This window comes from Schistocerca gregaria, chromosome 11, assembly GCF_023897955.1.
Source record: "Schistocerca gregaria isolate iqSchGreg1 chromosome 11, iqSchGreg1.2, whole genome shotgun sequence".
NCBI classification, from domain to species: domain Eukaryota; kingdom Metazoa; phylum Arthropoda; class Insecta; order Orthoptera; family Acrididae; genus Schistocerca; species Schistocerca gregaria.
In genome coordinates this window covers 61,208,206-61,340,378 of record NC_064930.1, presented here as the reverse complement: position 1 = coordinate 61,340,378, position 132,173 = coordinate 61,208,206, and the positions used below count along the sequence as shown (strand labels likewise).

At 41.4% G+C, this 132,173-nt stretch overlaps 1 protein-coding gene across 6 annotated transcripts; it reads left to right on the top strand.

The window, feature by feature from the left end:
- The first annotated feature begins 18,327 nt into the window (after positions 1-18,327).
- Positions 18,328-87,990, top strand: LOC126295081 (zinc finger protein 664-like). 6 transcript variants are annotated; one of them, XR_007552377.1, is made up of 8 exons: positions 18,328-19,051; positions 19,223-19,350; positions 28,153-28,233; positions 44,421-44,495; positions 44,577-44,651; positions 59,515-59,552; positions 69,233-69,358; positions 85,581-85,665. XR_007552377.1 is itself a non-coding variant. In XM_049987331.1 (7 exons), exons 2-7 carry the CDS (start codon positions 19,309-19,311, stop codon positions 86,680-86,682), a joined length of 1,413 nt encoding a protein of 470 aa, XP_049843288.1. In that variant the 5' UTR covers positions 18,328-18,669; positions 19,226-19,308; the 3' UTR covers positions 86,683-87,990. The 6 variants fall into 6 exon arrangements, 5 of the variants coding, with proteins under 5 accessions (XP_049843288.1, XP_049843287.1, XP_049843286.1 ...); XM_049987331.1 differs by lacking the exon at positions 69,233-69,358 and having other exon boundaries at positions 18,328-18,669; positions 19,226-19,350; positions 85,581-87,990; XM_049987330.1 differs by lacking the exon at positions 69,233-69,358 and having other exon boundaries at positions 19,226-19,350; positions 85,581-87,990.
- The last annotated feature ends 44,183 nt before the right edge of the window (positions 87,991-132,173 follow it).

The window sequence follows — 132,173 nt, the reverse complement described above, 5'->3', positions numbered from 1 at the left end:
CAACGCATCTTTTTTCCGCTGTGCCACTAAATAGAAATTGTAATTGCGAGCAAAAATTGAAATTTTTGTAGCCATGACTGGGCTGTATGTGTCCGTAAATATTAGACAAGAGGGTATTTTTAGCTCACATAACAGCAGGAAAAACTTTACCAAACATTTCCAGTAGCACGAATATTACCAGTTTTTTGGTAGTTAAGTGAGGAAACGGTAACAGTAATAAGAGTACTAAAAAAAGTCCAAGCAAATTATTAAATGCATCGAACCTAAAAAGTCAAAACAAATTATTAAATTCATGGAGCGCGCGCTGCGGCAAGGAGAAAGCGTCTAACAGCGCTCCTGGCGGTCAGCTTGCAAACCCTGTTGACATACGCCAGCCGATCAGCTGATGACATCTGTTTCGGCTAACGGCAGACGTCGCTACACCAGCCCCCTTCGGGAAAGCGGAGCACAATCCTTGGACGATGCTGGAAGTGACGTTTCTGAAGCGTGCTGGGATATGCACCCGTAGTCTGGAACGGGTTTGCCGTTCAATTGGAGCCGGTGGAGGTTTTGCCTAATTGCGTTGCAGATATGAATGTGAAGAGTCTTGTAGGACGAACTCTATTAGTGGAGACGGTATTCATCTTGCCATTGTCGATGATATAAAATGTTTTGTCACCTCTAATGACGACATGATGCGGACCATTATATGGCGGTGTGAGTGGCGGGATGATGCCCTCTACTTGCAACATTACGTGTGCATAGGATCGTAACTCATGGGATGCGAATGTTTGCGATGTACCATGGTGCTTTGCTTGTCGCGGTCGTATATATGTCAGCCTTGCCCTGAGGCGGGTGACAAATACTGGTGAATTAACATCGTCCAGTGAAATTGCGTGTGGGTCCACAAACTCACCGGCAAGCCGCAGGACTTCCCCATATTCCAGTTCTGCCGTTGAGACTTCTACACGGTGGCGCACGAAATGTGTTACCATTTTGTTTTTTAATATAAAATTTATTGTCAGTACAATCTGAAAGGAACATATACTACAATGAAGAGCCGTCCATGGAGATTTGTTCTAACTCAACACATGCTCAATATGTCCACCATTTCATTTCCAAACTTCCTTCAGACTAACACTGAAGTTAGTGATTACCCTATGTCTTCCACAATTTCATTGCAAGCTTCAAGAATAAGTCTTATGAGCTCCATTAAATCACGTGGATGTTTCGGATTATTTTTTTTCCTTTAGGTACCCCCAAAGAAAAAAAGTCAAATGGATTGAGGTCTGGACTATTGGGGGGCCAATTTTGTCCGTCATTGAACGACCTGGAAACCTGAGTGACACGATTCACATGTCGAAATGCTCATGTTAAAACACCAACACAGTGTTTGCAGTATGTGGCCTTACTCCATCTTGCATGAACCACTGTGTGTCGAAGGGCAAGGCAGTAGCAAGAAGCTGTGGAATGAAGCTATTGCGAAGCATGCTCAAATAGCGCTCGCTGTTAACAGTTTCTTCAAATAAAAAGGGTCCAATAAGTCCGTGACTGGAAATTGCTGCCCACTCTGTAATCCTAGGAGCATAGTGTTGTCGTTCGTGAAGCACTTGTGGGTTTTCAGTGGCCCAAAAGCGTACATTTTGTTTGTTAACCACACCGTCTAAATGAAAATGCGCCTCGTCTGAAAACCAAACTTTGTTGAGAGCTTCTTCCCTATCCTCCACCCACTGAGGAAACAGTAGTCTCTGCTGCTTGTGTTCTTCAGTGAGCTTCTGTGCACAGGGCATCTTGTATGGATACATATGGAGGTCACTGTTAAGAATGCGTTGAACAGAGCATCTGGATATTCCCAGCTGCACTGCTGCCTTTCTACACCATTTCCCGGGACTTCTCTGTATAGCAGCTCATACTGCTTCAATATTCTCCGGCAAAAAAATAGGCTTAGGCTGAGGTCGCTTCGCTTCCAATTCTCTTCCTTCCTGTACCTGTGGATAGTCTTCTTGCAAGGGACCCATCGTGTGTTAAACTGTTGCCGAAAACGCCTCTGAGTCACAACAAGGCTTTTCGTTTCATGAAAAAGTAACACAATTGCCGATCGTTGCTGTGTCGTCCGTCTTCCATTGTCAGCCATTCCTGCTTACTAGTTTCCTAGCAGCAGTATCGTGAATTACACGTCATTTCGTAATTCATTTGTTTTTCCAAGTTGTGCTGGTAATGCTGTAGAGATCCCAGCGGGATATCTAATGTGCGTCGTAAATTGTGAAAGAAACAATTGGTAACACATTTCCTACGCCATGCTGTAGATCTGGTTTACATATTTTACGTAGGCGACCAAAACCAGTGGTAATGTGGAGGTCCATTGTGATTCATGGCACATTAGGGCAGCTTTAAGCAATCGATGCCAACGTTCAATCATGGCATTACTGGCAGGATGGTAACTTGTTGTTGTCTGATGCACAGCACGACAAAATTTACTTAGTTGGGCAAATAGGTCAGATTCGAACTGCCATCCTCTTTCAGTGGTTATATGAAGCAGACAACCAAAACGGGCGATCGAGTGTGACACAAATGCAGTGGCTACATCTCAGTAGAAATGTTATCTACCGGAATGGTTTCTGGCCAGCCCGTGAATCGATCTATTGCTGTCAGTAAGTAATGTTGTCCTTTTGAAGGAGACAGCGAACGTACTACATCAATATGAATAGAGGCAAACCATGCTCTTGTGTCTGAAAATTTGCCCACTGGCGCAGAGACACGGCGAGAAATCTCGCTGCACTGGCACTGCACACACGCGCGAGCCCATGTGCAACTGCCCTTTTTTATTCCAGGCCACACAAAACGGCTAGGTACAAGTCCAATTGTTGCCTTAATGCCAGGGTGACATAAATTATGTAGTCTTTCGAAGGTTTGCTAGCGTAGCGCCGTAGGAACGAACGGGCGAGTTTTCCCAGTTGAAACATCATAATATAGCTTTGTGTTTATAGCACGAACGGCAGTTGGCTGAAGTTGAAGGCCAGACTTGGCATCTTGTAAACAGTCTCGTAGTTCCAGGTCAGACTCCTGTGCTCGGGTTAGCTGTGCGAAATCTACAGTCTTCATGATACTGCTCTCCTGGCATAGACAGTCTGCAACAACATTGCCAATTTTCGGTATATGCCAGGGGTCTCCAAACTACGCCCGCGTCAGCTGGCCGGACATCCCCGGTATCCGGCCCGCCAAATATTTGAGGTGGTACCTATACTGCCAACAATTGAGCTTCGAGGCCTGTCGCGACCAATACACCGCAACATTGTCGGAGCTCTGTCTTTACAAAGCGGAAGGTCATGGTTAAAATCGTGGCTATCCACAATAAACAGGCAGACCATTCTCCGTGCGATAGAAAAAAGAAAGCGGTTAACACACTAGTTTGACGAAAACATTTTAAGTAAAAAAATTCTATGCATTTTATTCTACTCACGAGTCTGGTGCAAGTCTTTCAAATGGACTCCACTTCGGCGACTAGCCTTAGTCATCAATCGTTATGGAAGATGCTTCTTAAGCGAGGTTTCACTTTCTTTTGATTACGTTGTAAAATACATACAGAATGTGCAGTGACATACTTTTTTGTCGGTGAAATTCGCCAGAATAAAATACGCCAGAATTACAGTCAGGTACGTCCACCAATCAAAATTATGTAATTAAATAAAAATCGTAGTTCGTTTCAGTGCTAGCATATACTGTATTCAAACATTATGAATCACCTCGAAGGGAACGATCTATTGACACGTAATCAGCATGGCTTCAGAAAACATCGCTCTTGTGCAACGGAGCTAGCTCTTTATTCGCATGAAGTAATGGCCGCTATCGACAGGGGATCTCAAGTTGATTCCGTATTTCTAGATTTCCGGAAAGCTTTTGACACAGTTCCTCACAAGCGACTTCTAATCAAGCTGCGGAGCTATGGGGTATCGTCTCAGTTGTGCGACTGGATTCGTGATTTCCTGTCAGGAAGGTCGCAGTTCGTAGTAATAGACGGCAAATAATCGAGTAAAACTGATGTGATATCAGGTGTTCCCCAGGGAAGCGTCCTGGGATCTCTGCTGTTCCTGATCTATATAAATGACCTGGGTGACAATCTGAGCAGTTCTCTTAGATTGTTCGCAGATGATGCTGTAATTTACCGTCTAGTAAGGTCATCCGAAGACCAGTATCAGTTGCAAAGCGATTTAGAAAAGATTGCTGTATGGTGTGTCAGGTGGCAGTTGACGCTAAATAACGAAAAGTGTGAGATGATCCACACGACTTCCAAAAGAAATCCGTTGGAATTCGATTACTCGATAAATAGTACAATTCTCAAGGCTGTCAATTCAACTAAGTACCTGGGTGTTAAAATTACGAACAACTTCAGTTGGAAGGACCACACAGATAATATTGTGGGAAAGGCGAGCCAAAGGTTGCGTTTCATTGGCAGGACACTTAGAAGATGTAACAAGTCCACTAAAGAGACAGCTTACACTACACTCGTTCGTCCTCTGTTAGAATATTGCTGCACGGTGTGGGATCCTTACCAGGTGGGATTGACGGAGGACATCGAAAGAGTGCAAAAAAGGGCAGCTCGTTTTGTATTATCGCGTTATAGGGGAGAGAGTGTGGCAGATATGATACACGAGTTGGGATGGAAGTCATTACAGCACAGACGTTTTTCGTCGCGGCAAGACCTTTTTACGAAATTTCAGTCACCAACTTTCTCTTCCAAATGCGAAAATATTTTGTTGAGCCCAACCTACATAGGTAGGAATGATCATCAAAATAAAATAAAAGAAATCAGAGCTCGAACAGAAAGGTTTACGTGTTCGTTTTTCCCGCGCGCTGTTCGGGAGTGGAATAGTAGAGAGATAGTATGATTGTGGTTCGATGAACCCTCTGCCAAGCACTTAAATGTGAATTGCAGAGTAGTCATGTAGATGTAGATGTATTCCCACAACATTAGATTTTTGCGATTTCATTTTTCCTTTAGCCTTACATTACGGTGATCATGGAGTGCTATGGTGCATTAATCCCACTACGTAGATCTTGGCCCTTAAGACTTCGTGGAGGAGACAATGTGGCCCGCGGACTGAAAAGTTTGGAGACCCCTGGTGTATGCCGTACATCTGTAGTGAATTGTGCGATGAACTCCAGTTGATTATTTTGTCGCGGAGAACATTTGCATATTTTACCGAAAGGCCCAGGTGAGGTGTTTATGGTGTGTAAAAATGACAAAAACTCTAGCTTCCAGCTGTGAACGGAAATATTGTATGGACTCATAAACCGCTAACAATTCGCGGTCGTATGTGCTCCATTGTTGCTGCACAGGAGATAGCTTTCGTGAAAAGAATGCGAGAGGCTGCCAGGCTCTGTCTACATATTGTTGCAGGGCAGCACCGATTGCCGTCTGGTTAGCGTCTACACTGTACTATCAGTGCGAGAGGTGCTTCCAGAGCGGGATGTGCAAGAAGGGCAGTGTCTGCTATACTTTTCTTGGCCGCTTCGTACGCATTTTTCATCGACTCTTGTCCACAATACCAGCATTTGGCCTTTAACCTTAGGACCAGCTAAAGCTGCAGCAAGAGGCTCTTGGAATTCTGCCGACTGAGGGAGATGACGTCGATAGAAATTTAGGACTCCCAAGACTCTCAGTTTCGATTCCGTGGAAATGTTGGAACACGTGAGGCAATACTGACCTTACGCTTTATCTTAGAAGAAAGATTAAGGAAAGGCAATCCTACGTTTCTAGCATTTGTAGACTTAGAGAAAGCTTTTGACAATGTTGACTGGAATACTCTTTCAAATTCTCAAGGTGGCAGGGAAAAATACAGGGAGCGAAAGGCTATTTACAATTTGTACAGAAACCAGATGGCAGTTATAAGAGTCGAGGGGCATGAAAGGGAAGCAGTGGTGGGGAAGGGAGTGAGACAGGGTTGTAGCCTCTCCCCGATCTTATTCAATCTGTATACTGATCAAGCAGTGAAGGAAACAAAAGAAAAATTCGGAGTAGGTATTAAAATCCATGGAGAAGAAATAAAAAGTTTGAGGTTCGCTGATGCAACTGTAATTCTGTCAGAGGCAGCAAAGGACTTGGAAGAGCAGTTGAACGGAATGGGCAGTGTCTTGAAAGAAGGATACAAGATGAACATTAACAAAAGCAAAACGAGGATAATGGAATGTAGTCGAATTGTCAGGTGATGCTGAGGGAATTAGATTAGGAAATGAGACACTTAAATTAGTAAAGGAGTTTTGCTATTTGGGGAGCAAACTAACTGATGATTGTTGAAGTAGAGACGATATAAAATGTAGACTGAAGAAGAGAAATTTATTAACATCGAGTATAGATTTAAGTGTCAGGAAGTCGTTTCTGAAAGTATTTGTATGGAGTGTAGCCATGTATGGAACTGAAACATGGACGATAAATAGTTAGGACAGGAAGAGAATAGAAGCTTTCGAAATGTGGTGCTACAGAAGAATGCTGAAGATTAGATGGGTAGATCACATAACTAATGAGGAAGTATTGAATAGGGTTGGGGAGAAGAGAAGTTTGTGGTACAACTTGACCAGAAGAAGGGATCAGTTGGTAGGACATGTTCCGAGGAATCAAGGGATCACCAATTTAGTATTGGAGGGCAGCGTGGAGAGTAAAAATCGTAGAGGGAGACCAAGAGATGAATACACTAAGCAGATTCAGAAGGATGTAGGTTGCAGTAAGTACTGGGAGATGTAGAAGCTTGCACAGGATAGAGTAGCATGGAGAGCTGCATCAAACCAGTCTCAGGACTGAAGACCATAACAACAACAACAAGAATCGTTGCACGTCTTTAGCAGTTTCTGGCTGTGGAATATTCAATATAGCGTCTACTTTCTCTGGCAACGGCAATGACCCTTTTGACGAAATCCGGTGGCCTAAAAAGTTAACCTCTGTGGCCAGAAACACACTGAGGTGTTGAACACTACTCCATATTCGTCAAGGCGTTTAAATACCTCAAGCTGGTGTTGTTTGTGATCTTCTGGGGTCTCTGAAAATATGAGTATATCATCAAGATATGCAAAACAACACTACCAACCTTTGAAACGGAATCTATAAATTTTTGGGGACTACTGAAGAACAGGATACAACGCGTCAGCTTTGACAAATGACGTCATACTTTGCCAGACATGATTTATCACACAGATTTAACAGCAAAGACGAGTGTTCGCACACAAAGCAATGCAGGAGAGAGAAAAAAGATGGGAGACATATGCAACATGCATTAATATTTCGAACATAATGTCAAGTATATCTCTTGTTTCAGTGCTAATACTTCTGTTCAAAAAATGGTTCAAATGGCTCTGAGCACTATGGGACTTACCTTCTGAGGTCATCAGTCCCCTAGAACTTAGAACTACTTAAACCTACCAACCTAAGGACATCACACACATCCATGCCCGAGGCACGACTCGAACCTGTGACCGTAGCGGTCGCGCGGTTCCAGAGTGTAGCGCCTAGAACCGCTCGGCCACATCGGCCGGCCTAATACTTCTGTAAAGAATAAAGAAAAAAGGGATAGAAGTAACGTTAGCATGTAACAGTTCATATGATATTTAAATAGTAAACATTTAAATATTAAATGAGTTGTATCTCGAACTGCAGTCTATATGTATAGGTTAGCTGCAGTAAAGGATACAAATTTTACGCACGTAGATATCTTCGTTTTCGTTAGCATTGGTATCCCACTCTTCAGTCGATCTATATAGGTGCACTGAAGTACGGGATACAACTTTTATAGGTGTTGCTTTTTTGGCCTCCGTTACTACCACCATTCTGTTCTAACGTAGATATTATTACTAGCGAAAGCGAAAAGACTTATACATACATATATGTGTATCCCGTACTTCAGTTGACCTATATAGTCAACTGAAGAACAGGAAACTAGTGCTAACGAAAACGAAGAAATCAACGTACGTTGAGCTACACATTGGCATCCCGTGCCTCAGTTGAGCTACACAAAGGTGAAAAAAAATTACACACGTAGAATTTGTATCCCATACTTCAGTTGAGCTATATAGGTAAAGTGAAGTATGAGATACAAATTTTTTGCCTTCGATACTAATACTATCGACTGAAAATTATGATACTCATACTATCGACAACAAAAAAACCGACAACAGTAAATTTTGTATCCCATTCTTCAGTTGAAATATAAGGGTCAACAGAAGAATAGGATACTAGTGCTAACGTAGGCGAAAAATAGCGATATACAAAACATTTGTATCCTGTTCAGCTGATCTATGTAGGTAAATGATAACAATGTTACATATGTCGCTTTTTTCCGCCTAGCTAGCTAGCACCACTATCCCGTACTTAAGTTGACCTGTATATGTCGACCGAAGTTCGGGATAGAAATTTTACGTACCAGTAGTGTTAGTATAGACTCGAAAAAATCGTAGTGATACTAGTACTAGGAAAGGTAAAAAGGAACAACAACTGAAAAATTTGTATTCTGTACCTAGAACAATATGCAACGACAAAGAAATATATCAAAATAGACCAATACTGTACAACATAAAAATAAGACAAAACTTACCATACACAAACCCCTCCGCAAAAAATCAAAGCTCGCGTTTAAAGGCGCCAAGAAAAATCACATACCCACATACACAAGAAACACATCACAAAAAACCACATATACACACATACATACAAATATATAAACCCAGAAGTTTACATCAATGAAATGAAGTAAAATTAATCAGAAAACATTTATAGAAGAAAAATACTTAATATAAAAAAATGACGAATATGGATCAACCCCAAAAAATCCAAATCAATATTTTAACAATTCTGACTAAGCCCACCCTTTTCCTTAATTATCAACCCCCCCCCCCCCCCCCAAACCACTACCCCAACCTGAACTTAAATAACAAAGTTTGGAGAATACATTTGTGCAACACGTTTAAGGAACCATTGAAATGGGAATATGTATCGGATACTCTAGGCCTCCATGAATATTAATCTAAGTGGCTCTGTAATGTCGAAACATGTCGTTTCCCCCTCACTACAACAGATTTTATGGCTGACCAACAATCTTTTGTACCATTAGTACAAGCCCCAGTTGATGAAGATCTGAATTCAATATTATGATTGACGACAAGATGCTGGAAACCCCTATACCTCAAATCCCTATATAAAGACAAACCATCGTAAATAACTAAAGTACCCTCTGCAACATGACCTTCAATTGATTTCACCAGCTACGGTCGCAGGCTCGAATCCTGCCTCGGGCATGGATGTGTATGATGTCCTTAGGTTAGTAAGGTTTAGGTAGTTCTAAGTTCTAGTGGACTGATGACCTTAGAAGTTAAGTCCCCTAGTTCCCAGAGCCATTTTTGATTTCACCAACACTTTCTTCATTCTGAAACGTCCCCTTAGAAAAATTTATACAAGATTGGTCTATATGAAACGTCCCCTTAGAACAACTATACACGACTGTGCTTAAACTGAAACACAATATTTTTGGCGCAACGCAATCTGACTTCCAAAAATCCCTACGAAAGAATGACCCTGACTAACATTAACCTATACCTTTCACAAATCACTTACCTCACAAAAATCTTCGTTACTCAAGCTACTGCAATACAGCGAGCGCCACTACTGCCAGCTAAATAAAAGATTCAAACTACTGAAGGCACTAAATACTGATAGGCACAGTTAGCAAATGAAAGATTTTAATAGAGAACAAACAATGTACTTACCTTAATAGTCATAATATATATATCAGTTCATGACACCAATTCTTACAAATTTCAAAATTCCGCCATCTCTCTCCAAACGTCCACCACTGCTGGCGGCTCACCTCCAACTGCCAACGCTACGCGCTGTTAGCATCCAGCTGCCGCTGCCCGACACTACAATGGCAGACAACAATGCAAACTAGCCACAGACTGCACACGGCACAGCCAGTGATTTTCATACAGAGCGCTACGTGGCGCAGGCGTTACCAATAAAAAACTTAAACAGCCTACTTACAATTCGATTAGGATCTACATTAAAAACTGCAACATTACGTTCTGGATCTGAAATTACAGACCCACGAACCCATATCACACCACAGATTACCCCCTGTTGTACTTGGTTTCTCCAAAATGACTCATCGATTTCGACTATAACATCTGGCCCCCCAAAGGCCTCCTGCACTTTATATATTCCCCACAAACCTCCCTACAAAACAAATACCAGTCTAAAACGGTACGTTCACTCACACGACATTCATGCACACAAAACCACACAGGATACCTCAAACGCCCAAATTATATGATTTTTATTATAGCCCTGAAGGCCAGCTTCGATTCCTCAAACCATGTTCCTCGTCTAATTCAGAGCCATAGTCGATCGTTGCTACACCTCCATATGGATAAATCTTGAGTACGACGATTACACTTATCAGGTGCATATGTTCGCCGCATTTACGACATCGAACGTAATCAGCAAGAACACCAGACATATGCAAAAATCGAATGGTTGCCATCATGTTTACCCCCAAAGCCTGCTTTAAGTCTTCCATACTCAGGGGAATTGATAAATCCATACCTACAAACGAAAATGAAAAACTAAAAATTCTTCTGAACAAAAAACTATTCTTCCAAATTATCTCAAACTCACTAAGAATGAAAATAAGTACGGAATGAATTGGAAAGAACCAGTTATTTAAATCAATTAAAACAAAAAAATTCTTACGCACTGCCTTTTAAAAACAGACTCGTTTATTTCGGTTTACAATGATGGCGCTTATCCACAGCAGACAACCGACTTATTATCTATGGCTCGAAAGTAAATACATTAATATCTATGAGTAACCTATGACGTAATTGGTCAAAGCCGACGGTTTGTATCCCGCTCTTCAGTTGACCTGTAGCGACACCGCCGCGCGTTAATTCAAGCTCGCCGATGTGTGTGTGTGTTTGTGTGTGTGTCAGTGAGGTCGTAATTACTGTACACGACGTCTGTGTAATTCCGCGCCCAACCTTGGTAGACAGCGTCACTGGTTTAGCAGTCACGGGTTTCCTTCGCAACACCGCAAGTCGGTCCATGCTACGGAGGGTGAGTACACTGAATAACTATCCGAACTTGACCAGGCCGCCCGGCGCTCCCTGGCTCGTACCACATGGCACAGTGCATCACATTCAAACGACTGACGGTCCCCCAGTAGCATGCCGACCTAGACATCTCGCTCCGAACCGATCGATTGTCGATAGCGAAAGCAGAATTTGACGCCATGATTCGCGAGGGCATAATGCAGCCATCTAAGAGCCCGTGGTTCTCCGCATTACATCTTGTTCCGAAGAAGGGTGGAGCTTGGCGCCCATGCGGTGACTACCGTGCGCTTAACGCGCGAACAGTGCCGGACAGATATCCCGTTCTGTTACTGAGGAATTACACTCCTGGAAATTGAAATAAGAACACCGTGAATTCATTGTCCCAGGAAGGGGAAACTTTATTGACACATTCCTGGGGTCAGATACATCACATTATCACACTGACAGAACCACAGGCACATAGACACAGGCAACAGAGCATGCACAATGTCGGCACTAGTACAGTGTATAACCACCTTTCGCAGCAATGCAGGCTGCTATTCTCCCATGGAGACGATCGTAGAGATGCTGGATGTAGTCCCGTGGAACGGCTTGCCATGCCATTTCCACCTGGCGCCTCAGTTGGACCAGCGTTCGTGCTGGAAGTGCAGACCGCGTGAGACGACGCTTCATCCAGTCCCAAACATGCTCAATGGGGGACAGATCCGGCGATCTTGCTGGCCAGGGTAGTTGACTTACACCTACTAGAGCATGTTGGGTGGCACGGTATACATGCGGACGTGCATTGTCCTGTTGGAACAGCAAGTTCCCTTGCCGGTCTAGGAATGGTAGAACGGTGGGTTCGATGACGATTTGGATGTTGCGTGCACTATTCAGTGTCCCCTCGACGATCACCAGAGGTGTACGGCCAGTGTAGGAGATCGCTCCCCACATCATGATGCCGGGTGTTGGCCCTGTGTGCCTCGGTCGTATGCAGTCCTGATTGTGGCGCTCACCTGCACGGCTCCAAACACGCATACGACCATCATTGGCACCGAGGCAGAAGCGACTCTCATCGCTGAAGACGACACGTCTACATTCGTCCCTCCATTCACGCCTTTCGCGACAGCACTGGAGGCGGGCTGCACGATGTTGGGGCGTGAGCGGAAGACGGCCTAACGGTGTGCGGGACCGTAGCCCAGCTTCATGGAGACGGTTGCGAATGGTCCTCGCCGATACGCCAGGAGCAACAGTGTCCCTAATTTGCTGGGAAGTGGCGGTGCGGTCCCCTACGGCACTGCGTAGGATCCTACGGTGTTGGCGTGCATCCGTGCGCCGCTGCGGTCCGGTCCCAGGTCGACGGGCACGTGCACCTTCCGCCGACCACTGGCGACAACATCGATGTACTGTGGAGACCTCACGCCCCACGTGTTGAGCAATTCGGCGGTACGTCCACCCGGTCTCCCGCATGCCCACTATACGCCCTCGCTCAAAATCCGTCAACTACACATACGGTTCACGTCCACGCTGTCGTGGCATGCTACCAGTGTTAAAGACTGCGATGGAGCTCCGTATGCCACGGCAAACTGGCTGACACTGACGGCGGCGGTGCACAAATGCTGCGCAGCTAGCGCCATTCGACGGCCAACACCGCGGTTCCTGGTGTGTCTGCTGTGCCGTGCGTGTGATCATTGCTTGTACAGCCCTCTCGCAGTGTCCGGAGCAAGTATGGTGGGTCTGACACACCGGTGTCAATGTGTTCTTTTTTCCATTTCCAGGAGTGTATAATCACGCTTTACATGGTGCCACGGTGTTCACAGTTCTGGACTGCCCTAAGGTGTATACACAGATTCCGATGGCCAATGACGACATTCCAAAGACTGCAATAATAACGCCTTTCGGTTGATTTGAAAGCAAATTTATGACTTTCGGGTTTCGCAATGCCGCTCAGACCTGGCAAAGGTTTATAGACTAGGTTCTCCAGGGGCTTCCGGTTTGTTTCGCCTACCTGGACGATGTGTTAGTGTTCTCTTCTGACCATGAACAACATCGACAACATCTGCGAGAGATTTTCGAGCGATTGGAGCGTTACGGTGTCGTCTTGAACGTGGACAAGTGTGTTTTTCGGCAGTCAGAGGTGACATTTCTTGGCCATAAGATTTCTGCTGAAGGCTCTCTTCCTCTGTCCGAGAAGGTGGACGCTATCTTGCAGCTACCCCGACCAACTACGATCAAAGAATTTACGTCGTTTTTTGGGGATGCTCAATTTTTATCGACGACACCTTCCCCACGCTGCGAAGCTGCAGGAACCTTTGACGGCGGCATTATCGGGCCCTAAAGTAAATAGCAAGTCTCTGATACAGTGGACATAGGACACGTGTTCTGCGTTCGAGGCAACAAAGAAGAGCATGACCGACGCGGCGCTTCTCGCACACCCACGGCTCGACGCACCATTAGCAATTGTCGGCGACGCGAGCCACACGGCGATTGGAGACGCGTTACAACAACGGTCGGACAATGCATGGCAGCCACTGGTGTATTATTCCCACAAGCTTTCGCCTGCGCAGATAAAATGGAGCACATACGACCATGAGCTGCTGGCGGTATACCAAGCAGTGAAATATTTCGGCCCCCCAAGTGGAAGCGCGAACTTTCACGATATGTACAGACCACAAGCCACTCACGTTCGCCTTCTGTCGGAATAGCGTCAACTGCTCCCCCCGTCAATTTCATCACCTTGAGTTCGTGGCCCAGCTTACTACCGACATTAGACATATTTCTGGGATCGACAACATTGTTGTGGATTGCCTGTCACGGATCGGCAGTGTTTCCAGTACCATAGACTTTCCTGCACTGGCACAGGCACAGAGAGACGACGAAGAAGTCCTTGCCTATGTTAAAGATACGGCTTCCGCATTGCAACTGAAACTCGTTGATGTTCCGGGGGAAGATACACAGCTATACTGCGACGTTTGTCGCGACCGACCTCGTCCCTTTCTGACGCCGGCTTTTAGAAGACAAGCCTTCGATACAGTACATGGATTGTGCCATCCAGGGGTACGCCCGACATTCCGCCTAGTGTCGCAACGTTTCGTGTGGCAGGGCATACAAAAAGACTGCCGCGAGTGGGTCTGATCTTGCCTTCAGTGCCAACGCTGCAAGATTAACCGCCATGTACACGCACCGCTCCCTTTGCCCACGTTCATTTGGGTGTAGTCGGACCACTTCCACCTTCGAACGGACAAAGATACCTGTTTACAATGATCGACCGTTTTACACGTCGGCCGGAGGCAGTGCCGGTGGATAATATCACAGCAGACACATTAGCTTCCGCTTTCGCAATAACTTGGTTTTGCAAGATTTGGATGCCCACTACATATTACCACTGACCGCGCACGGCAATTTGAATCAGACCTGTTCTCACAGCTGGCCAAGTTCTGTGGCTACACCCACCATAAGACCACAAGTTATCACCCAGCAAGCAATGTTCGAACGCTGGCAACGTTGTTTGAAGGCCGCGCTGATGTGTCACAAAGAAACCTGGACAACCGCACTACCAGTGTTCTTGTTAGGCTTACGGACGACTTTCAAACCAGATCTGGGGTCGTCAGCGGCAGAACTGGTTTATGGAGAAACACTGCGCCTTCCTGGTGACTTTGTAGACGCTGATGCCACAGAGACAGTTGCTACTGGCCAGCCGGATTTCTTGCGACGCTTGAGGGACCACGTATCAAAGATTCGCCCTCCGAGAGCCACACGTCATGCCAAGGCGCCCACTTTCGGGCACCAGGACCTGGAACAATGTCGTCAAGTCATGCTCCGCACTGAGCGCGTTAAACCGCCCCTACAAGCTCCTTATTCTGGTCCATATTAAGTGCTACGGCGCAGTGCTCACACGATGGATATCCTAGTGAACGCCAAAACCACGACTGTTGCGTTGAATCGGGTTAAACCTGCGTATGTTTTTCCTGACACCCCACTAGCGGCACCTCGTCGTAGGCATCCACCTACCGCTGTTCCAGACACTGACGCCACATCACCGCCGTCGGCTCTTCAACATTCGCCGCCCAAAGCAGCACAACATCCGTCTCCTCACGCTGTTACTCCTCCTCCGAGATCCCGTTCTGGACGCCGGGTGCACATTCCGACGCGGTATCTCGACGCCGACGCTCCGCTTCCGCCAGGGGGGCTGATGTAGCGACGCTGCCGCGCGCTAATTCAAGCTCGCCGGTGTGTGTGTGGTGTGTGCGCGTGTGTCAGTGCAGTGTTGTGAGGTCGAAACTACTGTACGTTCACAACGTCTGCGTAGTTCCGCGCCCAGCCTCTAGAGGCACTGTGTTTTCTAGCTTTTATATACAGGGTGTTTCAAAAATGACCGGTGTATTTGAAACGGCAATACAAACTAAACGAGCAGCGAAAGAAATACACCGTTTGTTGCAATATGCTTGGGACAACAGTACATTTTCAGGCAGACCAACTTTCGAAATTACAATAGTTACAATTGTCAACAACAGATGGCGCTGCGGTCTGGCAAACTCTATAGTATGATATTTTCCACATATCCACCATGCGTAGCAATAATATGGCGTAGTCTCTGAATGAAATTACCCGAAACCTTTGACAACGTGTCTGGCGGAATGGCTTCACGTGCAGATGAGATGTACTGCTTCAGCTGTTCAATTGTTTCTGGATTCTGGCGGTACACCTGGTCTTTCAAGTGTCCCCACAGAAAGAAGTCACAAGGGTTCATGTCTGGCGAATAGGGAGGCCAATCCACGCCGCCTCCTTTATGTTTCGGATAGCCCAAAGCAATCACACGATCATCGACATATTCATTCAGGAAATTAAAGACGTCGGCCGTGCGATGTGGCCGGGCACCATCTTGCATAACCACGAGGTGTTCGCAGTGTCGTCTAAGGCAGTTTCTACCGCCACAAATTGACGAACAATGTCCAGATAGCGTGATGCATTAATCGTTTCGGATCTGAAAAATGGGCCAATGATTCCTTTGGAAGAAATGGCGGCCAAGACCAGTACTTTTTGAGGATGCAGGGACGATGGGACTGCAACATGGGGCTTTTTGGTTCCCCATATGCGCCATTCTGTTTATTGACGAAGCTGTCCAGATAAAAATAAGCTTCGTCAGTAAACCAAATGCTCTCCACATGCATATCGCCGTCATCAATCCTGTGCACTATATTGTTAGCGAATGTCTCTCGTGCAGCATTGGTAGCGGCACTGAGGGGTTGCCGCGTTTGAATTTTGTATGGATAGAGGTGTAAACTCTGGCATATGAGATGATACGTGGACGTTGGCGTCATTTGGACCGCAGCTGCAACACGGTGAACGGAAACCCGATGCCGCTGTCGGATCACCTGCTGCACTAGCTGCGCGTTGTCCTCTGTGGTTGCCGTACGCGGTTGCCCTACCTTTCCAGCATGTTCATCCGTCACGTTCCCAGTCCTTTGAAATTTTTCAAACAGATCCTTTATTGTATCGCTTTTCGGTGCTTTGGTTACATTAAACCTCCGTTGAAAACTTGGTCTTGTTGCAACAACACTGTGTTCTAGGCGGTGGAATTCCAACACCAGAAAAATCCTCTATTCTAAGGAATAAACCATGTTGTCCACAGCACACTTGCACGTTGTGAACAGCACACGCTTACAGCAGAAAGACGACGTACAGAATGGCGCACCCACAGACTGCGTTGTCTTCTATATCTTTCACATCACTTGCACCGCCATCTGCTGTTGAAAATTGTAACTACTGTAATTTCGAAAGTTTGTCCGCCTGAAAATGTCCTGGTGTCCCAAGCATATTACAACAAACGGTGTATTTCTATCGCTGCTCGTTTAGTTTTTATTGCCGTTTCAAATATACCGGTCATTTTTGAAACACCCTGTACGTTCTTTTTATTATTATTATTATTATTATTATTATTATTATTCCTTGTTTTTTGAGTTAATTAGTAGTTCCGTGCCTCCTGGCTTGTGTGGACGAGTACTGTTTTTTCTCCAATAACTACTGAACTTTCCCAGGATTAAGGATCCTTCTGTAGAGACCGGAAGCAAATTATGTAACTCCGATCAGTCCATGTCTTTATTCTTCTGAATCACGTTAAGCAAAGGTCGGACAGCCATCAGTTTAGCTGAACCCGACAAGACGATACACTGAGACTGCAACGTTAAATCCATTATACCAGGGCCGGCCAGAAATCCTGCACGCGTGCGGTGCTCCTGCACATGTGCAACTTAACGGGTCACAGCGTGCACACCACAGCCGCCAGCGTTCATGTACTGCATGTTTCTACGCACAGAAGTCGCTTTATCCACTTGCTGGGGTACTCTGTACCGGTGAATCCTAGTGCTCTTTCCACAGCTTGCAAGCCAACCATGGGAAGGCATTTCGCGTATTAAACATTACTGTCAGTCTGCTCATTGAGACGTCTACTTTTATGTCAACAGTTTAACCCAGTAAGACAAGTAATACAGTTAACAACGGTGGGTTTTTACTAAGGCAGCTTGACTGACGGCACGTAAATACGCGTAATGCTTTTGATCTAGTATTTAAGAAAGAGAGCGCTTGGCGACTTCCAACGAACCTTATTCATGATTTTAAATAACATTAAACTAATGCAAGGTTTCCTACAACTAATTCTCGGTGCCCTGAGTTACACTCACATAATTTCTGTCCCAATGATCTGTGAACAGAATGATAACCGCACACCTCTCGATGATCACCTGTTATTTCAATACCATTATTGCTATATCTTTCATTAGTTCCGCCTGAAATCTGCATAATAACCGACAAGTAGATGAATGTTATTGTTATCGACTTCAGCTGAGCGTAGCCCGTCACACATTATTAAAAACCCCTAAATGTAAGTATACATTGGAACAATGGTTTAATGACCAATTTTCCTGATAATAATGTAACATGGAGCAGAATGAGGCAATAATGCACAATTAGTAAACAATAATTTGTAATTATGAAAGAATAAATCCGAACACGTTTATCACGTCATGAGAAATGATATAGTTAAAATAGAACGCAAAAGCTCGGCTCATTGACAGACGCAAGCAGTTGCGAAGATTTTCATCACTTATGCTCGATCGAAACCTTGATTTATTCAGTTTCATCACCGAGAAAAATGTTTCACAAACAAGCTCTTGCTTGTACCACATAAACAGGGAAGTGGAGCCGCCGCCGTTCATTTAGGACACAAGTCTAATAACAGATGTCGCTGTCGCTGGCTGTCGCACATGTGCAGCACTTCCGCACGTCTGCACACTGTGCAGCGTTTGGCTGGCCCTGCATTATACTATCAAATATTTACGGAGCCATATAGCCCAGTCGTGGCTACAAAATTTCAATTTTTGCTTGCCATTACTATGTCTGTTTAGTGGCACAGCGGAAAAAAAAAACAAGATGCGTTGCGAATCTCTGAAAAGCCGAATGATTAAGCGTGAAGCCTTGTGTCGTGAGTCATAGGAAACCATTAAACAATATATTTCAGATGGCAGTTATTATACCAATTAACGACGCAAACGGACATCCATGCCACATAGTAAAAACGAGCTAAACAGAGCTGACGTCTCTATTCATATTACTGACCACAAGGAGGTATATAAACTGTTTATATAGGTCGTTGACTGACCATGTTTATTCGTTTCAGACGTTGGCTATGCTTGCTTGTTTTGATTCCCAATGCGTGGGCGTAACCAAGGAGAAAAGCAGAGAACAGTTGAACGTAGCATAGCGGTAATGAGTTTTGTGAATTAATCGAAACAAATGGAGTTTTGTTTATGTCTCGTGCTGGTGGGCCGATGTCGCTAGTTGTTTGTGCGTGGGCTAGGTGTGGTTTAAAGTATATATTGCAATAACATATTTAATGGTGCGAAACTCCTACAAGTGCTTCACAACAGACGGAGACGTGAAGAAAATGCTAAGCCTATCGTTTGTTTGAGAATATTTTATGGCTTAGATGCGTGTATGGCTGTGCTCGGTAAAATTCAAAATTAAATAGTGATTTTTACACGTCTACTGGCAATTTGTAGTTACAGCAGTTACGTGAACTGATGTGAATCCGAGAGTGATTAATCATATCAGCCTAATTAATGTGTGTGTGTTCGTATTGCTGTATGTGCGGTTTTTTCGGCCCTCTGTTGTTTTCCAGCAGTGCCTGGGAACACGAACCGACTCCAAGAACATGATGCCCGAGAATTCCGATCGTCGGCCGATGTGCCACTTTCTAGTATTGCTATGAAGGAAGAACCTCTGAACTTTTTCTCGCCGGTTGACGAGGTGAGAATGGACCCCAATTATTTTCTTTCTTTCATTCATCCATCGCTCTAGCTCAATACTGCTAAATGCTATTCACGCATATGCCATCTCAGTTTAGCTGAGTAAATTAAAAAGTGGACCTTCCTTTGAGAAAGATGCTGCACATTCCTGAAAGATATTAAGTAGTTCTTGCATATCTTCTATTGGTAGCCTAGTATTTACTTTACTACAATGGTACATTTCAAAGTATATAGTTTTACGTACAGAGTCCTATATACAGTACATTATCACCACTACTTCAGCCATTCTCGTAGATGAAGTACGTTAAATCAGTAAATCAGTAACTGGACTTACATAGTCTATCAGGACATGGGATGCCTCCTCCCTCACAACTTCAGGACTTTTTATTAGTCAAGACATCAGTTTGACGTGTATAATTAACTATCATTTGTTTCTCACTTGTGTGACATTCAAATATACCTTTTGCTGTGCAGTAACTTCTGCTGGTAATTATATATATTTTAACAGAGAAAATGTGATAGTTCACATGAAAATCTGTTAGCTTTCTAGACTTACGGAAATAGGCCTACTGAAATACCGTGCTGTGTCATGTTCGCCAGAATGCAATTTTGACATGTCTCAGTATTTCAGCATTGTCAGTCACTTGAAAGTCAGGATCTCTTTGTGCCTGTCAAATATGCATCCGTACTCTACAAACCATGAGTGCATGGCAGAGGTTACTGCCCATTGACCGGTTACTAGAATTTATCCCAATCCATTCACATGTGGAATGTGGTAAGAATGCCTGTTTAAATGCCACTGTGGTGCATGCTTTTATTAGCTTGATATTTTCTTTGAAGTCCCAATGGCACTGGTACATAGGGAGCTGTCATAAATTCCTAACTTGAAATGAGAAATGATCCACTGTCTTTTCGTCGTAAGAAGGCAAAGAGTAGGAACTTAAGACAGTACAGTCAATAGCTGCACATAATGAGCTTAATCCAATGTTATTGATAATGTTCTTCATAACGAACCTGAAGAAGCAAGCCAAATGAATACGGTAACCATTAAACATAGGTAGACCAAAAGGGAAATTGCGCATTTAGCAGTAGTAGTATTATTCATCGGCATTACAGATGCGTCTGATTCCACTTGTCTGCTTTTATCCATGACATCATCAGTATGCCGGAAACTGCTAGTTCCAGTGTATACAGTATGACGACAATGGCATGACTACATACACACACAAAATAACATGAAAAAAAAAAATTACACAATAATGTTTCACTCTAAACATAAAATTAAACTAACAGGTGTAGTTTGACAAGGGTTTGAGAGGTAGTTGGCCGCCTTCCTTCCATTTACGTGTAAGTAATTTCGGGAAATGATAGAATACCTGAACCTGGAAGAGCGGATGGGGATCGAGCATTCACCCTCTCAAATGCAAGGCAATTCTCTTTAAAAGAGCATGACCTAGTGTAGTTCGTCCTTAAGAGTACAGTGCTGCTTTGCAAAAAAGTTAAGTAACAAGACTAGTGCCATGATGCACATACATTACTCAGTACCAGTCATGAACACACTATTCATGCATGGTTTTGTAGTGTAACACTACACATACCATCAGCTGCTGTTAGGATCACAATGAGAATGTTGTATTTCGATTTAGTTTGCCGCAACTTCCCATTTTCGTGGCGTGAAAAAATTGAGCCATCATGCATCTTTAGGTGTCAACAGAAGGGTCCGATCCCACCTGTCGGCTTTGACCTGTGACGTAAGGATGTTGTCATGTGTGACGTAACGACGGTGCGGAATTTAGTTTGTCAGAGTGGCGTGTTTGTAGGTGTCGTATTGATGCGATCGGTGGTGCTCTCTGGTGCTGTGTTCGGTGATGTTTTTGGTTTAGTTTGCAAGTGTGGCGTCATGTGTGAATTTTGGTAAATTGCTTTTTTTATGTCTTTGGTAGGTATGGCTATGACTGACAGGGTCAACAGTTTTCGGTTGTCGGCTGTGATGGGGGATAGTGCGTGGTCTCTAACAAAATTTCTTCAACTATTCAGATTTTTTGGATGAAGTCGTGAAGTGTTCAGCATGTCGTGAAGAAATGAGGCTTACTTAAAGTTCCGGCGTATCAGACCATGGACGGCTGTATGTGGAGATGTCATAAAAGGTCAAGGGAAGTGTTCGATCCCAATTTGTGGCTGTGACTGCTGGTATTGGTATCGGGAAATGTTTTTGAGCTATATAGGCCTAGGTCAAGGGATGTGTTAGGTCCTAATTTATGGGATCGTGAGCTGCTGTTGAGCTATATAGGTCAAGGGAAGTGTCCAATTCCAGATGATAATGTGTTTAGTGGTATTTGGGGAGTTTTGTGATGTATGTTTTTTTCGTCATTTTGTATGGGGTGGGTGTCTAAATTTCTATATATTTAGTTTGGCCCCACCCAAAAACCACCTATTTCCTGCGCTTGTCACATTAGTGTCATTAGGCTTCTTGTGGAATGTGTGTGTGTTTGTTTTTCGATGTATTTTCGTCCTCATAATTTGTACATAATGACTTTATGTGCACCATATTGGAATCGTGGTTTATGGTCGTTTCCACCATATTTGTGACGTCATGGGTCAAAGCAGACGGGCGGCATCGGATGCTTCCGTATTTCCATCTATAGTGAGCGAGATTTTAAGTTCAAAAGGGGATAAGGTGTTAGTATTAAATATTGCATAGCTTTGGAAGTAAGTTCTTTCAGAAAAGCAAAATGAAACCCAAAACATAGTGTAAAGGCATTATTTGTAATGATTGATGTTTATTTATTGTCAACTGAAAGTTGGGATTCCACAAATCTGCTTCAACTGTGTTATGTCGTGTTCATTGCAGTGGTTGAAGATATGTTGTCTATAATCAAGTACCAACAGATGCTTGTGTTTCTAGTGGACGATTTTGTTTTGTTTCTTAGGTTTTTTTTATATGATGTGATTTTATTTTATTTTTCAGTGTGAAAGGTATATGTAGTGTTACAGCTGTTTGGGTATATCAAATTTGATTATGATGCAAGTACTCATGAATGTGGGGTCTTTCCTGTTAGTGTTTGGTAAGTGTGGTCATACTGTGGTTGCTTGGTATTATGGATTTTGGTTTAATGTTGTTGGTTAGGTTACATTTTTGATATTAGATATGTGATTAAGTTTTGATTGGTTATACTGTGGACTTAGTTTGAGGTAGGTAGAAAAGTGAAGGTTTGGATAATGGATTTGACTATTTTAATGTGTTGCTTTTTGACATTGCAGACTTTATTTTAACTGCCATGTAGGTCAGGTGAAATTTTTGATAGGGTTAGTTGGAGTAATTGGAAACAATTTTGACAAGTTTTCACTATGATTTGAAGTAATTACTAGCTTGCTAAATTTAAATGACTTACTTTTGTAATTTGGAGACATAATAGGCTGAAATACGAACTCTACTCTTGGATTCATTAATCTATTGGTTGTAACTGACCTCATTATAAGTTTACATTTACCTTTTGTGTTCCCATTTACCCCATTAGGTCAGGGGTAAATGGATACTGCTATCTCACAAAGTGTGGGTTCAGTATGCATTTGCCAGATGGGTTAACTTTAAAGCAACATTGCTGTATTACTTATGAACATTTTCCTTAATGGTTCAAACAGTGTTACAATTACCCCAACCAACAAATGCTGAAAATTATAAAATGAACCATTTTTCAAAGAAATTTATTAATCATTACAAAATAAGCAATGTTTGAAAGGAATTTATCAAATATCATTAAAACTGAGGTGGTAAGTAACATACGTGTTGTCAGCACACACAAACACACAAATATATGGCTGTGCTTTTTGTCCGCATTTGGCTGTATCAGGACCAAATACGAATTTGTCAAGAGGTTATAGTCTGCCGTGTAAATGACTCAGCAAGCACACTAAATAAATGTTCTCTCTTACAGCCATTTCCACTAGTCTTAGACTGACATGGCTAGTGTGCCCATCAAATATCAAAACAGCATTTTGGTTGGGTAACTAGTGATTTCCGTGGCATTTCTGTATACGAGGGATAAAAGCTGTGGTGAACCACTGACAAAACTTAGACTTCTCCTTCCATTCGGTTTTTGAGGCAACCAAGTGTCCCCGGACAAGTTTTACCCTTAGTCCATCGAGTCTGAACTGCACCACCCCTATAAATGATCAGTTGTGGCAAGTGTCATCTGCAACAAGATGTAGTTGTTGATTTCTGATCCAGTAGAACAACATATATTCTGTCTTCCCTGAGAGCTTTTATCCTCGTTGGGTCACTGCCAAACCAAAACTCGTCACAACTGAAAGCAAAGTGTTAGTTCACATTCTTTTGGCATACATATTTAATACAAATTATTCATTCAGTGTACAATGTATAAACTACAAATAGATCTCTAGCATTCAGTTGGGACTTTTGACAGTGCTCAGGTTTCTTCAGAGACATACAGGGATTGCGTTTTATCACCAGGATGACCATCTTTACTTGGAGTTTTGTTTAACATATTGTTATATCAATGACCTAAGTTCCTCTCTATCATATACCCATTTCTGCATGAGCAAATAAACAGTTGGCCAGTGTAGTTTCGGTATATCTAGAAAGATTTTGATGTTGCCTGAGGTCTAATTTATTCAGTGATATGCTCTGATGTAAAGAAGTGGGTAGAATTAAATTCTGTGTAGAGGGTCAGATTTAACGTCTTTTTATTCTTCAATTCCTGGCTCTCAGAAAAATATCCGTTTCACCCTTTAGAAAAATATCATTTTCACCCTTTTATTGGGTGGCATATGACTAGTTTTAGGGTACCAAAGGCTGCTTCTACTTTCATAAATGTGTTAACTTTATTTATAATATCTTGTATAGCCCGTGACACATCATTTAGAGTGTAACTGCAATCTGAACAGTTTTTAATTTTGGTCCTTGGTTCTTGTTTGGCTTGAAATTAAGTAATTTCATTATTATAATCTCATTTGAGAATGATAATATAACTTAATAAATCGTAAATATGATCAAGTTATGAATAAATAAAGGAATAAATATAATTTTCTTTTTTCCAAAATTTGAAACTAACAAACTGCAAGATACATCAAAATAAAAAGCTCAACAACTAATAAAATTTAAAAATAAAAAAGGGAGCGACATGATGTCAGAAAAAGAAATGTTGGCTGAAAACAATGCTGTCTACAATTACACCAAATGTCTCCAGCAAAATTTTATACCTGCTGTTTCCAGTTATGTATAATTTATAAATACTCCACTGATCCTATCTGCTTTTGGAGTTGTGTGTGGGTTTCTCGGTACTGGTATTGAGGGCTTTTCGTATGGGGTATAGAGCACTCCCTCTTCAGTGGCCCAGCAGGACCATCTGACCACCATTTCATCCCCAGCTGAGGATATGGATAGGAGGGGCATGTGGTTAGCACACCGAACTCCCAGTCGTTACGATGATTTTTGTTGACTGGAGCTGCTACTATTCGTTCGAGTAGCTCCTCAGTTGGCATCACGAGGTTGAGTGCGCCCCGATAAATGAAAACAGCGCCTGGCAACCCAGATGGTCACCCATCCAAGTGCCGGCCACGCCCGACAATGCTTAACTTCAGTGATCTGACAGGAGCCGGTGTATCCACTGCGGCAAGGCCATTGCTGAGGGATATAAGATAAGTGAAATTTGCTATACTCTTTTTTCGTATGTGGTTCATGGTACATAAGGCTGTTGTTGAGCTATGTAGGTCAAGTGAAAATTGCAGTACCGGGTTTTTGAACCATCGACCCCGTTGGTGGGGAGGCTAGAGTGCATCAGTGATACAGATGGCCGTACTGTTGGTGCAACCACAATGGAGGGGTATCTGTTGAAAGGCCAGACAAACGTGTGGTTCTTGAAGAGGGGCAGCAGCCTTTTGAGTAATTGCAGGGGCAACAGTCTGGATAATTGACTGATCTGGCCTTGTAACACTAACCAAAGTGGCCTTGCTGTGCTGGTGCTGTTAACGGCTGAAAACAAGGGGAAACTATAGCCGTAATTTTTCCCGAGGGCATGCAGCTTTACTGTATGGTTAAATGATGATGGCGTCCTCTTGGGTAAAATATTCCAGAGGTAAAATAGTCCTCCATTCGGATCTCCGGGCAGAGACTACTCAAGAGGGCGTTGTTATCAGGAGAAAGAAAACTGGCATTCTACGGATCGGAGCGTGGAATGTCAGATCCCTTAATCGGGCAGGTAGGTTAGAAAATTTAAAAAGGGAAATGGATAGGTTAAAGTTAGATATAGCTAGTGGGGATTAGTGAAGTTACTAAGCAGATTCAGAAGGATGTAGGTTGCAGTAATTACTGGGAGATTAGGAAGCTTGCACAGGATGGAGTAGCATGGAGAGCTGCATCAAACCAGTCTTAGGACTGAAGACCACATCAACAACATGGCTTCCTGGTATAGAGGGCTTTGTTTGAACTGTATAGCTCAAGCAAAAATTACGACACCAATGATTTTCTATTTTGAATTTTTTGTTTGTGTTGAATATTGACAATTTTGTGTGCCTGATTTTTGAGTAAGTATTTGTACTGTTGTAGAATTAGTTTGACATTGCCCAAATCTCCATACTTCCTACTATTCATAGACTCAGTTATTTTTGTTTGATCTGATTTCCTGTGTTCAAATTTCATCAGGTTGGAGTGTTATAGCTTTGGCCTAGTTGGTTAAATTTAATCCCTTTTACTAACAAATAATTTTCTTGTATATAGTATCTAAGCTACAATGGTCAAACAAACCTGCAGCCGTGTGTGATGCCCTTTTCCATACATGTTGACCATCTACTGCTAGTCCTTTTTGGAGTAAGAGGAGGCTATTAGTGTTTAACATCATATTGTCAAAGAGGTATTCACAGTCCAATTTGATATGGGTGCCACACTCTTTAGCAATATTCTGTGATGGGTGGTATTAGTGTCTTCTAAGCAGTCTCCATTTTAAACTTATTCCATTTCCCTAGTATCATACCAATGAACCAAGATATGTCACTTGCTTTAGCTGTGACTGAGCTTATGTGATACACTATGTGATCAATAGTATCTGGACACCTGGCTGAAAATGACTTAAAAGTTTGTGGTGCCGTCCATCGGTAATGCTGAAATTTGATATGGTATTGTCTCATCCTTAGCCTTGATGACAGCTTCCACTCACATAGGCATATATTGAATCAGGTGCTGGAAAGTTTCTTAGGGAATGACAGCCCATTCTTCACGGAGTGCAGCACTGAGTAGAGGTATTTATGTTGTTCGGTGAGGCCTTGCACGAAGTCAGTGTTCCAAAACATCTCAAAGGTGTTCTATACGATTCAGGTCAGACTCTGTGCAGGCTAGTCCATTACAGGGATGTTATTGTCTAGTAACCACTCCGCCACAAGCTTTGCTTTATGAACAGGTGATTAATCGTGTTGAAAGACGCAATCAACATCCCCGAATTGCTCTTCAACAGTGGCAAGCAAGAAGGTGCTTAAAACATCAATGTAGGCCTATGCTGTGATAGTGCAGTGCAAAACAACAAGGGGTGCAAGCCCCCTCCATGAAAAACTCGACCACACCACCGACTCCGCATTTTACTGTTGGCACTACACACGCTGGCAGATGACGTTCAGCTGGGCATTCCCCATACCCACACCCTGCCATCGGATCATCACATTGTGTAGTGTGATTCGTCACTCCACACAACGTTCTTCCACTGTTGAATCATCCAATGTTTACGCTCCTTACACCAAGCGAGCGTCATTTGGCATTTACTGTCATGATGTGTGGCTTATGTGCAGCCGCTCGACCATAAAATAGTTTTCTCACGTCCCGCTTAACTGTCATAGTTCTTGCAGTGGATCCTGATGCAGTTTGGAATTCCTGTGTGATGGTCTGGATAGCTGTCTGCCTATTACACATTACAACCCTCTTCAACTGTCAGAGTTCTGCCAGTCAACAGACGAGTTCAGCTTGTATGCTTTTGTTCTGTAAGTGTTCCTTTATGTTTCCACTTCACTATCACATCAGAAATAGTGGACCTAGGGATGTTTAGGAGTGTGGAAATCTTGTGTACAGACGTATGACACAAGTAACACCCAATCATCTGACCACGTTCGAAGTCCATGAGTTCTGCGGAGTGCCCCATTCTGCTCTCTCATGATGTCTAATGACTACTGAGGTCGCTGATAAGGAGTACCGGGCAGTAGGTGGCAGCACAATGCACCTAATCTGAAAAAAGTATTTTTTGTGGGTGTCCGGATACTTTTGGTCCCATAGTGTATTATGTTTTCACATCCTCAGGAATTGGTACACCTATGTGTTTACATAAGTTGTCATATTCCATCTGTGACTCATTGATATTGTTGTCATAGGATACTAGGCTTTTGCGTTTTGTGAAGCGCACAGTTTTACATTTCTTAACATTGAAACTAGTTGACAGTATTTGCATCCCTGTGATATCTTATTTGGACTGACTGAATATTTGTGCAGCTTTATTCAGACATTAAGTCCTGCTCCATTATAGATCAGTGCAGCATCTAAGAAATTTCTGCAAGGTCATTAACATACAATATGAACAGCAAGAATGCCAACACACTTCTCTCCGGCACACCTAAAGTTACTTCTATGTGTATCTCCCATCTGCATCGTCGTTACCGAATAAGTCTCAGTGCAGTTACAAACTTTGTATAATATTCACGTGACCACTGTGTGACTCATTTGGAGAAGAAGTTAGTTTGACATTTCAGTTTTCAGAGTGACATATCGTCCTTTTTAGTGTTTCACTACAGCAAGTTATATCTTTTGCAGGAGCCCGATTGCTTCACAGCTTCAAAAGAACGTAACAAGTGTGCTGCTAAATTTCCAGTCTCGGAAGTGACAGAAACTCAGGTGAGTGCCACATTCCTGTTACTGCTTCCAGGCAAAGAAAGAGAAAGAAGCCAGTGTGATTTTCACGCACTCTGTTTACATCAGCCATTTTTTAGTCAGTAGTATCCTGAGTGCCACTCCTCACATATCAGGTCCTCACCATCACTCCACAACTGCAATACCAAATCACACACATGCAGCATCTCGACTGTACCAACTCTTTCCCCACCTACTTCTCCTCTCCCGCCTTACAACTGTGGAACAAATCCCCAGTAACCTGTGTCTTACACAAAACCACTATACATACGAGTGTAGAGTAAATCTTTATCTGTTTATCTTCTCAGTTTTTGTTCCTTTTTCTTTCAAATTAATATGTTTTTGAGAAGGGTTCTAGGTTGAGCAAACACAATTTTTTATCCAATTTCACCTGAATACATTTCACTGAAGATCACCATCATCACTTGGTTCACTTTATTTTCAATCAGAACAAAGCGAAATTCCCACCTGGTACACATAAAACAGGGTGGTGCAGCAGTGGAATATTTTATAAACCATTGAAAACTTAGTGACACTGTTCTGCTTGTAGAAAGTCTCACAGTTTTTCTTTAATATTGTGGGTGCAGTAGATTGCTACTCACTATATACAGGAGATAATGAGTTGCAGATAGGCACAACAAAAAGAGTAGCATTCTTTATTTTGTGCCTCCTCTGTATAGTGAGTAGCAGTTTATCTTGTGCCTCTCTGTGACTTGTATCTTGTCTATACAGTGTATCCCATTTATCTTTACCAGCCTAAATATCTGTTTGTCCAGATGCAAATTACAAAATGTTTCAAGCAAATGTTCTTTAGCAGTCGGGGGGACATCAATCAGCATGATTGCCTTCATCGTAGCTTTGTTTTTTACGAAGATATGAACAGCGGTATGACATTTTTAAGTGGCACCCTGCATTTTTATTCGGTAATTCATTTCCTTTCTGAAAGACCTATCCAAAAATGTATCACAGTACCATTCACTGAAACACAATTTTATTAATTACATACGAGGTGCGTTCAAGTTCTAAGGCCTCCGTTTTTTTTTCTCGGGACTGGAAAGAGATAGAAACATGCGCATTGTTTTAAAATGAGGTCGTGTTCATTGTCAATACGTCCGAGAGATGGCAGCACCGTACGGCAGATGGAATTTTACCACCAGCGGCGAGAATGAGAAATGTTTTAAATACTTAAAATGGCGACGTTTTCCTTACTTGAAAAGCATGCAATCATTCGTTTTCTGAATTTGCGTGGTCTGAAACCAATTGAGATTCATCGACAGTGGAAGGAGACATGTGGTTATGGAGTTATGGATGTGTCGAAAGTGCGTTCGTGGGTGCGACAGTTTAAGGAAGGCAGAACATCGTGTGACAACAAACCGAAGCAACCTCGGGCTCGCACAAGCCGGTCTGACGACACGATCGAGAAAGTGGAGAGAATTGTTTTGGGGGATCGCCAAATGACTGTTAAACAGATCGCCTCCAGAGTAGGCATTTCTGTGGCTTCTGTGCACACAATCCTGCACGACGACCTGAAAATGCGAAAAGTGTCATCCAGGTTGGTGCCACGAATGCTGACGGACGACGACACGGCTGCCCGTGTGGCATGTTGCCGAGCAATGTTGACGCGCAACGACAGCACGAATGGGACTTTCTTTTCGTCGGCTGTACGATGGATGAGACGTGGATGCCATTTTTCAATCCAGAAACAAAGCGCCAGTCACCTCAATAGAAGCACGCAGATTCACCACCACCAAAAAAATTTCGAGTAACCGCCAGTGATGAAAAAATGATGGTGTCCATGTTCTGGGACAGCGAGGGCGTAATCCTTACCCATTGCGTTCCAAAGGGCACTACAGTAACAGGTGCATCCTACGAAAATGTTTTGAAGAACAAATTCCTTCCTGCACTTCAACAAAAATGTCCGGGAAGGGCTGCGCGTGTGCTGTTTCACCAAGACAACGCATCCGCACATCGAGCTAACGCTACGCAACGGTTTCTTCGTGATGACAACTCTGAAGTGATTCCTCGTGCTCCCTACTCACCTGACCTGGCTCCTAGTGGCTTTTGGCTTTTTCCAACAATGAAAGACACTCTCCGTGGCCGCACATTCACCAGCCGTGCCGCTATTGCCTCAGTGATTTTCTAGTGGCCAAAACAGACTCCTAAAGAAGCCTTCGGTGCTGCCGTGGAATCATGGCGTCAGCATTGTGAAAAATGTGTATGTCCGCAGGGCGATTACATCGAGAAGTAACGCCAGTTTCATCGCTTTCGGGTGAGTAGTTAATTAGAAAAAAAATCGGAGGCCTTAATACAACATTGGCTTTGAGCCCGGAACACAAACTCGTTCACTTGCTGGAGTTGTCAAAAAACAATTGAAAACCAAGGAAAAAAAATAACACGAAATTGACTTTGATTCTCCTGTACTATTGCCCAGGAGTAGAACATTCAAGGTGCTCAAAGTGGTGACCCTGAACACCGATACACTGGTGCACTTGTTGAATGAATGAATGAGCAAATTATTTACTGCTCCCAGTGTTGCTTGTTGAAGAGAATCACAAGCAAGCCCAATACATTCCTGCATGTCCTCTGGAGTTGTTGGAATATTGAAATAGACAACGTCTTTAATGTATCTCCAAAGAAAAAAGGCCAGAGAATTTAAATCAGGAGACGTAGCAGGCCAAGTAACTGTTCCTCCTTGACCGATCCATCTGGCAGGATACCTTCGGTTCAGAACACGATGTGCACGCAAGGAATTATGGGGGACATCCATCGTGTGGACACCACATAAGCATTCTGGTTCTTAGTGCCACTTCAGCCAGAAGAGGAGGAAGAATTCGCCCAAGGAAGTTGGCATACACTGTGCCATTTGGACTACCATTGATGAAATAAAGGCCAATAATTGTAGTACCAAGCATCTCCCACCAGACGTTAACTCTCTGTTGGCGCTGATGTCCCACTTGTCTAAGCCATCGTGGGTTGTCACCGGACCAATAATGTATGTTCCTTGTATTTACCTGTCCTTTGTTTGAGAAGTGACATTCATCGGTAAATAGAACATTGGAAAAGAAGTTTGGGTTGGCGAGGATTTGCTGCTGTGTCCACTGACAGAACTGTACACGATCCTGGAAATAATTCCTATGCAATTCTTGATGGAGGTGTACATGTTAAGGATGGAACCGGTGACGTGTAGGAATTCGATGTACACTGGTTTTAGGAATGCCAGTAAGTGATCAAGCTGTTATGTGCTCAGATGTGGATTCATAGAAATGGAAGTGAGAACAGTAACTTCGGCAGCTTTGTCTGTGCGAGTGCTACAATGGTTGCGTTGTTGGGGTTGAAACTTCCCGTTTCCTGAAGTGTCGCAACAAGATGAGAAAACATCCGTGGGGAAGGTGGGTTCTTGTCAGGATATCACTGTCTGTACAGTTCTACTGCCTGTGTAGCATTTCGCCCATTTCGCCTTCCTTCAACAACAACAATAAAAGAAACGTTATGTCGATGCAATTTGTAAGGACAGCCTTTACTGTACGCCTACTCTACACAACAGTATTTAAAAGGACTAAACTACTGTACTGAATGTATGTGCACATAAGAATACAGTATTGCAATTACTGTTCTGCCAACTTACATTCCCCATAGATTAGCAGCATTTCCACCTTATCATCGTTGGTGTACATACTACTCACACAACTCTTCAACTGATGACGGGTGTGCTTTCTACTTATGTTTACATTTGTCCTCTGTCAACGTCAGCATGTCGGATGTGTTCAGTTTCCCTAATTAACTGCACTAAGAGCTGGGAGCATCAATGTCAATGTTGTGTTGTGTTATTAATTAACATTGTGTTTCAGTGAATGGTACACTGTGATACGTTTTTGAATAAGTCTTCTAGTAAATGAAATGAATTACCGAATAAAAAATACAGGGTGCCATTCAAAAAAATCATACCGCTGTTCATATCTTTGTAAAAAACAAAGCTACAATGAAGGCAGTCATGCTTATTGTTGGCCCCCTGATGGCCAAAGAACATTTGCTTGAAACATTTTGTAATTTGCATCTGGACAAACAGTTATTTAGGATGGTCAAGATAAATGGGACACCCTGCATAATGAGCAGCAGTCTGTCCTCCTCAAACGGGAAAATCCAGGATGGAATGATGACAGTCTCGTGAAAAGGGTAGTTGCTACTCACCATATAGCAGAGATGCTGAGTAAAAAAAAAAACCTAGTTTCTTGTTGTGCCTATCTGTGACTCAGCATATCCACTATATAGTGAGCAGCAACTATTCTTTTCATAATATTGACGTTAATCTGTCCTTTTCATAATATTGTCATTATTCCATCCTGGATTTTCCATTATATCATTTATTTTCTTTGGTCATGTTCCTGTTGGTGAAACTGATGGACATTTGTGAAAGAAAATAAAACCCACAGAATGAAATGATGTTTGGTCTCATCATACGTATTGATGCACAATTTTCTTTTTGAAGGTTATCTCTGGTATATGCAAGACTCTCAATATGAAATACATCAGTAAGTTACACAGCAGGTTTCGCTTCTGTATGGACGTGAGAATGTTGCAGTGTCTCGCTTCCAAACCTATCGTCTGTCCACCAATCTGTCATTGGTTGTGTAAAACCAGTGAATGACATGTCTCCAATCATGTCTGGCGGTGAACATTGACAACATTGCTGCCGTAACATGTAAAACGTCACTGGGGCCAATTCAGACTAAGCATCTCCTGCAGAAGTTGAGTATTTGTCCAGTTTTAATATCAGGTCGATTCAGGGCACAAAAGGATTCAGGGAAACAGCAATTTAAAGATAGCAGACTTTCATAAAAAGCCAAAGTGTGCTACATACATTCACACAGTTGGCAGTACAACGAAATGTGCTACCTGCTCAACACGTCTCTTCTTCACGCATTGTAGTTCACAGCCAATTGGAGTCACTGTTCTCCCTGCAACTTTCTGTAGTGCTTTGCTTGAGCAACAATGAAACATAGATGGCAATATCTTCTAGGGTGCAGGTCACAACAGCTAGTAATACATATATAAGACATTGCAGTTACGATTCAGGCCAGTTGTCGAACTTTTGCTCGTCCCACGATCTGGTCATGTCTGTTGGGATTATCCTCATAAGGGTTCTTCTGCGTAATTTATTCTTGCCATAACAATTGTAGCCAGTTTAATCGGATTTGCTCCATTTGTAGACATTAAATATTCTTTCTCATTTCATCTGAATGTCACCACTTCGTTCTAAAGCTGAGTAACAGCTGTACAGGTTTTTTTGGTATTCTTGAATAGCGGCAGAATTCTCATTAGTAATGCACCTGGTAAATCATTAGTTTCTCATTACCAAATGAAATATTGTCCTTGATTCAGAGTCATGTAAAGGTTTTTGAAAGACTAGATTTTTGGCCTTGAATGTTACCTTTACTTAAAAAGTAAATGAAGGTACATGGTGTTAAAACATATACTGTGTGATCAAAAGTATCCGGACACCTGGCTGAAAATGATGTACAAGTTCGTGGTGCCCTCCATCGGTAATGCTGGATTTCAATATGATGTTGGCCCACCCTTAGCCTTGATGACAGCTTCCACTCTTGCTGGCATATGTTCAATCAGGTGCTGGAAGATTTCTTGGGGAATGGCAGCCCATTTTTCACAGACTGCTGCACTGAGAAGAGGTATCGATGTCGGTCGGTAAGGCCTGGCACAAAGTCGGCACCGAGCGAGGTGGTGCAGTGGTTAAACACTGGACTCGCATTCGGGAGGACGACGGTTCAATCCCGCGTCCGACCATCCTGATTTAGGTTTTCTGTGATTTCCCTAAAGTGCTCCAGGCAAATGCCGGGATGGTTCCTTTCAAAGAGCACGGCCGACTTCCATCCCCGTCCTTCCCTAATCCGATGAGACCGATGACCTCGCTGTCTGGTCTCCTTCCCCAAAACAACCCAACTCAACAAAGTCGGCATTCCAAAACATCCCAAAGGTGTTCTATAGGATATAGGTCAGGAATCTGTGCAGGCCAATCCATTACAGGGATGTTATTGTCGTGTAACCACTCTGCCACAGGCCGTGCATTATGGTGCTCGATCGTGTTGAAAGATGGAATCGTCATCCCCGGATTGCTCTTCAACAGTGGGAAGCAAGAATGTGCTTAAAACATCAATGTAGGCCTGTGCTGTGACAGTGCCACACAATACAACAAGGGGTGCAAGCCCCCTCCATGAAAAACACGACCACACCATAAAACCACGGGCTCCGAATTTTACTGTTGGCCCTACACACGCTGGCAGATGACGTTTGTCGGGCATTCGCCATACCCACACCCTGCCATCCGATCGCCACACTGTGTACCTTGATTCGTCACCCCACACGTTTTTCCTCTGTTCGAGCGTCCAATGTTTACACTCCTTACACCAAGTGAGGCGTTGTTTGGCTTTTACCGGCATGATCTCTGACTTATGTGCTGCCGCTCAACCATGAAATCCTAGTTTTCTCACCTCCCACCTAACTGTCATAGTACTTGCAGTGGATCCTGATGCAGTTTGGAATTCCTGTGTGATGGTCTGGATAGATGTCTGCCTGTTACACATTATGACCCTCTTCAGCTGTCGGTGGTCTCTGTCAGTGAACAGACGAGGTCGGCCTGTACGCTTTTGTGCTGTACGTGTCCCTTCATATTTCTACTTCACTAGCACATTGGAAACAGTGGACCTAGGGATGTTTAGGAGTGTGGAAATCTCACGTACATACGTATGACACAACTAACACCAAATCACCTAACCAAGTTCGAAGTCCGTGAGTTCCGCGGAGTGCCCCATTCTGCTCTCTCACAATTTCTAATGACTACTGAGGTCACTGATATGAAGTAGCTGGCAGTAGGTGGCAGCACAATGCACCTAATATGAAAAATGCATGTTTTTTGGGGTGTCCGGATACTTTTCATCACATAGTGTATATCCAGACTCATACTTCAATCCTGCTCATATACAACAAAAGCTTGTAAGTTGATAGAATTTTGCGTTTCACAAAACTGTCAATTTTTAAGCAGAGCATTAGATTGTTGTAGCAGCAGGTTGACCGTTTCTTGCACCTGCATTGCACTAGCATTGTGAATCAAATGCCATGTGATTGATAGAGCGAGATTGATACCGTATCGAGTTCTTCGACTTATCGTATAATCTTGAGTCTGTTCGAATGTAAATATTGTTTGCCAAGCCCTTTATTTGGAATTCTTCAAAATAAATTTGTACGAAACTTCATCTATAAATGTAAGACAACCTCTCTATTGGTCTATTACACAAATTAAAAACATTGATCTCAACAGCAGTAGTTTAATTTGTGAATATAAGATGAGCCCATATTTTTAAAATGGCAAATTTGGGAAGAACCTCACCGTATAATTTGGTAAATACAGTATAGATGCACTGAATCAGTATTCTTATGTAGCCCCACTTCTCAAAAGGTTCTATTCCTTTCTTGTCTGAATTTATCATCATCCACATTTCACTTCTGTACAAGGCTACAATCCAGACTGATATCTTCTGAAAAGATTTTCCTACATTTAAATTTATAATCAATGTTTACAAATTGGTCTTTTACAGTAGTGTTTTTCTTTATGTCGATATCATGTCTACTTCTGTCATCGGTTACTTTGCTACTCAAATAACAGAATTCGTGAAGTATTTTTAGTATCTTATTTCTTAATCTAATTCTCGCTGCATTATAGCATTACCTGATGAAATTTAACTACTTTCCATCACCCTTGTTTGAGTTTTTTAATTATTCATCTCGTAATGTAACCCTCTTTTCAAGATCCTCACTCTGTGTCAGAAGCACAAACTCACTGGGAAACTTGAAGGTTTTCAGTTCTTTTCCCTGAAATTTAATTTTCTTCCCAAATTTCTCCTTGGTTGCCTATACTGCTGCTCACGGTACAGATTGAATAAAATTGAGGATAGGCTGTCTCACTTTCTTCTCAACCACTGCCTCCTTTTCTTCGTGTCGATTAATTATTCTTGTTGTGACCACTATACACTGATTAACCACGAGCTTAATTGCTTGTTTGTCCATTTTCGGAATGAAATACCTCACTAATTCTGCATATCAGGGACCCGACAGTTTGTCGGTTGGTTTGTGGAGGTATGTAGGTCATATAATTCATATAAATAATGAGCCACCGTTTGTGTGTGCGGTGATTGCGCCTGATGGTGACCTAGGTGGCTTCAATAGGATTTATATATATAAACCATAGACCTTGCCATTGGTGGGGAGGCTTGCGTGCCTCAGCGACACAGATAGCCGTACCATAGGTGCAACCACAATGGAGGGGTATCTGTTGAGAGGCCAGACAAATGTATGGTTCCTGAAGAGGGGCAGCAGCCTTTTCAGTAGTTGCATGGGCAACAGTCTGGATGATTGACTGATCTGGCCTTGTAACATGAACCAAAACGGCCTTGCTGTGATGGTACTGGGAACGGCTGAAAGCAAGGGGAAACTACAGCAGTAATTTTTCCCGAGGGCATGCAGCTTTACTGTATGATTAAATGATGATGTCGTCCTCTTGGGTAAAATATTCCTGAGGTAAAATAGTCCCCCATTCGGATCTCCGGACGGGGACTAGTCAGGAGGACGTCGTTATCAGGAGAAAGAAAACTGGCGTTCTGCAGATTGGAGCGTGGAATGTCAGATCCCTTAATCGGGCATGTAGGTTAGAACATTTAAAAAGGGAAATGGATAGGTTAAAGTTAGATATAGTAGGAATTAGTGAAGTTAGGTGGCAGGAGGAACAAGACTTTTTGTCAGGTGAATACAGGGTTATAAATACAAAATCAAGTAGGGGTAATGCAGGAGTAAGTTTAATAATGAATAAAAAATAGGAGCTCGGGTAAGCTACTACAAACATAGTGAACGCATTATTGTGGGCAAGATAGACATGAAGCCCTCGCCTAGAGCAGTAGTACAAATCTATATGCCAACTAGCTCTGCAGATGATGAAGAAATTGAAGAAATGTATGATGAGATAAAAGAAATTATTCAGATAGTGAAGGGAGACGAAAATTTAATAGTCATGGGTGACTGGAATTCGAGCATAGGAAAAGGGAGAGAAGGAAACGTAGTAGGTGAATATGGATTGGGGCCAAGAAATGAAAGAGGAAGCCGCCTAGTAGAATTTTGCACAGAGCACAACTTAATCATAGCTAACACTTGGTTCAAGAATCATAAAAGAAGGCTGTTACATGGAAGATGCCTGGAGATACTAAAAGGTATCAGATAGATTATGTAAAGGTAAGACAGAGATTTAGGAATCAGGTTTTAAATTGTAAGACATTTCCAGGGGCAGATGTGGACTCTGACCACAATCTATTGCTTATGAACTGTAGATTAAAACTGAAGAAACTACAAAAAGGTGGGAATTTAAGGAGATGGGACCTGGATATTCTGACTAAACCAGAGGTTGTACAGAGTTTCAGGAAGAGCATAAGGGAACTATTGATAAGAATGGGGGAAAGAAGATTGGGTAGCTTTGAGGGATGAAGTAGTGAAGGCAGCAGAGGATAAAGTAGGTAAAAAGACAAGGGCTTGTAGAAATCCTTGGGTAACAGAAGAAATATTGAATTTAATTGATGAAAGGAGAAAATATAAAAATGCAGTAAGTGAAGCAGGCAAAAAGGAATACAAACGTCTCAAAAATGAGATCGACAAGAAGTGCAAAATGGCTAAGCAGGCATGGCTAGAGGACAAATGTAAGGATATAGAGGCTTATCTCACTAGGGGTAAGATAGATACTGCCTAAAGGAAAATTAAAGAGATCTTTGGAGGAAAGAAAACCACTTGTATGAATATCAAGGGCTCAGATAGAAACCCAGTTCTAAGCAAAGAAGGGAAAGCAGAAAGGTGGAAGGAGCATATATAGGGACTATACAAGGGCGATGTTCTTGAGGACAATATTATGGAAATGGAAGAGAATGTAGATGAAGATGAAATGGGAGATATGATACTACGTGAAGAGTTTGACAGAGCACTGAAAGACCTAAGTCGAAACAAGGCCCCAGGAGTAGACAACATTCCATTAGAACTAATAATAGTCTTGGGAGAGCCAGTCCTGACAAAACTCTACCAACTGGTGAGTAAAATGTATGAAACAGGCGAAATACCCTCAGACTTCAAGAAGAATATAATAATTCCAATCTCAAAGAAAGCAGGCGTTGACAGATGTGAAAATTTCCCGAACTATCAGTTTAATAAGTCACGTCTGCAAAATACTATCACGAATTCTGTACAGACAAATGGAAAAACTGGTAGAAGCCGACCTCAGGGAAGATCAGTTTGGATTCTGTAGAAATATAAGAACACGCGAGGCAATACTGACCCTATGACTTATCTTCGAAGCTAGATTAAGAAAAGGCAAACTTACGTTTCTAGCATTTGTAGACTTGGATAAAGCTTTTGACAATGATGACTGAAATAATCTCTTTCAAATTCTGAAGGTGGCAGGGGTAAAATACAGGGAGCGAAAGGCTATTTACAATTTGTACAGAAACCAGATGGCAGTCATAAGAGTCGAGGGGCATGAAAGGGAAGCAGTGGTTGGGAAAGGAGTGAGACAGGGTTGTAGCCTCTCCCCGATGTTATTCAATCTGTATATTGAGTGAGCAGTAAAGGAAATAAAAGAAAAATTCAGAGTAGGTATTAAAATCCATGGAGAAGAAATAAAAACTTTGAGGTTGACTGATGACATTGTAATTCTGTCAGAGACAGCAAAGGACTTGGAAGAGCAGTTGAACGGAATGGACAGTGTGTTGAAAGGAGGATATAAGATGAACATCAACAAAAGCAAAATGAGGATAATGGCATGTAGTTCAATTAAGTTGGGCGATGCTGAGGGAATTGGATTAGGAAATGAGACACTTAAAGTAGTAACGGAGTTTTGCAACTTGGGGAGCAAAGTAACTCATGATGGTCGAAGTAGAGAGGATATAAAATGTTGACTGGCAATGGCAAGGAAAGCATTTCTGAAGAAGAGAAATTTGTTAATATCGAGTATAGATTTATGTGTCAGGAAGTTGTTCCTGGAAGTATTTGTATGGAGTGTAGCCATGTATGGAAGTGAAACATGGACGATAAGTAGTTTGGACAAGAAGAGAATAGAAGCTTCCGAAATGTGATGCTATAGAAGAATGCTGAAGATTAAATGGGTCGATCACATAACTAATTGAATAGAATTGGGGAGAAGAGAAGTTTGTGGCACAACTTGACTAGAAGAAGGGATCAGGTGGTAGGACATGTTCTGAGGCATCAAGGGATCACCAATTTAGTATTGGAGGGTAAAAATCATAGAGGGAGACCAAGAGATGAGTACACTATACAGATTCAGAAGGATGTAGGTTGCAGTAGTTAGTGGGAGATGAAGAAGCTTGCACAGGATAGAGTAGCATGGAGAGCTGCATCAAACCAGTCTCAGGACTGCAGCGAATAGGCACTTGGTGCAGGGAGTGGCAACTCACCCTTGACATAGACAAATGTAATGTATTGCAAATACATAGAAAGAAGGATCCTTTATTGTATGATTATATGATAGCAGAACAAACACTGGTAGCAGTTACTTCAGTAAAATATCTGTGATTATGCCTGCGGAACGATTTGAAGTGGAATGATCATATAAAATTAATTGTTGGTAAGGCGGGTACCAGGTTGAGATTCATTGGGAGAGTCCTTAGAAAATGTAGTCCATCAACAAAGGAGGTGGCTTCCAAAACACTCGTTCGACCTATACTTAAGTATTGCTGATCAGTGTGGGATCCGTACCAGATCAGGTTGACAGAGGAGATAGAGAAGATCCAAAGAAGAGCGGTGCGTTTCGTCACAGGGTTATTTGATAAGCGCGATAGCGCTACGGAGATGTTTAGCAAACTCAAGTGGCAGACTCTGCAAGAGAGGTGCTCTGCATTCCAGTGTAGCTTGCACGCCAGGTTTCGAGAGGATGCGTTTCTGGATGAGGTATTGAATATATTGCTTCCCCCTACTTATACCTCCCGAGGAGATCACGAATGTAAAATTAGAGAGATTCGAGCGTGCATGGAGGCTATCAGATAGTCATTCTTCCAGCGAACCATACACTACTGGAACAGAAAAGGGAGGTAATGGCAGTGGCACGTAAAATGCCCTCCGCCACACACCGCTGGGTGGCTTGCAGAGCATAAATGTAGATGTAGATATAGATGTAGACTGATGACCACAACAACAACAACATCAGGCGAATTTGGTCACTGAGACTTCAGTGTCAGTTCACTATAATGCTCCTCAAACTACTTTCGAACAGTTCTGTCTCCGAGACACAGACAATTCTACAGCTGAAAGATGACATTGTGACTGGTATAGCCATCACTCATGAAGGGATGCAGATGGTTTGCTGGTTTTAGCATGTTACAATGAAATGAATACCCTTAGCTGCATACAGGCATTGATGTAAGTCAACAGGGACAGTTGAAAATGTGTGCCCCGACCGGGACTCGAACCCGGGATCTCCTGCTTACATGGCAGACGCTCTATCCATCTGAACCACTGAGGACCCAGAGGATGGTGCGACTGCAGGGGCTTATCTGTGGCACGCCTCCCGTTAGACCCACATTCCCAACTTATTATCCCGCACTATATACGTAGTGCCCCCACTCATTATACTCATTACTCGCAGATTTTTGCCGATTCCCGTAAGAGTTCGGGCGCTGTTCGTGTATCCGCACAGAAGCAGATGGTCAAATGGCCAGCGAGCCTTTAACTATATACGAGGGTTTTTTTTTTAAGTAAGGGCCGTTCGCCGCGTGTAGTCCCGTAGTTCGCGCGGACACCGCAAGAAGCCACTGCGCCACTTGCCGGCATCCTTCCCGTTCACACTGATAGAAGTTTCAGCTCTGTAGCTGGCATGTAGGCATCGCTGTGCTACTTTATAATGTTTACGATTATTGAATCGGCCGCTGGGTGTGAGATACGGTCAGTGATACATTTTTTGACCGCGAGAAGCCTATCGGCTGCAGAAATTCGTCGTCAGTTAACAGTAGTTTATGGCTCGAAGGCAATGAGTGAAGGTAAAGTGCATCAATGGGCTAGAGAGTTTAAAAATGGCCGTCAAAACGTCCGTGGGGAAGAACGCTCAGGCCGGCCCTCTGTGATTACTGACGATTTGGTGGCTGCAGTCAAAACAAAGATTCGTGAGGACAGAAGATTCACAATTTTCACTCTTTTTTTTGGAATTTCCACAAGATTCAAGATTGATTTTGTACCAAATTGTGTCTGAAAACCTAAACTTTAAGAAACTGTGTTCTCGGTGGGTACCCAGACTCCTCACAGAGGACCACAAAGGGAAGAGATTTGCCACTTCATTGGACTTTTTGATTCGTTACGAGGAAGAAGGGGATGACATGTTGAGTCAGCTTGTCACTGGAGATGAAACGTGGGTATCCCATATCACTCCCGAAAGCAAGCGACAATCGATGGAATGGCGACACACAACCCCACCCGTCAAGGTCAAAGCCAAACAGACGCTGTCAAAGCGCAAGATTGTGGCAACTGTGTTCTGGGACCGGCGCGGTATTTTGCTAGTGGACTTTATGCCACGAGGAACGACAATGAACTCAGATGGCTACTGTGCAGCTCTAAAGACGTTCTGAAGAGCAATTCAAAACAAATGGTGCGGCATGCTGACAAAAGGAGTGTTGCTCCTGCACGATAACGCTAGGCCTCACACCTCTCAAAAGACTCGGGATTTGATTGATTCTTTAGGCTGGGAAGTTTTGGACCGTGCACCATACAGCCCCGACCTTGCTCCTAGCGATTTTCACCTTTTCCTGTACCTGAAAGAACATCTTGGCAGGCAGCGCTTCAGTGACGACGATGAAGTGAAAGCGACCATGAACTCTCGGCTGTCGGAGCAGGCGGCCGAATTCTTTGAAGAGGGAATTAAAAACTTAGTTGTACGGTATGTCAAGTGCTTAAATAAACAAGGCAACTATGTAGAAAAATAGGTAAAAGTGTGTAGAATCAGAAAATAAAAGTTTTTTTTTACAAAAGTGTTTGTATCTTTTTTTTTTAAAAATAAAAATGGCCCTTACTTAAAAAACAACCCTCATATATGTATGAAGATGGTATCTGTTCTTTTGGAGCCGCTGTTTGTGTGTGCAGTGATTGCACATGATGGTGAGCTAGGTGGGTTCAATAGGATTTATATCAGGTGAATTTGGTCACTGAGACTTCAGTGTCAGTTCACTATAATGCTCCCCAAACTACTGTAGAACAGTTCTGGCTCCAAGACACGGACAATTATACAGCTGAAAGATGACATTGTGACTGGGAAAGACATCAGTCACGAAGGGATGCAGGTGGTTTGCAGCTGTCAGCATGTTACAATGAAACGAATACCCTTTGCTGCATACAGGCAACGGGGACAGTTGAAAATGTGTGCCCCGACCGGGACTCGAACCCTGGACCTCCTGCCGATTCCCGTAAGAGTTGGGGCAGTGCTTATGCATCCGCACAGAATCAGATGGACAAATGGCCAGTGAGCCTTTAACTATATACATATGTATGAAGTTGGTATCTGTTCTTTTGGACCCATTTGACCATCTTCTTCTGTGCGAATGCACAGACAGTGCCCGAACTCGTACGGGAATTGGCAACACGCTGCAAGTAATAAGTATAATGGGCAGAGGCACTGTGAATGTAGTGCAGGACAATAATTTGGGGAAGTAGGTCTCACAGGGGCACGCTAGAGATAAGTCCCTGCAGTCGCACTCCCCTCTGAGCCCTCGGTCGCTCAGATGGACGGAGCGTCTGCCATGTAAGAAGGAGATCCCGGGTTCGAGTCCCGGTCGGGGCACACATTTTCAACTGTCCCCATTGACTTATATCAATGCCTGTATGCAGCTAAGGGTATTCATTTCATTGTAATTTCATTCTAACGAGATGCACGGTCACTGATGGTATCTGTTCTTTCTGACATGTCCAAAAGCACATATTCCACCTTCATGTTAGCTGTTAGCATGTCTTCGAATACTACCACAGGTCCCATGGAAGCACAGGAGAATGTGTCCCATAGCATTATACTACTCCTACCAGCCTGCATCTGTGGCACGCTGCGTGCGTCGAGCCGCCTTTCACCTCGGTGACGGCATCTGTGGAGACGACTGTCAAACCAGTGCAGCAAAAATGTGAGTCATGCAAAGAGCTGACATGTTTCCATTGATCGACAGTTGAATCCTGATGGTCCTGTGCCCAATGCAATTGTAATTGAAGATGCTGTCGGGTCAACACGTGAACATGTAGAGGTGGTCTGTTGCAGTGCTCCGTGTTCAACAGTGTACGATGAACATGTGCTCCAAAACACTTGTGTGTGCACCAGCGTTGCACTCTCTCGGCGGAGATGCCACAGATCACCATGTATCCTACTTTACAGAGCAGACAAGCCTCCGAACCTTTCAAAGAGTCGTGGACGGTCAGCCCTTTAGTGCCTAGCAGTAGTTTCACTGTCCTACCTCTTTCTGTAGATTGGATTGGATTGGATTGGTTGGAGGAAGAGGCCAAACAGCGAGGTCATCGGTCTCATCGGATTAGGGAAGGAAGTCGGCCGTGCCCTTTCAGAGGAACCATCCTGGTATTTGCCTAGAGCGATTTAGGGAAATCACGGAAAACCTAAATCAGGATGGCCAGGCACGGGATTGAACCGTCGTCCTCCCGAAAGCGAGTCCAGTGAGCTAACCACTGCGCCACCTCGCTCGGTTTTCTGTAGATGTCCACGACAGTAGCACATGAACATTCGACCACCTTTGTCATTTTCAAGATATTCATTCACTGGCTCTGTGTAATAATAAGCTGCCTTTTATCAAAACTGCTTATCTCAGTGGATTTCCTCATTCGCCGCACATATCTTAACTATGGTGGTCCCCCATCCATATCTAGTTTCCTTACATATTTTTGTTACTTCATGTGCCCCTACCACCACCACCTCGTGGAATCCAGTGTCGTGGTGGGTAGTGGCTTATCAGTGTATATTGCCCTTGTACTACACATATTGTAAAGTTGACTTGCTAAGAGTGTCTAGTCAGATGTAAGAGAGGGTGCTAAGGCACATGAAATAAATGTATTAATAAACAAGTAACAATTTATTTGTGTTGCAGATGTTTGAGTTTGTGGCTGTCAAACAGGAATGGGTTGAAGATGATGTGAAGAATGATGACTGGGATGAAGCTCAGGTTGGTCTCCACACTGTTGGAAGGTATGTGGGCACATAGCCTCTTCTTGGTCAATCCATTAATATGTGGGTTCTGTTACAGGGGCCTGAGAATGCAGCTGTAAAGGAAGATGAGATTCACGCCAAAACACTGCCATCTGAGTGGCGCGTATTGGAGGTAGGACAGCTGGGACTATAGTGTTTCTGAGTATTTTCTTGAACAATCATTATTATTATTATTATTAATTATTATTATTGTTGTTATTGTTTATCATATATCTCCGAATCCAAGATGAGGTCATTTCCCAGCATTTAGTGCTTAGAAGAAGCATGTCATCTTGCATTTGTGGCATATGATGAGGAGTCTTTTTTATCTACCGAATAGAACCTCAAGCTTCCATTAAGCTGTAACTTTACTCTTTGCCACATTTGCCTCTTTTACCGTGAACTTATGCTTGCACCTTAAGTATTGTTTGTACGGTAGCAGGAAGTGTTTCTTGTGGCAATATTTTTTTTTTTTATATATATATATATATATATCTGATGTCTTTGACTTCACAGATTCCACTTCTAAACTGTGTAGTAAAGTGTGTAAAGGATCGTAGCATAGAACAACTCACAGCATTGTATATTAATGACTGTGCAGACAATAGTAACATCAGACTTTTTTCAGATGATGCAGTTGTCTATAATGAAGTACTATCTGAAAGAAGGTGCATAAACATTGCCAGATCTTGATAAGATTTTAAAGTGGTGCAAAGATTGGGAACTTCATTTAAAAGTTCAGAAATGTAAAATTGTGCACTTCACAAAATGAAAAAAAAACATAGTATCCTATGACTATAATGTCACTGAGTCACCGTTGGAATTGGCCATACCTTCCAAATACGTGTGAGTAACACTCTGTAGGGATATGAAATGGAATGATGACATTGGGGTAAAGCAGGTGGTAGACTTTAGTTTCTTGGTAGAATACTGAAGAAGTGCAATCAGTTTAGAAAGGTGGTTGCTTACACATTGCTCGTGCAACACGTCCTAGAATATTACTCAGTTCTGTGGGACTCGTACCAAAAAGGACTAACAGGGGGTATTGATTGTATACAGAGGAGAGGAGCACGAATGGTCACAGGTTCGTTTAATCCACAGGGGAGTGTTGCAGAGATACTGAAGGAACTGAACTGGCAGTATCTTGAAGACAGAAATGTTAACAAAGTTTCAAGAACTGATTCTCCATGCACTCCATATGTGAATGGAACAGGAAGAAACCCTAATAACTGGTACAATGAGCCATAACCTGTGCCTTGCAGTTCACAGTGGTTTACAGAGTGTAGATGTAGATTCAATACCGAATTTTTCAAAGGGAGGCAGGTGTTATGATGCAAATTCCAAAATCTTGCCTGTTTGGCATTCATCAGAAACAAAAACTTGTGTGTCGTCAAGGAAATGTGGAGTCACAGAAGCCAGTGTCCAGAGGTGGTAAAAGGACGAAGGACGTCTAAAAAACGCAAAGTCATTGACTGGGAAAGCTTTCGGTGGCCCACAGAGTGGATGTTGTGAACTAAACTAGTCCCACCTGTAACTTGGTAGCTGCACAAATTTGCTGGATCACCATCTGAAAGTGACTTTGTAGGACTTATCCTTAAAACAAATAGCCGGAAGCTGCTTTTCTAAAGTTCAAAATTGGAAGTTTACCAATCTTTAACCGCATCTTTACGACCCTTCCGATGATCAGTCTCTTACAGTCTGTAATTTCTGCAAACAGGTAAGTAGTATGGACATAGGTGGAGCTTAATTGTTCTTGTGTTGTCAGAAAGTAAAAGAACACGCTGTATGGATGAAGTGATCAAGGGATGTTTCACACGCCAGTAACCCTCAAGCAGGCATAACGTTTTTTGTGATATGAGCGGGTGCCAGACGCATTTCGTATGCATTTAAAGAATATCTGTCTTCATGTTACCGAGGTAGCCATGAGTAAGCAAAATCACAGTTTAATGATAGTTCAATTAAACGATGAAATAAATGTACATTACAAGTGCTAAATCACTGTGTAATGAAAAAAAATAATAAAATAAACTTTCATTGCTTTGATGCCATGTATGAGTCTTACCTCACAGTAATGTCACACTTGAACCTTTAAACAGTAGAGTTAATCAGGTCACAGCCAACCATTTATTAGATTGCTAATTACCTCATATAAAACTGCCTCATTGTGGGTTTGTGCCTCTTGCTCAGAATCTGGGTCATTTTCTTCCACAGATCGTACATTTTTTTCTCACCCGGCATGCAGTTTATTTTATATTACTGCTGCTGCTCCCAACATAGCAATGGGTTAGCTGAAGCAATAATGAAGATATAGGAATGGGCTCACAGTTATAAAGCAACAATGGAAAGGTACGAGACAGTGTTGTTTGTGGAATGAAATTTTCACTCTGCAGTGGAGCTGATAGGAAACTTCCTGGCAGATTAAAACTGTGTGTCGGACCGAGACTTGAATTTTATTATCCTTTCTTCCAAGAGTGCTAGTTCTGCAGGTTTCGCAGGAGAGCTTCTGTGAAGCTTGGAAGGTAGGAGATGAGGTACTGGCAGAAGTAGAGCTGTGAGGATGGGTCATGAGTCATGCTTAGGCAGCTCTGATGGTAGAGCATTTGCCCGTGAAAGGCAAAGGTACTGAGGTTGAGTCTCGGTCCAGCACACAGTTTTAACCCTTTCAGACCTAGTGGTCACAATTGTGTACATATAAGTTTGTTCACTAATATTTCGCTGACAAGAAATGTCAGGTGCATCAAAATTCACTGTGCACATTTGTGTAGGTTTATTTTAGCCTTGCTCGTAGCAGCTGCTGCTCTCTTGTGAGTAGTCAGTGAACTACATTGTAAAATATACTCTCTGGCGTTGTCTCTCTGTGGGAAGCCATTACTCGTTGACTTTATTGCTGTAATAGTCACATTGTGGGTTTTGTTAATGAATTTTTTGTGTGGTTTCCTTCATTTGGAAACATTACACTTTCTTTCAGTTGAATTTTCAGAAATTTCATTCAGTTCATATTTGTGTTGTGTATCAGGTAAATTTAATGCACACATTTGTGTACAATAGGTCCTTATGGTGTAAAACAGGAAACATAACCTAAAATTTGCCTCCGATGTATTTGCATGGTTCAAATGGCTCTGAGCACTATGGGATTTGACATCTGTGGTCATCAGTCCCCTAGAACTTAGAACTACTTAAACCTAACTAACCTAAGGACATCACACACATCCATGCTCGAGGCAGGATTCGAACCTGCGACCGTAGCAGTCATGCGGTTCCGGACTGAGCACCACGGCCGGCCTTACTTGCATGACGATGGTAGTTATATGTGGTATTTTTTCAGTAATTTCAGTACCAGCAGCAAGGAGGAGAATAACTCGACCAGTACACATGATTTTATTTTATATTTCTGGCTTTTGACTTACAAATGTGGATAAGGAATATCTTTCTATGAGAAAGATTGGGACTTGATTATGGACATAATTGAAAATGGTGATGTTTCTGAAATTAGTTTGAGTGCAGATGAGGTTGACAGTGTACCAATTATTGAAAGGAAAGCTCCACAAATAGTGAAACGTGTTGGAGCAGATAAAGTGGATGTGAATGGTGTGTGTAGAGACACCATATCTGAGGATGAAGATGATGGAGAGGTGGTGACTGCTGAAATCAACTTTTTATGGAATGAAAACAACCCAGAATTGAATAACCTTTGTGACAACATAATGGTGACATCTAAAGAATTCATAAAATGGAATCGCAAGGCTCTAAGTACCATGGCATAAACATACAGAGCTCCAAATTTTAAAGAATCTGTCTTTTGTTCTCCAGTACAATACTTCAAAAGATATATACCAGATTATTTGTTCACTAGCATGGCAACACATACTAATATGTATGCATTACAACAAGGCAAATCCTCATTCAAGCAGACAACTCCTCAAGAACTAGAGGTGCTATTTGTTTTGCATATATTGACTGGCGCTTTGAAATTTCCCACATTATGAATGTATTGGGATACAAGCCTGGCGGTAAATGTGTTTTGGCAAAACATGTCACGAGACACATTTTTAGAATTATGAACAGATTTATACTTGGTGAACAATCTGAAGAAGCCACTTGAAAATAAAGATAAATTTTACAAAGTCAGGTGAATTTATACAGCCTTTCAAAAACGGTGCAGTGAACTTCCTATAGAAGAGAATTTTTGTGTGGATGAAGGAATTATTCCTTTCACTGGGAAGTTTTCTGCAAAGCAGTATGTCCAGGGGAAACCAAGTCCATGGGGAATCAAAGTCTTCATGTTGTGTGGAAAGAGTTGAATAGTAGATGATTTCCTTTTGTATCAAGGTGCTACAACTGAACTAAATACCACATGCTGTAAGAAATTTGGATTAGGTCCTGCTGTCGTTTTAGGATTTTCTGTTCCACTCTCAAAAGGTAAAGGTCATAAATTATACTTTGACAACTCCTTTTCATCTTGTCATCTGTTTCAAGTTCTGAAATCTCAAGGCATCAATGCAGCAGGTACTGTCCATCAAAACAGATTTGGAAAGAACTTGCCTTTTTCAGATGATAAAACAATAATGAAACAAACCAGATGTTACTGTGAAAAAATCACTAGTGCTGATGACATTACCATGTGTAAGTGGTTAGACAATAGGCCAGTTGTATTGTGTTCAAACTTTGTTGGTAAAGGCTTAGTGGATGAAGTTGAGCTTTGGGACAAAAAGCACCATAAATATGTGAAAGTAGAAAGACCTGAAATAGTGAAAAGATATAATCATGCAATGGGTGGTGTGGATCTATTTGATCAATTGATAAGCTACTACAGTTTTCATCAGATCTCGAAACTGGCCTTTGCGTATGATTTTTCACGCTGTTGACTTTGACATCGTGCAAAGTTGGTTGGAATACAGACGAGATGCAAACAGCCTGTCTATCCCAAAGAAGAAGCAAATGGACCATCTTTCCTTTCGTATCAGGGTAGCAGATGGATTGATACTGTGCCAAAAGAAAGTGACTGGAAGGAAGAGGGGGCGTCCATATGATGAAGGACTGGCTTCAGACATGAGAGTCATACCAAGAAAAAGAGGAGAATTACGACCAGCTACAGAGATACAGTTTGTAAATAAATTATGAATAATCCGCCTCGATTGCGAAAATTCCCGGTGTTTACCCAGGTTTCAACGTGAATAACCACGTCTTCTTCAGAACAAAATAAAAAACAGCTTGCCTAAATGGGCATAGTCAATTTCTAAAATGAACACCCACAACGGCAGGTCCCCATAAAATTTATTAACATTACACGGTACATCCGTACCAAGTCACTGCAGTGGAGAGCCTGTGACCCATCGCACGTTGGCTGGGGCGAGGCAGCACACACAGTTAAGTAGTGTTATTGACTTGGTACGGATGTACCGTGCAATGTTAATAAATTTTATGGGGACCTGCTGTTGTGGGTGTTCATTTTAGAAATTGACTATGCCCATTTAGGCAAGCTGTTTTTTATTTTGTTCTGAAGAAGGCGTGGTTATCCACGTTGAAACCTGGGTAAACACCAGGAATTTTTGCAATCGAGGCGGATTATTCATAATTTATTTAGATAATTACGATTGCTGACGCGCTGCAATGCTGAAAGTTCTTAAGATACAGTTTGATTCCATTGACCATTTGCCTTTGCATGATGTAGGAGCTCCAAGTTGCTACAAATTTCCAAAATGTACAGGGTGTTCAAGAATTCAGTGCAGAAAATGTAAAGTATATTTGTGTCTCCAAAAGCACAGAAATGGTTTTTTGCAATTTCATAACAAACCTTAAAGTCAGGTGCTGACCACTGTTGTTTAAACAAGAATGTAATATGGAATTATTTTTATTGTTTCCTCCGTTTTAAAGTGAAATAAAGAGTGGCATAATTGATCCGTATTGTTAACCTCCTTACTGTATGACATGAAGCTCAAGACCTGATGAACACATTTGTGTATATTAAATATCTAGAAAAGTAGAGATCATACGACATTTTTCTTAGAAAAATGTTGTCAGGAGACTCACTGGAATGTAAAAATGATGTCAGACATTTTTTGTTTCTTTACAAATAAATAAGAAATCAGGTCTGAAAGGGTTAATCAGCCGGGAAACTTCAGTGTTGTTTGTGGTTGATGCACTTTATACAAAGGTACGCATGATTGAAAGTGAAGTAGAAAAAGTCACATGACTGTTACTGTAGTCACAAATATTGTTCAAATGACGCAAAACACACATTTTGATGTCTATTACTCATAATTATAAAATATGTTTTCTCAAAATACAGACTGACCAACCTAAAGATATATCACACGAAGACCAAGAGTGGAATGAACAGAGTTAGGAAGAACGCAGACTCACAGAAAATGCCTCAAACTTTGGCGTAACTCCAGATGCAACTTAACTTAATTAATTTATAACTGTTCACAAATTCTGTGTGTCAGAAAGTTCATCTTTTATTGGCTATTGATTTTGTCTTTTTAATGTTATTTATCATGAGCCGCATTTCTGAAAATATGCAGTACTAATTCGTGCTGACGCAGGTGGGAATCATGGGTTTATGATCACAGAATCCATCTTGGTCATAAAAATTTAGTAATTGTAAATATATTAGTTTGTAATTAAGGACCATTGCTCATCAACATGGCTGTCACCAATAAATTCAGAAAAATCAAGTGATGAAAAGTATATCAACAGATCTGGGAAATTTACTGTTGTTTGGCTATAATAGGCACTGAAAGTCTGGACCAAGTGAAATCTCTCTAATTAACAATATTTTTTAAACTAATTGAATTTAGGTCAGTTTAAATACTTTGCTGAAAAGAAGAAAAATAGCACTTTCATTTAGAAGTGGTCTTTCCTTCAGAATTTACCTATTAGCTCATAAGATTCTTCCTGTTACTAGATGTATAAAATTTTATAATTGCAATAATTTTTGATTGCCATAATTTCTGATGAAACTAATTAGCTCATTGCAACCAGAACAACAAACTGAATTACTTGAAAAATAATTTTCTGTGGGGGCAATCTGTTTCTATCATTTTGATAATAAGCACTTGTAATCTTTAAAAGAAAGTTGGTGAAAATTTAAGTAGGATGGTGTGCATCAGTCTACTTTGTCACAGTGTTTTGAAAGTATTGAAATAGAAATAGTGGCATTTGTGCATGATAAATATAAATAAGGAATGGCAGTTTCCCACAATGTCATTTGAAATAAAGTGTGTGAATTGCTACAGGAACACAGTGTTCAATTTAAAGTCAGCTCCAGGTGGTGTACAAGGGCAATCCTATGCAATGGATTCGGGCCGTACTGTCGAACATCCCTTGCTCGACGTCTTGCAACATTGTACGTGCAGAAGTTGATCGAGTAACAACTACGCATCATAAGACTGAAAAAGGAACACACTTACATCCATGGGCAAATGAGAAACACTGACAAGACTCCTGTTTGCTTTGACAACCATACAGTACAACAGTTGAAGAGAAAGGTAACAAAAGTGTAGCAGTTTGCACTGCGAGAAATGTTATTTTTCACTGCAGTGGAAAAGGTCGGATGACCAGCGAGTCGATTACGGATTGTTTGTCCTCGGTGCTTTCAAGGGACATCTGACACCAGCAGTGAAGGCAGAAAAATGCTGAAATTAAACACAAATCTTGCCATCATCCCAGGTGGCATGACTTTGCAATGAGTGGAGGATGTGGTGGGGAATAATCCATTTGAAGACCATCTGAAGCAGCTGTACAGCAACTGGTTACTCAAGGTGGTCGGGCGTTGATCTCTACCGGGAAGTTGATGAATCCTCCAGTATCTCTAACTGTGGAATGGATACAGACTGTTTGGAGGTGCATATCTGGTGCATCAGTTGTGAATGGGTTTAAGTGATGCTGTGTGACAAATGACTAGATGAGAGTGAAGAAGATATACTGTGGGAAGACATTCAAGGTAACCTTGACAGTGCAGATTCTGTGGATTCTTTCATTGAAGAGGGCTAATTGTCGTAAGTGTGTGCCTAAGGGAGGTCTTTATTCAATTTTATTTGCTGTATGCTGGTACTTGTATTGTCTCCTTCAGTTACCTGTGATAAAGTATTCATTTGTAAGTTTCCAAAACAAAAAATAAAAAAAGACGTGTACACATGCTTTTCTGTAATCCCTTGCAGAACAGTTGCATTTCTGGATTTGGAGGTATATGGTATTATTATTTTTATTAGGTGTGGCTGGAGCACTATTGCATCACAGTGCATGAAAATAGACATTAAAATTTTGCGCAGATTTTGTGCCAAGTATGACAGTGGTTACGAAATATAAAAATCCAATTGCAATGTTGTTGTTGTTGTTGTTGGTGGTGGTGGTGGTGGTGGTGGTGGTGGTGGTGGACGTCTTCGCTGTTGTCGTCATCGGTTTCATCATCTTCAGTCCAAAAACTAGTTGGATGCTGCTCTCCACACTGCTCTATCCTGTGCAAGGCTTTGAATGAGTACTGTAGCTTTCATCCATTTGCACCTGTGTACTGTATTTATCTCTTAGTCTCCCTCTGTGATCCTTAGAGTCCGAGCATGATATGGTGACTGATGCGCAGTGACCAATTTTTGTCCAAAGCACTGGACGCATTTGTTTGTTTGTTTGGAATGGGAGAGCAACGTTGCCCACTTTCGGCCGATCAGTGATACGCCACGATGACAGAATCGAGCCACACACACTGCAATTTTCCTCAAATGATTTTACAGAAACATTTGGTAAAAAAATTAATTTTTGCATTACTTACAGCTGTAAATGTCAGCTTCATGATGGTGTGGCCATCATTTCATTAATGGTCAGAGTTATTGTGATATTTGCATTTAAGTAAGACACTGAGAAAAATCGGCAAAGGTTTGCAATGGAAAGTATGAGCTGCTATTATTTTGGGTTTGGTACTTATTAAAGAATACATTCTGCGTATGAAATTTACCTAACACATTGAAGTTTCCGTTACATTTTGGTGGAGTTGTCTATCTGTCAACAGTCTAAAGAATATTCATGTGATGATGCATGCCAGCAGTAAAGCCAGAATGAAATATCCACAACATTCCTCATATTTAATAAACAGTTTTAAGATATTGCCATGTGATTTTGGCAAATAATGCGAAGAGGGAGGTATTTTGCAATATGGTTATTATACAAAACTTCATTGTCTACCATGTTACTCCACTAACTACAGTCTTTTTCGATGAAAACTGTAATTTGTAAAGGCCATCGACAGTTGTTGAAATGAGAAATGCTGATGGTTTTGGTACAACATAAATGAGGACATTAGACATTTACTTTTGTACCGTTAATGTGGTTTTCCGTAAGCTATTGACCTTACTTTCCCACAGTTCTTCTCTTAATAAATCACTCTTGCAGAATTCTTTCGTAATTGCATCTGCATGACATTTTAGTCGGTTGGTATTGTGTAAACTCCATTGTGCTATGGCAAAAGAAGCAAATTTTAACATGGCAATAAGAGAAATGTAGGTATTTCTTAAAATTTGCCACTCATGATACTTCCCTGAAAGTTACAATTAGTTAACAAGCCAGGCAAAAATAAATCATTGCTCTTGTTGCATTTTCTAGGTACTAACCAAAGTACAGCTGACAGTAGAACTTTTTGAATGGTCACCATCCAAGTGTGTGTATGGAGGGCCTCCACTTGATATTTACAAAAAAATATGAATGTAGGCTTCAGTTTAGAATGGCACTTCCTCTCCAGTGCTCGATATTTCCCCTAGAGCACCTTTCTGCATCACTCACCACTACCCTCTGCTCTCCCCGCATGTGCCAAGCCGACTGTGAATCTATCGGGTCACCTTGTTCTGCACGCACTCCCCACACTTTCCTCCATTACTAAATCGACTGTGTTAATGTACAAAAATATAAACAATTAGTAATACCTGACAATGATAGGGAAAGGATAGATATCTACTTGCCAAATAGAGAAAGCTTTGACTCACAGACAGGCACAGTGTAAAAGAATGCTAGAAATATTTCAGCTTTCGGACAAAGTCCTTCAGAAGTAGAAAAACCCACACGCATTCACACAAGAACAACTCAACTACACAGTGCCACTGTCTCTGGGCACTGAGGCTACCCCTAGACAGCGGCCACATGTTGGTGACTTCTTCTTGTGTGAATTTGTAAGAGTGCTCTACTTCTGAAGAAGCCTTTTGTTCAAAAGCCAAAATTTCTCAAGCGTTCTGTTTCATTGTGACTTGTGTGTGGCTTGACACCTCCCCTATGTGGTGAGTGGCAATCTATCCTTTCCATATTGTTTTTATTACCTGTTGGACTTCTCATAATAATGAGTCTTTCCTTCTCATACCGTCTGGTAAGTCTCCCCTGATCTGGGATTCTTCGTGACTTTTCTAAACTTTAATCATTTTCCTAAACTCTCCAGTTCCTTTCTCTTCACCCCTCTTACTTCCCCTTCAGTCCTTGTGCCAGAAGAAGGAGCCATTGACTCCGAAAACTTGCACAAGTAAAATATTTTTTTAAATGTGTGTGTTCTCCTGCTGCCACTTGGGAAGTAGATTTTTTTTATCTATCCAATTACGATATAAGGAGCGTTCAAAAAGAAACGAGCCAGAGGCATAATTTCAAAAACAAATACCTGTATGTACCTTATTTACTCGAATCTAAGACTCACTTTTTTCTGGTTTTTCTAATCCAAAAAACTGCCTGCAGAATCGAGTGCAAAGTAAGTGGAAGATCTGAAAAATGTTGGTAGGTGCCGCCACAACTAACGTCTGCCGTCGAATATATGTAGCACTACACGGGGATGCTTTGCAGGCACAAAGATAAATACTGGTACGAAAACCTCTGCGTCAGTAAATAAATTAAAAGAAAAGGCAGAAGAATTTAAACATTATGCCGTGTATTCTTTCGTGTTTGCTGCTATCTCGTTTAAATCCAGTCTGCCTAATAAATTACGAAACGAGAGTGAGACAACAGCAAACACGGATGAATACACATATCATGTCATGTTTATATTCATATTATTCTTGTGCTGAATAGTGATACAGTCAGAAATGAAGCACGGCAACTGACTAGATTTTTAAATCTAAGATGACTCTAATTTCTGTGCAGAATGTAATGTACTAAAGAGGCATCTGCAAAGATTTTCAAATGAAGAAAAATTTTCGTTGAACTCTCATTAAGAACATCTTCTATCATACGCAGTCTATTATTTGGTTCTTGTTGATCATTATCAAAGAAAGTAGCAGTGTGAGTAACAACAAATAGCTGTCTCTTGCTTTTGTTTCGCTTATGAGAACATTTCTCTCTTTTTTTTTATTGTAACCGGCAGTATCGCACACAAAAGTGAGCCATTCCGTGAGCGGCGACAGGTCGTAAACACTCATTATAAGAATGCGACAAACAACGCATGGCACAGTACAATAATGCACTTTCAGCTTAGAGTGACGTAAACACCTGTAAGAAAGAGAACGGTACTTATCGGATCAAAGCAAAATAAGCTATCGGTTCAAACCAGACGAAGCACGTGAAAAAGGAAGGGTACCCACATAAATACGGGCGGAGTGCCTGACACATAGCAGTGGCTACTTGGTAAAGCTTAACTGCTAAGCTTACTACTCGAACCAAACTACTGCAGCTGTATCTTCATCCTTTTGACCTAAATTGTGTCTCGTGTTACAATGGACCAACTTTGTTTCGATTTGGAGGTGCGGTCTAAAACTTTTCTCTCCACTTGAATTTAGAGTCTCAAATTTCAGGTGCGGGTTAGATTCAGAAACATTTTTTTTTCCCTTGATTTCGAGTCTCATTTTTCAGGTGCAGCTTAGATTTGAATGCGGCTTAGATTCGAGTAAATATGGTATGTTGACCCTGGCTGTTGAGACACTTGTCCCACTGTGACACAAGGCGGTGAATGGCTGCCTCATAAAACTCCCGGGGCTGTAAATTAACCAGTTCCGTGCACGTACAGCTGGACGTTGTCGTCCGAGGTGAATCGTTTGCCCCTCATAGGCTTTTTAGGGAGACCGAAAATGGTGTAATCACAGGTAGAGAGGTCTGGACTGTATGGAGGGTGGCCGAGAACCTCCCGTTTGAATTTCTGCAGGAGTGCCGTGACTGTGTTGGAGGTATGAGGCTTTGCATTGTCGCCTAGCAGATTGACCCATTGGTGAGATTGCCTGGTCATTTTGATTTTATCGCTTGGTGAAGGGTGGTGAAGGTTTGCGATTAATGCTGGGCATTCACTGTTGTCCCATGCTGCAGGAAGTGAATCAAAATGGGGCCATTTTTGGTCCCCTTAAAAAGGCTCCAAGGGGCAAACAATTGATCTCGGATGACGACGTCCAGCTGCGCGTGTGGAACTGGTTATCATTACAGCCACGGGAATTTTACGAGACAGCCATTCACCGCCTTGTGTCACAGTGGGATAAGTGTCTCAACAGTCAGGGTCAATACTTCTAACATACAGGTACTGGTTTCTGTAATTATGCCTCTGGCTTGTTTCTTTTTGAATGTCCCTTATACATTGTCAAAAATTTATATTTTCATTAATAGTTGATGATAGACATGTGATAATGTTGTTAATGTTGTTCGCAGTCTTAATGGTAGGTATATGAGTGGGAAATAGTATCAGCCCCTCCAGTCAGTAGTTTTGCTCCTGACTATGACGGCAGAGCAAAAGCTCGAGAATTTTATTCGAATTGACGTGGCTTGAAAACTGAGAAGATTTTATTAAATCCTGCGTATTTTGTTTTTTACAGTAATGGGCAATCAAGTGATGTGTTACCTCATAAAATTTATGCCATAATGCATAGAGAGAGAAAGAGAGCATGAGTGAGCGAGGGGGGGGGGGAGAGGATTTTTCCTCTAAACTGAAGGGGGAGTCCATTTCCAGAGAGCCATTTAAAAATTTTCTTACTAACATTTTAATGGTTTTTTTGTTTGTTTACCTGCAATAGAGTAAGTTACAATATACATGTCATCTGTTTACATTTCATAAAAACAGAAATGTGTAATGCATATCTACAGAAGAAGAACTGATGAATAAATATTACTTCCACAGTTCATTAGGAAGGTGGTTATCAAGGATGAGGAATAATTGGAAAAAAATATGTATTAGTTTTCATTTACACACAAAAAATCTTACCACAAGTGTTTAAACATTTGCACGCTAACATGCATAAGATAATTCCCTATCTTTTGTAGGCAAGCACTATCAGAACTAAAACACTTTGCAAGGCTTAGGCAAACAAGATAGTTTCTAAGTAAACGAGATAATTTATAAGTACATCAGTTGCTTTTGTTAAGAAGTTTACAAGTGGAGTACAAGTTGGCAACCGATAAATCCTTTAGGCTATTCTTGCACTATTCTTTATTGCTAGCGATCCTTTTTACAATTGATGGCAAAGCTGTTAAAAATGTAAGTGGCTGAATAATGGGCACCTTTCTGGATGAAAGGGATTTTACATGTAATATAAATTTGTTCTTACTGCTTTTACTGGTGCTATGCACTGAGCTATTGGTTTGGGAGAGAAACATATCACTTTTGACAAGTTTCAGTACGCCATAAGTAAAAGGTGTGTCTCAAAAGCTCTGTGAACAGTCTCAGAAAATAAAGGAAACAAGAATAACAAACAAAATACTTTTACCAGTGTTCAAAGTAATCACCACGAGCTACAACACACTTCTTACGTCAGTTGTAAAGCTGTTGAAACTGTCAGTAAGCACTCGGTACGGAATCGCTCGAAGCACTGTGGTCACGTGTGGGATACCTGCAACGACTTTAAATGTTTGTCAACAATAGCGCTTACACTGTCTTTCTTAGTTCCAACTCATTCTCAAAGTCAGCCACTGATTATCTGCAGGCATCTGTAGCATTTGTGTCTTTGCAAAATGGAGCAGTGCTTTAAAATGTGGTTTTGCTTCAGATTAGGGAAAACGGCGACGGAGGCTGGTGGAATGCAGTGTCAGTGTACGGTGTTCGAGTAGTGACTAAAAAGTGTTTGTTTGAGTGGTTTAAATGCTTTAAAGATGGAGATGATAGTGTTGAGGAGGACCCACATTCAGATCGGAATGCACAATCCCAGGCAACACCGAACAAGTGCAACTGATTCTTGCATACGGTTGGCACCTGTCTTTGAGAACGAGACCAGAACAGTCAAAGATAAGCAAAGATATTGTAAGCGCTATTGTTCACTAACATTTGCAGATGTTGCAGATATCCAACAAGGTGTGACAACTGTGCATAAAATGATTCCACCAGAAGCATTCACCCACAGTTCCCTACAGCTTTGCAACCGATGACAGAAGCGTGTTTTAGCTAACGGTGATTACTTCGAAGACCCGTAAAGGTACTCTCTTTTTCTTTTATTTCCTGATGCCATTCACTGAACTTCCCAGAAACACCTTGTAGACTAAGAAGCAGTAGTTGATATTCCTAGATCTTAGCATGGGCTACTACAAAATGTTCTTGGGTTGTTCAAGAAATAACTTGCATTGCAGTGTTAGAAGCAGTTTTTCCTGTGTTGCGTAGTGCCGGATTGCGAGTGCTCGACTGTGTAAGGCTGTTAGCAGTACTAATGGTTACTGGCATCTGTGTGTTTTACACACTGGAACAGCAAATATCTTAGAAAACTCTTTCCCTCCCTCCCCTCCCCCCCCCCCCCCCCCTCCCTCTCTCTCTCTCTCTCTCTCTCTCTCTCTCTCTCTCTCTCTCTCTCTCTCTCTCTCTCCCATATGGACAGCGTTTGAATGTCATTCCTTAGCATCAGTTTCCTATAGCAGTATGATGCAATTCTCAAAGAAACTAAGGAAAATAAAAGAAAGAGAGAGAGGGAGATGTTTCTGTACCGGTAAAGAAACGGAGATTGTGGCAATAATAACAAGTAAGAGTATCATAATGTTTTGTAATTGGTTACCATACTCTGGTAGTGCAGTGATGTCTCGATGTAATTTGCTTGGTTTGCAGATCAGTGTTGGCTAATTCTGCATTAAAACTGTTCCAGGAACCTGAATCGGCAGATACAGCAATGGGCAATGCAAGGTAAGATGCACTCTATTCGTAAGACATTGAAAATCCTCTTCACAGGAGGTAATTTTCAGTTGACACAGCCATGAGATGGTCAGAAAGTACATTTTTCATCACTGTACGGTGTTGCCTTTTTGTCACAAAAATAACCTTGTCGGACAGAATATAGGTTGATTCAAAAAGAAAGAACAGGTTTCAGTTCTCTATTACAGACAAACTGTGAAAGATAGAAACTCATCACACATGGTGCTGAACAGAGAAAGGTTCAAAGTTACGTGCTCGCACAGACACTATACTGTACACTCAATGCGAGCACCATATGTTGCTCAAGAAATATTGAAACTGTAGTCCATTTCACCCTGCACACAAATCAACAGGTCTCTGTTTATTGAACTGACAGCTTCAACAATTCAATTCCACAGATCTTGAAGAGTAGCTGCCCTAAGCAGGACAAAGACTCGGTCTTTTATGTAACCCCGCAGAAAAAAATTGCAAGGTTGAAATCTAATGACCTAGGAGGCCAAAAGCGATAAACGAGATTTTGTTGTCCATTTCTTTCAGTCCAGTTTTGTGGGGGCGCTAGTATAATGTAGCACTGCATGTCTCGATGTAAGTGAGCTGGTGCACCATCGTGCTTAAAAATAAAACTGTTGGAATTTTCGTAAAGTTGAGGAGACAAGCAATTTTGCAGCATTTCCAGGTGTGCCATTCCTGTCACAGCATCCCCTGCAGAAAAGAGAGGTCCATGAACTTTGTGGACAGATGCAGCACAAAACACATTCAGCTTCTGTGTCTCTTTCACACTTGACAACATCATCAGGATTTTGTGACCCCAGATTCCTTCATGGCAGTTTACCTAAGGTTTATTTGTCCAAACAGATGAGTTGTTTGGAAAAACTGCCCTATACTATATCCTGAAGAACAGAAATGCAAAATTCCTACCTCCTCTTACTGTCGCCAAGACACAGTTGCTGCAGTACCTACAACTTGTAAGCCTTCATATGCAGACTTAGTTTTAGAACACGGCACGCCATTGTTTGCGGTAATTGGACTTCATCTATATCTACATCTACATCTACATGATTGCTCTGCAATTCACATTTAAGTGCTTGGCAGATGGTTCATCGAACCATGATCATACTACCTCTCTACCATTCCTCTCCCGAACACCGCGCGGGAAAAACAAACACCTAAACCTTTCTGTTACAGCTCTGATTTCTTTTATTTTATTTTGATGATCATTCCTACCTATGTAGGTTGGGCTCAACAAAATATTTTTGCATTCGGAAGAGAAAGTTGGTGACTGAAATTTCGTAAATATATCTCGCGGCGACAAAAAACATCTTTGCTTTAATGACTTCCATCCCAACTCGCGTATCATATCTGCCACACTCTCTCCCCTATTACGTGATAATACAAAACGAGCTGTTCTTTTTTGCACCCTTTTGATGTCCTCCGTCATTCCGACCTGGTAAGGATCCCACACCGTGCAGCAATATTCTAACAGAGGACGAACGAGTATAGTGTAAGGTGTCTCTTTAGTGGACTTGTTGCATCTTGTAAGTGTCCTGCCCATGAAATGCAACCTTTGGCTCGCCTTCCCCACAATATTATCTATGTGGTCCTTGCAACTGAAGTTGTTCGTAATTTTAACACCCAGTTACTTAGTTGAATTGACAGCCTTGAGAATTGTACTATTTATTGAGTAATCGAATTCTGACAGATTTCTTTTGGAACTCGTGTGGATCACCTCACACTTTTCGTTATTTAGCGTCAACTGCCACCTGCCACACCATACAGCAATCTTTTCTAAATCGCTTTGCAACTGATACTGGTCTTTGGATGACCTTACTAGACGGTAAATTACAGCATCATCTGCGAACAGCCTAAGAGAACTGCTCAGATTGTCACCCAGGTCATTTATATAGATCAGGAACAGCAGAGGTCCCAGGACGCTTTCCTGGGGAACACCTGATATCACTTCAGTTTTACTCGATGATTTGCCGTCTATTACTACGAACTGTTCTGCTGAGCTCGGGGGCTTCTATGGGCTCCTTGGGAATGCATCTCGGATATGTTTGACATTTTCATCAGATGTGTGCGGCCATCCAATGCTCTTCTCTTTCCATATGCAAACAACTTCCAAGAATTTTATATGCCAGTCATAAATCTACTCGTGCACTAGCGGCTGCTTGCCAGATCAATGGCAGAATGTACGCTGCACTTGAACTTCTCGTAAATTTTGACACACGAAATGATTTCTCTGGTGATATAGTTGCTGTGCGGCTATAAACTGAGAACAGCTCAGATGTATCAACATTTGGAACCTTCCAGTACCTGGTGACATGCATAATGTTTTTCTATGTTTTGTAGCTTGTCTTTAATAAAGAATTGAAATAGTTCTTTATTTTGAATCGCCCTGTGTTATTCACCTCATTAAAATGGCGCACTGCTCTTTTTGGAATGCATCAGATGGTGCAGAACTGCTACCAGATGGTCGTGTGACCCTCCAGCTGTGCCAGTCGATCGTACAGAATCAGGCCAGCCACAATGGACATGTGACACAATGGCAGAGAGGAACTACTTTTGCTGGGTGGGATCGTGAATCATTCTGCAGTCAGTTTCAAATGCTCGTTCTCTAAATTTTCTCACTAGTATTTCCTGAAAAGAACATTGACTTTCCTCTGGGCATTCCCATTTGAGACCCAAAAGCATGTCTGTAATGCTCGTGTGTTGTTTAAACCTGCCATTAACAAAGCTAGCAGTCCACCCCTCCATTGCATTGCTATCTTCCTTCGATCGACTTGGCACAGATCCCAAATAATCGAGCATTGCTTGTATGTGGTGTACTCTATAGGGACACAGACTTTCCTAAAAGTGTTGTTCCTAAAAGTGTTGAAATAACCTGAAGTCGACCATTTACTTTCCCTACTACAAACCCTTACATGCTCTTTCCATTTCATAGCTGTGCAACCAGATATTAAATGACATTACAGAGTTGGTTCTGTATCTGGACATTATGGGTTTGTTTTTCCTACTCATCTGCATTAAGTTAAATTTTTGTATATTTAAAGCTAGCTGTCATTCATCACACCAACTAGAAATTTTATCTAAGTCATCTTGCATCCTCCTACAGTCACTCGATGACAGCACCCTCCCTTACGTCACGGCATCACTGGCAAACAACTGCACACTCTGTGCGCCAAATCAGTTGTGTATACAGAGAACAACATTGGTCCTGTCACACTTCACTGGGGCACTCCTGACAATAGCTGGTAATCTATTCCGTATGCTCGCACCTTTGTTAGCAGTCTGCAGTGTGGCACAGTGTCAAACGCTTTTCGGGAATCTAGAAATGTGGAATCTGCCTGTTGCCCTTCATCCACGATTTGCATGTCATCATGTGAGAGTAGGGCAATCTGCATACCACATGAGCGACACTTTCTAAAACCGTACTGATTTGTAGGTGAAAGTTTTTTCATATTGAGGAAATTTGTTATATTCAGACTGAGACTACATTCAAGAATTCTGCAGCAAACTGTCATTAAGGATATCGGTCTGTAATTTTGAAGGTCTTTTCTTTTACCCTTCTTATGTACAGGAGTTGCCTGCACTTTTTTCCCAGTTGCTCAGGACTTTGTGCTGTGTCAGAGATTCGGGATAAATGCAAGCTAAGTAAGGGGCCAAACCACACAAAATGATTACATATAAACACCACAAAATACCTAAATTCTGCTACACTAACAATATCGAAGAATGTTGAAGATTAGATGGGTAGATCACATAACTAATGGGGAAGTATTGAACAGAATTGGTGAGAACAGGAGTTTGTGGCACAACTTGACAAAAAGAAGGGACCGGTTGGTAGGACATGTTCTGAGGCATCAAGGGATCACAAATTTAGCATTGGAGGGCAGTGTGGATGGTAAAAATCATAGAGAGAGACCAAGAGATGAATACACTAAGCAGATTCAGAAGGATGTAGGTTGCAGTAGGTACTGGGAGATGAAGAAGTTTACACAGGATAGGGTAGCATGGAGAGCTGCATCAAACCAATCTAAGAACTGAAGTCCACAACAACAACAAACAAGAACAATATCGACAGGAATCGGTCACTTCCCTTCACATACATAGCTCAACCGCGATTGTCGATACCACAAAATAGAAACCAACTATTCCAAAAATTATAATCACACTGCAACTGTCGTTACCACAAAACCAACACTTACAACAACAAAAATTGGAATCGGACATTTCCCTTGACCTATATAAGTCAACAGCAGCCCACAATGCCAAAACACACATAGCTACAACGACACATTGCAATTGGTCACTTCCCATGACCTATATAGCTAATATACAACTGATGATATCAAAAAAATTGAAATTGAGTACTTCCACTAAGATACATAAATCAACCACAGTTGTTGATACCAAAACATAACCACCATCAATCACATGCAGTAAATAACACTGACCCAACAACACACAAAAACCCCAACAAACATCAATAGACCTAGGGGGACGCAGAAAGCGATGCGCAGAAAACAACGTGTTTTCTCAGTTGTGCGCATGGCGTCATGGTGGAACCAGCTGTGCCAAACAGTACACAGTTCGAATTGTGTGTGATTGTTTTTCTTGTATTGTTTTTTGTTTGAAGGAGTATTTTGATTGAGTTCTTTCTTCTGAGGTACTCAGTCAACAGCGGAAACATTCGGAATTCGGGAGTGTTAACGGTTTTTCCTGTAATTGATATTTGATTCGGAAATGAAATAGTTAGGGATAGTGGACAATGGGATCAACATTGTGTTCGCGCCAGCTCTATAGTTTATGGTTCGCCCTGTTAAATTCTTGTTGGAGAATCTACAAGTGAGTGAGAAAATTAATTTTTACAATTCCAGGCTGTGCTGTTACGGGCTGTTTTTCCTACAACCAGAACACAAAGGGATCTGACGTAATGTATCACAGTTTCCCGCGTAATGAACAATCTAAAAAACTATGGTTGTCGAAATATTCTAGGAAAGACAGTGTAAATGTTGCGCATGCACGAATATGTTCTCGCCATTTCGCAGAAACAGAGTACTTAAGCGATTTACAGTCTGAATTGCTTAATTTGCCCTAGAAAAGAATGCTCAAGCTAGATGCAGTTCCTTCGTGCAATTTGCCGTGCAGTAGTGCGACTGTCAGTGTGTCACCCGCAACAGAAGACAGAACCAAACGGTATAAGAAACGAGAACTACGTTAGAGATCTCTGGAAAAGCTGTCACCAAACAAGAAACATCATAATAAGAGCACATGTACAGATGACAGTTTTTTTCCAGACACAGATAAAGTTACTTTGATGAATACTATAGTGGCTTTAGAAAGAAGGAACGCTGTTCTTACAAACAAGTGTGTGCAGATTCGAGCTCTTAAGTAAATTCATTTCAATGCGATTAAATGAATAGTTTCTGATTTATTTGAGCCGAGGTTTCGAATTTCAAGTGTGTGTCAGTGTGGTTGTGATCTGATATTTTACCGATGTGTGAGGCATAAGCTGCAAAAGAATATAACTCGTCAGTTTCAATTGTAATATTTGAGCAGCAGATAAGCAGTTTAGACATCTCAGTTCTGGTATAAACAAAATCTTCTGCCAAAAACTTGACATTAACGCGCATGCCGTGTCGTCCGCTTGTGAGTGCTTGCTTCCACGCTGACGTCACTAGGTCAGCCAATGGCAGAGCAGAACGCTTACTGCCCAACCTTATTATTTAGTAACCTTGAATACACCCAAAGAAGCGACTGCTTACCACAAAAAGTTCCGGCACTGCACACTAGGGCGGGCACCCCCAATCGCACACGTGCACACATACATACACAAACAAACAAAACAAACCTCCAAATTGCATATTGCATATGCCGCATCTCACTGTCTCCGCCACAAGCCCAAAAAGTTGCAGAAACTTAATGACAGACAATATGTCGTCCCCCATTTCAGCCCGCAGACGCACACTATTAAACTTAGAAGTCATCTCCATACCTAACAAAAGAAGTCACAAATTGAATTGAATGAGTTACCATGCGAAAAACAGCAAACCAATAACATCAAAGACACCACAATAACATAACACAACGGAAACCTGATTCTTAACTCACTGAAACCAATTTCCGTTCTTCTGTGACAGTCACGACCGATAAATGCACACTTCAAGCACCGACACCCAAATGAACCCAATACACCACATAACACGCGGACCGTACACATACCACCAGAGGACACCACCAACCGCAACAAGACGACGTCTACAAACACAACACACTCAGAAACTGAACTCCGTGCCGTCATGACGTCAATCACCAAACACCCTTCTGTCATGGGGCAAAGCCGACAGGTGGGATCGGACACCTCTGTTGACTCTAGTCCCGTACTTTATAGTCCACTTCATTGCACATTTCCTTTTTCTTACACCAGACTCCAAGTGTCCCGAAAAACACTGAATTTGGAGCTATTAAGCTCAGCAAATTAGCAGTGTGTCATACTTTACGATATTTCTAGGGTGAAAATAGCCCAGTTTTGACTTCCTATGTGTTCTCAATTCATTCATTGAAACAGGAGGGTTCATGGTGACTCATGTTACATTTTGAAATCAGTGGTTAATTATGTTGACTTTTTATCCATCTGTAAGCCTACTAGCTATACCCGGTGAACTTCATTCCGCCTCTGAAAATCTTTATATGTTATAGCTGACCTGGCAAATGTTGTTTTGCCATATAAATTATTTCTAGTCCATAAGAATAATTTATATATATATAACATAATGTATACGTGTAACACAATAGCCGTTGTTGACGGGAGCTCGTGACGTAATAATAATAATGGCCGGAAACTGTGTAGGGATTGAGAAAAGGCTAAGGGGGAAGTCGGGCAGTATCGGCCACAATTAGTTCTAGCTTTTCTATGGTAGATCGCGTGGATTTAACAATTGCAGCCGATATATGGCTCACCCATGAGCATATAAACACAGTGGCAATTTTGTGTCGAAACATGTTCGCCAGCATTATGAATAAGACCAAGCGCAAACGCATTGATTTTTATTGTAAGTAAAAATATTGTACGATTAAATTCTTTTTGAGGAACAAAGGAGAGCATAGAACTTCGTTGTTCCACTACAAGAATTTGATCGTACGATATATTTAAATCGACGCGTGTGTGCTAGGCATAAATGTCAGTTTGGCGAATGACGTGTGCCACCTAGACTTTGCAGTCTAGTTACGTCGATTCAGAGAGGGATATTTGAGTCGTTGCTCTTGGTACGTTTTCTTCAATTACCAATCTACCGAACAGTGAAAGACTAACACCAGTAGACACCTGGCAGGGATAACTGATCAAGTGGTAATTGATCAGTTATCAACCAGGGTTGAAAATTATTAAATTACTAAAATCGTTATTAAAAAATAGGGGTTGGTGGTAGAAGGGTGAAAATTTAGGGATGTGTATATTTTTTAATGCCGCATCATAAAAAAATAAAAATAAAAAGTTCTGTCCAAAAAATAAGGAAAAATTTTTTGGTGTGTACGACCGATTCTCAGAAATACTGAATATACTTGTACAGTTTCATCAGAATCGATCGAGCCGTTTTGGAGGAGTATGGCAACTACCAGTGTGACACGAGAATTTTATATATAAGGATATTTTCTTTTGTAAGTCGTTCATCATACATTGTGTTATGCAGACAAAAATGTGGAGTTACTTTTTAAGCAGTGAAGACCATTAAAATTAAAGAAATTTATATTGTGACTTGTGTTACATATTTGGGACATCCTATTGCTAATGTACAATTTAGGTCAAAAGTGTCCTCAAACTACTACGAGTATGGATCTGGTTTTCATCACAGAATATGCAAATTAGGTTGACATTCAAATGACACAGTTACAAATTTCTCAAAATATTTATATGATGTAAAATATTGTAATACATAGAAAAACTGCACGACTCAATGTCACATGACTCATGTTACTTGCTACTTATAGTTGGAAAAAGTTTTTCCTATGAGCAGAGAAATAAAAATATGACATTATTTACCAAATAAGATAAAGTTTTCATTTTTCAAACATTACGAAAAACTGTAAGAGCATGACACCTGCGAAAAAAAAACTGTAAATTCAATTAAAATTCAGAAAATTGAGAATATCCTCTTGCATTGATCTTTATAATTTTTTCCTGTGTGCACAGTATTTTATCACATTTTGCAGGCCATTTTCAGTGGTGACCAGCATGCTCCATTGCACTGATAAGTGTTTCCAAAAACTGCACAAACCTCTCCAGCGCAGAATTTACCATCGTATTCTACTTTGAACCAGTCTCCAGTTTTTACACCTTCTGTAGTCTCTTCAGTATGGTGATCTGCAGCGGGGAAACTTTTCGGAGACAGCAGATGTTTTTAGTATTCCTTTCTCGTAGTGAAAGCAGTGAGTGCTTTTTAAGTTTGGTACAGGTGGTGCTAAAGAAAATATTTGAGTCAGATGAAGTTTCCCATTGATTCCTTCAATTTAATCAGTAGACATGTGAAAATCCTGCCAGGGCATTGATGCATCACCTGCTATGAATTTTCGCCTTCTTACTGCCTTCCACACTTGCCGTTCCCAACTGCACCAATTCCATCTACAGCTCCTTTAGCGTGGGATGTAGCAAAAAAGTCCTAATAGATTTCCACATTGTGGAACAATTGAAGTTGAGGTGCATCAGCAGTAATATATTTGTTTTTAAATTGTGAGGCAGTGCCACCAGACCGGATTGAAACTACCTTCACATTTTCAGGTACAGTTGACAATACCTTGCTAATATATGCAATCACAGTATCCTTGGAATGGTTTAAGTTGCCTGAGACAACAACAATTGGGTGATGAGAACCTGAATGCCACAGTGACAATACTAACTTCCGGTTGTGCCCAGTGCGCACTTAACACCTCATCTTGATAAACACAAGTGTAATTTTCCAGCAAAATCAATATTTAGAAATGTAAACTTCTTCGAATCTTTGCTCAGAACCATTTCATTTTGCTGATAGTAAGATGCAGACTGAGCTTTCTTTGTATAGCAATGAAGAAGAAGCTGAGGAATTATGGAAATTATGTATTTCACTAATCAGCTGTAGAGCCTCTTTCTTTTACTTTAATAATTTTAGAACCATTTTCTTCTATCTTTCAAACATTTCCAACTCATCAATTTTATAGACTTTGTTGAGACCTCTACCATTCTGACATGTGTTACATTCATTCTGCCAACTCTCTGGGTGGCAGGCATATGATATTTGATACAAATGTGTTGCTGTAAGCTGGAATTTTATCATGCTTCTTATGAAGGGTACAGATAGCATTAATAAAATTTCTGTGATATTTACATAAACACACATTATGAGGTAGTTTGCTGCTTAACTGAACATGTGGTGGCTGTATTTCTGCAAACTTAGATTTCCCAATTTGAACTTCATGGTGTTCCTGTTTTAATGTATCATATGGTTCCATGGCGGACATGACTAAGTGACAAATATGAACTGTCTTCTTCTCGTTATTTTCTCTAATCACTATTGTGTCCTATGGTGACTGGTGACTAATGTCGTCACGACAATAGAAACCAGTAACCAATTGTCTAGTTTCACAACTAAGGCCTGTATTTTGTGGACTGCTGCCATGAATGGGTGTTTCTGACTTTCCAGGTGATGAATTTCCACACAAGTAACTGAACAACATATAAACGACGACGATTTTATGCTGCGGTGAAGATGGCAAGAGACGAGTGGCTTGAGTCATGGCTTTACCCAGAGCACTATATGACTTATACGGTGACAAATCAGCTTTACTAGATCGCTGATCTTGCATCTCACGTTACATATATTTTCTAACTCTCTCCCTAGTTTTAGCTCTTCTTTCTTCTAACAACAGTTGTTGCTTACGTTGACTCAACTGTAGGAACTTTTGTTTCTGCCCTCTTTACTTTTTCTAGTTTCTTCCAGGTGCTGATTCTTAAATTCTTCATATTTTTCTTCACTCTTTAACTTTTCCCTTCTCCTTCTCTGTCTTTCCACTGCTGTTAAGGGTATATAACAGTGACTCAAATTACATGACTCATGTTACAAATTTAATTTTCTGTTTTTACAGTATTGGTTGAAATTGGGAAATTTTTAATAGTGATTTTAGTTACACATTCACACAAAGAAGTAAATTACTGAACAAGATAAAGTTAGCTGTTACATTCCTCTGAATATAAAAAATTAATTACATGAAAGCGACTTGTGTCACATGAAAGTTCATGTATTACATTATTTATCCCCACCTATGATTTACATACTTCAATTTTATACTGTTTATACAATACATTAGTGTATGTAAATTTAATATAAATAAAAACATACTAAATAAAATAGAAAGAAACTTCCACATGGGAAAAATATATTAAAAACAAAGATTCCAAGACTTACCAAGCGGGAAAGTGCCGGTAGACAGGCACAATAAATAAAACACACAAACACACACACACACACAGAATTTCTAGCTTTCGCAACTGATGGTTGCTTCTTCAGGAAAGAGGGAAGGAGAGGGAAAGACGGAAGAATGTGGGTTTTAAGGGAGAGGGTAAGGAGTCATTCCAATCCCAGGAGCGGAAAGACTTACCTTAGGGGGAAAAAAGGACAGGTGTACACTCGCACACACACACACACACACACACACACACACACACACACACACACACACACACACACAGCAGACTAATTATTACCTGCCAGTTAGTTGGAATGAAGGTCCAAAATCTCCAATAATTTACACTCGCATCACATGAAAAACATATGGCCTTACAAAAATGCCTACAAATTATGGAGGGAAAGCAATAATGGGTGACCAACTATTGTTGCCATACAATAAAATTACAGCCTTTTTAAACAATATATAAAATAAACCAAATTTTAAACTTTTAAAAATCATAAGTGTCCCCTTCTTTACACAGAATCTCCCATCTACGCGTCCTCAACATGCTACTCACTATTAGGGTTCCTTATTTTGGCTACTTTAAAATAAGCATGTTTGTTTGCAGATCTGTAAAATCCAATAGTAATGACTCGGATGGTAAGATATAAATCTCACCTCCAGGTGAATATAGTTTGAAATGTGCAGGCATGCAATGGGGTGATTGGCATTACATTCTCAAGCTAGAGAAGTTATTCAGCACTTATCTCATATATGTATGGCCATGCTAACATAAATTAACCCTATTACTGTGTATTCTGAAATTTTTTAACACACAAAGTGCCACTTCTGAGAACCACAATTATGGCTTCATTGCATTTACCTATGGAAAGTAACTTTTCCTTCTCTCTAATTGCATCCAGAACAGTAGAAAATAAGTGCAATTGCTGATGTTGATAAATAAGTGTCTGAAAACATAGTAAATAGATGGAATATTGAAGACTATGTAGTAGTTCAAAATGCAGACAACCCTGTTGTAGCATAACATTGGCCACATGCACAGTAAATTTACCCACCCCATTGATATGTCCAGTCATATCTCAGAATAGTGGTGTCAGTTCCATGCTGAGTGACATAGGATGGCATAGAATAGGGAAGACCGTCATCAGAGCTCAGTAATTTCATAACACCGAAGCGCATAATGTACCACACACTCCCATTTTGATGCTTCTGCTCTCAGTATTGACAAAAAGCGATACAGAAATTTAGATACTATTGCTGTTTGCTCAAAAACTAGGTTGAATATTCTTACGATATGTTAAAATTTCAAGAGCAGGAACAGTAATACATTTAATATTTAGCTTGAAGAGAAGTTGCTCTTGGCAACTGTTGATAGTAATTGTAGTTAATTTTCGCAGAGAGACCCTTTGCATATAAGGGCAGACAAATGAAAACTGAACACTCTCCATACCACACAGACTGTACAAACGATGGCCCCACTGTTGTCACATTTCGATATTGCCCCATTGTGGTAGTGAATGGCATAGTGCCACTTCACAGGTGCTGCACCCAATTATTGGGTCGTGACCTTTGTTACTGGTGGACTGGCCTAGTTTTTGGTCCAGCAGTCAAGTATCGTAGAGCCTGTGACTTCGATATGAGTATCCTTGAGAAAGCTGTGTAGCAGATGTGGCCTGTATCCATCGCCCACTAGCTACACGGACTCGGGCTATCACAAGAACGGGCGTGAAACCACTATAGGACAGAAGCAGTGCTTCAGCGGTGTTGTTTGGAAACACTGTAGCACCCTGCATGCACCCCAGATCGTTCGCAGTATGATTTTCACATGTTTGGTGATTTGAAGACAGACATGTGAACATAGATTTCAGTCAGATGAGGACGAGCAAGAGTGAACACAGTTGTGGATCAGTCACCAGACGACCGCATTCCACGAAACAGGAATTCGTCGTCTTTGCCTCTCAGTGGAATAAATGTCTTACACATGTCGTGATTACTTTTGAATTTAGCCATTCCAGAGTCCCATTGTGGCAGGTGTTAAGTTTTCATTTTGCTGTTTCTCAAACATTATATGGAACAGGTACTTTTTAAATAATTTTGACATCCAAGCTCTGTAAATTCTCAAGTTATTCACAAACTTTGACTCTATTATGACAACTGTCTGACATCTCAAACAGCAACTGTCTCACTGACTGACAATAACCAGTACTCTTCTATGGTGTAGCAGTGGTCCTTGTATACTCTGAGGTGACAGAAGCCATGGGATGCCTCCTAATATCATGGCGGACCTCCCTTTGCCCGGCATAGTGCAGAAACTTGATGTGATGTGGACTCGACAAGTCATTGAAAGACCCCTGCAGAAATACTGAACCATGCATATATACCGTCTTTACTCAAATTTAAGCCCCACTTGAATCTAAGCCGCACCTGAAAAATGAGACTCAAAATCAAGGAAAAAAAAATTTCCGAACCTAAGCCGCACCTGAAATTTGAGACTCGAAATTCGAGGGGAGAGAAAAGTTTTAGGCCGGACCTCCAAATCGAAACAAAGTTGGTCCATTGTAATATGAGACACATTTTAGGTCAAATGGATGACGATACAGCTACAGTAGCTTGTTTCGAGTCGTAAGCTTAGCAGTTAAGCTTTACCAGGTAGCCATTGCTATTCGTCAGGTGCTCCGTCCGTATTTATACGGGTACCCTTCCTTTTTCATGTGCTTCGTGTGGTTTGAATTGATAGCTTATTTTTCTTTGATCTGATAAGTGGCGTTCTCTTTGTTATTGGTGTTTACGTCACTCTAAGCTGAAAATGCATTACTGTACTATGTCATGCATTGTTTGTCGCAATCTGATAATGAGTGTTTACAGCCTGTCGCCGCTCATGGAATGGCTTGCTTTTGTGCACGCTACCACCTGTTACAATAAAAAAAAAAAGAGAGGAATTGTCTCATTAGCGAAACAGTGGCAAGAGACTGGTATTTGTTGTTACTTATACTGCTGCTTTCTTCGATAATGATCAACAAGAACCAAATAATAGACTGTGTATGATAGATGATGTTCTGAATGAGAGTTTAGCTAAAAATTTTCTCCGTTTGAAAATCTTTGCAGATGCCTCTTCTGTACATTACATTCCGCACAGAAATTAGAGTCATCTCAGATTTAAATATCTAGTTAATTGCCGTGCTTCAGTTCTGACTGTATCACTATTAGGCATAAGAATAATATGAATATAAACATGACACGATATGTATATTCTTCCACATTTGCTGTTGTCTCACACTAGTTTCGTAGCTTATTACGCTGACAGGATATTTAAATGTGACAGCAGCAAACACGAAAGAATACATGGCAAAATCTTGATATTCGTATTATTCTTATGGTGAAGAGAATACTGCATGTGAATCACAATTCATAAAAGTTCCTATTAGCAACCATCTCTTCTCACAGGTAGAAAAACATTCAGAATGGAGAGTTGGCCATATTGACAAACATCCCAAATTGTCCTGCCAGTCGAATTTTCATAGTACATTGAAATGCTGCTACATTCAAAGATGAACGGTACGGAATTTGTATTTACTTCATCGGATAATGTACGAAAATGCTGTGGTCGAAACTTGTGACGGAGAAAAAGCTCGTCTTCCACCTTTTTAAAGAAATTTATTTACTGACGCAGAGGTTTTGGCGCCAGTATTTATCTTTGTGCCTGCAAAGCATGCCTGTGTAGCGCTACATATATTCGACGACAGAAGTTAATTGTGGCGGCACCTACCAGCATTTTTCAGAATTTCCGCTTACTTTGCACTCGATTCTAAGCCACAGGCGGATTTTTGGATCACAAAACCGGAAAAAAGTGTGGCTTGGATTCGAGTAAATATGGTAGCTGTCCATTGTTGCAAAAGTGTTGCCGTGCTCGAACTATCCAGAATGTTCTGCAAGCCAGTTGCGAACAGTTGTGGTTTGGCGACACGGCACATTGCCGCCCGTAAAAATTTGATGTCCATCAGTGGCTGCAAATAGTCTCCAAGTAGGCAAAAATGACCATTTCTAAACAGTGATCGGTTCAGTTGGACCATAGAACCCAATTGCTTCCATGTAAACACGGACCACACCATTATAGAGCCACTACCAGCTTGTGCAGTACCTTGTTGACATCTGGGGTACACAGATCTATTGTGTGTGCACCACACACAAACCCTAACATCAGTTCTTACCAGAACTCATCTTGCCACGCCACAGTTTTCAAGTCATCTAGGATGCAACTGATATGGTCACGAGCCCAGGAGAGGCACTGCAGGCGATGACGTGCTCTTAGCAAAAGCACTCGCATCGGTGATCTAGCAGCATGGTGCATTAACACTAAATTTCACCATGTTGCCCTAACGGATACATATGTCATACATCCTACATTGATTTCTGCAGTTATTTCGTGCAGTGTTGCTTGTCTCTGAGCACTGACGATACTACGCAAATGCCGCTGCTCTCGGTCATTAAGTGAAGGCCGTCGACCGCTACATTGTCCGCAGTGAGAGATGATGCGTGAAATTTGGTATTTTCAGCACACTCTTGACTCTGGGATCTCGGAATACTGAATTCCCTAAAGATTTCCAAAACGGAATGTCCCGTGTGCGTAGCTCTGACCACCGGTCATTGTTCGAAGCATGCTAATTCCTGTCGTGGGGTGACAGTCGCGTCCGAAAAACTTTTCACATAAATCACATGAGCACAAATGACAGCTCTGTTAATGCATTGCCCTTTTATACCCTGTGTATGCATTAATACTGCCATCTTTATTTATGCATGTTGCTATCCCATGACTTTTGTCACTTTTTTTAACAGTTGGCAGTTATAACCGGCAGGTGTTTCAATTAGCATCATATTAATTAAAATCGGGGATAAATAGACTTTATTTTGGAAGAATTAAAAAGGGGAAAGTAATATGAAACTTTAATAACTGCACAGTATTACTAAGAAGCAATATAACGAAAAGTAATAAAAAGTAAAGTGGCAAAGACCAAGCGGGACAGAAAGATATAGGAGCGCGTTTGTTTTTTAATGCATATAAAAGAACATGTAACACATTATTGAGCTCTCTACCTTCAGTTATCGCGATGGGGCTAGTTGATGAAAAAGTGGTACGCGACTGCGAAATTCATTAAGGAGTTTATTTACAGACTCTTCAAGCACGTTTTAAATACATTACGTGTGACGAAGTGATCAGAGGCATTTATTGTTGGGTGAAGTGAAAATGATTCAGACAACATAATTCAAACTTTGTGTTAGCTGGTAAAAATACTCTTGGGAAATTATTATGGACATGGAACCCATGACAGTTGTACGCAACGGAAAGCTGTAGTTTATCTAATTCTGAATATTCTAAAATTGTGAAATGCCTTAGTGCGGAACAGTAAGAGAATCTTATCATTGGATGGTTGCAGGGGTAACTGATACAAACAACGCGCCAGCATAGATATAGTTCGCTTATTAACTACCAGATACTAATTCACGGGGACCTAAAATACTAAAAAAGAAGGATAGGATCATCACTCCCAATCCCGATTCATATTTCATATTCAGTTAGTGAGAAGAAAAGTGATAATAAACAAACTACATTTCAATTTTATCCACGATTTTGGCTTCATTGCGTAGTCTTGACTACATGATAAACAATATCTGTGGAAGTTGTATACAATATATTTAGCCAACCAATATCGTGAGACACCAAAAATGTAAATGCATGAAATTGTTCTTACAGCGGACGTATAATGTGTGAGTGCAACGAACTACATTGAGAAACTGAACATCCATTACGTACTTGATTATCTACGAAAATGGTCCTTGTTGGTACATCAGCTTAGAGCTCAAATAGAATAGCTGGAACATTGCAAAACCATTCAGATTAATTGAACATCTAGATACGCATAATGCTGGTATCATTAAGATGTGTTCTTTCTCCTCACCCCTGTGGCAGCAATTGAATTAAGAGTCAGCCGAGTATAACATTTAAATCAATTGACGACCATTCAGCTAGTGTCACGAATTTTCAAACGTCCACTGCCATGTATGAAGGCGAGTGACACCACGAGTGCTAACGTTGATCGAGGGGTGTCGTCGTGATCGTATTGAATGACATTGAGCAGTCACACAGTTCTCTTTGTATTGCTATAATTTTCATTTACTGTGGAAAAAATTGTGTAGAACGCTTTAAGTGTGCCAACATGTTCCGTAGAAATCGCTAACAAATTTCAAATACGTACAGGAGATGGACGAAACTACGGGAACACCAAAAAACACAACACATCACCATGCCCAGTACAGTGGAGAAAAAACATTGGGATTCAAAACAGCATCCAGTCATCTTAGAATTGATAAATTCAGGTTCTGTATGATTCTCAAGGGACTCTTATATCATTCTTCCTGCAAAATAGTAGCAGTTTGATGTAATGATGACCGAGTGAGGTGGCGCAGTGGTCAGCACACTGGACTCGCTTTCGGGAGGACGACGGTTCAATCCCATGTACGGCCATCCTAATTTAGGTTTTCCGTGATTTCCTTAAATTGCTCCATGTGAATGCCGGGATGGTTCCTTTGAAAGGGCACGGCCGACTTCCTTGCCCATCCTTCCCTAATCCGATGAGACCGATGACCTTGCAGTTTGGTCTCTTCCCCCAAACAACCGAATCCAACCCCTCACGTAATGATGGTGGAAGTGGATGGCAATGGTGCACCCTTCTGTCCAAAGTAGACTGCAAAGACTCAGCAATGTTGAGATCTAGTGACTGTTGTGGCCAGAAGAGGTGTGAGAACTTGTCCTCAGGCTTGCAGCTCCAGTCCTGGATGATGCGAGCTGCGTGAAAGGGATCCTGTGGTCTCAGAACACAGCTTCACTGTTGAGAAACAGACATCGTTCCTCGAAATTTGTTTGCTGGCTGTGAATTCCTTGACATCAGCTGTATTAGGTACATACCTACTATCCAATAGTGACATTTGAAATTTGGTGCTGGACAGATGCCAGACTGAGACTGTGATTTATTGGAAGAATCCTAAGGAAATGTAGTCTGAAAACAGAGGAAGTAGGTTACAGTGCACTTGTTCGCCCACTGCTCGAATACTGCTCACCGGTGTGGGATCCGTACCAGATAGGGTTGATAGAAGAGATAGAGAAGATCCCCAACAGAGAGCAACGTACTTTGTTACACAATTGTTTGGTAATCGTGAAAGCATTACAGAGATGATTGATAAACTCCAGTGGAAGGCTCTGCTAGAGAGACGCTCAGTAGCTCGGTACGGGCTTTTGTTGAAGTTTCCAGAACATACCTCCACTGAGGAGTCGAGCAGTGTATTGCTCCCTCCTACGTATATCCCGCGAAGAGACTGTGAGGATAAAATCGGAGAGATTAGAGCCCACACAGAGGCATACCGACAATCTTTCTTTCCATGAATAATACGAGACTAGAAAAGAAGGGAGAATCGATATAGGTATCGAGGTATCCTCCGCCACACACCGTGAGGTGGCTTGCGGAGTATGGGTGTAGATGTAGATCAGGCTTTCCCATTTCTCACAAGCAATCCCGTTAACCACTTCATCTATCTACACATACTCCCTGTAGCGACCCAAACTTACTCTGTCACACTATCAACCTCATTGTCTTGAAGTGCACTAAATTCACCACTTAATGCTTGCAACTTTACTCAGATTAATGTAACGAGGAGAATGAGACAGCGAGGAATTGACACCATTGTTGTTATCATCTTGTGCCCGCGTAGGATTGTATTTCATACATTCGTGACTGACGGAAGAGACAGCTTTGAGCTGTATGATATACTTCGAAATTTAGTCAGCAAATAAATTTTGAAGTATAGTGACAGGTGTGGATCGTCAATACTTGTCGGAAAGACCGAGTGTGGACACTGAAATAACAGCATTGTGGTCAAAAAGAACAGCATACAATTCAGTATATGGAATACATACGAGGATGGTTTTGTAAGTCTGGTAAATTTCCTCCAAAGAGTGGAACATTTTTGTTGTGCCTTCACGATTGTTAAGCTCGATTATTCGAAGGATCATAAAAAAAATCAACGGTGGACAATGTCCAGTTCATTGTTGACAACCATGTGAATTGGTCGATGTGTTGACTGTGATTGAAAATGGAGAAAACCAAATTTCTAGCTGTTGTTAGGCATTTTAATTGGAAGGGCTGGACAGCTGGACATATCAAAACAGGATTCGATGAAGTTCATGCGGATTCGGCACCATTATTATAGACCATTTACCTTTGGATTAATTAATTTAAACGCGGTCGGACAAGCACCGAAGATGAAGCGTGCTCTGGCAGTCCAGTTAGGTTACCACAAAGGAAACCATTGGCAGAATTGATGACATGGTAATGTAAGACTGTTGAATAAAAATTTTTGAGATTGCTGAGACTGTAGGGATGTCGACTGACAAGGGGAACTCCCCGTCACACCCGCGTCAGATTTAGTGCTGAGGCAGCCCAGTGGATAGCTTGTGAGAAATGAACACAGATTGAGCATTAAAACAGGAAGAAGATGTACTGAACCGTGAAAAAAGAAGCAAAATCAAAACAGTGAATGGTCCAACATGAAGATGTGCAACATAAAGAGAACTGCAGGGATCCCTGCATCGTGGTTGTGTGGTTGCGATGTCGGAATGTGAAGGGGGAGGTCCGTGTTCAAATCTCCCTCGTGCCCCCTATTTTTTTTCTTCCCTCCACAATTATGAACTGCCAGTCCAGTCATTAATGTGTCTGTTCATTGTATTCAAATTTGTGTCTGTTTTGTGATGTAATGTCTGTTTGCAAGAGCTAGGGATAAGGAAGACAACTCCAGACGTATGTACCTCCTATGTGGTCTACACAAATATCACATGTTATGACTTTTATGTTCCGTTTTGGAAGTTTTGACTGTTGAAGCTCTTCATTGTAACATAGTACACACTCGTTTACTTGCTGTTTTCATTTCTGTGAGAGGTCGCTCTTCATCACACTTACTCGCAACGATAATGTATTGTTTCCACATGATTTATATTCTATAACCAGTGTATAATATGACAATAAACAAGACTACAGGAGGAAAACAGACACGTCAATGACCACATGGAAAGTTCATAATTTCATGAAAAAAAAAAAAAAAAAAGAGGCACGAGGAGATCTGAACATGGATCTCCTGCTTTGCAGTCAAACACCGTGAACACACGACGACGGTGCAGTGATTCCTGCAGTTCTCTTGGTGTTGCACAGCTTGAGCTCCGACCGTTCACTGTTTCTATTTTGCTTCTTTTTTCACAGTTCGGTGCACCTTCTTCTTTTTTCATGCTTGATCTGTATTCAGTTTTGATGTGCTATCCACTGGGCCATTTTAGTGGGAGAAGTCGAGGGGGGGGGGGGGGGGGGGAAAGAGTTCCCCTTGTGAGTGAGTGCTTACTGTTCTGCACATACAATTTGTTGTGAAAAAGCTGTGTGTGAGGTGGGTTCAGAGATTGCTCACAGTCAATGAAAAGTGCATTGGGCACAGCATTTCAACACAATATTTGACAATGTTTAATTATAATCTGCAAGACTTGCAGCACTGGTTTGTGACTGTTGATGAAACCTGGATCCATCATTACACAACAGAGTCAAAACGGCAGGAAAAAAAAATGGACGAAGTCTGATGAAAGTGCACTGAAGAAGGCAAAGACTATCCATTTCCCAGAAAAGTGGCTTTCCTTGTGAGGAACTTAAAGTCTATTGGAGGGTGCAGTATTACATACTATATTGTTTATCAGTAAACCAGGCTGTTTTCTTCACATTGCAAAAAGTCAAAACCATCAAAGGAGGATAGATATTCAGTAGTAAGTGGGCTTGTTTCTTGGCCTTTAAGCAAGGTGAGGTGAGTGCTAGGCCACATTTTTTATAATGGCAGACCCGTCGACACGTGCAGTGCCCTGCTGCTGTTAGCAAACGAATTCATAAAGCCAGTACAGCTAGTGCCGCATTCCAGTAATTTGATCCTGACCTAGAACTGTGTCACTATTACAAAACATGGTAGAAAAAAGGAGTGTCAGTGACTATTAGACTGCAGGCCAGCAACACAGCACGGCAACGCAAAACACATTTGACTATATCTACTTGTTGAGTCATAAGGAAATGGAGGTGAAGAGCTGTAATTGGCCACAAGGTAACACATAGTGCAACGCAGCAGGTTACTTTGCACACGGAGTAATGCACTTTAAGTTCCTGGGTGACCTCTCAGATGAACAAATAAAAAAGAAAAAAAAACCTAAACGACTATGCTGGGGTGGTTATTGCCATGGAGCCAGATGTACTGTTAATTCAGGGTTTCTCGAGGCATGACGCTCAGAGGGTTACAGATGGCAGGAAAGGCTACAACAGGCAGGGGTTGACGTGACTGTGTATGTGTCTCCATTTTGTTAACACGAACATGGGGTCCATCTAACTTAGTTCTGGTGAGCAGATTGACCAAGAATGAAGTTTTGTTAAGGTCTCAGATTCTCAAATTCAGCAGTGACTTTTGCAGCTGTCCTCATGTATTTTGTCACAATCCTCTTCAGCAATCATCTGCCACAAGCATTCGGCATGCACTCTCGTCCGTTTTGCAACTTAGCGTACGAACGGTTTCACTTACGCTGCACGCAGTATAAATCTTTGATGCGGTGCGTCTTAAAAAAACCAAACCCTTCGCTCCCTTGGTTACAGAAGCACCCGTCATAAAAACAACAATTTGCATGTGTTTTAATTCACTTAGCTCTCATGTAATGCACTCGTAACCGTACAGAAGAATCTTCTGACCACGACTGACGCTTGCAACAATATTGAGGACATTGCGCAGTTGCCATGCATGGTCTAATATAACAGCGCAACCTGCAGGCTCGGCTAGCATCGGCATTCGTGTCCGATCGTGCATTTGTCACAGTGTTTCCCTATTTTTGTCCGACCCCTGTACGTCCATTAAGTACAGAACTTTGCCACACTCTGTTTCATAAAATGTTTAATTTTAGCAACTAATTTAAGATATCTAATTTTCATGGAAATTAATTTTGCATACCAAAAAAGATTGCAGGAACTGTACTGAATGATTTCTGGATATCGAGGGTAACGGCACGAATGCAGGTGCTGTCGTCTGTGACGCTGTGGATCTTGTGATTGAACTGAGTTAGTTGTGTTATGCAACACCTCAGTTTGTGGAGTTGCTAATGATTTGAATAGAGTTTTTTTCCCAAAGGTGTCATATGTGTGAGCACAAAAAGTGTTCCATAGTTCTACGACAAGTCGAATCGACAAATTTTGCCTACCAAATTGATAATTCCTCGATGCCTCAGGACGACTCCTATCTATAATCTCGCCGAACCTTTTGCAGATGTCAGCTTCTATAGTATTATAGTATTAAAGCATTAAAAAAATTGGAAACTTAAATGAAAAATTAATTCTGTGTGTGATTTACTTGACCAAATGACCCAGAACACTTTGCACCGTGCCAGCAACAAACCAGAAATTGTTGGATTAATAATGAAATGCTTCTTGTGATCATAGTTTATACTTGGATCGAGGATTAACAGGCTGTGGGTTCTTCTTCTGTGATATGCTGACACATTTTTATTGGGATTTTAATTATAATTTTTGGAGCTTCAAGACTAAGTTATACATATGTCATAGCTGTAAGTGGAGTGCTCACCAACACAGACGCCACAACTCATATATCAACTACAACAGCACTGCCCAGCCGCCACCACCACATACCTATTTTTTAAAAAATTAACAACTAGCTTACTGTTGCGTATTACCATTTGGATTACATAGAATTGCTTTTATAAGAACTAAAATAATCAATTATTAACAATATAATGTAAAAGGAAAGGCAAACAAACGTTTCTAGCATTTGTAGACTTAGAGAAAGCTTTTGACAATGTGGACTGGAATACTCTCTTTCAAATTCTGAAGGTGGCAGGGGTAAAAAACAAGGAGTGAAAGACTATTTACAAGTTGTACAGAAACCAGATGGCAGTTATATGAGTCGAGGGACATGAAAGGGAAGCAGTGGTTGGGAAGGGAGTGAGACAGGGTTGTAGCCTATTCCCGATGTTATTTAATCTCTATATTGAGCAAGCAGTGAAGGAAACAAAACAAAAATTCGGAGTAGGTATTAAAATCCATGGAGAAGAAATAAAAACTTTTAGGTTCTTCGATGACATTGTAATTCTGTCAGAGACAGCAAAGGACTTGGAAGAGCAGTTGGACGGAATGGGCAGTGTCTTGAAAGGAGGATATAAGATAAGAGCAACATCAACAAAAGCAAAACGTGGATAATGTAATGTAGTCGAATTGAGTTGGATGATGCTGAGGGAATTAGATTAGGAAATGAGACAGTTAAAGTAGTAAAGGAGTTTTGCTATTTGGCGAGCAAAATTACTGATGATGATGGTCGAAGCAGAGAAGATATAAAATGGAGACTGGCAATGGCAAGGAAAGCATTTCTGAAGAAGAGAAATTTGTTAACATTGAGTATAGATTTAAGTGTCAGGAAGTCATTTCTGAAAGTATTTGTATGGAGTGTAGCCATGTATGGAAGTGAAACGTGGGCGATAAATAGTTCAGACAAGAAAACAATAGAAGCTTTTGAAATGTGGTACTACAGAAGAATGCTGAAGATTAGGTGAGTAGATCACGTAAGTAATGAGGAGGTATTGAATAGAATTGGGGAGAAGAGGAGTTTGTGGCACAACTTGACTAGAAGGATTGATCGGTTGGTAGGACATGTTCTGAGGCATCGATGGATCATCAATTTAGTATTAGAGGGGAGTGTGGACAGCAAAAATCGTAGAGGGAGACCAAGAGATGAATACACTACGCAGATTCAGAGGGATGTAGGCTGCAGTAGGTACTGGGAGATGAAGAAGCTTGCACAGATAATGTAGCATGGAGAGCTGCATCAAACCAATCTCAGGCTGAAGACCACAACACAATAATGTAAATGGATAGATAAAAAATCTACTCATCAAGCAGTGGCAGGGGAACACAACACACAAAAGGATTTAACTTGTACAAGTTTTTGGAGCCAGTGGCTTCTTCTTTTGGCAGAAGAGTTGAAGGGGAAGAAGAGGTAGACTTACCGGGCGCTTGTTCTGGGTGACTTTTCTGAACTGCACTCCTTTCCCTAAACCTCTCCAGTCCTTTTCCTTCACCCCTCTTTCTTCCCCTTCAACTGTTCTGCCAAAAGAAAGAGCCCCTGGCTCTGAAAGCTTGTAGAAGTTAAATCCTTTTGTGTGTGTGTGTGTGTGTGTGTGTGTGTGTGTGTGTGTGTGTGTGTGTGTGTTCTCCTGCCACCGCTTGGTGAGTAGATTTTTATATCTATCTATTTACATTGTAGAACTGCTTTTGTTATTCTCCACCAATTTTCTACCGTTTGCTAGATCGTAAAGTACTCCATTTTCTTTCTCTTAAGAATCAGTGTTTTTTTGTGACAAAATAGTATTATTATTGTTTAGTTTTAAATTTGTTATATCAGATTTCATTTTCTCGAATATTAAAAATTACTTCATTAATATCAGGTTTTAATAGTTGCCCACATCAGTTTATTTAGCATTGATTGGATTATGAAGTTAATTTTGTTTTCATATTCCTTTTAGAAATTATTAAAAATTTGAAATTTAACTTAGGTAAGCATTGGATTGCCCCACATATCCATATTTTATTTTTGCCATTGCTACAATCAAGACTGCAGTGAAGATAAAATTTTGTGAAGAATAATCAAAGTTGAGAAATATCTATGTAAAATCAAATGACAATTCAGAGATTGAGGAAATAAATTACATACAGGGTGGTCCATTGATCGTGAAACGGCCAAATATCTCACAAAATAAATGTCAAATGGAAAAACTACAAAGAACGAAACTCGTCTAGCTTGAAGGGGAAAACCAGATGGCACTATGGTTGGCCCGCTAGATGGTGCTGCCATAGGTCAAACGGATATCAACTGCATTTTTGAAAATAACAACCCCCATTTTTTATTCCATATTCGTGTAGTGCATAAAGAAATATGAATGTTTTAGTTGGACTACATTTTTTGTTTTGTGATAGATGGCACTGTAATAGTCAAAAACTTATGGCTCAAAATTTTAGATGAACAGTTGGTAACAGGTAGGTTTTTTAAATTAAAATACAGAATATAGGTACATTTCAAAATTTTATTTCAGTTGTTCTGATGTGATACATGTACCTCTGTGAACTTATCATTTATGAGAACGCATGCTGTTACAGCGTGATTACCTGTAATACCACATTAATGCAATAAATGCTCAAAATGATGTCCGTCAACCTCAATGTGTTTGGCAATAAGTGTAACGACATTCCTCTCAACAGCGAAAAGTTCGCCTTCCGTAATGTTAAATACATAAGTAAATGTTCACACATGCATTGACAATGTGCTGACGCATGTTGTCAGGTGTTGACAGTGGCTCACGATAGCAAATATCCTTCAAATTTCAGTATACAAATAAGCATACATTGCACCATTTAGATTGGCATCCATAAAACGGGGGGCCAATTATCCTTCCTCCCATAATGCCGCACCATACATTAACCCCCCCCCCCCCCCCCCCCCCCCCCCCCCCCCCCCAAGGATGCTGATGTCCTACGTATCGCAGCCATAGTGGATTTTCCGTTGGCCAGTTGTGCATATTATGCCAGTTTACGTTACCACTGTTGGTGAATGACGCTACGTCGCTAAATAGAACGTGTGCAAAAAATTTGTCATCGGCATGCAACTCCTGGTGCATATAAATATGGTACGGGTGCAATCGATGTTGATGTAGCATTCTCAACACCGACATTTTTGAGATTCCAGATAATCGCGCAATTTGTCTGCTACTGATGTGCAGATTAGCCGCAACAGCAGCTAAAACACCTACTTGGGCATCAGCATTTGTTGCAGGTCGTGCTTGACGTTTCACATGTGGCTGAACACTTCCTGTTTCCTTAAATAACGTAACTATTCGGGGAACGGTTCGGACACTTGGATGATGTCGTCCAGGATACCGAGCAGCATACATAGCACACGCCCGTTGCGCATTTTGATCACAATAGCCATACATCAACACAATATCGACCTTTTCTGAAATTGGTAAATGGTCCATTTTAACATGGGTAATTTGTCACGAAGCAAATTCCGTCTGCACTGGCGGAATGTTACGTGATACCACGTACTGACTATTACAGCGCCATCTATCATAAAGCAAAAAAAGTGGTACAACTAAAACATTCATATTTCTTTACATACTACACAAATATGTAATAAAAATTGGGGGTTCCTATTTTTAAAAATGCAATTGATATCCGTTTGACGAATGGCAGCGCCATCTGATGGACCAACCATAGCGCCATCTGGTTTCCCCCTTCAAGTTAGATGAGTTTCGTTCTTTGTAGTTTGTATATGAAATATATGTATCAGGTTTTATACTGGCGTTGTTTATTATGTTATGCAATACTACTGAACATTGGCAGTTACATTAATATGAATAGGAAATGTGTTATCATTACCAGATGTTTTAATGCTGTCTCTTCAATTTTTCAGGTTTATCCCACAAGGCCAGGGTGGTTGTACTACTGGCAAGTGTGCCACCATACACACCAGAACTGACGAGATACAGTGTAGTGACAGCAATCGCAGTGGCAGCTGGAAAGAATGTGACAGGAATGGAAGGAATACACACGTACTCTCAGGACAGGTAGTGGACTCAGAGAGGCAGAATACCCTTAAAGACAGCTATTCCACTACAAGTACTGTGTTAAGTGACGCATTCTGCAAGGACGCCTCTGACGCAAATTCGAACTGCTACCAGGTAAATGACAGTTGCGAGAGGCTGTCCCCCTCGAAGAATGGCAGTGTCGCTGGGCAGCCATCGCTTTCGCCTGGCGAACGGGACGTCTTCACATGCGACATCTGCCGGGAAGTGTTTGTCGACAAGAGGATCTTGAGGACCCACGTGCAACAGCACCTGCTGAAATGTGACATCTGCCACAAGACCTGCCGCGACGCCAACGGCCTCGAGGTGCACTACCGAACACACACGGGCGAGCGACCTTACTGCTGTGACACCTGCGGCCAGACGTTCTCGCGCAGCGATCAGCTGAGGCTACACTTGCTGCAGCACACAGGCGAGCGTCCCTACCGCTGCGATACCTGCGGTAAAACATTCTTGCGCAGTGATAACCTCAGGCAGCACACGCTTCAGCACACGGGCGAGCAGCCCTACCGCTGCGACATCTGTGGCAAGGCGTTCTCGCGCAGCAATAATCTGAGGCAGCACTCGCTGCAGCACACGGGTGAGCGGCCTCACGAGTGCGGCGTATGCCACAAGAGGTTCACCAACGGCAGCAACCTGGCGCAGCACTCGCGCGTCCACACGGGTGAGCGGCCCTACCGCTGCGACTACTGCGGTAGGTCGTTCACACAGAGCAGGAACCTGAAGGTACACCTCCGTATGCACACGGGTGAGAGGCCATACCGCTGCGACACCTGCGGAAAGTCGTTTACGCGAAGTAGAAGTGTGAAAGTACACCACCACCCGCACACGGGTGAGTGGCTGTACGCCTGCAACGCGTGTGGCAAGGCGTTTGTCTGTGGCGATACCGCGCAAAAACCTGGGCGCGTCCAAATGCGAGAGGAGTCCTGAAACTGCACTGTCTTCGAGAAGTGCTTTGCACGGAGGACGAGTCTGAATCGGTATTCGTGCCTCCGTACTATCAGAAATACCAACAGAGATTCCAGAATGAGAGTTTCACTCTGCAGCGGAGTGTGCGCTGATATGAAACTTCCTGCCAAATTAAAACTGTGTGCCAGACTGAGACTCGGAACTCGGGACCTTTGCATTTCGCAGGCAAGTGCTCTACCAAATGAGCTATCCGAGCACGACTCGCGTCCCGTCCCCACAGCTTTACTTCTACCAGTAACCTCGTCTCCTACCTTCCTACGCCACGGGGCGTGAGTCGTGCTTGGGTAGCTCAGTGGTAGAGCACTTGCCTGCAAAATGCAAAGGTCCCGAGTTTGAGTCTTGGTCTGGCACACAGTTTTAATCTGCCAGGAAGTTTCACCACCAGAGCTATCATACCGACAGAGTGAAGATGAGTTTTATAAACTTGCCATGCATCTTACAATTTCACACTGAAACATCCCCATTCTAATTATTACTGTTGTAAGAGGTATTCCATTATAAAATGAAATTGCACAAAATTAATTATTTCCAGCAGCTTCAGGTAGAATGTGAATTTTTTTTAGAACGTAATGTGTCACATTTTTATCAAAAGTACGTAACTTGTATGGTTCAAATGGCTCTGAGCACTATGGGACTTTAACTGCTGAGGTCATCAGTCCGCTAGAACTTAGAACTACTTAAACCTAACTAACCTAAGGACAGCACACACATGCATCCTGAGGCAGGATTCGAACCTGCGACCGTAGTGGTCGTGCGGTTCCAAACTGTAGTGCCTAGAACCACTCGGCCACTCCGGCCGGCTACCTTGTATGTTCAGTCCTCTTATAATATTAGTTGTCTCATCTGCTTACTACTGAAAACAAAAGTAAAGAGTGCTGTCTATTTTGAGTATTACAGCATCTACTTTTGTGTTGTATAACTGGATAATTGTTAAATAAATCTCAAGTAGCACTTAAAAATTCACTTCCACATTTATTGCTTTTAACTTCCACGAAACGCTATTCACATTAGTGTTTTGTCGTAAATACCTGAACTGAACTGCCAGTACTTTTGCTGGCCTGCAGTGTACACTGGTGGCAGGTACGTACAGATTACTCATTTGGCAGAGGCAACCACCTAAGCGTAAATATAGTTTGAACGATATAAACCAGTACATTCATTACTGACTGTAAAATTTTTATTGATTTACAATTAAATCAACTTGTAAAAATGACGTGGTGCCCATGATAAAATATAATTTCAAATTCTGTACTTAAATTTAATACATGTTCCTTCTTATAAATAAAAATTTACATTGTAAGTGTTCTTAAAAATTAATTTTACAAAATGTTCATTCTAAACATAATTAAATTATAATTTCTCTTTCGACCAATTATAGTGCTTTCTTATTACAATTCATATTATTTTATATCAAGTCTGTATTTACTATTTTTACTGAAATTGGTAAATATGGCATCTGTCCAGTTCACAAACAGTTATACATACGATTTTGCTAAATTTGGTTATAGATTGCATTAAAGTAATTTCGATGTTTGCATTTGTTTACGTATTGGAACTGATCAGGGTTGGGTGATACACAAAACCGATGTATTGTGTACAACAGTACCTCCATCACAGTCTGTTATATTACAACACCGTGAGCCCCTGGGCGGGGCTCTTGGCATCGTACACATTGATTGGTTTCTTCTGCTAACATGGTTCAATGGACTCCCATAGATTTAACCCAAAAACTCTGAAAATAAAATGCTCCAGAAACCTACAGTTGCTAGAGTGATGTAGTTTTCTGTGGAAACTGTGGTTAGGCGTTGTGGCTAACAAATGCGACTTGGTTCAGTTGCCTCCTTACAGAGACAAAGTGAGGACTAAGTTTCACTTGCAGTGTTACACGGTGACATGCCAAGATTTGAGATGCAGCACTTTATTGGGGAGTGATAAACATTCTACTTTTGAATTTAAAAAATCTGAGATAGCATTCACAATTTTGAAAGCCTTAGGGGGGAAGCTGTGATATTCTGCCGTGAGTTTATGGCTGACACTAGATGGTATAGGAGGACCAAGGAAATGTCAATGACAATGAGCTCTTTAAATATCCATCAACATCCAAAATTCACAAAAATTTGGAGGAACTGCAAATAGTTTTAAACAGAGATCAATGCCTGAGTGTAAAAATGATAGCGGAGAACTGTATGCTGAAATAAAACATTTATCACATCTTGAGAGATGAAATAGGGGTGTGAAAGGTGTTGCAGATGAACAGAAGGAAGTCCATGTGCGGAAGTGCTGATTAAATCACTGGAATCCTGTGCAAGTAACCATAATTTTTGGGCAGAGTTGGGACAGGTGACAAGATACGGGTTTTTGAATGACAAAGCAGTGAGTGGCGCTTCATATATCACCTCACATGAAGAAGGCACACATGAGCAAATCTGGTGTGAAGTTGATGCTCATTGTCTTTTTTGACAAGGTATGATTAACAGGGAATTTCTGCCTCGAGGACAAAAGTTAATGGCCAGTTTCATACTCAGATAATCACCTGGTTGTTGGATAGGGTAAAACGCTCAGTTGAGAGACATCACAAACAACAGGATTTAGCATCGAGCACTTTTACAAGGTTATGGCCACTGTTCATGTTGCTGTGGAATGCTTGGCGGGCAGTTGGTCCCCATGATGGAATTCAGTAGACTTGCACAATCATCAACATGAAAACGAAGTTTCTCAATACCAGAGTCAGTGTATGCAAGGGCCCATAGCTGCTGTGTATTCTGTGAGGAAACTAATTTTCCATTGTAGGCTGTTGTTTTATTTTGAAAATAAACTGTTATTTCATAATGTAGCAATTAGCTATTTTTGCCTGCTTGTGCATTATCAAATTACACCACACTGGAGATTACATATATAGCCTGCTGTATTCCACACATCAATGCTGCGAATGCAACATGTGATGAATTCAGTGTATATAAAAAAACCAACCCATATGTGGGCTTTGTCACTACACCAGCATAAGTAACACGTTAAGATATGTTGACATGCATCCCATTTCATTTGAAGATGCTGACTGCTGAATGTGTGCCTCCATTTTAATGATATGTTGTATGAGACTTCCTGGCAGATTAAAACTGTGTGCCGGGCCGAGACTTGAACTCGGGACCTTTGCCTTTCGCGGGCAAGTGCTCTACCGACTGAGCTACCCAATCATGACTCATGCCCCGTCCTCACAGCTTTACTTCTGCCAGTACCTCGTCTCCTACCTTCCAAACTTTACAGAAGCTTTTCTGCAAACCTTGCAGAACTAGCACTCCTGAAAGAAAGGATATTGTGGAGACATGGCTTAGCCACAGCCTGGGGGATGTTTCCAGAATGAGATTTTCACTCTGCAGCAGAGTGTGCACTGATATGAAACTTAATGGCAGATTAAAACTGTACTGCAGAGTGAAAATCTCATTCTGGTATGTTGTATGTTGGCACAGTGATAAAACTCAAATACAGGTTATATTTTTTCCATTTTACATATGGACTTCACATTTAGATAGTAGCTTGATAGTGCCCAACGACATGAAATTAGTTAAATGCTAAATCATGAAATTCATTCATCCCCATTACAGTTGGAGGAAGGCAATGGGAAACCACCTCCGCTAAGACCTTGCGTAGTATGGCTGTGCGAGTCTCCCACATGGTCCCCTACGCTCCTCGGAGTATGGGACCACATCATCATCAAATCGTGAAATACAGTGATTATTTTCAAAATAAGCAACATACTACAAAGGAAAATGACTACCGTCAGAAAACTCCAAAGTTATACAATATCTCTATGTTGTTGTTGTTGTTGTCGTCTTCAGTCCTGAGACTGGTTTGATGCAGCTCTCCTTGCTACTCTGTCCTGTGCAAGCTTCTTCATCTCCCAGTACTTATTGCAACCTACATCCTTCTGTATCTGCTTAGTGTATTCATCTCTCGGTCTCCGTCTACGATCTTTACCCTCAACTCTGCCTTCCAATGCTAAATTTGCAATCCCTTGATGCCTCAGAACATGTCCTACCAACCGATCCCTTCTTCTAGTCAAGTTGTGCGACAAACTCCTCTTCTCCCCAATTCTGTTCAATACCTCCTCATTAGTTATGTGATCTACCCATCTAATCTTCAGCATTCTTCTGTAGCACCACATTTCAAAAGCTTCTATTTTCTTCTTGTGTAAGCTATTTATCATCCATGTTTCACTTCCATACATGGCTACACTGCAAATACTTTCAGAAACGACTTCCTGGCACTTAAATCTATAATCGATGTTAACAAATTTCTCTTCTTCAGAAACGCTTTCCTTGCCATTGCCAGTCTACATTTTATATCCTCTCTACTTTGACCATCGTCAGTCATTTTGCTCCCCAAATAGCAAAACTCCTTCACTACTATAAGTGTCTCATTTCCTAATCTAATTCCCTCAGCATCACCCGACTTAATTCGACTACATTCCATTATCTTCGTTTTGATTTTGTTGATGTTCATCCTATATCCTCCTTTCAAGTCACTGTCCATTCCACTCAACTACTCTTCCAGGTCCTTTGCTGTGTCTGGCAGAATTACAATGTCACTGGGGAACCTCAAAGTTTTTCTCTCTTCTCCATGGATTTTAATACCTACTCCGAATTTTTCTTTTGTTTCCTTTACTGCTTGCTCAATATACAGATTGAATAACATCTGGGATAGGCTGCAACCCTGTCTCACTCCCTTCCCAACCACTGCTTCCCTTTCGTGTCCCTCGACTCTTATAACTGGCATCTGGTTTCTGTACAAATTGTAAATAGCCTTTCGCTCCCTGTATTTTACCCCTGCCACCTTTATAATTTGAAAAAGAGTATTCCAGTCTACATTGTCAAAAGCTTTCTCTAAGTCTACAAATGCTATAAACGTAGGTTTGCCTTTCCTTAATCTTTCTTCTAAGATAAGTCATTGGGTCAGTATTGCCTCACGTGTTCCAACATTTCTACGGAATTCAAACTGATCTTCCCCGTGGGCGGCTTCTACCAGTTATTCCATTTGTTTGTAAAGAATTTGCATTAGTATTTTGCAGCTGTGACGTATTAAACTGATAGTTTGGTAATTTTCACATCTGTCAGCACTTGCTTTCTTTGGGATTGGAATTATTATATTCTTCTTGAAGTCTGAGGGAATTTTGCCGGTCTCAAAAACGTCTTGCTCACCAGATGGTAGAGTGTTGTCAGGACTGGCTCTCCCGAGGCTTTGTTTCGACTCAGGTCTTTCTGTGCTCTGCCAAACTCTTCACGCAGTATTGTATCTCCCATTTCATCTTCATCTACCTTCACTTCCATTTCCATAATATTGTTCTCAATAACATTGCCCCTGTATAGATCCCCTATATACTCCTTCCACCTCTCTGCTTTCCCTTCTTTGCCTAGAACTGGGTTTCCATCTGAGCTCTTGATATTCATGCAAGTGGTTCTGTTTTCTCCAAAAGTATTTCTAATATTCCTGTAGGCAGTATCTGTCTTACGCCTCGTGAGATAAGCCTCTACATCCTTACATTTGACCTTTAGCTATGCCTGCTTAGCCATTTTGCACTTCCTGTATATCCCTATAGACAGCTGAAAATAGCACACCTCATATGAAAATTCACTTTCTAAAACATTTCTCTCTAAGCATGACATGGGACCCAGCATAACTATTGGTAATGTACCTCCGGTCAGAAGGAAAAAGAAATGAAATATAAAAATCGCACATTTAAGCAGAAAACAGACACTAGGATATGGCAAAACACAACAAAAATGGCAAAATGCAACAAAAAATGTCCTAAATATAATGAAAACTATGTACAAAACTCTCCAAAAATATATTTGGTAATTCACTACACTACACAAGAGTGTGTCCAATACACAATATACAATGAAGAGCCAAAGACACTGGTACGCCTACCCAACATCGTGTAGGGCCCCTGCAAGCACGTAGAACTGCTGTAACAGAATGCGCCACGGACTCGACTGATGTCTGGAGGGAATTAATACCGTGCATCCTGCAGGGCTGTCCATTAACAGATAACAGTACGGAGGGGTGGGGAGATCTCTTCTGAAGAGCACTTTGCAAGGCATTCCAGACAAGCTCAATAATGTTCATGTCTGGGGAGTTCGATGGCCAGCAAAAGCGTTTAAACTCAGAAGTGTGTTCCTGGAACCACTCCCCAGCAATTATGGATGTGTGGGGTGTAGCTTTGTCCTGCTAGAATTGCTCGAGACCATTGGAATGCACAATGGATGCAGGTGATCAGACAGGATGCTTATGTACATGTCACGTGTCATAGTCGTATCTAGATGTGTCAGGGGTACCGTATCACTCCACCAGCACATGCCCCACACCATAACAGAGCCCCCCCCCCCCCCTCAAGCTTGAACAGCTGGATTCATGAGGATGTCTACATCTACATTTATACTCCGCAAGCCATCCAACGGTGAGTGGCGAAGGGCACTTTACGTGCCACTGTCATTACCTCCCTTTCCTGTTCCAGTCGCGTATGTTTTGCGGGAAGAATGACTGTCTGAAAGCCTCTGTGCGCTCTTGAATCTCTCTAATTTTACATTCGTGATCTCCACGGGAGGTATAAGTAGGGGGAAGCAGTATATTCGATACCTCATCCAGAAACACACCCTCTCTAAACCTGGACAGGAAGCTACACTGCGATGCAGAGCACCTCTCTTGCAGAGTCTGCCACTCGGGTTTGCTAAACATCTCCGTAATGCTATCACGCTTACCAAATAACCCTGTGCTCTTCTTTGGATCTTCTCTATCTCCTCCGTCAACCCGACCTGTTACGGATCCCACACTGATGAGCCATACTCAAGTATAGGTCGAGAGTGTTTTGTAAGACACCTCCTTTGTTGACGGACTACATTTTCTTAGGACTCCCCCAATGAATCTCAACCTGGTACCCGCCTTATCAGCAATTAATTTTATATGATCATTCCACTTCAAATCTTTCCGCACACATACTCCCAGATATTTTACAGGACTAACTGCTACCAGTGTTTGTTCCGCTATCATATAATCATACAATAAGGGATCCTTCTTTCTATGTATTCGCAATGTATTACATTTGTCTATCCACTGCAGATCTTCCTGCATTTCACTGCAGTTTTCTAATGCTGCAACTTCTCTGTATACTGCAGCATCATCCGTGAAACGCCGCACGGAACTTCCGACATTATCTACTAGGTCATTTATATATATTGTAAAAGCAATGGTCTCATAACACTCCCCTGTGGCATGTCAGAGGTTCCTTTAACGTCTATAGACGTCTCTCCATTGAGAACAACATGCTGTGTTCTGTTTGCTAAAAACTCTTCAATCCAGCCACACAGCTGGTCTGAAGAGTCTCCATACCTGTACACATCCATCCCCTCGATACAGTTTGAAACGAGATTTGCCCAACCAGACAACACGTTTCCAGTCATCAATGGTCCAATGTCGGTATTAACGGGCCCAAGTGAGACATAAAGCTTTGTGTAGTGGACCTTCGGGTCCGAAAGCCTATACTGACAATGTTTCGTTGAATGGTTCGCAGGCTGACACATGTTGATGGCCCAGCATTGAAATCTGCAGAAGGGTTGCACTTCTGTCACATTGAACAATTCTCTTAAGTCGTTGTTGATCCTGTACTTGCAGGACCTTTTTCTGGTGCAGCGATGTCAGAGTTTTTATGTTTTACTGGGTTCTTGATTTCACAGTACACTTGTGAAATGGTCATACAGGAAAATCTCCACATCATTGCTACTTCAGAGGTGCTGTGTCCCATCACTTGTGTGCCGACTACAACACCATATTCAGACCCACTTAAATCCTGATAACCTGCCATTGTAGCAACAGCAACTGATCTAACAACTGCACCAGACACTTGTCTTATATGTAAGTTGCCGACCGCAGTGCCATATCCTTTCTGTATTTGAATACACATACCTCTACCAGTTTCTTTGGCACTTCAGTTTAATTGTTATACAATCCAGATTTCAGCCTTATGCCATTTTTAAGTACAAAAACTTACTTGTATGTCAAAAGACATCAGACTGGTACATAACTTCTTGTCGAGAAAGCTTATCTGCTCGTATAAGCCAGATCCGTCATTAGCAAAATTGAGAACATTTCTAAGATTCCTATTTTATGCCATTCTGATATCTCTTGACATACAGGGTGTTTCAAAATGGACTTTACAACTTTGAAAATACATAGTACCTACAGAGGTGATTGTAGTGTCAATTTGTAGGGAAATACATCAAGTTTTGTCTCGCGTAGTTCGCTAGTACCAAATGGTACTTTAGGGAGTGCTAGTGGCGGTTGTACTAAAGACGGCTGCATTCACTTGACCCGAGCGTGCTAGCTGTGTGTTTTGGTGTGAAGAATTGAAGTTGGTGACAACAGTTCACCTTAATTTCTGTACCAAGTATGCCAAAGATCCTCCTAGTAGGCCTACAATTTATGAGTGGCATAAATGTTTGTAAAAATAGGGTGCTCGGTAAGACATGGGAAATCGTCACGTCGTCCGAGCACATCTGACGACGTTGTGAGACAATGCTTTGTCAATAGCCCTATGAAATTGACCCATCAAGCATCTCGCAAAATGCAGATCCCACATACAACTGTTTGGTGTGTGCTGAGTAACCGTCTCATTTTAAACCGTAAAGATCGATGATTGTACAAGCAATAGAAGATACTGATAAAATTGCTCGCAAGAACTTCTGTGCGGATATGTTAAATCGATTATATGAGAATTAACATTTCTTGGACAAAATCATCTATTCTGACAATTCGCATTTTACTTGAGTGGGAAGGACACACTCAACTGAAGGATTTGGGGCAGTGAAAATACACATCGAGCATTGCAACTGTTTGTCATAGCCCTAAACTGGTTGTTTTTTGTGAACTGAGCAAGAACAAAGTGTATGGTCCCCTTTTTTTTCTGTGAGGGAACCGTCAATAGGATAGTGTACCTGGATATGTTTCAACAATTTTTGATACCACAGATCGATGAGAATGATCGAGAACAAACTGTTCTTAATGCGAGATGGTGCACCACCCCACAGCCTGGCTGACATCCGGGATTTTCTCAGTGACTGCTTCCTGGTCAGTGCATGTGCTGTGATGGGCCAGTTGCATGGGTCCCAGGTTCCCCAGGTCTGACAACACTCATTTTTTTTTATTGGGGCTCATCGACGATATCATGTTTGTACCTCCTGTGCCGGCTTCTCTACCTGAACTTAGAGTACGAATTTACGCCGCCACTGAGCAAGTAACACCTGGATTACTACAGCGAGTTTGGGAAGAAATGGAATTCCAATGGAATGTGTGCAGAACAACCAACGGAAACCACATAATAGGCAAAAAAGTATCATTGCCAGTCATTTCACTTGCAGGAATTTCATCGTTGGACTGAAGTCACAAAATCAAAGAAATTTGTTCCTGAGAGAATATAACATCAAATATTGTACACGAATAAGAAAGAATAAGAATCTGTTACAAAAGAAAAGATGAAAAAAATACTAGCATGTAGCAGGACACAAATCTACTTACTTCAACTCCATAATTACGTCTGTAGCATCAGCACAATTGCGTGCAACTCTGAGCATTAGTATAGTTTACTTAGGATCTCCCAAAGATCTGTCACCACCAATATGTTGTTAACTGATATTTAGTTGTAAGAAATCATATCAAGTGGGATGTTTGCGATTAATCTTCAATGTGCGATTTCCTTGAAATAACATGCTGTCGTAACACACAAGTTACGATATAGAAACAACAAAATAGTATGCAGTCTAATATGGTGTCTCCAAAGTATGAATTGAGGAATGTCACATGACCTGATCCGAATGCCAGTTTCAGCTTCCCTATTTTAGTCATTTGTACTCTATGCCATCTCTCTCTCTCTCTCTCTCTCTCTCTCTCTCTCTCTCTCTCTCTCTCTCTCTGCATGTTTCCATAACCATCAGGCTATGGTGATATTGCACTAATGAATTTCTGCTCTTCATGTGAATTTACTGTTGTCCAAATAATGTAATGCAATTGACAGGCACTGAGATGCAGGAATAGCATCTACAAGGGATCATTCTTTTTCTTAAATAATAGTGTAACTATATATATATATTATAAACAAAGATTCCAAGACTTACCAAGCGGGAAAGCACCGGTAGACAGGCACAATAAAATAACACACACACACCAAATTTCGAGCTTTCGCAACCGGCGGCTGCTTCGTCAGGAAAGAGGGAAGGAAAAGGAAAGATGAAAGGATGTGGGTTTTAAGGGAGAGGGTAAGGAGTCATTCCAATCCCGGGAGTGTACCCTCTCCCTTAAAACCCACATCCTTTCATCTTTCATTTTCTTTCCCTCTTTCCTGACGAAGCAGCCGCCAGTTGCGAAAGCTCGAAATTTTGTGTGTGTGTGTTATTTTATTGTGCCTGTCTACCAGCGCTTTCCCGCTTGGTAAGTCTTGGAATCTTTGTTTTTAATATATTTTTCCCATATATATATATAAAGATAGTAACTGTTCTTGAAAGAACAGATATCATTGATGACCGTGCAGCTTCTCTAGAGTAAATGATAGTTAATAGAAACCCCCAGCTGCCAACAGATATTGTTATACCTTGATGGGGACAGCTGAAAATGTGTGCCCCGACCGGGACTCGAACCCGGGATCTCCTGCTTACATGGCAGATGTTCTATCCATCTGAGCCACTGAGGACACAGATGAATAGCGCGAATGCAGGGTTGCACGGTTGCTGTGAGACCTACATTCCCAACTGTCCATAATCTACATATGTGGACAGTTGGGAATGTGGGTCTCATGCAAGCGTGCAAGGGATACGTCCCTTCAGTCGCGCTATTTATCTGTGTCCTCGGTGGCTAAGATGAATAGAGCGTCTGCCATGTAAAAATGTGTTACTATTTGAAAAAGTATGTCAGGTGAGTGACCACCCATCCTCAGAAATAGTCAGTAATCATTTGGATCACTTTTCCTTAGCACACTTAGTAAATTTTCGTGCATCAGTCTTCCTCTCTTTGTATACTACTCCTTCATCCATCTACACTTTCTCTTTTCCATACGAGAATGCGAAGCCAGACAGAGCCAAATGACAGCTGGCATCCATGTTTGCACACCCGAGACTTGTCACAATATCGATTCACTGTCTGGAGCCCATCGTCAATATATTTCACAATTTCATTGTGGCATATTGTTGATGTTTTAGGTGCACTTTGTAATGGATGTCAATATAGGTCATAACAGCAAACAAGTTATTCCTAGTGTGTTCTTTGAAGTGGCCAGAGTTGTTATGTGCTGTGATACAAGTTAGAGTGCACTCAGAACAATGTAGCCAGTTGATGTGCAATCGGCAGGGCACATGCTGGGAGAGCCGTGGGTGGTGGTAGGAATTGCGGGCAGGTGCTGTAAGAGAAATGTAGAGTGCTGGAGGGGAAATGCCATTCTAAACTGAAGCTTATTGTAAACATTGAGTGGACCCCCTCCATGCCTACACTTGCAAGGTGACCAGTCCTAAAAACATCTGTTGTTGTCTCCTCTGCTTTGATTAGTTTTGGAAAAGAATTCTACTGATAAAAAGAAAAAAACAGCAATTTATTTTTGTCTGATTTTTAACCATTTGTAATTTTGAGAGAGGCATCATGAATGGTGAATTTTGAGTGAAACCTGTGTTTCCCTTGTTGCCATGTTAAAATTTGCTTCTTTTACCAGCAGTTTTTACACAATGTCATCTCACAAATGTATTGTGCTGACGCAGGCACAAGAGAATTCTGAAACCGTGGTTTATTAAGTGAGGGACTGACAAAACGCAAGATCAATAGCTTATGAAACACCACATCCACAGTACAAAAATAAGTGTGTAATGTCTTCAGTTATGCTGTTCCAAACCCCACAGCAATTCTCATTTAAAAAACTATTGGTAGCCTTTAAAGTTACATTGTTTCATCAAAAAAGTCTGTAGTTGGTAGAACACTAGAGAAGGGTAATGAAGTTTTTTGTAATAACAATATGGCAAAATACCCTCTTTGCTTGTTATCATTTGGCAAAATCTCATTCCAGTATCTCAAAACATTTATAAAATATGCTTTTTTTGCTGGCCTGCACAATTGCAAATGAGTGTGCTACATCAAATAAATTTTCTCGAGACTGATGACAGAGGCCTCCACCCAAGTTTAAAGAAAAATTAAATATGTTAGCTAAAATTCATATATGAAACATGTTACGTAACATGCACCAAATGCAAAATCATAGCGACCCCTATCATTTCAAACTTTTTTTGAGTTTCATGCAGCGTCTTACTTAAATGCAAATATCGCAATAACTATGACCATTAATGAAATTATGGGCATGTCATCATGAAATTGACTTACAAAGCTGTAAGTAATGCAAATAGTACCTGTAAAATTATTTAAGAAAGATGGCAGGGCTTGTGCCTCAATTCTGTCATCACAGTGTATCAGGCAGACAATGGCGGCCTCTCCTTCCGAACAAATAAACAAATGCTTTGGACGAAAACTGGTCACTTTGCACCAGCCACCATGTCCTGTGCAGAATCTACTGGCACTAGTATTATTTTTTTTTATTTGAGTAGAACTTGCTTTCGATGTGATAAAACATTTTTGAAGGAAAAGCATTTTAAGTAACAAGTGAATATTCACATAAGGTGAACCCCACTATTCCTGGAAATTTGTTATGTTCAGGTCACTGCTGCAGCCATTAATTAATGGCCTATTCAGAGCTAAGGCAGCATTTGGGACACCACCTCTTGTCTTTGTGTAATGGAGACATGTCTTCAGCAAGTGAGTAATCAATTTTTACAATCTGATTTTACAAGTATGCAAGTGTGTAGCTACAATTTGGTTTGATATACTGAACAAATAGTTGACAGCATTAGTTGGTCACATTTTCAGCCCACAGTTTTAAATATTTATATGCAAGTGCTTGCTGAAATTTTTATTGCAGATTGAAGTTACTGTACAGTCTTTAATTGCCGCGTGCCATTTTCAAAGTTTCTGCAGTCTGACGTCTATTGTAATGGTCGGAAAAAAATTGAAATCTGCAGAATGACCGAGATTCGCAGGTTTTGTATCTTCAGTTCATTGCAGCAAAGAGGCAAGAATTTTTCTAAGTGCTATACATCAGGAAAATTCGTAACCTGTTCTATAGAAATCAGGATGTTAATAGACAAAGTTTCTACAAGATTAAATGTTAGGGGGTACCTATAGGTTACAAGAGCCCCACACACGAGTGACAGATCACAGCGACCCGTCGCACGCAATATCGCCTGCAATCGGTCGCTCGCTTCGACAGCCAACAAACGAGTGATTTGCCGAGCAATGTCAATCAGTTATGCAAATGTCACGTGTTGAGTAGTTCTGCTGAGGAAAAGTAAGTGCTGTGTTTAGCAGCGAGTTTCCGCTGATTTTCTTATCCCCACAAATACCCTCAAAACATAAATTTAAAATAAACGAGAATTATAATTTATTAAACTCATTTTGAAACATTTTTCTTGGGAACTATGTTTCTTAACAGAATATATTACATTTTTCACTAAAGCCAAATGAATCGTGTGGGCCCAGCAGCTTTCCAGTGTGCCAGTACAATTGATTTTATGTTTGTTAGTCCTCAATTCCTTTGTGTTCGTTAGTTATAGTTAAAGTGCAAGTTTTTGCACAGTTTACTCAGTATGTCTACAGCACATAGTGTTCTGTACCTGGTGGAGAAACCTTTTTTATTAAACTTTTTTGGTAAGACTGCTCAGTCAGATTTCAAAGAGAACATTCCTATAGAGATGTTTTAAATAATAATATTTACTAACATTCCCAGCAGTAATCTTACATGTTCCATTTTTAAAGAAATGTATGCTTGCTCGAAACGTATACTTTTTAAGTATTATTACAATCTGTTAATTGACTAACAGTATGAGTCTCTGACTACCAATGCATTCTGTGAAGACTGCACATCAATAGCGCTTTCCATTTCCACAATACTTTCGGTGCAAGTTGTAGGCATAGTTTGGGTTTGGTTGGCTATCAGGTTGGTTAAGAGGAATTATGCCTTCTCCTTCACATGGTGGTGGTTTTTAAGCAGTCGTGAATGTAAAGGTTTACAGAACAGGAACAAAACAGTCGTCTGCGTACTCTCCTCCACTTCCTTGCACGTACCATCTGATACATGGTACTGATGGAATCAAGGAAAACGTGGAAGGGAGGACCCACCAATATAACTTTTTTCACACAACCTGTTTATTTAACAATATATAAACTGTTTTACAGATAATCGAAGCATCTAACCGTAAAATTTTCTTTAACAATATGAACAAATTTGCAAAATTCTTTCGACTTTAAACCTTAAGTTGAATGAGCTTTCAATCTTTGCAAAGAAATCTGAAGTGCTGTATTGCACAACAGCAAACAATATCGGCTGAAACAGCGGTGTCTACTACTGCGCTGGACAAAGTCTGTCTTATTAAATGCCGTTCTGTAACACATGAAAACCATATAAGTACCATTGATGACGAGAGAGATTCAGTTACTAAAAACAGACACCTTAACTTTTAATTTGAAAGCTGTGTGTCGAAAGGTTCAGGGTTAAGAAGCACAGCTGTGCTTAAAGGTTAAACTGATTAGGAAATAATATGCAACCGACCTCTTAATTTCAATCGGCAACCGAGGTGTAACTGAATCCCGACTCGTCATTTCTGGCAATTTTATTTTGACTCGAGCCCTGGTGACAGTTGGCTCTTAATATTTTCAAAGTTAAACTGATTTTCAGTTGTTATGGCTGCTCCGAAGGAACGTCTTGAAACATTACTTGGGAACACTTATTACAAGAGAACTCAGTCGGCGGAACCGCAAGATCCAACTAAAATACACCAATAATGACCCAGTCCTTCAAACACAGAAACAAACAGCTTAGAGCAACAGGTTTTTCAGATTATAACTAATGACTGAGAAATGCAATTACAATCAAAGAATTGAATAGGTTAACAGCTAAATCTAACCACAAGGTCCCTCTTTTCTTTAACGGCAACCTGTGCCTTAGTACAATTGTTCCAGCTGTATTTACAACCGAGAGTTGATTAATTAGAACATTAATGACTGCATACAAACCAGAAAGGAAAGACAATATTATAGCGGGACAAATTTTCAAACAACAAAAAGTGTCTTAATACAATACTACTGCCTACATTTACGACCAAAGAACCGACCGAGTAAAACTCTGAGGGTTGAGTACAAACCAGAAAATAATGAGGGCAGGTAGATTGTGAAGCAAATCGCCACTAGGATTACACACTGTTACTCTCCTTTGTCAGCAAGCACTACCATCGATCCACTGTGCGTCACAGCGGTTACTGAGTGGTGCCGATGAAAGCCAGGGAGAAGGGGGCAGCCGGGCCACGAGCGGTCGTCTGACACGAATGTTGCCAACCGACTGAATGGATTTCTACCTGCTGCTTGTAGTCAATGCTGACCCCGGTGAAGAACTCTGGTATCTCCACTCTCCACAGGCCATCGTTGCGCAGCTCCGCTCGGACCGCGGGACCACCTCTTGTCGCGACACCACCACTAATCCCCAAACTTTGTGCCTCTCTTTGGGGCCAGCGAATATAAAACAAAGATGCTGTAACTTACCAACCAAAAGCGTTGGTATGATGTTGATAGAGACAATAACACACACACACACACACACACACACACACACACACACACACACAAATTTCAGGCTTTCGCAACCCATGGTTGCTTCTTCAGGAAAGAGGGAAAGACGAAAGGATGTGGATTTTAAGGGTGAGGGTAAGGAGTCATTCCAATCCCGGGAGCGGAAAGACTTACATAGGGGGGAAAAAAGACAGGTATGCGCGGGCACACACACACACACACACACACACACACACACACATTCATCTGCACATGTAAAGACAGACATATGTAAAGACAAAGAGGTTGGGCAGAGATGTCAGTCAAGGCTGAAGTACAGAGGAAAGGATGTTGAACAACAGGTGAGGTACGAGCGGCGGCAACTTGAAATTAGTGGAGGTTGAGGCCTGGTGGGTAACAGGAAGAGGGGATATACTGAAGGGCAAGTTCCCATCTCCAGAGTTGTGATAGGTTGGTGTCAGTGGAGAGTATCCAGATAACCCAGACTGTATAACACTGTTCCACGTAGATGTGTGTGTGCGAGTGTATACCTGTCCCTTTTTCCCCCTAAGGTAAGTCTTTCCGCTCCTGGGATTGGAATGACTCCTTACTCTCTCCCTTAAAACCCACATCCTTTAGTCTCTCCCTCTCCTTCCCTCTTTCCTGATGAAGCAACCGTGGGTTGCAAAAGCTTGAATTTTGTGTTTGTGATTGTTAGTGTCTCTATCAACATACCAACACTTTCGTTTGGTAAGTTACATCATCTTTGTTAAAACAATCTCAAAAATCAAAGACCTAAGAACACGACTCACAGATACCAACTCTTCCTCACAGACATTCTATATGGGCCTCAAGAGAGATAGTCGATACTACACCTGAGACGGTGGTGCCATACCGAACAGACAGTTAATTCAATAGCGCCACTGCTCACCATCGCTCTGACATGCTGGCAGTCTGATTCCGACACCTGCTGCCAGCACCAAAGAACTGTGGCTGCAGTGAGACTGCCCAACGCCAGTCCCTGACTTTGCTGAGGAACCGAGCGAGGTGGCGCAGTCGTTAGCACACTGGACTCGCATTCGGGAGGACGACAGTTCAATCCCATCTCCGGCCATCCTGATTTAGGTTTTCCGTGATTTCCCTAAATCGTTTCAGGCAAATGCTGGAATGGTTCCCTTGAAAGGACACGGCCAATTTCCTTCCCAATCCTTCCCTAACCCGAGCTTGCGCTCCGTCTCTAATGACCTCGTTGTCGACGGGACGTTAAACACTAACCACCACCACCACATTTGCTGAGGACACCCTCCCTGCCTCCCACCCAGTGATGGGTAATTTCCAAGAATGATTGCCTACCAAAGTTGGAGGGCTCCAAACGATATATATCGAACGTACGATAGTAAATCGATTATGGAAGTCTCACAGCGCGCGTTATGTTTCAATTTGTCACTACAGCAAACACAAAAGAAGTACTTGTAAATTCAAAGGAGACGACTTACCTTACTCTTCATCAGTGTTATCATCTTGTAACAGTCCGTGTGATGTATAAGGTACAGGGGTAATTCCTTTTTTCCCCATAGCCAGGGTAAACTCTGCCAATATCGCGCAGGAATATCGGCAAAGTGTCACGTGCATCGACATTTCCCTGCAAACGCAAGTTGTGAAAGTACAGGTACTGGAAGAAGTACAGTTCGTCCCTCTGTACTTTTTATGGTAGACTTGACAGACTTCCACAGCCGTTATATATTCTGGGTGTGGACGCTGGCGTCATCCAAAGAGACGAACCCCAGAGAGTGTGGTACGACTTTTGTTCCAGGCAGTATGAAGTGTTTTATGAGACCCACTAAAGTCACCTTGTCTCGGGACAATACCCTCACAACGAAACACTTGTAGGACACACTTTCTATACCACCGAAAACCCAAATATGATCTACTTCACTATCAGAAGGTCGTCCTCTCTGGGTTCAAATGGCTCTGAGCGCTATGGGACTTAACAGCTGGGGTCGTCAGTCCCCTAGAACTTAGAACTACTTAAACCTAACTAACCTAAAGACATCACACACAACCATGCCCGAGACAGGATTCGAACATGTGACTGTAGCGGTCGCGCGGTTCCAGACTGAAGCGCCTAGAACCGCTCGGCCACTACAGCTGGCCCTCTCTGGGTCTTTCATCTAGCAATATGACATTTTTCTACTCCTACTATTTTATTTGGTCCATCAATTGGCACATAGTCATTTGTCACTACCACGTAACACACTTCTCGGCAGGACCCGAAATAGTCACACACGGTATTTGCCGATAAGCCAGTTTCTGATGCTGTGGCTTGCAACGTGTAATTTCGAATCCAGCACGACACAAGAACTACGCTCATCTGAATTGATGATTGGGAGGACTCGTACCACGTATTTTTACTGATGCTGCTTCGCTTTCCGCAAAGTCCGCATTGAAATTGCAACGGAATCTGTGCCCACACTTCTCTTACGAAGTTTTACAGACTTTGCAGCATCACAGTCAACACAGTCCCTCCTTTCCTCGACCAGCAAAAGTCCATATTTGCAGCAAAAATTCAAACATTTGTCTATGCTGGATATGCACGGAATTAGAGTTTTGCATATCAGACAATCTGCAGAAGAAATGTGAGAAGAGGCACACATTACACTCGCTATCAACAGAAAACCTTGTGGGCTTCGCAATCAAATTACAAATAAATACGGTGGGAATGTAATGTACTCGAACTGAAGAAACAACAGAAAGCTGATAAAAATGAGGATCAGAAATAATTGATCATAAGACGCGTCACTAGACTTCCATAATCGATTTACTATTGTACGTTCGATATGTATCATTTGGAGCCTTCCAACTACAAAAGGCAATCATTCTTGGAAATAACCCATTGTTGCACAGCTTAATTGCAATGTAGTCTACCATTTTCTGCAGAGGGAGAACACCCTCACAGCTTGCTGAGAGCACAGAGGTTTCTGTAAATGGGCAACCCCGTTTGTCAAATGAGACCTCGTCTAGCCGGAGATTTTGACAGAAGTGAGAATGGCTACAAATGCAGACAAAACAGTTCTGGCATTGATTTTCACACTGTGTTTAAAGAAGAAGAGGAAAACAAGACGATGGTCCAGGGAATGAGTTAAAGTGAGAGAGGGATTTACCGATGAATATCTACTAAAAGAAATATTCCTCTTAGAACCCGATGATTACATCAAATTTCTTTGAATGGAGAATGAAACCTTTAAAAACCCTTGTAACAGAGGAAATTTGTCTGTCAAATTCGCTCTTACTTAGTCACAGATTTGTCAAAGAAGTGATATTGTAATAAAAAATATATAATTAAAAGGAAAAATTAAAGGAATTGATTGATAATTCTGCATGTATGAAATTGTGTTATTGTTCATGCACTTTACCTTGTATTGTTTCCTTTTCTATGCCCATTACTATATGTATTTTAATTGTACTTGTCATCTCCTTCTGTTAATTTTACAAAATATGACCGTCATCTTCTTTTCCTCCACTTCAATTGTAGATGTAGGCAGCCATCTCCAGGGAACACAAGTGCCTATCAAGATGGTATAAAATATGAAGGAATTCTTCTTAACTTTGTTCTATTTCAGTTTAATAAAAATACTTTTATTAAGTCTTCTCTTATTCAGAAACACGTATGATACAAAACACTCATAGCTCGTCATACTCGGAGCAGTACATTTTAACAAAACTTCTACATACGAGGGAGTAAAACAAAATTGCGTACAGAAAAGTGAAAGATGTTTTATGGTCATTTGTCTACACTTTATTGTGCATTCGTAACTAATGTCTTTGCCGAAGCTTATAGTTGGTCTTTGATTCTTTTGTTATCACTGTTCCAGTTTTTAATAAATTTAACTATACCATACTCAGGGAGTCTTTCACCATGTACCTACACAATTGCCCCCACATTGTATATTGACATGGTATGGAGACGAAGTGTTTTTACATGTACATAAGTTACATTTACATTTGCCAATAGTGGTAGATGCCCTTTATTTGTCGATGCCTCTTTTACTTAATGGAATGGACATGTCAGCTTATCCTATGTATCTTAAGGTTCTACAAGAAATGAAAATTTGTTGTGCCAGTGGTAAATGGCCTTCCTTGTTGGTGGCTTCTTACTGCACCTGAACTCGCCAATTTTGCGACTAGCACAGACTATCGGCAAATTACCAAACTACGCAGTGGCAGTGTACATGAAAAAGAAAAAAAAAACAAACTTTTAGGGCTTCTCTTAAAAATGACATATGTATGACACCTGTACAATATTTGGTTCTTGTGCAGTAGTTAAATGAAAGTGCTCCCGTACTTTATGTACACCTTCATTTGTAAGTTGTAAGTTGTAGCTTATGTCACTGAATTAGTAAGATTTGAATCTTTTTTACATCTAATTCGCAATAGGTCACGGCTGCCGATATTACACAAAGACTTGGAGGCAACATAATAAAATACATATTTCGCACATCACATAGAAAAAGGATGAAAAACAAATATTACCTTGACAATGCATGGGGCTGTGCTTTCTCACCACTTGAAGCATTAGTGTCGCACCAGTTGTCAAACGGCATCAACTTTCGCAGCAGAGTGTGTCGTGACTATAGACTGCGCTGATACTGAATTCTCGTTTACTATCACTGAGCGATTCTAGTAGACTATGAAAAGCACAGTTCAGCAACATTGCAAGTAGGGTCGAGGGTCCAGTTTTGACATTACCACACACAGGACCACCTCAATGTAATTTAGAATTTTTGAGCTTCTTTTTAAATACCAGTTGCTCTGAAAACAGCTTATTATAAACAATGTGAAATGTTTCCAGAATGAGATTTTCACTCTGCAGTGGAGTGTGAACTGATGTGAAACTTCCTGGTAGATTAAAACTGTGCCGGACCGAGACTCGAACTCGGGACCTTTGCCTTTCATGGGCAAGTGCTACTCAAGCACAACTTCCAAGGAAGGTAGGAGACAAGGTACTGGCAGAAGTAAGGCTGTGAGGACAGGGCATGAGTCGTGCTTGGGTAGCTCAGTTGGTAGAGAACTTGCCCACGAAAGGCAAAGTTCCCGAGTTCAAGTCTCGGTCCGGCACACAGTTTTAATCTGCCAGGAAGTTTCAATGTGAAATGTGCTGTTCACTGCATTATTTATTTGTTCTTATGTTCTTTGAGAAAAGATCTGTGTCAAAGAAGCGGAATTTCATACTGTTTTTCTTTGAGCAACACGTAATGGTTTCTCATGGTGTCTATATTTATTACAAGAAACTTAGCTTGTTGAGAGGTAAGGTTAAATATTATATTTTCAATTCTTAAAAGTTAAATATGGTACAATCCAAAAACATATCACTCAGCTTCTACCGCCATTGTTGTTGTGGTTGTGGTCTTCAGCCCTGAGACTGGTTTGATGCAACTCTCCAAGCTGCTCTATCCTGAGCAAGTTTCTTCATCTCCCAGTACCTACTGCAACTTACATCCTTCTGAATCTGCTTACTGTGTTCATCCCTTGGTCTCCCTCTACAATTTTTACCTCCTACGCTTCCCTCCAATGCTAAGTCGGTAGCGCCTTTGTGTCTCGGAATGTGTCCCATCCACTCATTCTTTCTTTGGTCAAATTGTGCCACAAATTTAGTGCCTCCCCAGTTCTGTTTGATACCTTAACATTAGTTACGTGATCTTAACTTGAACATTCTTCTGTAGCACCACATTTCGGAAGCTCCTATTCTCTTTTTGTCTAAACTGTTTAGTAACAGACCCATACTTACTCTCTGTTCCCTTTTACGGCCATGCTTGAGCACGTAAGCAGAGACGCGTTTTGGCCATTTTCAAAAATGTACATGTATCATATATACTTCAGAACTCGTGTGAGGAGGAGAAATGCGTACCATCACGTTTCCGACTTTGATAAAGGTTGGATTGTACCCTATCGCGATTGCAGTTTATCGTATCGCGACATTGCTGCTCGCGTTGGTCGAGATCCAAATACTGTTAGCAGAATATGGAATCGGTGGGTTCAGGAGGGTAATACGGAACGCCGTGCTGTATCCCAACGGCCTCGTATCACTAGCAGTCGAGATGACAGGCATCTTATCTGCATGGCTGTAACGGATCGTGCAACCACGTCTTGATCCCTGAGTCAACAGATGGGTACGTTTGCAAGACAACAACCATCTGCACGAACAGTTCGATGACGTTTTCAGCAGCACGGACTTTCAGCTCGGAGTCCGTGGCTGCGGTTACCCTTGACGCTGCATCACAGACAGGAGCGCCTGCGATGGTGTACTCTATGACGAACCTGGGTGCACGAACGTCAAAACGTCATTTTTTCGGATGAATCCAGATTCTGTTTATAGCATCACGATGGTCGCATCCATGTTTGGCGACATCGCGGTGAATGCACATTGGAAGTGTGTATTCGTCATCGCCATACTGGCGTATCACCCATCGTGATGGTGTGGGGTGCCATTGTTTACACGTCTCGGTTACCTCTTGTTCACATTGACAGAACTTTGAGCAGTGGATGCTACATTTCAGGTGTGTTACGACCTCTGGCTCTACCCTTCATTCGATCCCTGTGAAACCCTACATTTCAGCAGGATAATGCACGTTGTAGGTCCTGTACGGCCCGTTCTAGATACAGAAAATGTTCGACTGCTGCCCTGTCCAGCACATTCTCCAGATCCCTCACCAATTGAAAACGTCTTGTCAATGGTGGCCAAGTAACTGGCTCATCACAAAACGCCAGGCACTACTCTTGATGAACTGTGGTATCGTGTTGAAGCTGCATGGGCAGCTGTACCTGTACACGCCACCTGAGCTCTGTCTGACTCAATGCCCAGGCTTATAAAGGCCGTTATTAGGGTCAGATGTGGTTGTTCTGGGTACTGATTTCTCAGGATCTATGCACCCAAATTGCGTGAAAATGTAATCAAATGTGAGTTCTAGTATAATATATTTGGCCAATGAATACCCCTTTATCATCTGCATTACTTCTTGGTGTAGCAATTTTAACGGCCATTAGTGTAGTTTCAGTGAGTGTGCTGTCCACGTGTAGAATGGGGAAGGTGCATGATCTGAGTTTGACTGAGGGCAGATTGTGAAGGCCTGGAGGCTCGGCACGAGCATTTCAGAAACTGTACGACTTGTCAGGTGTTCAAGGAGAGCAGTGGTGAGTGGTTACAACACATGGCGAAACCAAGGGGAAACCACATCCAGTTGTCACGGGATTGGGCGGCTACCTCTCATTACAGATGTCAGACGTCGTAGGCTCGACAGATTGGTGAAACAGGGCGGGTGAGGAACTGTGGTGAAAGTAATATCAGACTTTAAGGCTGGCAGAGTACAAATGTGTTGAACACACAGCACACCAAACACTCTTGATGATGGGCCTAAGCAGCCAGTGTCCCGTCTATGTGCCACTGTTAACATCACGACAGCAACTACAACTGAAATGGGAAAGTGACCGTCAGCAGTGGATGTTGGCACATTGGCAGAGCATTGCACTCTCTGATGAATCCCAATATCTTCCTCATCATACTGATGGGAAGGGGTAAATCCTTCTTCTACCAGGGGAACAGCTCCTCGACACCTGTACTGCGGGATGGAGACAAGCTGGTGGCGGCCCTCTTATGCTGGGGAACATTTACATGGGAATGTTTGAGTCCAGTGGAGCCCTTGCAAGCCACCATGACAACACACCTTCATGACAACCGTGTTTCCTGATGGCAGGCCGGCCGCAGTTGCCGAGCGGTTCTAGGCGCTTCAGTTCAGAACCGTGCGACTGCCACGGTCGCAGGTTCGAACCCTGCCTTGGGCATGGATGTCCTTAGTTTAGTTAGGTTTAAGTAGTTCTAAGTTCTAGAGGACTGATGACCTCAGATGTTCTACATCTACATTTATACTCCGCAAGCCACCCAACAGTGTGTAGCGAGAGGCACTTTTCGTGCCACTGTCGTTACCTCCCTTTCCTGTTCCAGTCGCGTATGTTTCGTGTGAACAATGACTGCCAGAAAACCTATGTCCACGCTCGAATCTCTCTAATTTTACACGAGTGATCTCCTTGGGAGGTATAAGAAGGGGAAAGCAATACATTCGATACCTCATCCAGAAACGCACCCTTTCAATACCTGGAAAGCAAGCTACACCGCGATGCAAAGCACCTCTCTAGCAGAGTCTGCCACTCGAGTTTGCTAAACATCTCCGTAACGCTATCACGCTTCCAAATAACCCTGTGACGAAACGAGCCGCTCTTCTTTGGATCTTCTCTATCTCCTCCGTCAACCCGACCTGGTACGGATCCCACACTAATGAGCAATACCCAAGTATAGGTCGAATGAGTGTTTTGTAAGTGACCTCATTTTTTCGTGGACTACTTTTTCTAAGGACTATCCCAATGAATCTCAACCTGGCACCCGTGTTACCGACAATTAATTTTATGTGATCATTCCACTTCAAATCGTTTTGCACGCATACTCCCAGATGTTTTACAGAAGTAACTGCTACCAGTGTTTGTTCCGCTATCATATAATCATACAATAAGGGATCCTTCTTTGTATGTATTCGCAATACATTACATTTGTGTATGTTAAGGGTCAGTTGCCACTCCCTGCACCAAGTGCCTATCTGCTTCAGATCGTCCAGCATTTCACTACAATTTTCTAATGCTGCAACTTCTCTGTATACAACAGCATCACCCGCGAAAAGCCGCATGGAACCTCCGACACTATGTACTGTGTCATTTATATATATTGTGAAAAGCAATGGTCCCATAACACTCCCCTGTGGCACCCCAGAGGTTACTTTAACGTCTGTAGATGTTTCTCCATTGAGAACAACATGCTGTGTTCTGTTTGATAAAAACTCTTCAATCCAGCCACACAGCTGGTCTGATATTTCGTAGGCTCTTACCTTGTTTATCAGGCGACAGTGCGGAACAGTATCGAACGCCTTCCGGAAGTCGAGGAAAATGGCTTCTACCTGGGAGCCTGTATCTAACATTTCCTGGGTCTCATAAACAAATAAAGTGAGTTGGGCCTCACAAGATCGCTGTTTCCGGAATCCGTGTTGATTCCCACAGAGTAGATTCTGGGTTTCCAGAAAAGACATGATACGCAAGCAAAAAACATGTTCTAAAATTCTACGCCAGATCGATGTCAGAGATACAGGTCTATAGTTTCGCGCATCTGCTCGACAACCCGTCTTGAACACTGGGACTACCTGTGCTCTTTTCCAATCATTTGGAACCTTCCATTCCTCTAGAGAGTTGTGGTACACGGCTGTTAGAAGGGAGGCAAGTTCTTTCCCCCTGTGTAGAATCGAATTGGTATCCCGTCAGGTCCAGTGGACTTTCCTCTGTTGAGTGATTTCATTTGCTTTTCTATTCCTTGGACACTTATTTCGATGTCAGCCATTTTTTCGTTTGTGCGAGGATTTAGAGAAGGAACTGTAGTGCTGTCTTCCTCTGTGAAACAGCTTTGGGAAAAGGTGTTTAGTATTTCAGCTTTACGCGTGTCATCCTCTTTTTCAATGCCATCATCATCCCGGAGTGTCTGGATATGCTATTTCGAGCCACATACTGATTTAACGTAATTTAAGTCCCATGCTGCTTAGAGCCTGACAGCAGTGGCATTTTTCAGCAAGATAACGCGCCATGTCATAAGGCCAGGAGTGTAATGGAGTGATTCAAGGAAAACAATGGCGAGTTCCTATTTATGTGTTGCACCCCCCCCCCCCCCCTATTCTCGAGATCTGAAGCAAAATGGAGACACCTGGGATGTGATAGAACATGGCGTCAGAGCTCATTGGCCCCCTCTCCGGAATTTACAGGAATTAGGTGACTTGTTTGTACAGATGTGGTTTCAACTGCCTCCAGCAACTTACCAAGGCCTCATTGGTTTCGTGCCACGACGCATCGCCGCTGTTATCCGTGGTAAAGGTAGACATACCGGCTATTAGGTAGGTTGCCATAATGTCCTGACAGATGAGTGTATATGTCCCCGAAAGCATGCAATAGGAATTATGAAAATGTAACGTTTTTAATCCAAGGTCTACGAGTCAAGATCAAGAATCTTCAGTATTCCCCCAACGAAGTTAAGGGCCCTCAAATGGGCAATATTTACTGAGAATAACACTCTCACTAAAATAATGTCAAATCTTCAATATATAAAAAGAAAAAAAAACCACTGCGAGGTGCATGGCAGAGGGTACATGCCACTGTATTAGTTATTAAAGTTTCTTCCCGTTCCATTCACTTATGGACTATGGGGTGACCGATTCTTTGAATATCTCTGTGTGTGCAGCAATTATTCCAGTCTTATCCTCATGATCTCTGTGTGAGCGATATACAGGGTGTTACAAAAAGGTACGGCCAAACTTTCAGGAAACATTCCTCACACACAAATAAAGAAAACATGTTATGTGGACATGTGTCCGGAAACACTTAAATTCCGTGTCAGATCTCATTTTAGTTTCGTCAGTATGTACCGTCAATGTAGCACGTGATCATAATTTCATATGCGATACTCTACCTGTGCTGCTAGAACATGTGCCCTTACAAGTACGACACAACACGTGGTTCATGCACGATGGAGCTCCTGCACATTTCAGTCCAAGTGTTCGTACGCTTCTCAACAACAGATTCGGTGACCGACGGATTGGTAGAGGCGGACCAATTCCGTGGCCTCCACGCTCTCCTGACCTCAACCCTCTTGACTTTCATTTATGGGGGCATCTGAAAGCTCTACACAACCCCGGTACCAAATGTAGAGACTCTTCGTGCTCGTATTGTGGACGGCTGTGATACAATACGCCATTCTCCAGGGCTGCAACAGCGCATCGGGGATTCCATGCTACGGAGGGTGGATGCACGTATCCTCGCTAACGGAGGACATTTTGAACATTTGCTATAACGAAGTGTATGAAGTCACGCTGGTACGTTCTGCTGCTGTGTGTTTCCATTCCATGATTAATGTGATTTGGAGAGTAGTAATAAAATGAGCTCTAACATGGAAAGTAAGCGTTTTCAGACACATGTCCACATAACATATTTTCCTTCTTTGTGTGTGAGGAAAGTTTCCTGAAAATTTGGCCATACCTTTTTGTAACACCCTGTATAGGGGACTGTCGTATAATATTGTCATAATTTTCAATTTGTGATATGATTTCGTGAAGACAACATTTCAAACCAGGAGAAAGCTTGAGCCATAATTATATTAGCACTGTATTGCATACATGAACAACTGAAAACAATGAAATAGAAGAAATGGTTCATGAATAGTTAGAGAAAAGGAATGACTTTTCATGTATGAATCTGCTGACGGAAAACCAAACCACTGGTCCAAAAGATTTCTCAGACTACTGAGGGAGCTCAGACAAATGTAGGTACTCGTTGATAATCAATGTTAATGGAAAAAAATGACATACCTTTTCACTCCTTGCATGGGGGGCAAGGTTGTCTTATGTGTTCAAAGTGACCCCCACTAGTAGCCAAACAACATCAATGCCAGTGAACTGTTGACTGAAGTATGGCTCTCTGTGTCGTGGGTGTGATAGCTGAACAGGATGCCTCAGTGGTTTCTTCTGTCTCATTCAGTGTAGCTGGCTTCTGTTGATAAACTTCATTTTTCGAGGTCCCATATGTAGAAGTCAAGAAGTCAAAGGTGGGGTTCAACAGCTGCGTGAGTCGTGCTTGGGTAGCTCAGACGGTAGAGCTCTTGTCCACGAAAGGCAAAGGTCCCGAGTTCGAGTCTCGGTCCGGTACACAGTTTTAATCTGCCAGCAAGTTTCATATCAGCGCACACTCCGCTGCAGAGTGAAAATCTCATTCTTGATCATTTTCGTCTGCCAGATATTTCCTTCAGAACATCCTGAACAGTACCATCGGCTTCAAATTCATCTGAAGTAAATTCCTGTACATATTGGTGGTTGAGTTCTGTACACATTACGCAATTGCCGTTGTATTTTCAGTACCACTACAATACGGCCTCGGGTTGCTGAAATGACTCTCTAACGTCATTGCTGCACTGACATCTGCTGGGAAAAGCGTGCCAAGACCTGTTGACAAAACAATGGACTACACTACCGCTCAAAATTGCAACGAAATGTCATTCTGTTCCAACGGTATTAATCACCGAATAGTGTCTATATTTTTGTTGGCTCTGCTGTACCTTTGTATGAGACCTGAAGCATGCAACAACTTACTTGTAATCATAAAATCGAAAAATAAAACTCAATTATTATGATGCCACGTATCCCCTTGTGGCAGTGAGGATGTTAAGCTCTGTCCAATACTTCGGTGTACATAAATGTCTGACGTTCCAAAACCTGACCACATGTAATCCTTCACTTTTTCGGCCCCTTGCGGATGTTTGTTCACATTATGTTAATATTCTTTTTCACATCTTCTATTTCTTCCCGATATTGCAAGTGATAAATGTCTGATATCCATCAAGCATGTTGCTCTTGACCATCGATGCCGGTGACCTTTGATTCCATTGGCAAGGATTACTGCTGTAACATTCAATAACTGCAACGTTAATTGTCTGTTCACTTCTCTACCTAACTCACTGGACATGATTTCGAGGATGGTACGAAGTGTAAATGTAGACAGTAGCTCTCTGATACAAGCTGTCACTCTGCAGCTGTTTCGAGGAACACGGTAAGCTCTGTACATATTTCCGGTATTGGCAGTACACCAACACTCACCTTCAGACAGTCGGTACATTGGCGCATTGTCGGTATATTGACAGCATTATAGAACGTGTGAGGGCTCCTTAAAAATGCACTGAAGCTAGGGCGATCATATTTTCTTCGGAAAAAAGTGGGACATTCATACATTTTCTTGGCCAAAAAGTGGGACAATTTTTATTTCTTGTTAAATATCACTTTTAATGCTAACATCTCTTCTTCCTCTGCAAATATAGCCTTCACTGATATTTGTGTGTGTGTGTGTGTGTGTGTGTGTGTGTGTGTGAACAAAACCAAACAAAGAATGGAAAGACTGGAAATAAGTACATTTCAAGTTTTCAGAAATTTACTTATTAAGAAATGTAACATTTGTAACACAGAATGTAACAATCACTACAAAAAAGTTCTTAGTGAACACAAGGAATTTCTGGTTTTGTGGAATCCACACTGCAATCATATTTCTTCGAAGATGAAATTTCATTCAGCAACTCAGGTTTGCTTAATAGCTATGAATAGATGTCAGTGCAACTGTATTTACTGAAGTTTAAACAGGTCAGTAAAATACACTGAACGCTTCTCACTGTAAATCTATTCCTCTCATCTGTCCACTGCGACGATAGTAAGCTGAAAACTCTTTCAACATTTGCATTGTGGGCAGGGAGTGAAGAGAAGTACTGCGCTATATTAAGCGTTTCTCTGAACTGCTCATTACACTGAAAAACCTACACCATTTTTCATGTGCCATCAACTGATTCCATTGTTCACTGTCTGTTTCAACTTGTTGTTTTACAAAATGATTGTATATGAATTATTTCATCAGAGGCTGCCATTTACTAGAATGCCCTTTTCAATTAGCCACATTACAGTATTTTCAACTACTGACCATTCTGGTGGCTCTGTGAGAATACAGAAAACCCAGCTATTCCCTGTAACCATGAGTATAAATAGTCTACTGAAGCATAATAAAACATTAATATTGCTTTTTCGAATTTCTTAACAGACTGGTCATCACAATCATTCAGCAGTTTTTTTTACACTTAGTGGTACAAAATGTTCATGTTTCCTTGAATTTAGACTTGGCAAAGCTTTATTTAAAACTGCTAATACTTCACATATGGAATTATTCTGTTTCTCAAAGCTCAGAATGAATTGTTGGAAAACAGTGATTTGTGAATGTACAAAAAGTAAATAACATTCATTTATTGGATCTACGAAAAAACTTCTTAACATTGCATGGCACTTTGAGTTAGACTGTGGCAAAAATTAAGATTTCAAAGGTTCATACATTTTCAAGATCCTTTCTATGTCTGGCAACAATGAAAGCCACCTTGTTTTGGAAAAGGGAAGTAAATTTTTGTGACACCAACAAATTCACAAAATTCAGTGAGTTCTGCAACACGAATAGAAAAAAATATGAAAATGGTTGTACAATCTTATGACAATGCAGTCAATGTCAACAGGTAAAACATCACAAGCAGTTTGAAATGTGTTATGAACAACATGTGCTGGTCAACCTACACCAACAACGTTAGAGGTTTTTAATTTTTCTTTCAAATGTGTGAAAACACTATTACCCTCTTTCTTCATTAACACCCCCCCCCCCCCCCCCAGAAAAAAATTACAGTTAATATTGTCTGCACCAAATGCAACACACTTTCAGATGATACTGAATGACTGTACAACATGAGAAAGGTAAATGGAAATTGTTTCGGACTTTTCGTCCTGCAATTCATCAAGCTCAAGCAATTTCGTCTGCCCTCACTTACAGAAAAATACTGAACTATCACAGGAAAAATTTTCTGATGCCCATGGATGCTAACATCAGTAGATATTGAAAAGTATTTTGCACTGTTTACAGCAGCTGTTACCGGTTTCCGGGGCTATAACATTGTTGATAATTGCTTCACACTTTGTTCTTCTACACGAAACATTTTCTGCAATCTTAGAATCAGGAAATTTTTTTTGTTTAGTTGAACACTGCAGTAATTAAGAACGATAGCTTTGGTGGTGTTCAACAATATGGAATGACAGGGTTCCTTCTGCTGCAGCTACGTTTTTTTTCTGATCCTGTGTATTTGAAATTACAAAATATCTCGTCATTTTCTGCGAGGAACCTGCCGATCGAAGTTTCTTCCTGTGTTTCTCTGAGTCCATATGGCGCCACTATGAGACATGGATACAGCACAGTTACAGACGTTACGATTTTGAAGAACAGTCATTAGACAATGACTGCAGCAGTGAAGCAAGGAAATATCCTCTGAAGCTCTTCTGAAAACTTTGAACTGATAGTGTATGAAATCGACACCCTTCTTGAAGACTGGGGCTACCTGTGCTCTTTTCCAACCATTTGGAACCTTCCGTTCCTCTTGAGACTTGCGGTACACGGCTGTTAGAAGGGGGGCAAGTTCTTTCGTACAGACTGATGAAATTCATAAACAGCTAAGTTTGAGTTTTTTATTTATTTCCGGCAACTAAAGATGATAGGCGGAGAGAGAGAGGAACAAGAGAATGAAAACGATATGGGCTGCTGTTCTGTAAAGTCGGGAGGGCTTCCATAACTAAGCTTCCGATCTATCTGGAAGGGAGCCTTTTAACAACGAGATGTGCCGGTGTTCGTTAGATGCGGGAACTGTTCGAAAGCTGAGGAGAGGTATGCGCTGGGAATCACCGGGACAGACAGGAAAACACACGTGTGTCAGGGAGCGCGCTGGTGTGGTGGACGTAATTACGATAGTAGGGGAGGCATGCTGAGGTAGGTGCTCCGCATAGCCAGGCTCATAGGTTGCATAGTATCCAGCACGTCGAACGAGAAAGTTTCATTTCAAAGTTAAGCCCGCAGTACATGTTGCAAGAAACTCCGTACTAACCACGACGCGGACAAATCAACAGAAATTTGGAAATCCAATGTTCGGTTCCTATTAAGAGGCGGACTATATTAGCCGCACCCACCAAAAATTGCAATGTATTTCGAGTGTAAACCGAATATTTACGAACATAGATTAATGTTTGCGATATATAATGGACACGTTAACAAGAACATCGATGGGTATGAAGTATTCTTTTCATAAGTTGTCAACAGATATGGATACTTATGCCAATTTCCTGAAGCAGCTATAAATAAGTTATTGATATCGATAAGGAGAAGTTTTTTTTACTTTCAGTATTTTCCTGTTGAACTTCTGTTTGCGAGATCCAATACACAGCTCAGCTGCTGGGTGCTACGCTGTTGCTCGGCGTTGCCGACAGATGTCAGCGCTATACGCTGCCGGCCGCCGGGAAAACGTAACGGTCGTCGTAACCTCGTTTCTTGTCACCGTCTACAGTTCGTGAGTACCTGAAATCGAGTCACATAGTATTTGCGACCCCTTGGATCGTATGCAGTGCGTTAACTTTGAAGATCCCTGTATACGATCAAACAATACGTCAGACTTTATTATGTTCGCCAAACATTTGACAGTGTACGCTGCTATTGTACGTCTTCGTGAACAAAGTACGACTGGAGATGCTGGTACGGCAGCAGACCGCCGTTCGGAGGATGTAATGCCACTTCCTCGCACGAGAATTAAAATAAAAAATTACCTCCCAATACCCCAAAGATTCCCCCCAAATCCCAAATTCCCAGGAAAGTGAATAAGCGAACGAAGTTCCATTTATCACTATTGTTAGGACAATAACAAGTAATTAAATCAGGAATCTAGGACTTGACAATTTAGCAATCTACGAAAGAAAGATTAAATTTCACTAAAATTAATATCAAAATCATAATAAATTGCAAAATTAACATAAATTAACATTCGTGAAGTAGAACCAACGATCCCAAAGAATAGTCCGTGTGAGTAGTCTTTGGGAATCGTGAGTAATGACTAACTATAATTCAATGCATTGTCACTACGTTACGAGAGTTAGCCGAAGCAGGTCATGTATTTTAATGCCCGTACATGTAGGCGCGCTTAGATTGTTTTTGAGATTGAATTATTGCGATCTATTATGACGCAGCAATACGATCGTCTGGCATTAAATATCATGGCATTAGAATTCGAACGCAGGACTTTTAACTAGATAATTGAACTAAACGTTACTTAGACATTGATTTAGGCAACGAAAACTGAAAGACAATTTTCATTCATAATAGCCAGTGGTTTATGGAACTTCAGTGATAGGTTCGAAGCATATAATTTAAATACCCCCAACAGCTGGGAAAGTTTTCTTCTCAAGGCTCGGTTACGAAGTGATTAATATTGTGCAATAAAACACTCTCTCGTGCCAAGTCGTGCATTTGTGATTTAAAATTCTATCAAATTATTGACATGAAACTCCCGAGAAATAATTACGTGCAGCGATAATATTTGACTTCAGCGCTCGGCGCTTGTGTAGAATCTTTGACTCAAATATCAAGCCCACTATTACGATTCCTCAGATACGTGAAATTACGACCAGCAGGTAGGGAATTTGTTGTGGATGTGACTGTATTGGTTTTATCATTAAGCCGATATTACAAGACGAACCGCTGCGAACGGTACTGGTCTATCGCGACAGCCATCTAGCGGTAGAACGGGTGAAACTACGAAAATTAGCAGACACATTATCTGCAAGCAGGAATAGAGACCAGTTCTAAACTGCTGTCAATCCGCGCATGCGCAGTAGGCAGCGATAATTCGCGCATGCGCAGAAGGGTGTACCAGAGTGCTTTCTGCTTATTGTTTTATTATTGTTAGGCGTCTAGTGGCTAATTTCGGACGTTCGTGTTGGGGATTTTTCGCGTTGGAGATGATCTGCATTTTTTCAGTAAACAGGTTTCACAAATGCAGAAAAGAAAGTTTTTTTTTTGCAGTAGGCTCTTATACAGTTGCTGTTTGTGAAATGATTTTTTCTTTTGATAGCTTCGTATTCTAGAAATGAAATGGAGCAGGGAGGAATTAAGCGTCTGAAATCAGGCATACAGCGAGGAAAGGTGTATGTATGGCCCACTGTATCATAATAAGGTAGTTGGAAATTGTTTCTTTCTGAGGAATACCCACATAACGTTATACGGTGATTTTCGATTTGTATCGTAATGTCTTAGTTTACGAAAGTTCAGGTTTGATTTAACTGCACCTCTTGCTTGGTTTCAACATGCCAGAAAAGAGAAACTGGCAGTGAAAGGGAGAGAGTCCCTGCAGTTTACCCCAGTGCGACAGACGAGGTCTGCAAAATACTGAGTATAGTCCAAACTTGGAAAAATAACACACGGTCACCCAAGTATTGGTCATTTAATGTGTTGCAAATTGCAGTGCATACATCCACAACAACTTTTGAAATGGTGGGCTGTGCTATTCTGTGGCTAAAAGCCAGACTTTTAAAAGATTCCCCTTTCACCAGGAAACGTAATGTTAGAACCAGCCAACAACATAACAGGGCGTTCATCGATATTTTATTAGTGATCTAAGCTGGTATGATCACAAAATATAACCATATAAGTTTTGTCAGGACTGGCTCTCCCAAGGCCGTCAGTAGTTCTAGTGGAATGTTGTCTACTCCCAGGGCTTCGTTTCGACTCAGGTCTTTCAGTGCTCTGTCAAACTCTTCACGCAGTATCGTATCTCCCATTTCATCTTCATCTACATCCTCTTCCATTTCCATAATATTGTCCTCAAGTACATCGTCCTTCTATAGACCATCTATATACTCCTTCCACCTTTCTGCTTTCCCTTCTTTGCTTAGAACTGGGTTTCCATCTGAGCTCTTGATATTCATACAATACAGAATAATTATAGAGTAAAATTGAAACAAAAATTACTTACCAACAAAAGCCTCTGGCAATACCACTTAGGTTGCCACAGCATGTGCACACATGGACACACACATGCCCCCCCCCCCCCTCCCAGAAACACACACAGAGCTAAAAAGTCTCCTAAAACAGTCACTCACGAACATCATTGCTATATCCATTTGTAACTAAAAAGAAATTTAAAAATAGATTTATTTCCACACAACGAACACCAAACTAATGAGAAGTAACAGAAACACCAAACACAATGGGACAACAAACACCTTCCACAGCCTTTTACTGGCATTGTTGCCTCCAGGCAGCGTTGCTTTACACACCACGAATGCCAGTTGTTGTAATAGTTCAAGGTTTTCCACACGAGATGGCAGTTTGAGCAGTAGTGTTGCAGCAACAGGGGTGTCTTATTTTTGTTCTGAAAGAGTGGATTTCAATAATTTTCTTCAAGAAATACCCAGAGGTGATTTTACAGCAGAAATATTTCAATCTAAAATTGTTTTGAATCACATATATAGTATAAAACTTTTATGTTGCCTGTGAGCAACTTTGCCCACAATTGGGACATGTGCCATTAGAATATTACATATGCTTACGGCGTGACAGAGTAGACATTTTTATTTTTGGGGGCTTTTTAGCTATGGATTCCAGAATATTTTATGGAATTAAAAAAGCGAGAGGAATAGTAGCTCCACCAGAAAACCCGGCTGAACTCGAAGTTTTGGCAGACTGTAGTGATGATGATCCAGCCTATATTCCAGAGCGTCAACCTCAGTTCCATAACCTAGTTATACCAGAAACTGATTCAGGAAGTGAAGTCTCAGAATCTGAACGTGTGCAAGGACCTTCTGCAGTGAATCCTTCTAGCGCAAGTGCCAGTCAAGTGAAAAAGAAAACTACAAACGCAGTCACTTACATGCGGGTGAAGGAAGATATAACTGCTAGGGCAGAAAGTCTCTCTCCTGTGTTTTCTGATGAAAGCAATACACCACTGGGTTATTTCAGAAGATTCTTTGATTCAGAACGAATTGATAAAATTGTGCAGGGAACGAAATTATACTCAGTGCAACGAACTATCACGTCAATAAACAGCGATATAAATGAAATGGAACATGTTTTCGGTGTTCTGATATACATGAGTCTTGTTTCTATGCCTTCATACACTGACTATTGGTCTCAGTCAACCGATTGTTAAAAAATCACCAGCATTTTCAGTTTGAAGCGCTTTCAGAAACTCCGCCGATAACTGCATCTTACGAACAATGAGAGTGCTGTGAACTCTTCTGACAGACTTTTGAAAATAAGACCTGTTCTTGAGTCAACTGTAAAGAACTGGCGTCAGCATAAACAAGAGTCGGATGGTTCCATATAAAGGTACAAGAGCAGGTAATTTGCACCAATATATTCAAAACAAGCCACACAAGATTTTTGTTCGTGTTCGTGTGTCTGGAGTTGTCTATGATTGTCTTCCCTATACTGGCGAGGGGATGAAAGCTGATCTTGCTGATGACGGGAAAGTATTTGGAATTGGAGGACAAATTGTGGTTACACTTTGCAAAAAGTATTCCACGATATATTTCTCCCAGAGTTTATCTTGAGAATTTCTTTTGCAGCCTTGAACTTATAACATACTTTAAAAGAATCAAAACATTGAGTCCATGGGCACCATAAGGGAGAACCGAATAAAGAACTGTCCTCTACAAGACGAGAAGCAGTTACTGAGAGAAGGACGAGGCAGCTATGAGTACAGGAAGGACAGCCACTCAGGCCTCATTTTAGTGAGGTGGGCGGACAATAAAATCGTGACAGTTGCAAGCTCATTTTGTGGTGTTCAACAGTGAAACAATGGGACAGCAACTAAAAAAGAAGAATTGATGTGCCCTGACCCAGTATTGTTTGTCAGTGCAACAAGCATATGGGAGGAGTTGATCTTGCTGGTGTGCTGATATAGCTCTACTGAGTACCAATGAAAAATAGGTGTAGGTACATGAGATTGTCTGGATTCATGCCAGATCTGAGCGTTGTAAATGCCGGGCTGGTATTTCGAAGAGAATCTCTGGACAAGAAGACCTCACTGAAGTCATTCAGGGCAGATATTGCCAATTGTTTGATGTTTTCAGGGAAAAGGAAAGTAGGAAGGCCCTAATAGACATCACACTACGACAAAAGAAGAGGAGGAAGGCAACAGCTGCGACTGTTACACAAGATGTTCGATTTGATAATATGGAGCGCTGGCCTGTATACAGTCCCAAAGCTCATTGTCTTTATTGTCCGTCTGGATTTTCTACATTCGTGTGTTCAAACTGCAATCTAGTGTTGTGTTTTGTTCCGAGGAGGAACTGTTTCCAAAAATTCCATTGCAAGAAGAACTAGAAGGGAAAATGAAACAGTTCTATTACACAGCAGGAATGCATAAATGTGTTTATAAATTAAATTATTCTCGTACAAGAAACATTTTGCTTCAGGTTATTGGCAAACACTTTTTTTCTATATTATGTATAAATGTGGTCTACTGCTGGCAATGTTGCTTGTAAGCAACATTTCATAATTTTTTTCACAAATTTCTGAAAGTGACTGAATTGTATTTGTTTAACCATAATAAATATATACAAGCAGTGAAAAAAATTTTTGTTTTTATTTTCACAATTTGCAAGGGTTTGAGAGGTAGTTGTCCACCGTCCTGCCATTTACGTGGAAGTAATTTCAGGAAATGACACAATACCTGTCGAGCATCCACCCAACCAAATGCAAGACAGCTCTCCTTAAAACAGCATGACGTCATGTGGTTCTCCCTTAGAGTACAGCGCTGCTTTGCGAGAAAGTTAGGTAATAACACTGGTGCCATACTGCTCATACATTGCTCAGTACCAGTCATGAATACACTACTTACACGTTATTTCGTAGTGTAACACTACACACGCTGTCCACTGCCATTCGGACCACAATGAGAATGTTTGGTTTAGGTTTTGTTTACCGTGACTTCCCATTTCGTGGCCTGAAAAAATTGAGCCAGGATGCATCTATAATTAGTGAGATAATAAGTTCAGAAAGGGGACAAGGTGTTGGTATTATATACTGCATAGCTTTGGAAGTAAGTAGTTACAGAAAAGAAAAATGAAACCGAAAACATAGTGTAAAAGCATTATCTGGAATGATAGATATTTATTTATTATTAACTGAAAGTTGCAATTCCACCATCTACTTCAACTGTGTTATGTTGTGTGACTTCATGATGGCACAGTGATGTCATGTTAGTAGATGACCTGTTCTGGTGAGCCACATTCTATGGTTGGATGTTTATGTTTCAAAGTTATTTGTTAGGTATCTCATCCAATGATTTGACATTATTAGTTGAGTGTGTGTGAGGTTATCCTTGAAAGACTTTGGGCTGGTTTGCCAGTGAGTTACATTTTTGTTTGTTTTCGGTATTATTAGTGCTGTCTGTTTCTGATGGCCGGAAATTTAATAGTGTTTTTGCTTTTTTGTCAGTAATGGCTAAGTCAAATTTATAAGCAGGTGTGTGTTCATTGCTTTGGTTGAAGATATGTTGTCTATAATCAAGTAGCATCAGATGCTTGTGTTGCTGGTGGGCAATTTTGTTTTGTTTTTTAGTTTTTGTTTGTACGAAGTGATTTTATTTTGTTTTTATTTCAGTGTGAATAGTATATGTGTTGTTACAGCTGTTTGGGTATATCAGATTTGATCACGATACAAGTACTCGTGAATTTTGGGGTCTTTCCTGTTTGTGTTTGGTAAATGTGGTCGGACTGTGGTTGCTAGGTATTATGGATTTTGTTCGTTAGGTTACATTTATGATATTAGATATATGATTAAGTTTTGGTTTGTTGTACTGTGAACTTAGTTCTAGATCGGTAGGACAGTGAAGGTATGGATAATGGGTTTGACTATTTTAATGCAGTGCTTTTTGACACTGCAGACTTTATTTTAACTGCCATATAGGTCAGGTGAAATTTTTGGTAGGGTCAGGTGGGGTAATTGGGAACAAATTTGAGAAGTTTTCACTACAATTTGAACTAATTACTAGCTTGCTGAAATATGAACTCTACTCTTGGATTCATTGATCTATTGGTTTCAACTGACATCATTATAAGTTTACATTTACCCCCTGTATTCACATTTACCCCATTAGGTCAGGGGTAAATGGAAACTGCTACCTCACAAAGTGTGGGCTGATTATGCATTTACCAGCTGGGTTAACTTTAAAGCAACAGAGCTCTATTACTTATGAACATTTTCCTGAATGATTAAAACATTGTTACAATTACCTCAACCAACAAATACTAAAAATTATAAAATGAACAATTTTTCAAAGAAATTTATTAAACATTTCAAAATAAGCAATGTTTGAAAGAAATTTATCAAATAGCATTAAAAATGAGATGGTAAGTAATGTACTCATTGTCAGCGTATATGAATAGAACACACAAACACAAAAACAGCATTTTGGTTGGGTAATTAGTGACAAAACTTGGACTCCTCCTTCTGTCCAGTTTTTGAAGCACCCATGTGTCCCCGGACAGGTATTACCCAAAGTCCATCGAGTCTGAACTGCACCACCTGTATAAAAGATCAGTTGTGGCACATGTCATCTGCAACAACACAGGCCAATATAGTTGTTGATTCCTGATCCAGTAGAACAACATATATTCCGTCCTCCCCAAGAGCTTTTATCATCGTTGGGTCACTGCCAAACCAAAACTCGTTGCAACTGTAAGTAAAGCATTAGTTTACATTTTTTGGCCTACATATGTAATACAAATTATTCACTCAGTGTAGAAGGGTAAACTACAAATAGATCTCCAGCATTCTTTTGGAACTTTTGACAGTGCTCAGGTTTCTGTAGATGAATACAGGGATTGCATTTTGCAAAGGCCTGATACCCAGGATGACCGTATTTAAATGGAGTTCTGTTCATTGTTGTAGCAATGACCTAAGTTCCTCTTTATCACATTACCATTTCTGCATGAGCAAATAAACAGGTAACCAGTGTAGTTTTAGTATACGTAGAAAGATTTTGATGATGCTCGAGGTCTAATTTATCCTGTGATACTGTCTGATCTAAAGAAGTAGATGGAATGAAATAGTATAAATCCTGTATGAACGGTCAGATTTAACGTCTTTTTTATTCTTTCATTCTGGACTGCCAGAAAAATATCATTTTCACCCTTGTATTCAATGGCACATGATTAATTTTGTGACACCAAAGGCTGTTTCCGCTTTCCTAAATGTGTTGACTTTATTTATAACATCGTGCGTAGCCCTTGACATGTCATTTGCAGTGTAACTACAATCTGAACACCTTTTAATTTAGGTCCTTGGCCTTTATCATAACTTAATATGGAAGAACACAACCCTGTTTCTGTACCCAATTACCGCACTTTCTAAATTTTTGAGGGGTAAATAAAAACAGGCAGTGGTTCTTATTTGGCTTGAAATTAAGTAATTTCATTTGAGAATGATAACATAACTTAATAAACCGTAGATACACTCAATTTACCGATAAATAGACGAATAAATATATTTTTCTTTTTTCCAAAATCTGAAACTAATAAACAGCAAGACATGTCAACATAAAAAGCTCAACAACTAATAAAATTTAATGATAAAAAAGAGAGCAACATGATGTCAGAATAAGAAATGTTGGCTGAAAACAATGCTGTCTACAACTCCACCAAATATCTCTGCAGCAAAATTTTATACCTGCTCTTTCCAGTTACATATAGTTTACAAATACCCCACTGATCGAGTCTGGTTTTGGAGTTGTGTGTGGGTTTCTTGGCTCCAGTATTGAGGGCTTTTTGTGTGAGGTATATAGGATAAGTGAAATTTGCGATACTCTGTTTTCATATGTGGGTTCCTGGCTCTGAAGGCTGTTGTTTAGCTATGTAGGTCAAGTGAAATTTGCAGTACCGGATTTTTGAGTTGTGCATGGCTTCCTGGTATAGACGGCTATTTTTTTTAACTGTATAGCTCTAGTTTGCATTTTTTGTTTGTGTAGAATGTTGACAATTTTGTGTGCTTGACTTTTGAGTAAATATTTCTATTGTTGTTGACTTAGTTTGTCATTGTCCAAAACTCCATTTTTCCTGCAGTTGTCCTATTAGTTTCATTTTGTTGCTGGAGCAAAAATTTCATGTGTTATTGTTGAGTGTTGTTGTTCTTGAGTGTAATGAGTCGCCATATATTGTATGTACCAGAGGCAGGTGTGTCCACCATGTGGATGATGTCAGATGGCTGATGTAGAAGGGTGGAATCACAACTTTCGGTAATCCGCTATTGACTGACATCAGGGCTACAAGAGCGTCAGCATCCCTGTATGGTGAGTGTGATGTTGAGCTCGGAAAGAGGGTAAGATGTTAAATTAGAAGCACCAGTTTTTGAGACTTGTCATTTGTGCTGAATAGTGAGGACAGTAAAGCCATTCTAATTTAGCCATTATGTTTTTAGCCTACTTTATTTTGTAAATTCTGCAAATTTGTTGGGGGACTTTTTAGTAATTTCAACCTCATGATCTGAATTTGACAACCTGACAGTGAGAGCATTGTCTCTGGAAACACATTGTTGAGTTGTGTGTAGTTCATAAGCTGCAAATTACTATTAACTACTATTTTGTGTGAATATGGGAAGTTTGTGTCTAACCATATGGCAACATTGTGCACTATCTGATAGCGAATGCTTGGTTCTTTTCACAAGGAAAATAAACTGTGACGTGATTGTTGATGTTCTGAGAGCAATTTTCAACAATTTCACAAAGACAAATGTTAAGCTAAGGCTCTTCTTTAATTCACGACATGTAACATTAAAAGTTAAATTTGGTAATAGCATTATACTGGATTGATTCATGAATGTAGAGCAATTTGTTAGAAACTATGATCAGTTACAACTATTAAAATTGAATTGGAATATGTAATGCTCGTACATAATTTTATGTCATATTCCAGTCTTTGAACCTCCTGTCAATAACTGATACCATGATCTTACTTCTACATTGAGGTGGAAATATGTGACAAAACTGAATTACATTGTGAATTAGTCCCTTGGAAATTTGTGGGTGATAGTCTTGGCTCTAGTCTGTGACATGATGTCAGCCACTGCTACAACTGTTTGTCAATAACTAGAACCTCGTGTTTCAGGTATGGAGCCCAAAAAGAAATTACAAGCCAGATAAATGGCAAAAGCTGTAGAAGCCACCCAGGCAGGCACATTAACCCAAGCAGTACCAACACTTTTTCAGTAATGTTTATTAGCAAAGTGGCATGAGACAAAGGAGGGGGGGGGGGGGGGGAGGGATGGCATGGGGTTACTAATCAATACACTCATTTATTTTTGTTTACTCTGATTTCCTGTGTTCAAATTCCATCACGTTGCAGTGTTATAGCTTTGCCCTTGTTGGTTAAATTTAATCCCTTTTACTAACAAATAATTTTCTTGTATATAGTATCTAAACTACAACAGTCAAACAAACCTGCAACCGTGTGTGATGCCATTTTCCATACATGTTGAACATCTACTGCTAGTCCTGTTTGGAGGAAGAGGAGGCTATTAGTGTTTAATGTCATATTGTCAAAGAGATATTCAGAGTCCAATTTGGTAGGGGTCTCACACTCTTGAGCAATATTCTGTGATGGGTGGTATTAGTGTCTTGTAAGCAGTCTCCATTTTAAACTTATTGCATTTCCCTAGTATCATACCAGTGAACCAAAATATGTCACTTGCTTTAGCTGTGACTGAGCTTGTGTGATACGCTATGTGATCAATAGTATCTGGACACCTGGCTGAAAATGACTCAAAAGTTTGTGGTGCCCTGCATCAGTAATGCTGGGATTTAGTATGGTGTTGGCTCACCCTTAGCTTTGATGACAGCTTCCACACTCGCGGGCATACTTTCGATCAGGTGCTGGAAAGTTTCTTAGGGAATGACAGCCCATTCTTCACAGAGTGCAGCACTGAGTAGAGGTATTTATGTTGTTTGGTGAGGCCTTGCACGAAGTCGGTGTTCCAAAACATCTCGAAGGTGTTCTATAGGATTCAGATCAGACTCTGTGCAGGCCAGTCCATTACAGGGATGTTATTGTCGAGTAACCACTCCACCACAAGCCGTGCATTATGAACAGGTACTGGATCATGTTGAAAGTCGCAATCGCCATCCCCGAATTGCTCTTCAACAGTGGCAAGCAAGAAGGAGCTTAAAACATCAATGCAGGCCTGTGTTGTGATAGTGCCAAGCAAAACAACTAGGAGTGCAAGCACCATCCATGAAAAACACAACCACACCATAGCACCACCGTCTCCGATTTTTACTGTTGCCACTACACACACTGGCAGATAACGTTCACCGCACTTTTGCCATACCCACACCCTGCCGTACGATCGCCACATCGTCACTCCACACAACGTTCTTCCACTGTTCAGTCATCCAACGTTTACGCTCCTTACACCAAGCGAGTGTCTTTTGGAATTTACCGTAATGATGTGTGGCTTATCAGCAGTCGCTCGACCATGAAATCTCAGTTTTCTCACGTCCCTCCTAACTTTCATAGTACTTGCAGTGGATCCTGATGCAGTTCGGATTTCCTGTGTGATGGTTTGGATAGATGTCTGCCTATTACACATTACGACCCTCTTCAACTGTCAGAGTTCTGCCAGTCAACAGACGAGGTCAGCCTGTATGCTTTTGTTCTGTAAGTCTCCCTTCACGTTTCCACTTCACTGTCACATCCGAAACAGTGGACCAAGGGATGTTTAGGAGTGTGGAAATCTTTTGTACAGACGTATGACACAAGTGACACCCAATCACCTGACCACGTTCAAAGTCTGTGAGTTCCGCAGAGCGCCCCATTCTGCTCTCTCATGATGTTTAATGACTACTGAGGTTGCTGATATGGAGTACCGGCCAGTAGGTGGCAGCACAATGCACCTAATATAAAAAACGTACGTTTCTGGTGGTGTCGGGATACTTTTGATCACATAGTGTATTTTGTTTTCACATCCTCAGAAATTGGTGCACCTATGTATTTACATAAGTTGCCGGATTCCAACTGTGACTCAATGATATTGTTGACATAGAATACTAGGTTTTTTTTTTTTTTCATTTTGTGAAGTGCGCAGTTTTACATTTCTGAACATTGAAACTAGTTGACAGTATTTGCATCTCTTTGATATGTCATTAGGGCTGACTGAATATTTGTGCAGCTTCATTCAGACACTAGGTCCTGCTTCATTATAGATTAGTGCATCATCTGAGAAAAGAATGAGGTCACTATTAGTGTTGTCTGCAAGGTCATTAATATACAACATTAACAGCAAGAATGCCAACACACTTCCCTCAGGCACACCTGAAGTTACTTCTACGTCTATCTCCCATCTGCATCTCACTTACCGAGTAAGTCTCAGTACACTTACAAACTTCACACGAATTCATGTGTATGTGTAAGAGATGTAAAGTGCATTTGTTAGTAGCATTGCTGCACTTTACCACTGTGTGACTCATTTGGAGATGAAGTTAGTTTTACATTTCAGTTTTCAGAGTGACATATCGTCCTTTTTAGTGTTTCACTACAGCAAGTTATATCTTTTGCAGGAGCCCGATTGCTTCACAGCTGCAAAAGAACGTAACAAGTGTGCTGCTAAATTTCCAGTCTCGGAAGTGACAGAAACTCAGGTGAGTGCCACATTCCTGTTACTGCTTCCAGCAAAGAAAGAGAAAGAAAGAATCCAGTGTGATTTTCACGCACTCTGTTTACATCAGCTATTTTTTAGTCACTTGTATCCTGAGAACCACTCCTCACACCTCAGGTACTCACCATCACTCCACAACTGCAATACCAAATCGGACGCATCCAGCATCTCGACTGTACCAAATCTTTCCCCACCTCTTTCTCCTCTCCCGCCATACGACTGTGGAACAAATCCCAAGTAACCTGTGTCTTACACAAAACCACTATACATTTTAGTGTAGAGTAAATCTTTATCTGTTTGTCTCCTCACTTTTTGTTCCTTTTCCTTTCAAACAAATACATTTTTGAGAATGGTTCTACGTTGAGCAAACACTATTTTTTCTCCAATTTCACTTGAACGTGCTTCACTGAAGATCACCATTGTCACTTGGTTCACTTTATTTTCAATCAAAACAAAGAGCGAAATTCCCACCTGGTACACGTAAAACAGGGTGGTGCAGCAGTGGGATATTTTATAAACCATTGAAAGCTTAGTGACACTGATCTGCTTGTAGAAAGTCTCACAGTTTATTTTCTTTAATATTGTGGATGCGGTAGATTGCTACTCACTATATAGAGGAGATACTGAGTTGCAGATAGCCACAACAGAAAGAGTAGCATTCTTTATTTTGTGCCTCTCCATGACTTGTATCTCCTCTATACAGGGTATCCCATTTATCTTGACCAGCCTAAATAACTGTTTGTCCAGATCCAAATTACAAAATGTTTCAAGCAAATGTTCTTTATCTGTCGGGGGGACATCAATCAGCATGATTGACTTCAGTGTAGCTTTGTTTTTTACAGAGATACGAACAGCGGTCTGCCTCTTTTAAATGGTACCCTGTATTTTTTATTCAGTAATTCATTTCCTCTCCTAAAGACCTATTCAAAAATGTATCACAGTGTACCATTCACTGAAACACAACATTATTAATTACATAATAGAACACTGACTTCGAGCCCGTGATCACAAACTCACCCACTTGCTGGAGTTGTCAAAAAACAAATGAAAACCAAGGAAAAAGATAACACAAAATTGACTTTGATTCTCCTGTACTGTTGCACGGGAGTAGAACATTTAAAGGTGCTCAAAGTGGTGACACCGAACACTGATACACTGGTGCACTCGTAGAATGAAAGAATTATTTACTGCTCCCAGTGTTGCCTGCTGGAGAGAATTACACGCAAGTACAATTTACTCCTGCATGTTCTCTGGGTTGGAATATTGCTATAGACGATGTGATTTAATTCATTCCCAAATAAAACAGTCCAGAGGATTTAAATCAGGAGACCTAACAGGCCAAATAACTGCTCATCCTTGACCATTCCATCTGGCAGGATACCTTCAGTTCATAACACAACGTGCACCCAAGGCATTATGTGCTGGACATCCATCATTTCGATACCACATAAGCATTCTGGCTCTTAGTGGCACTTCAGCCAGAAGAGGAGGAAGAATTCATCTGAGGAAGTTGGCATACACTGTGCCGTTTAGGCTACCATTGGTGAAATAAGTGCCAATAATTGTAGTACCAAGCATCCCCCACCAGAGGATAACTCTCTGTTGATGCTGATGTCTCA

Excerpts from the sequence above, each read along its gene's own strand:
- LOC126295081 (XM_049987329.1), top strand. Across the intron at positions 44,652-59,514 it reads CTGAGTGGCGCGTATTGGAG|GAACCTGAATCGGCAGATAC; the intron begins GTAGGACAGCTG and ends AAACTGTTCCAG. Across the intron at positions 59,553-85,580 it reads ACAGCAATGGGCAATGCAAG|GTTTATCCCACAAGGCCAGG; the intron begins GTAAGATGCACT and ends TCAATTTTTCAG.